General features: G+C 40.5%; 2 protein-coding genes across 2 annotated transcripts; one reads left to right on the top strand and one right to left on the bottom strand.

Moving 5' to 3' along the window:
• Window positions 1-12,733: 12,733 nt before the first annotated feature.
• DUOXA2 (dual oxidase maturation factor 2) lies at window positions 12,734-29,907 on the bottom strand. Its single transcript, XM_040414855.1, has 6 exons — window positions 29,761-29,907; window positions 29,060-29,117; window positions 27,310-27,444; window positions 25,835-26,048; window positions 17,491-17,705; window positions 12,734-12,897 (listed from the first exon to the last, which is right to left on the bottom strand). Exons 1-6 carry the CDS (start codon window positions 29,905-29,907, stop codon window positions 12,734-12,736), a joined length of 933 nt encoding a protein of 310 aa, XP_040270789.1.
• An 8,614-nt stretch (window positions 29,908-38,521) lies between these two features.
• LOC120986322 (dual oxidase 1-like) lies at window positions 38,522-120,704 on the top strand. The gene is made up of 33 exons (XM_040414843.1): window positions 38,522-38,582; window positions 39,896-39,982; window positions 46,788-46,952; window positions 47,238-47,425; window positions 55,193-55,394; window positions 57,024-57,190; window positions 57,384-57,453; window positions 59,260-59,356; window positions 60,438-60,528; window positions 61,407-61,509; window positions 62,246-62,409; window positions 72,038-72,192; window positions 77,853-77,968; window positions 79,269-79,406; window positions 81,307-81,423; window positions 82,510-82,712; window positions 83,001-83,186; window positions 84,373-84,589; window positions 86,660-86,753; window positions 92,122-92,288; window positions 93,205-93,286; window positions 93,883-93,951; window positions 94,047-94,231; window positions 100,045-100,275; window positions 100,365-100,464; window positions 101,670-101,719; window positions 107,411-107,538; window positions 109,175-109,328; window positions 110,067-110,281; window positions 110,873-111,031; window positions 115,917-116,072; window positions 118,790-118,918; window positions 120,582-120,704. Exons 1-33 carry the CDS (start codon window positions 38,531-38,533, stop codon window positions 120,702-120,704), a joined length of 4,560 nt encoding a protein of 1,519 aa, XP_040270777.1. The 5' UTR covers window positions 38,522-38,530.
• Window positions 120,705-144,179: the final 23,475 nt, after the last annotated feature.

Here is a 144,179-nt window from a genome sequence, read left to right as displayed (position 1 = left end):
TCTCTCTCGATAGTTATATAGCTACTGAATGAGACAGAAGAAGGGATGCCTTTAACATATATATCTCCTTGAGAAGCCAATTTGACCCTAAAGGGTTAATTCAACCTGTAATCTAAACTCTGTGTCCTGTCACTTCTCTTATCTCTCTGCTCTGCTATCAGTAAACCTTTCCGGGATATATTGTCTCACATGCGGGCGTCAGGGAACCGCTATCTAATAGCGGGAGACTCCCTGAACGTCCGGGAGACTTGAAATCCCTGAGATGCTGGGGGGTGCTCAGTACATGAGGGGAGATGCTGGGGGTGCTCAGTATATGAGGGGAGATGCTGGGGGTGCTCAGTGTATGAGGGGAGATTCTGGGGGGTGCTCAGTGTATGAGGGGAGATGCTGGGGGTGCTCAGTATATGAGGGGAGATGCTGGGGGGTGCTCAGTGTATGAGGGGAGAGGCTAGGGGGTGCTCAGTGTATGAGGGGAGAGGCTAGGGGGTGCTCAGTGTATGAGGGGAGATGCTGTGGAGGAAGGGGGCTCAGTACACAAGGAGAGATGCTGGGGGCGCTCAGTATATGAGGGGAGATTCTGGGGGGTGCTCAGTATATGAGGGGAGATGCTGGGGCAGGGGGTGCTCAGTACATGAGGGGATATGCTTGGGGGTGCTCAGTGTATGAGGGGAGATGCTGGGGGGTGCTCAGTATATGAGGGGAGATGCTGGGGCAGGGGGTGCTCAGTACATGAGGGGAGATGCTGGGGGGGTGCTCAGTATATGAGGGGAGATGCTGGGGGTGCTCAGTATATAAGGGGAGATGCTGGGGGGTGCTCAGTATATGAGGGGAGATGCTGGGGGTGCTCAGTATATGAGGGGAGATGTTGGGGGTGCTCAGTATATGAGGGGAGATGCTGGGGGTGCTCAGTATATGAGGGGAGATGCTGGGGGTGCTCAGTGTATGAGGGGAGAGGCTAGGGGTGCTCAGTGTATGAGGGGAGAGGCTAGGGGGTGCTCAGTGTATGAGGGGAGATGATGTGGAGTATGTGAGTGCTCTGTGTATGAGGAGAGATGCTGTGGAGGATGGGAGTGCTCTGTGTATGAGGGGAGAGGCTGTGGAGGATGGGGGTGCTCAAGGTATGAGGGCAGATACTGTGGAGGATGGGGGTGCTCAATGTATGAGGGAAGATACTGTTTGGAGGATGGGGGTGCTCAGTACATGAGGTGAGATGCTGGGGGGTGCTCAGTGTATGAGGGGAGATACTGTGGAGGATGGGGGTGCTCAGTGTATGAGGGGAGATACTGTGGAGGATGGGGGTGCTCAGTTTATGTGGGCAGATACTGGTGTGACACTACTGCTGCACTGTGTCCTGGCCCTGTGTGATGTCAGGACATAGTGCAACACTGGCACCAGAACCCAGTGCTAAACCAAGAGCGATGGCGCCTGGAGAAGGAGCAGAGAGGGGAGTGTACACTGTATATATATATATATATATATATATATATATATATTTATTTATTTTTTCTAGTCTGAGGGCTGCATTTAGTGTACTAAGGAGTGAGGTGGAGGTTATAGGGAACAACAGGGATCTGAATAAATTTGAGGCCTGTATACATTTGTGGGCTGATCTGTATGAATTTGGGGGTTGTTCTGGGGTCTGAATAAAGTTTTCCCCCCAAAAAATTAAAAGTTTCAAGTAAAAATAAACAAAAACGGCATTTTCCCCAAATAAAGTTTAAAAAAATAGGTAAAAAATAGGGGAAAAAAAGTATACATATTAGGTATCGCCGCATCCGTATCGACCGGCTCTATAAAAATATCACATGATCTAACCCCTCAGATGAACACCGTGAAAAATAAAAAATAAAAACTGTGCTAAATAAACCATTTTTTGTCACCTTACATCACAAAAAGTGTAATAGCAAGCGATCAAAAAGTCATATGCACTCCAAAATAGTGCCAATAAAACCGTCATCTAATCCCGCAAAAATCATACCCTACCCAAAGTAATCGCCCAAAAACTGAAAAAATTATGGCTCTCAGACTATGGAAACACTAAAACATGATTTTTTTTGCTTCAAAAATGAAATCATTGTGTAAAACTTACATAAATAAAAAAAAGTATACATATTAAGTATTGCAGCGTCCGTAATAACTTGCTCTATAAAAATATCACATGACCTAACCCTTCAAGTGAATACCGTAAAAAAAAAGTGTAAAAAAAGCCATTTTTGGTCACCTTACATCACAAAAAGTGGAATAGCAAGCGATCAAAAAGTCACACGCACCCCAAAATAGTGCCAATAAAACCGTCATCTCACCCCGCAAAAATCATACCCTACCCAAGGTAATAGCCCAAAAACTGAAAAAATTATGGCTCTCAGACTATGGAAACACTAAAACATGATTTTCAGTTTTGAATACCTTGAGGGGTGTCGTTTCTAGAATGGGGTCATTTTTGGATGGTTTATATTATGTAAGCCTCGCAAAGTGACTTCAGACCTGAACTGGTCCCTAAAAATTGGGTTTTTGAAAATTTCTGAAAAATTTCAAGATTTGCTTCTAAACAAAAAATAAAATATAATTCCCAAAATGATCCAAACATGAATTAGACATATGGGGAATGTAAAGTAATAACTATTTTTGGAGGTATTACTATGTATTATAAAAGTAGAGAAATTGAAACTTGGAAATTTGCAATTTTTTTATTTTTTTTTGTAAATTTGGTATTTTTTTTATAAATAAAAAAGATTTTTTTTTACTTCATTTTACCAGTGTCGTGAAGTACAATATGTGACGAAAAAACAGTCTCAGAATGGCCTGGATAAGTCAAAGCATTTTAAAGTTATCAGCACTTGGTCAGATTTGCAAAAAATGGCCAAGTCCCTAAGGTGAAATAGGGCTGGGTTAAAGGGCTTCTGTCACCCCACTAAACTCATTTTTTTTTTTGTGTACTTATAATCCCTATCCTGCCATATTGCCATACATTATGTTATTAATAATTTTCGTTCAGTAGATTTAGCAAAAAACTTACTTTTATGATATGCTAATTACCTTTATACCAGCAAGTAGGGCGTCTACTTGCTGGTAGCAGCCGCAGAAAACCGCCCCCTCCTTCTGTTGATTGACAGGGCCAGACGCGATCTCCTCCTCCGGCCAGCCCTGTCAGCATTTCAAAAATCACGCGCCTGTGTTGATTCGGCGCAGGCGCTCTGAGATAAGGAGGCTCGCCTCCTCAGCACTCCCTCAGTGCGCCTGCGCCGATGACGTCACCGAAAGAGAAGACATGTAGTATGTAGTAACACATGTAGTATGCTGCTATAATTCCATTATTTTTTTGATTGTTGATCATAATTACAGCATAAATAAAACATATTTTCTGTACCTTTGCATGGTCCTAGATTTCTGAGAGTGCCCTATCCATATTTACACATATTTTTCATTTATCGAGTGAGTGTTCTCGTTAGTTTAGGAGCACCTCGATTTGGTGTTCTGGTTCCTTAGTGCGACATCTTAACCTGTAAAAGTTTTACACAATGATTTCATATTTGAAGCAAAACAAATCTTGTTTTAGTGTTTCCATAGTCTGAGAGCCATAATTTTTTCAGTTTTTGAGCGATTACCTTGGGTAGGGTATGATTTTTTCAGGATGAGATGACGGTTTTATTGGCACTATTTCGGGGTGCGTGTGACTTTTTGATCGCTTGCTATTACACTTATTGTGATGTAAGGTGCCAAAAAATTGTTTATTTAGCACAGTTTTTATTTTAAATTTTTTACGGTGTTCTGTGGGATTAGGTCATGTGATATTTTTATAGAGCCGGTCGATACGGACGCGGCGATACCTTATATGTATACTTTTTTTATTTATGTAAGTTTTAAACAATGATTTCATTTTTGAAGCAAAATAAAACATGTTTTAGTGTTTCCATAGTCTGAGAGCCATAATTTTTTCAGTTTTTGGGTGATTACCTTGGGTAAGGTATGAATTTTGCGGGATGACATGACAGTTTTATTGGCACTTTTTGTGATGTAAGGTGACAAAAAATGGTTTATTTAGCACAGTTTTTATATAAAATTTTTTACGGTGTTCATCTAAAGGGGTTAGGTCATGTGATATGTATATAGAGCCGGTCGATACGGACGTGGCGATAACTAATATGTATATATTTTTATTTATTAATGTAAGTTTTACACAATAACAGCTTTTTTTAAACAAAAAAAATGATGTTTTAGTGTCTCCATATTCTGAGCCATAGTTTTTTAATTTTTTGGGCTATTGTCTCAGGTAGGGGCTCATTTTTTCCGGGATGAGGTGACGATTAGATTGGTACTATTTTGGTGGGCAATTGCCTTTTTGATCACTTGCTGTTGTACTTGTAACGGTCGCATACACACACACACAGGGGGGAGGGAAGTGACCACTGTGCTCCACCCTTACCCCTGGCCCTGCCTACTTGCCTCGCGAGTCCTAATGACAGGGGACAACTGGACGGCAATCCCTAACTTGGAGTAAGTGCAGGGATGACAGACAGACAAACAACAGGACGTGAACGGACCGAGTCAATACCAGGAAAGCTGCAAAGTACAAATGGAGCAAGCAGAGAATTGTCAGGAGAAGCCGGGGTCATAAATACCAGGAGAGCAGAGAAGTACAAGAGGAGTCCTAAGAGAGTAGTCAGGTGGGAGCCGAGGTCACAATACCAGGACGGATGCGCAGTACAAGAGGATCAGGCAAAAGGATGGTCAAGGAACAGGATCAGGTAAGTATTCAGCAGTCCAACAAATACCAGGAACCTAGAAATTAACAGGCAACCTGTAGCCAGCAGGCTGCCTGTATTTATAGTGGGGAGTGAGGGTCATGTGACGTGGCCAGCGTCACATGACCGACAGACCAACCAGTCGAGCACCGAGTGATCAGCTCGGCGCTCAAGGCAGACTTAGGAGCAAGGAGCCACCCAGCTAGTAAAGCCGCCCTGGGAATGAGGTCAAACACAGAACCTCATGCCAAAAGCTAAGCAACAGTTCTGCGGGCAATGGGGGACCGAGTGCACCTTCGGAACCCCGTGACAGTACCCCCCCTTTTACGAGGGGCCACCGGACCCAAGACTTCAGGCGATGGCTTTTCAGGGTGTTCTAAATGAAATTTACGAACAAGTCTAGGAGCATTAACCTCCCTGGCAGGTACCCAAGATCTCTCTTCAGGTCCATACCCCTTCCAGTGAATCAGGTACTGCAAGGAATTACGCACCTTCCTGACATCCACTATTTTAGACCCCACATACTCGACAGCATCATTAACAAGAACTGGCGGAGGCGAGGCTTTTGATGGTACTACCGTTTCAAAATATTTTTTAAGCAGAGATTTATGGAACACATTATGAATGTGGAATGACTCAGGCAGCTCCAACCTAAAAGATACCGGGTTAATCACTTCCGTGATCTTATATGGTCCAATAAAACGAGAAACAAATTTTTTAGAAGTTACCTTGAGAGATAGATTCTTGGAGGACAACCATACTTTATCCCCAACCTGAAAGTTTACCCCCCTTGAACGTCTCCTATCGGCCTTGAGTTTTTGAGAACATTGAGCCTTTTCTAGGTTCGATTGAACCCGGGCCCAAACTGTGCACAGTTCGGAGGAGAGTTTATCAGCTTCAGGGTTAGAGGAGGAGACGGACGACCCAGAATGAAAACGGGGATGAAAACCATGGTTACAAAAGAAAGGGGAGACCCCAGCAGAAGAATTGACACGGTTATTCAGTGCAAATTCAGCCAACGGAAGGAATTTGACCCATAATTGCTGGTCATCAGCAACATACAACCTCAGGAATTGTTCCACAGACTGATTAAGGCTTTCAGTCTGCCCATTACTCTCAGGATGGTAGGCGGAAGAAAAAGACAACAAAATTTTACATCTTTGACAGAAGGCCCTCCAGAATTTGGACACAAACTGCACACCCCTGTCCGAAACAATATTTTCCGGGATACCATGCAATCGAACAATTTCTTTCACAAAAATAGACGCCAGGGTTTTGGCATTCGGGAGTTTAGACAGGGGAATGAAATGGACCATCTTGCTAAACCTATCCACCACTACCCACACTACAGTCTTACCCTCCGCCAGCGGTAGGTCAGTTATAAAGTCCATCGAGATATGGGACCAGGGTCTACTGGGAATGGGTAGGGGTCGTAGGTTACCAGCAGGGCGAGTCCTAGGTGTCTTGGACCTGGCACAAACCTCACAGGCTGACACATAGGACTTGACATCCCTAGTTAGAGTGGGCCACCAATAAGATCTAGAAACCAGATCCTTAGTGCCCTCAACACACGGATGTCCACAAAAGGCAGAATCGTGACACTCACCCAACAGCTGGAGACGAAATTGTACGGGAACAAACAACTTATCTGTTGGGGTGGATACCGGTGCCAGATGTTGTTCCGACCTAATGCGAGCCGAGATATCCTGGGTAAGAGCTGCTAAGAAGATTTTTGCTGGTAGGATGGATTCAGGTGGTACCTCAGTAGGTTGAAAAGCCTGGAAGCTCCGAGATAATGCGTCCGCCTTCACATTTTTACTTCCCGGCCTGAACGTGATGGAAAAATCAAAACGAGTAAAAAACAGATCCCATCTGGCTTGACGGGGATTCAACCTCTTAGCAGACTCGAGAAACATAAGGTTTTTATGGTCAGTGACAACAGTTACACAATGCCTTGCCCCCTCCAGAAAATGCCTCCACTCCTCAAATGCCCATTTAATGGCCAGCAGCTCCCTATTCCCTATGTCGTAGTTTCTCTCCGTGGGAGAGAATTTCCTGGAGAAGAAGGCACATGGTCTCAGATTAGTGAGGCTGGCAGGACCTTGTGAAAGGACTGCTCCTGCGCCGTCCTCGGACGCATCCACCTCCACAATAAAAGGTTTCTCCTGATCAGGCTGGATCAGAATGGGAGCGCTACTGAATGCCTTTTTTAATTTTTCAAATGAAGAAATGGCCTCAGTAGACCAATTCTCCAAATCCGCACCTTTTTTAGTAAGGTCGGTCAACGGTTTAGCAATTACGGAAAAATTCATAATAAATTTACGATAGTAATTGGCGAAACCTAAGAACCGTTGTAAGCCCTTTAAGGATGAAGGTCTTACCCATTCCTTAATTGCTAGTACCTTACCAGGATCCATCTTGAAGGCGTGAGGAGTCAGAACATGCCCTAGAAACAGAATCTCCTGCACACCAAAGACACATTTCTCTTGTTTAGCGGATAGCTGATTCTCCCGCAACACCTCTAATACTTGTCTAACATGAGACACATGGGATTCGAAGTCAGGAGAGAATATCAAAATGTCGTCAAGATAGACAATAACAAATTTACCTAAGAATTCCCTAAGAATGTCATTCATGAAGTTTTGGAACACAGCTGGGGCATTGCTGAGTCCAAAAGGCATCACCTGATATTCAAAGTGTCCTACCGGAGTATTGAACGCCGTCTTCCATTCGTCTCCCTCCTTGATTCGGATTAGATTGTATGCCCCTTTCAGGTCAATTTTGGAAAACCAGGTTGCCCCCAGGACCTGGTTAAATAAATCCGGAATCAATGGGAGGGAGTATCTATTCTGGACAGTGATTTTATTTAATCTCCGGTAATCGATACATGGCCTAAGACCACCATCTTTTTTCTTAATGAAGAAAAACCCCGCCCCCATAGGAGAGACAGAAGGTCTAATATGCCCTTTACCAAGGCTCTCCTTAATATAATCTTCCATGGCCTTGCGTTCGGGCATAGAAAGATTATAAATTCGTCCTTTAGGAAACTTGGCCCCCTCTACTAGCTCTATGGTACAATCATAAGGTCTATGGGGGGGTAGAACCTCTGGGGTTGGTGATGAGAATACATCAGAATATTCTCTAACAACAGAGGGTAAAGTATCAGACTTTACTGAGACCCCAGCCTGTACCACGGACAGGCACGAGTCACACTTAGGCCCCCATCTCACCAACTCCCCATTGGACCAATCTATAGTGGGGTTATGTAGTCGGAGCCAAGGCAACTCTAGTACCACCTCAGAAGGTAGGTTCTCCAGGACTAGAAGCGAACATCTCTCTGAGTGGCACACACCCATGGTTAGAGAAATCTCCGAGATACATAAGCTCACCGTACCACCAATAAGAGGAGTAGCATCAATAGCCATGACAAGGATAGGCGTTGGTAAGGCAAACATAGGAATACCCAATCTAACAGCATACTCAGAGTCAATAAAGCTAGCCGCTGAGCCAGAATCAATAAAGGCCTTACCCGCCCATTTATCTACTCCCAGAGAAATCGTAATGGGTACCGAAAGCTTACATTTAGAAAATTCAGGGTGTACCTGGTCTTTAGGTTGCCTTGCCTTAGGAGACTTGACAGAGAGGACCTTCTTAGGACACTGGTTGATCCAATGATCAGAATCTCCACAGTAAAAGCATTCTCCGCGTCTGCGGCGAAGATTCCCTCGGGTCATGCCAACCTGCATGGGTTCCTCGGTGGAGACCTCAGCATTGTCTCTGGGATAGGCCTCTGGCTGGACCACCATCTGGGAAGAGACCTGTTGTTCCTGTCGTCTCTCTCTAACTCGTCGGTCAAGTCGGACAACAAGGGTCATCATCTCCTCTAAGGTCTCTGGAAGTTGATAACTGACCAGAAGATCCTTTAATTTATCAGACAGACCTGACCTGAACTGACTCTTCAGGGCTGGTTCGTTCCATCCTGAGGGGACACACCACCTTCTGAATTGGGTGCAATAATCCTCCGCTGGTAAATTGCCCTGAACCAGTGCCTTCAGAGCCGTCTCGGCTACTAGAGCCCTGTCTGGTTCATCATAGAGGGTACCTAGGGCCTGAAAGAACCCCTCCACAGAATATAAACAACTGGCGCCAGCAGGTAAAGAGAACGCCCAGTCCTGGGGATCACCCTGTAATCGGGAAATGATAATGCCCACGCGTTGACTCTCGGGGCCAGAGGACACGGGGCGCAAACGGAAGTAAAGTTTGCAACTCTCCTTAAAAGAGAGAAACTTCTTCCGGTCTCCAGAAAAGGTTTCTGGGAGCTTAATCTGGGGCTCAAAATGCGGACTCGAGGCCTGAGGAGTGGAAGAGCCTTGCCCTAACTCAAAAGAGCTGAGATTTTCCCCTAACTCCTGCACCATCTGCGTCAGATTAGAGACATAGTCAGTCAGGGTCACCAGAGGATTCATAATACAGTGGTTATTGGGCCTGTTAATCTGTAACGGTCGCGTACACACACACACAGGGGGGAGGGAAGTGACCACTGCGCTCCACCCTTACCCCTGGCCCTGCCTACTTGCCTCGCGAGTCCTAATGACAGGGGACAACTGGACGGCAATCCCTAACTTGGAGTAAGTGCAGGGATGACAGACAGACAAACAACAGGACGTGAACGGACCGAGTCAATACCAGGAAAGCTGCAAAGTACAAATGGAGCAAGCAGAGAATTGTCAGGAGAAGCCGGGGTCATAAATACCAGGAGAGCAGAGAAGTACAAGAGGAGTCCTAAGAGAGTAGTCAGGTGGGAGCCGAGGTCACAATACCAGGACGGATGCGCAGTACAGGAGGATCAGGCAAAAGGATGGTCAAGGAACAGGATCAGGTAAGTATTCAGCAGTCCAACAAATACCAGGAACCTAGAAATTAACAGGCAACCTGTAGCCAGCAGGCTGCCTGTATTTATAGTGGGGAGTGAGGGTCATGTGACGTGGCCAGCGTCACATGACCGACAGACCAACCAGTCGAGCACCGAGTGATCAGCTCGGCGCTCAAGGCAGACTTAGGAGCAAGGAGCCACCCAGCTAGCAAAGCTGCCCTGGGAATGAGGTCAAACACAGAACCTCATTCCAAAAGCTAAGCAACAGTTCTGCGGGCAATGGGGGACCGAGTGCACCTTCGGAACCCCGTGACAGTACTTTTTGTGATGTAAGGTGACACAGACGCGGCGATACCTAATATGTATACTTTTTTTCCCCCCTATTTTTTACCAATTTTTTTTAACTTTATTTGGGGAAAATTACGTTTTTGTTTATTTTTACTTGAAACTTTTAATTTTTGGGGGGGAAAACTTTATTTTTTCAACTTTTTTTTCCCTTTATTTTTTGTCCCACTTTGGGACTTGAACTTTTAGGGGTCTAATCCTTTACAATGCATTCCAATACTTCTGTATTGGAATGCATTGGCTGTATGAGTAATACTGTGTGTATTACTCATACAGCTTCCGGCCTATGAGATCCAGGGGGCTGGATATCACAGGCTCGTCACCGGAAGGCAGCGCAATGTCTTCTTTAGGCATCGCGCTGCCTTCCATGCCACTGGATCCCCCCTACAGCCACATGAGGACCCGATGGCACCGCCACACGCGGCTGGAAACCGCAGGTAAAGCTGCAAACCGCAGGTCTGAATTGACCTGTGTTTTGCGGCGATCGCCGACACGGGGGGATCACGGGACCCCCCCCCCCCCGCGCATTGAGCCAAGGTGCCTGCTCAATGCGGGCGGCGGTGATCGGAAAAACACATGATGTACCGGTACGTAATGGGTCCTTAAGGACTCGGGAACCATGCCGTATCGGTACGTCATAAGTCCTTAAGGGGTTAAGTTCCTTGTGGTCCAATGACTCATTGGCCCAAAAGCAAGAAGCAGGGAGGAATCATGTGTTCAGATGGGAAAAAAGACGAATATTCGCTATAACGAATATAGCACTATATTCAAAATATTCGCAAATTCTCGAAGTTGCGATATTCGAGATAAAAATTTGCTATTCGAATATTCGCACTCAACACTAGTCATAAGACTATGAAACCAATAGATGACTCATGAACAGCGCCATCTATTGGTTTCATAGTCTTATGACAATACTATTACTCTTGTCATAAGACTATGAAACCAATAGATGGTGCTGTTCATGAGTAGTGTAGATCGCAAATTTTCCATGCAAATGGTTTTTCAGCTGAAAAACAAGGCAGATTCTGCTCATTTGCATATCTTTCCCATATGCCGATGTTTATGCAAATTAGTTTTACATGACAAAACTGTATAGAAAGGTTATTGAATATTATGTTAGGACAATCAGAAAACTTTTTGTCTCCCTAATGATATTGATCTAGGTGCGCGGGTCCATCCAAGCCATCCAACAGATCTGAAGTAACTTTGAGGCTTACTGGCTCTCAGTCAGATGAGAGCTGGTCTGGAATGTCTCATAGTGCACAAGGCTGCCATTGTAAGGTATGCTGACTAAGCCTGTCATCTGTCTCATGGATAGATTGATGGCTTGCATATACCTGGCTTTTGGCATATAGCCTTTGTGTGGTTGTTTATTGTATGTCATAGATAATAGGAGTCCAAGACACATCCAGCCATCCTGTTTCCAAACCATCTTGATGGGGTTTCCATCAATTTTTTTAAAAAAAATTGTGAACCAGACACCCTCTTCTCTTCCGAGCAGGGAATGCCTGGGGTTCTCCCATTGACTTCCATGATGTTCGGTAGAACATACCGATGTGTTCGGCCAGAGCACCCAAGCACACGAGCACTTTGGCGCTCGATCAACACAAACCCCTGCCTCAATCAGTTTTTTTGGGGGGCAACTGGTATATCACACCAGTTGAAATTATTTGTTCCAATAGCGTTTGTCCCTCTGTACAGCTGGGGTATCTCAGCAGAACTGCACACAACTCCTGCAAATTACAAATGTACTAAATGGAAATTATATTATAGGTATATCACACCCCTGTCTCAATCAGCTTTTTTGGGGACAACTGGTATATCACACCAGTTGAAATGATTTGTTCCAATAGCGTTTGTCCCTCTGTGTAGCTGGGGTATCTCAGCAGAACCGCAAACAACTGCTACACAATACAAATGCACTATAATATACTTTCTATGTTAGAAAGTATATTATAAGTATATTACACCCCTCAGTATGTTACACCTATCGATAGCACACCTATACCAGTCCTTAAAAGGACTTTTGTGGCCCTATTAGCTAGCGCTTGGTGTCTCTATACTCTCTAACAGTCTGTCCCTGCTCCACACAGCAACCTCTCCCTACACTGGCAAAAGACTGAATGTAAAATGGCGGCCAGATCGGGTCTATTTATAAGGTAGGGGGTATGTCCATGTGCTGAAACGTCTCAATTGGCTGTCCTGTCCCACCTATTGGATGTTTCATGGGTCAAAGTTCTGCACAATGCAAAGAATATGGCACCGGCGGACATCGCCATATGTTCGCCTGTTCGATGAACAGCGAACAAGCAAAGTTCGCCACGAAAAGACCGCCGGGCGAACCGCAAGGCCATCTCTACGTGTAACATACAATACAGTTTTAACAAAATGAACAAGTTTTATTAATAAAGACAACAATGGCAGGCTCACATCACTGACTGAGGCAGCAGAAATGTATTCACAATAAAGGTAACCAATTGTCTGGCATTTAGTGATTCAGTGCATAAACTTCTTAATGTATTTTCAAAATGTTAGTAGAATTTTACTTATACTGTAAATAACTGAAGTGACCTAGCATATTTGGGAATTTATGGCAATTTGTCCAGTAAATGCTTCATCTTCTACATTTGGCCAATTTCTTGATAGCCAGTAAAATATAAATAAATCCACAACAAACTTTAGGTTGCTTGAGACTTTTGCAGTATGATTTTAAAAATCAAGACTACCGTATATCAACAGTCCATAAAATGTCCAGAAAGTCACTTTGTAATCATACATGCTCAAAAGCCAAATTATTATGACAGTGCTCATTATCAGAGGATCTTGATGTTGAGTCCTCATCATCTTCAATAGCATTAAAAAATAACTTCAGTTTTTCAGGAACACACCAATTTAAAACAATTAATGTTATTCCGATAGCGAAGCAAAGAAGACCTGAAATACAAAATAGGATGCATAAAGAATCTCATCTTCCTATTGACCAATCCAAACATGAGGTTTATCTATTATTTTTTCTAATGAAAGTTTTACATTATTAACATTAACCTTAAAAAAAAAATCTTTTGTAAAAATAAGCAAATATCAGGGCCCCAGTCCCCTAATACACTCACACTATCCCTTTCACCCTTTCTTAGCTGTGAAGCTTTTCTTTTCTAAAACATTGCCTCCTATCATTATCTCTTGAAAACCTCAATAACCTCCCATCTTTCCCTTGTCTCTCCTGAGTAGTCACTAGTCATTCACAAATGTAGAAATGTGGGTATTTATCACACTCATTTTTAGAAAAGTACAGACACAGATTTTGAAAAAGTATAACAAAACAAATTTTACTATAGTAGGATGTCTATTCTGAAAATATGCATAGAATAAAGGGGGTTCCAAATATGGTTTTAACAATCTGATTACATTTAACTTTTTAGGCTTAAACATGGAAACTATAGTTGTCATTAGTGCCATTTCCTAAAGATTTAGTTAAACACACCTTTGTGTCTTGTATTCATACATCTGGTACACTTTTTGGTATAGTGAACGTTGCATTTTTTTACCCCTTCTGTCTGAGCAATAAATGAGCAACATATTGATTGTACAAGTATGTCACAAAATCAGGAAAGTTCCTTATTTCTAAAGTTGTGATAATGCCACCTTGTTCATAAAATTGAAAAAAAATCTGGGGAAATTTATCAGATATGACTCATCTGTATTCTGAATTTAAAAAGTCCCACAATATTTCTTTAACCACCTGCCGCCACGCTAACGCCGAAAGGCGTCATTGCTGCGGCGCTCCCAGGTCACACTAACGCCGATTGGCGTCATCTCGCGTGAGCCGAGATTTCCTGTGAACGCGCGCACACAGGCGCGCGCGTTCACAGGATCGGAAGGTAAGCGAGTGGATCTCCAGCCTGCCAGCGGCGATCGTTCACTGGCAGGCTGGAGATGCGATTTTGTTAACCCCTACTAGGTATATTAGACGCTGTTTTGATAACAGCGTCTAATATACCTGCTACCTGGTCCTCTGGTGGTCCCTTTTGCTTGGATCGACCACCAGAGGACACAGGCAGCTCAGTAATAAGTAGCACCAAACACCACTACACTACACCCCCCCCCGTCACTTATTAACCCCTGATCACCCCATATAGACTCCCTGATCACCCCCTGTCATTGATCACCCCCCTGTCATTGATCACCCCCTTGTAAGGCTCCATTCAGACGTCCGTATGATTTTTACGGATTCACTGATACATGGATCGGATCCGCAAAACACATACGGACGTCTGAATGGAGCCTTAAAGGGAGGTGATCAATGACGGGGGTGATCACCCCATATAGACTCCCTGATCACCCCACTGTCATTGATCACCCCCCTGTCATTGATCACCCCCCTGTAAGGCTCCATTCAGACGTCCAAATGATTTTTACGGATCCACTGATACATGGATCGGATCCGCAAAACACATACGGACGTCTGAATGGAGCCTTACAGTGGGGTGATCAATGACGGGGGCGATCACCCCATATAGACTCCCTGATCACCCCCCTGTCATTGATCACCCTCACCCCCCTGTCATTGATCACCCCCCTGTCATTGATCACCCCCCTGTAAGGCTCCATTCAGATGTCCGTACGATTTTTACGGATCCACTGATACATGGATCGGATCCGCAAAACACATACGGACGTCTGAATGGAGCCTTACAGGGGGGTGATCAATGACGGGGGTGATCACCCCATATAGACTCCCTGATCACCCCCCTGTTATTGATCAACCCCCTGTCATTGATCACCCCCCTGTCATTGATCACCCCCCTGTAAGGCTCCATTCAGACGTCCGTATGATTTTTACGGATCCACTGATACATGGATCGGATCCGCAAAACACATACGGACATCTGAATGGAGCCTTACAGGGGGGTGATCAATCACAGGGGGGTGATCACCCCATATAGACTCCCTGATCACCCCACTGTCATTGATCACCCCCCTGTCATTGATCACCCCCCTGTAAGGCTCCATTCAGATGTCCGTATGTGTTTTGCGGATCCGATCCATGTATCTGTGGATCCATAAAAAACATACGGACGTCTGAATGGAGCCTTACGGGGGGGGGTGATCAATGACAGGGGGGTGATCACCCCATATAGACTCCCTGATCACCCCCCTGTCATTGATCACCACCCTCTCATTGATCACCCCCCTGTCATTGATCACCCCCCTGTAAGGCTCCATTCAGATGTCCGTATGTGTTTTGCGGATCCGATCTATGTATCCGTGGATCCGTAAAAAACATACGGACATCTGAATGGAGCTTTACAGGGGGTGATCAATGACAGGGGGGTGATCACCCCATATAGACTCCCTGATCACCCCCCTGTCATTGATCACCCCCCTGTAAGGCTCCATTCAGACATTTTTTTGGCCCAAGTTAGCGGAAGATTTTTCTTTATTTTTTTTCTTACAAAGTCTCATATTCCACTAACTTGTGTCAAAAAATAAAATCTCACATGAACTCACCATACCCCTCACGGAATCCAAATGCGTAAAAATTTTTAGACATTTATATTCCAGACTTCTTCTCATGCTTTAGGGCCCCTAAAATGCCAGGGCAGTATAACTACCCCACAAGTGACCCCATTTTGGAAAGAAGACACCCCCAGGTATTTCGTGATGGGCATAGTGAGTTCATGGAAGTTTTTATTTTTTGTCACAAGTTAGTGGAATATGAGACTTTGTAAGAAACAAAAAAAAAATTAAAAATCATAATTTTCCGCTAACTTGTGACAAAAAATAAAAAATTCTAGGAACTCGCCATGCCCCTCACGAAATACCTTGGGGTGTCTTCTTTCCAAAATGGGGTCACTTGTGGGGTAGTTATACTGCCCTGGAATTCTAGGGGCCCTAATGTGTGGTAAGTAGTTTGAAATCAAAATGTGTAAAAAATGACCTGTGAAATCCGAAAGGTGCTCTTTGGAATGTGGGCCCCTTTGCCCACCTAGGCTGCAAAAAAGTGTCACACATGTGGTATCTCCGTACTCAGGAGAAGTTGGGCAATGTGTTTTGGGGTGTCATTTTACATATACCCATGCTGGGTGAGATAAATATCTTGGTCAAATGCCAACTTTGTATAAAAAAATGGGAAAAGTTGTCTTTTGCCAAGATATTTCTCTCACCCAGCATGGGTATATGTAAAATGACACCCCAAAAAACATTGCCCAACTTCTCCTGAGTATGGCAATACCACATGTGTGACACTTTTTTGCAGCCTAGGTGGGCAAAGGGGCCCACATTCCAAAGAGCACCTTTCGGATTTCACCGACCATTTTTTACAGATTTTGATTTCAAACTACTTCGCACGCATTTGGGCCCCTAAAATGCCAGGGCAGTATAACTAGCCCACAAGTGACCCCATTTTGGAAAGAAGACACCCCAAGGTATTTCGTGGTGGGCATAGTGAGTTCATGGAAGTTTTTATTTTTTGTCACAAGTTAGTGGAATATGAGACTTTGTAAGAAAAAAAATCAAAAGAAAATCATCATTTTCCGCTAACTTGTGACAAAAAATATGTCATTGTGACAAAAAATGTCATTTTTTTGCAAAAAAATCGGTAAATTTCGATTAATAACAAAAAAAGTAAAAATGTCAGCAGCAATGAAATACCACCAAATGAAAGCTCTATTAGTGAGAAGAAAAGGAGGTAAAATTCATTTGGGTGGTAAGTTGCATGACCGAGCAATAAACCGCAAAAGTTGTGGAGTGCCGATTTGTAAAAAAGGGCCTGGTCACTAAGGGGGTATAAACCTGTGGTCCTTAAGTGGTTAAGAATTGTTGGGTTTATGTGTACACACATTTTGTGACCTTTGCATTTTTACTCCACTCCAGTTTTTGAAAGTGGGTGTGATTAGTTTACCTAGCGGATTTAAGCCAGATTTATCAACTAAGGGGGATAGTTATCAAAACTGATGTAAAGGAAAACTGTTTTAGTTGCCCATAGCAATCAATCAGATTCCAACTTTCATTTTTCAGAACTACTTTGGAAAATTAAAATGTGGAATCTGATTGGTTTCAATTGGCAACTTTCTCAGGTTTCCTTTGCACCGATTTTGATAAATTTATCCCTAGAATGTTTTAAAAGTCCCCAAAAATGTCTCAATCTTGCTCCAATGAAGGGAGTGAAACATCCTGTGACTCTTGATGAATTTGAAGCATAGTAGACTCCTGCAAAACAGATTTAAAAAATTCCCTCATGATAAATTACTCCAATAGAAGAAAGCCTTTTTTGGAGCTAGAGATGTAAAACAACCTATAACTTGTGAGAGCACTGTAAGGTGTCAACTTACATTGCCAGGAGATGAGCATCACAAGTGGCAAGTCGTGATGAGCTTTGCCATTGATGCCGTGATGAAATGTGACAAGTTAACTCATTTTTTACAAAGTCACACATGTTATAATACAAGATATTGTAAATTAATTAAGTCATAAACAAGAAAACTACAATTATGATCTTCTTTCATAGAGAATGTGCCAACAACCCACCTACAGCCAGGCTTAGCCAGAAAGAGCCTCCAAATGTGGTTTTTAGAGTCTCCGAACCAAACTGTATATTACAAAATGATACATTCTTCACTGTGGAGAAGGAAATCAAGGAGAACAGCATAAACGCTCCCGTCACAAGTATCATGTGAGCTCCATATATGAACACTGACATGGAGAAAAGTATATTGCAGATAATCCAGGAGCAGAATGCCACCCTGTAATACAAAATTAAAGATTGTTGACATTAGCATAGTAGCACTTTACTGTTGTAGATTAAAAAACAAACTGTGTTAAAGGGGCTCTTCAGACTACAGATATTACAGCCCATTTATACAGGTGCCAGGATTTTTATATAACTCAGACAACCCCTATAAGTTTTTCAATCAGAGGAAACATAAAAATATCCTATACAGGTACAGAATTGGTGACAGATCAATGAATACACGTTTGCCATGATATGATGTACTGTAGAACACATATAGAAAGGAACACATATAGAATGTTTGGTTAGTTCCAAAAAAGGATATGTGCTTAACAGTACTAGAAGAGATTGCTCAAGATAGTTCCTCTGAACATATGGCTACCCATATAGAACTGTGTGCCTATACTGAAGAAATGTATACTGCACAGTTTTTATTTATACATAGAGTTCTATGAATGGCCAAAAACACAGGAAATCAGGAAAATTCAAGACGGGAGTGGACAGAATCTCTGCGAGCAAGTGGATGAGGTGAGTATAATTATTATTATTTTTTTAACCCCTGATTAACCCCTGAACTTCTTAATACGATTCACAGATACCATGATCAGCATTGAACTTGGCATCTGAGGGGTTAAATGACGGGTGGCTGCGCGATCACCATTCCCCATCATTGTGCCCGCTCCATACAATAGAAAGCGATTCATGACAAAGTAATTTGTAACTAATCAAATTTCTTGTTGATTTTACCTAATAATGTCCCCTATAGTCCCCCCAGTAGAATGCTCCTTAAGTGGTTAAGAAAAGAAGAAAAAATAAAATACGTGAGTGCTTTTCCAAGTCACCACCTCCGATGCAATCTACAGGCATCTTCCAGCCTACAGCCTGAGATGCCTATGTCTTGGCACCATTTGTACACATAGTGACCTGTGGCCTATGAGGGTGAACAGCATGGCATACTTATATACCTGGCCATGGGCTCCCATGCAGTATTCAATATAATTGAATTCAGGAGGGTACTGTGGCCCCGGAAAGGATACATGATGCTCCCAGTGTTTATTACCACTGAGAGCATCAGATCATTATGTACCTGGCAAGCGGCAGTGAGGAGGGCATCTGCCCACCTGGAAAGTTCCCTGTATGGTCTATGGCCAGTCTGCCCCTGGAATTGATTCTGCATTGAAAGTGTACAATTAGCAAATGGCAGATATAATAAAAGCCCGAGGAACACTAAGTACATTGGTGCCAGAGATTATTATATATAAATGTACACACATGCATAGCATGTTACCTATCCAATTTCATATTGTATGCTCACGTTCTAGCTAATATACACTGCTCAAAAAAATAAAAATAAAGGGAACACAAAAATAACACATCCTAGATCTGAATTAATTAAATATTCTTCTGAAATACTTTGTTCTTTACATAGTTGAATGTGCTGACAATAAAATCACACAAAAATAAAAAAATGGAAATCAAATTTTTTAACCGATGGAGGTCTCGATTTGGAGTCACACTCAAAAATTAAAGTGAAACACACTACAGGCTGATTCAACTTTGATGTAATGTCCTTAAAACAAGTCAAAATGAGGCTCAGTAGTGTGTGTGACCTCCACATGCCTGTATGACCTCCCTACAACGCCTGTGCATGCTCCTGATGAGGTGGCGGACGGTCTCCTGAGGAGTCTCCTCCCAGACCTGGACAAAAGCATCTGCCAACTCCTGGACAGTCTGTGGTGCAACGTGACGTTGGTGGATAGAGCGAGACATGATGTCCCAGATGTGCTCAATTGGATTCAGGTCTGGGGAACGGGCGGGCCAGTCCATAGCATCAATGCCTTCGTCTTGCAGGAACTGCTGACACACTCCAGCCACATGAGGTCTAGCATTGTCTTGCATTAGGAGGAACCCAGGGCCAACCGCACCAGCATATCGTCTCACAAGGGGTCTGAGGATCTCATCTCGGTACCTAATGGCAGTCAGGCTACCTCTGGCGAGCACATGGAGGGCTGTGCGGCCCTCTAAAGAAATGCCACCCCACACCATTACTGACCCAATGCCAAACCGGTCATGCTGAAGGATGTTGTAGGCAGCAGAACGTTCTTCACGGCGTCTCCAGACTCTGTTACGTCTGTCACATGTGCTCAGTGTGAACCTGCTTTCATCTGTGAAGAGCACAGGGCGCCAGTGGCGAATTTGCCAATCTTGGTGTTCTCTGGCAAATGCCAAACGTCCTGCACGGTGTTGGGCTGTAAGCACAACCCCCACCTGTGGACGTCGGGCCCTCATATCACCCTCATGGAGTCTGTTTCTGACCGTTTGAGCAGACACATGCACATTTGTGGCCTGCTGGAGGTCATTTTGCAGGGCTCTGGCAGTGCTCCTCCTGTTCCTCCTTGCACAAAGGCGGAGGTAGCGGTCCTGCTGCTGGGTTGTTGCCCTCCTACGGCCTCCTCCACGTCTCCTGATTTACTGGCCTGTCTCCTGGTAGCGCCTCCATGCTCTGGACACTACGCTGACAGACACAGCAAACCTTCTTGCCACAGCTCGCATTGATGTGCCATCCTGGATAAGCTGCACTACCTGAGCCACTTGTGTGGGTTGTAGACTCCGTCTCATGCTACCACTAGTGTGAAAGCACCGCCAGCATTCAAAAGTGACCAAAACATCAGCCAGGAAGCATAGGAACTGAGAAGTGGTAATTGCCTATAATTTCCACCTGTTGTCTATCCCATTTGCACAACAGCATGTGAAATTGATTGTCACTCAGTTTTGCTTCCTAAGTGGACAGTTTGATTTCACAGTAGTGTGATTGACTTGGAGTTACATTGTGTTGTTTAAGTGTTCCCTTTATTTTTTTGAGCAGTGTATTATTCCTAAGACATAGTGGGAATTTATCATGAGGGTCATATTTGAAGTCAGTTTTGTAGTAGTCTACGTTGGTGTACTTTCCATCAATTTTATGACATGTTGCATGGAGTGAGTATGAGACTTTTTTTGTGTGACTTTTTAAAAAGTCTCAGTGATAAATCTGGATTGAAACTCATTGTCCACGCCCATTTTACCACTTTTCTGACACTGGAGGGAGTGGTGTAAAAATTTAAGAAGTCACAATATTTTTGGGAAAAGTTGCAAAACCCCTATTTTGCAAGTTTTTAACCCCTTAAGGACTCAGCCCTATTCATTTTTTGCAAATCTGACCAGTGTCACTTTAAGTGCTGATAACTTTAAACCGCTTTGACTTATCCAGGCCATTCTGAGATTGTTTTTTCGTCACATATTGTACTTCATGACACTGGTAAAATGAAGTAAAAAAAATTCATTTTTAATTATAAAAAAATACCAAATTTACCCAAAATTTGTAAAAAATTGCAAATTTCCAAGTTTCAATTTCTCTACTTTTATAATACATAGTAATACCTCCAAAAATAGTTATTACTTTACATTCCCCATATGTCTACTTCATGTTTGTATCATTTTGGGAATAATATTTTATTTTTTGGGGATGTTACAAGGCTTAGAAGTTTGAAGCAAATCTTGAAATTTTTCCGAAATTTTCAAAAACCCAGTTTTTAGGGACCAGTTCAGGTCTGAAGTCACTTTGCGAGGCCTACATAATAGAAACCACCCAAAAATGACCCCATTCTATAAACTACACCCTTCAAGGTATTCAAAACTGATTTTACAAACTTTGTTAACCTTTTAAGTGTTCCACAAGAATTAATGGAAAATAGAGATACAATTTCAAAATTTCACTTTTTTGGCAGATTTTCCATTTTAATATTTTTTTTCCAGTTATAAAGCAAGGGTTAACAGCCAAACCAAACTCAATATTTATAGACCTGATTCTGTAGTTTACAGAAACACCCCATATGTGGTCGTAAACCGCTGTAAGGGCACATGGCAGGGCACAGAAGGAAAGAAATGCCATACGGTTTTTGAAAGGCAGATTTTGCTGGACTGTTTTTTTAACACCATGTCCCATTTGAAGCCCCCCTGATGCACCCCTAGAGTATAAACTCCATAAAAGTGACCCCATCTAAAAAACTACACCCCTCAAGGTATTAAAAAATGATTTTACAAACATCGTTAACCCTTTAGGTGTTCCACAAGAGTTATTGGCATATGGAGATGAAATTTCAGAATTTCAATTTTTTGGCAAATTTTCCATTTTAATCCATTTTTCCCAGTAACAAAGCAAGGTTAACAGCCAAACAAAACTCAATATTTATGGCCCTGATTCTGTAGTTTACAGAAACACCCCATATGTGGTTGTAAACTGCTGTACGGGCACACGGCAGGGCGCAAAAGGAAAGGAATGCCATACGGTTTTTGGAAGGCAGATTTTGCTGGACTGGTTTTTTTGACACCATGTCCCATTTGAAGCCCCCCTGATGCACCCCTAGAGTTGAAACTACAAAAAAGTGACCCCATTTTAGAAACTACGGGATAGGGTGGCAGTTTTGTTGGTGCTAGTTTAGGGTACATATGATTTTTGGTTGCTCTATATTACACTTTTTGTGAGGCAAGGTAACAAGAAATAGCTGTTTTGGCACAGTTTTTTTTTTGTTATTTACAACATTCATCTGACAGGTTAGATCATGTGATATTTTTATATACCAGGTTGTCACGGATGTGGCGATACCTAATATGTAATTTTTTTTTAATTTATGTAAGTTTTACACAATGATTTCTTTTTTGAAACCAAAAAAATCATGTTTTAGTGTTTCCATAGTCTGAGAGCCATAATTTTTTCAGTTTTTGGGCGATTACCTTGGGTAGGGTATGATTTTTGCGGGATGAGATGACGGTTTTATTGGCACTATTTTGGGATGCGTGTGACTTTTTGATCGCTTGCTGTTACACTTTTTGTGATGTAAGGTGACAAAAAATTGTTTATTTAGCACAGTTTTTATTTTTTATTTTTTACGGTGTTCATTTGAGGGGTTAGGTCATGTGATATGTTTATAGAGCCGGTCGATACGGACACGGCGATACCTAAGATGTATACTTTTTTTTTATTTATGTAAGTTTTACACAATAAAAGCATTTTTAAAACAAAAAAAATGATGTTTTAGTGTCTCCATATTCTGAGCCATAGTTTTTTTCTTTTTTTGGGCGATTGTCTCAGTTAGGGGCTTATTTTTTGCGTGATGAGGTGACGGTTAGATTGGTACTATTTTTGTGGGCAAACGCCTTTTTGATCGCTTGCTGTTGTACTTTTTGTGATGTAAGGTGACAAAAAAATTGTTTATTTAGCACAGTTTTTATTTTTTATTTTTTACGGTGTTCATTTGAGGAGTTAGGTCATGCGATTTGTTTATAGAGCCGGTCGATACGGACGCGGCGATACCTAATATGTATACTTTTTATTTTCCCCTTATTTTTTACTTTTTTTTTTACTTTATTTGGGGAAAATTATGTTTTTGTTTATTTTTTACTTGAAACTTTTAATTTTTGGGGGGGAAAATTTATTTTTTCAACTTTTTTTTCACTTTATTTTTTGTCCCACTTTGGGACTTGAACTTTTAGAGGTCTAATCATTTACAATGCATTCCAATACTTCTGTATTGAAATGCATTGGCTGTATGAGTAATACTGTGTGTATTACTCATGCAGCTTCCGGCCTGTGAGATCCAGGGGGCTGGATCTCACAGGCTCTCCACCGGAAGGCAGTGCAGATGCCTCAGGAAGGCATTGCGCTGCCTTCGTTGCCATCGGGTCTCCCCCCACAGCCCCATGGGGACCCGATGGCACCGCAGACCACCGTCGCCGCACCAGGTAAAGCCGCAAACCGCAAGTCTGTATTGACCTGCGGTTTGCGGCGATCGCCGACACGGGGGGGGTCATGGGACCCCACCGCACATTTAGCCGAGGTGCCTGCTGAATGATTTGAGCAGGCACCTTGTTCCGATCACCGCCCGCCGGGCAGCGTTGATCGGAACACCACATGACGTACCGGTACAACATGGGTCCTTAAGGACTCGGGAACCATGCCGTACCGATACGTCATGCGTCCCTAACGGGTTAAAGCCAGAATTGTCTAGTGAAGGTGTGATAAATAAAGCACATTAAATACATCAAGAAAATCAGAATATGGAATACATTCTAGTTTTGAACAATTGTTATAAGTATATACATCTTGGCTCAATATATCCCAAGATAAATGGGACAACATGGCCAGTTTTGAAAAAAAATTTAACATTACACACAATACCCGGAGCAAAAGTTTTTTCTTCAAACCTGATCATTGGGATATTTTGAGCATAGAAGAAAGGTAAGGAAGGACACATCTATCAGTAGAAAGTCAGGCTCATGGGATTGATGTGTAAGTTATTTATTCAGACAGAGCAGATGTTTTTGTACATTACTTATATATTTTATATTTGGTATTTACATAATTGTAATTATATTATTGAGGTCCAACACCCAGCACACCCACCAATCAGCTGTCAAGGGAGGCCACAGCACTCCGTATCCTCCTCATAGCTTGCCAAGCACATTTTTGCGTGATATTGCAGTTAAGCCCCATTCACTTGCACCGATAAACATGGCATCACTGGCCTAGGAAGAGGCTCATGGAGTTCAGACAGCTGATTGTCAGTGGTGCAGGGAATTGGACCACCACCGATCTGATATTAATGACCTATCCTGAGGATAGGCCATCAATATGAAAATCCCAGAAAACCCATTTGAATTTGTTACCGTCATCTTTCTATTTATGACTGCTACTACAACAACTCAATCTTACCAATACAATCTTCAGTTATCCACAATCTATATAAAGACATGAAGCTGATGATTCTACCATTAGAACTGAGTATCAGGAAGCTTACATTGCACAATAATTGAAGGAATATGGTCAAATAAAAAAAAAATATATATATACAGTCCTTATCAAAAGTTTAAGACCACTTGAAAAATGGCAAAAAATCATATTTAGCATGGCTGGATCTTAACAAGGTTCCAAGTAGAGCTTCAACATGCAACAAGAAGAAATGGGAGTGAGACAAAACATTTTTTGAGCATTCAATTTAATGAAAACAACGAATAAACTGAAACAGGCTGTTTTTCAGCTTATCAAAAGTTTAGGACCACACGCATACTGTAGCGTTGTCCTGTTGATAAACCCAGTCGTTACCACACAGACGAGGGCCCTCAGTCATGAGGAATGCTCTCTGCAACATCTGTACATAGCCAGCGGCCGTTTGACGCCCCTGCACTTCCTGAAGCTCATGTTGTTCCACTGAAAGAAAAAGCACCCCAGACCATTATGATGCCCCCTCCACTTTGGCGCGTAAAAAACATCTCAGGTGGGATCTGCTTGTCATGCCAGTAACGTTGGAAACCATCAGGACCATCAAGGTTAAATTTTTTCTTATCAGAGAATAAAACTTTCTTCCACCTTTGAATGTCCCATGTTTGGTGCTCTCTTGCAAAGTCCAAACGAGCAGTTCTGTGGCATTTAAGGAGATGAGGTCTTTGAAGACGTTTTTTGTTTTTGAAGCCCTTCAGTCTCAGGTGCCGTCTGATGGTTATGGGGCTGCAGTCAGCACCAGTAAGGGCCTTAATTTGGGTCGAGGATCGTCCAGTGTCTTGACGGACAGCCAATTGGATCATCCGGCTCAGTGCTGATGAAATTTTTTTGGGTCTTCCACTTGACTTTTTGGTTCCATAACCTTCAGGATCATTTAATTCCAAATGACTGTCTTACTGCGTCCCACCTCAGCAGCGATGGCGCGCTGTGAGAGACCCTGCTTATGCAGTTCAACAACCCGACCACGTTCAAAAAGGGAGAGTTTTTTTGCCTTTGCCATCACAACGTGTGACTACCTGACAGAAAATGACAATGAATCCACATCTTTGCACAGATTTGGCCTTTTAAAGGCATGTGGTCCTAAAATTTAGATCAGCTGAAAAACAGCCTGTTTCCGTTTAATCGTTATTTTCAATTAATTGAATGCTCAAAAAATATTTTGTCTCACTCTAATTTCTTCTTGTTGCATGTTGAAGCTCTACTTGGAACCTTGTTAAGATCCAACAATGTAAAATATGATTTTTTGCCATTTTTCAAGTGGTCTTAAACCTTTGATCAGGACTGTAGCGTTTAATTTAGTCAGATGTATTGTAGATTTTACTTACCACATGCAAGCTGATGCATAGTGACTGGATATCCTATACTGGCTAAATATACCACAAGGATCATTCTGAGTAAATTTCTCTGCCACATATAGTATGGGATTAGGGAGTCCTTTTTGCAGACCATCAAAGTAATATTCATTAAAATTTGATCCAAAACTCCACAGAAATTGCTCATTATAGTCAATTGTCTCATTAATTTGATGAATGGGATTGCCTTTTGGAAATAGAACACAATATTTTAGAGTGAATATGGGAGATGTTTTGCATAATTCTGTCTGAGAAATAATAATATAATCTGCATGAAAACAGCAGAATTAATTCAAAGTGGCTTTCAAAGATTCCGATATTAATGACTTATCCTCAAGACAGGTCATTAATTTTAGATCAGCGGGGAATCGACCCCGGGACCCACACCGATCAGCCATTGGAAGAGTCTGTGGCGCTCAGGTTGGCACCACAGCCTCCGAGCAGATTACCAAGCACACTGCTGTCCATTGGATGGCGGCTGTGCTTGGTATTGCAGCTTAGACCTTTGCACCTAGGCCATGTGACCGATGAACGTGATGTCACGGATCTAACTAGAGGCCGGTGGGGGTGCCAGCAGTCAGACCCCTGCCAATCTGATATTGATGATCGATCCTACAAATAGATCATCAATATCAAAATCTTGGAGAACCCCGTTAATATTTGCTCCACTGTTTAAGCTTTGCCCAATACATCCCCTCCCAACATTCATAAACTCATTTAAAAAAATAAAAAAACATGACTCCAAGAAAGTTTCTCTGCTCTGTTACTTAAAATGACCCAGTAGAATTCACATTTTTCCACTACAGAGGGCTAATTGTGGAAATTGTGGAATCACTTTTTTGTACATGAGAACCACTGAATATGTGAATCCAGCAATATTTAAAGGGGTTGATTGGGTTACAGATATTGATGGACTATCTTCAGGAGTGTCTGTTACCCGGCACTCCCACTAAGCAGCTGTTTCGGACTGCCACGGTGCTGGAGACCAGGCTATGTATCAAGCTGGAGGCAGACAAGTCTATATAGAGTATAGTGGTTATACTGGGGTACTGCAGCTCAGAAACTTGACGTAGCATGCATATACAAAAAAACTGTTGCCCTTTAGACAGACCATGCTCCCTATTAAATTTATGTGATTTGATTGCTTGAAGTTTCTTCTATGGTATTTTTTTTTTGTATCATGCAAACCTGAACTTCCTGTAATTAAATATCCACTCAAACAGAATGTTATTATTTTACACTATTGAAATCTGTAAGTAAATGACCAGATGCCACTCTTTAGCATGTCTGGATTGTAGCTCAGTGTTATTGAAATGAATGGGAATGAGTTGCAATACCGTTCACAACTCATAGACAAAATAAGCAGTCCCCTTTTCCTAATGTCAGACTGTTTTTGTTTTATTAAATTTACTTTATTTTGTGTACAAACAAAACATTCATAGTCTTACCTTTTAAGGTTATATTAACTCCATTAAGGCCGACATGTACTCCAATATCTGCATTCACCATGGAATTACTGAATGATTTATATGTAGTTACGGAATTAACTGATCCAACCTCCCAATCAGCAGTAAAATTTACAACTATAGAAAAAATTGAGATATATATTACAGTCCAAAACTGTTTATGTGAAGAATTTAAAACTCTAAAAGAAAAATTCTCACATCTCTTCTCATATGGTTGTAGAATTCCCATAAAGGGGTTGTCCAGGATTAGAAAAACAGGGCTGCTTTCTTCCAAAAAGAGTGCCACACCTGTCCATGAGTTACACCATCTGTTATTGCAGTTCAGCTTCATTAAAGTAATTGGGGAATATCACATTCAACCTGTAGACAGGTGGGGTACTGTTTTTGTAGACATGTTATTCTGATCATGGATGATCCCTTTAAGATAGAATTGAGTTGAATGAGACCCCAAGATCAATGGATCTGCGTACTAATAAGAAATTTGTGGCCATTTGTGTCCTATGTTATTTGTGGATATTTTTCTATGATATTTCGGAGTTAACGGAGTTTCGAAGTTACATGATGATAACACTCCCCTATAATATAGTACATGTGGTTTTATTACTGTTTACCACTAGTGTTGGGCTCGAATATTCGAATAGCGAATATTATTCGCGAATATCGGCACTTCGAGAATTTGCAAATATTTAGAATATAGTGATATATTAGTAATTTCGAATATTCTAGATTTTTTTTTTAACAGTAACCTCCCTTCTTGCTTGTGGGCCAATGAGAAGGCTGAAATATCTTTGCCTGAGCTTAGCAACATCCCTAGCAACCAATAGGAAAGTTGCCTACCCCTTTACTATATAAGAACCTCCCCAGCAGCCCTTGTATGCAGTATTTTGCAGATCTGAGACAGACAGCAGTGTTATTGCTGTGCTCTCTGCTTTCCTGTGTCATTACATTAGATAGTTAGTTAGTTATCTTATATATATATATATATATATAATACAGATAGTTAGTGGGAGATAGTCAGTCATAGGTTAGATAGTAATATAGTGTAGCTTCTGCTGTCCATACATACATGTTACATACATAGTGTTGTATGTATATATGCTACATACATACATACAGTACATACATACATAGTGCTGTGATGTCACAAGTTCACAACAAAACTTAGTGCACCAATCACTAATAAGTAGTCAGACCTGTTAAAATGTGAAGTTGCACGTATTGCACCAAAATATTTGCATCATTAGTGCCGATTTTGCAATCGCGAATATATTGGAGCACTCTATCTGCATATAAAGCTATTGTAATGTTCTGCCATGCCAACCATTTTCTCCAGTCTCAGGAAACTTCTAGCAGCTTGAAAAATGTAGCTATAGTGAGCCATGCCTGTATTTAGCGTGCATTACACGAATAGTACATTGCCGATTTTTCGCGATCAAGAAAATAATCTCGAATTAGCGAATATATGACAAATATTCTACCAAATATTTGCGAAATATTGCAAATTTTAATATTGCCCCTGCTGCTCATCACTATTTACCACAAATAGGATGTCCTAAAACATGAAGTGTTGCAAGTATTTAAAGATCAAATATACATGACAAATTTATGAACCAACAGTAGACTTTTTTGACCATGTGTAATGTCATAAAAATGCCACTGGCTTTCTACCAAGATGGAAATCTTTGTAATTGGTGTAAAATCAGAGCATGCACAGAAAAAGTTAAGGACTTACCGACTGTAACAACTCCAATAAATAGGCTTATTATAACTCTGCATATCCATGATAGTCTCTGTTATGAAAGAAATAAAGAAATCTCATAATCACTTTTTACAGTCTATAAAAAGCGTATTGACGTCTGCGGCCAATATTACAAAGTTGGCCTTTATATTTGATTTCTATACCCTATAATAAGAGATTTCATTCATTGTGTAAACCAAGCTTCTGTGGGTGAGTGTCATGCACAACATCCAGAAAAGACTACAAATATATCTTTATAACTTGTATAACTCACCACCATTTATGACCCAAAAATGGTGTTCACTTTAAACAGCCCCCATTAGGGGTTCCCTCTAGAATAGAGAGCCGCTATAGAGAGCAACTCTTGCCATAAAGGGTGATCAATAGCATTGAGCAATGAGCTCCAAGTTGGGATAAAATGAGGACCTGTCACAAACCCCCTACAGTAATAAAAGCTATTGGTGGGGGATTGTCCTGGGGTTGTTGGAGACTTATTTGGAATAAAACTTTTTTTAAATATCAGAAGATCAGTGGGACAAATATGCAATATCTATACAATAGAAATAAGTATAGAGAGAGATAAGAAGATAGCGATAGATAGATAGATAGATAGATAGATAGATAGATAGATATTGGATGGATGGAACGATGGACAGGCATACAAACAGATCATTGTAAATATGAAAATAACTTACTGCTTTGCCTCTTATTCCTGGGATGATGAGGATAAAAGCTAAAGCAAACACCAAAAACACAATGATGACAATAATAATGTCCACGCCAAAGACCCATTTCCTCCGTTCATGTGGGTAAAAAGGAAATACCCCATTGTAGAAGGTCATGTCTTCCCAACTGGTAAATCTCCACCTAAACAGAAATGGTAATTACAACATATTTTATAGCTGTGATGTAAACTATTCCCATGAATCATGCCCTATGTTGCCATAAACGCAATACCATAAAATCAAGCCTTTTAAATAATAAAAACATCCGGGAAGTGTTCTGTATGAGGTCAGAGATCTAAAGTTGCTATTATCTGGTAAAGAGACTTCTGACCTCTTTACACATAATGCGTTTTTATGACCTGAAACATCTATGACCTCAAAAAATAATACACTGTGCAATATCCTTACCTTACTGCTTCCCTAGACCGATCTTGCTTCTGTTTATCTACTGACTAGTGATGAGAGGCAGGGGTCATATTCGAATTTGTGATATTTCGCTAATATTTTGTAGAATTTTTTGTCATATATTCGCGAATTCGTATATTCGTTATATTTAACTTTTTTTTTTACGCAAAAATCGCCAAGGAAATGACACGTAATATGCGAATATTGCACACTCAATACAGGCATGGGTCAAAAACGAATATATGGCACTATAGAATATAGTGCTATATATTCGTTTTTAGAATATTAATCATTTTTTCCATCTACACATGATTCCTCCCTGCTTCTTGCTTGTGGGCCAATGAGTCATTGGCCCATAAGCAACTTAAGTAGGGAGGAATCATGACTTCAGATGGAAAAAAAATGATGAATATCCTAAAAAACAAATATATAGCACTATATTCTAAATATTCTCAAAGTGGCGATTTTAACGATAAAAATTTGCTTTTCAAATATTCATGCTCAACACTACTACTGACATCATGTCCATGGTGATGACATATGAGGTGACCACTGCAGCCAATCATTAGCAACATCAGTGATGTGACTTTGAACAAAATGTCACAGCTGCAGCCAGTAGCTGGCCATACGATTCCCCTTTTTATATCTTCACTTAAGATGCCATGCCAGAATATCGACAGAAGCGGGAGGAGGCACAAGGTCAGTAGTTTTTAGATTGTGTTGCAATCTGTAGATTTGGAAGTGGGGAATGACTCAATATAAGGAAATTTTGACAAAAAAAAACATGGCTAAACATGTTACAGTCAATATTTGTCCTCTGTATGAAATAACAATGATGGATCGCCTTTTCTTTGAACTCTGCATTGTGACATTTTCTTCTGTTATTCTTCCTGGAGATGCATGAATCCATTATCATTCTCGGCAATCTGACACTCCCAGCATTGAGTGGACTGTGTCAAATTGTGTAGAGAAATGGCCTGGCTGAATGGGGTATTCTCATAACAGACCTTTATCACATATTGACAAGATAAGTCATGAAAATCGAATGGGTTTTCCACTTCTTGGACCCACGTTTATCTCATCTATGCGTTGGCAAGGGGTGGTTGTAGCAGTAATGGAAATAGCTGAGCAAACTATGCTATGCTATTTCTATAGATCCCACACATGTCAATCGGTGTTTCAGAAATTGAGCAGAACCGCAAATCATGCTGTTTCCGCATTTCACAAGTTAGCACCCTATATTCACTTCTATGGGACCAACAGAACCAGAGTACCACAGCTTGCTTAACTGGTGGTCCCAACCACCTCTGGCTGCCATATACAGCACAATGAGGTCAAGGGAACTGTTTTAGGATGGGGAGACCTTTTTAAGAGAGAAATAGCACAATACAAATGTCGTGAGAAGATTCTCCAGAATTGTTATTTTCTAGGGAATGCAAGTACAGTATTTACTGAATCATAAATACAATGAGGGCCGACCAGTCTTAAATGGCATTGTTTTCTGACATTTGTGTTGTGCTAGGCAGGACCAGGCAGTAAAAGGTACAAATCTGCTGACAATGTCCTTTAAACCTCTTTGGCACTGATTGTGTCTTTTTCTTACTGACACTAGTGTACAAACCTTTTGATCTGGAAATAAATGAGTATTTGATGATTTTCTCATATTTATCTACATTAACCTCTTCACGACATCCACCTTACATGTACGGCATATGTCGGATCTTTAAAGATGGCGAGCGGGTGCCTGCTGTTTCACACAACAGATACCCGCGTCTAATGTCCGATCGCGGACATTTAACATCACATTTAACCACAGCATCTGAGAAGCTGGAAACTGGGAAAGCCGTGCTTCATGGGCTGGAACTCTTCACCCCCTCAGAGATCAAGAAAGGTGTTGTTGCACTGCAGTTATGCAATATTAAATAGTGGCATTAGAAAGAACAACTTGTCCTGCAAGAAAACAAACCCTCATATGGCTATGTGAACAGAACAATAAAAAAGCTATGGCTTCGGGAAGGCAGGGAACAAAAAACGAAAACGCAAAAATGGAAAATTGCTGTTTCAGGAAGGGGTTGACCGTAAATTTAAAATTTTCCTATATATTCTAATCTTATGACAAATACACAATATTTCCAGATTTCTTTCATTTTTAGTTGCCATTTATCAAGGTCAAGAGCCTAGGGTTCAAGGGTTTTATTAAGCTTGTATTATGCTTAGGTTGTATCAGTATTCCTGCTGAGCCCCAATCACTTGAAAAGTGGTACTGTTTCTGGAAGTAATAAGTCAATTTTTAGTTTCAGACACACCGACTGACTCAATATAGTTAATGTCATCAGGTTCTGCACTGGGCTTAATTTAGGCCTAGATTTACAAATATGTCTTAAAATCTGTCTTAAAAGTGAAGCAACTTAGCCTCTGTGTGACCCGGGTGGGTGGGGGGGGGGTTGCACCATGGCATAGGGACAAGACCTGAGATGTGCAGTTTGGGGCCAAAATAGCACCACAATTCTTGCATAAAAATCTGTCTCAAAGTAAGCCAACCAACAGTTGGAATAGAGTCGGAGAAACACGTCTATCCCTGCACCACATGTATCATCCAGCCTGAGCCCCTGTGATAAATTGCTGAAAATTTGGACAGTCTGTGTAAAGTTTATGCCATATTTAGCATGAGTAAATCTGGGCCACAGTGTATCTTTTTTACCATCAGTGATTTCGGTTTTACTGGCTGTATTGCCATAAACGATGTATAAAATTATTGAGGCTATGATAAAAGTGGACAATACATCAGAAAAAGAAAACATCTATCCATGAGCGGTTATCTTTCCCTTTATTTGCTGCTGCAAATAGACTAAGGCCTCCTGCTCACGACCGTTTTTTCCCCCCCGCTTACTGGCCGTTTTTTGCGTTCCGTATACGGTCCGTATACGGAACCATTCATTTCAATGGTTCCGCAAAAAAAAATGAATGTACTCCGTATGCATTCCGTTTCCGTATTTCCATTTTTCCGTTCCGTTTAAAGATAGAACATTTCCTATTATTGCCCGCAAATCACGTTCCGTGGCTCCATTCAAGTCAATGGGTCCGCAAAAAAATGAAACACATACGGAAAGGCATCCGTATGTCTTCCGTTTCCGTTCCGTTTTTTGCGGAACCATCTATTGAAAATGTTATGCCCAGCCCAATTTTATCTATGTAATTACTGTATACTGTATAGGCCATACAGAAAAACGGAACGGAAAAACGGAACCGAAACGGAAACACAACAGAAAAAAACGGAACAACAGATCCGTGAAAAACGGACCGCAAAACACTGAAAAAGCCATACGGTGGTGTGCAGGAGGCCTAACTCCCAACATGATTGCCTTCCAGTGTTATAGTGCCACAACCACTGAAGAGCAAGTATGCAGGCCACCATCTTTAAAGAGTGAGTTGACAATTTTCTTTGGCTTATCTAAAATCTGGATTCAGCAGCTCAAAAATTCTGATTTTCAAGCCTGCATAGGGTTGTGTTCACATCTGCAATAGAAGGCAGCCTAAATAGTGCAGCATGACAGAAACCGAGTAGACTCCGTTATCACTTGTTGTGGTCCATTACTTCCATCAATAGCAGAAAAGAGTCAGGTTTTTTTTTAGCACCGTTTTGACCACTAGATCCTATCTTTTCTATATTAGATGTCCTCAGTAGTATTATTTATTAGCGTTAATATTTTTGCAGAAGGACATATATAAGTAAATCAATCATAAAAAAAAATGGCATCACACTTTATGCTCCAATGGGTGTAAGAAAGCATTATTTAACTTACTGTAATAAAGGGTGACTAATTACTTCCCAGGAAAACATACTTTGATTTTATGCACTAAATGAATATAGCCTTTTGCACACAGTAAAACAATAAACTTCTTGGTGTTTGAATATTACATCGATGAATGACTCATACTGGTGTACATGCCAGCAAAATGAGAACGTAATATCCTATTATCAAATATTTATAACACCATTAGGAAGATTCACCAAGAGACATCAGCACAACTCTTCATCTGATGTATGGATGCACACCCTTATAAATCTCTCACCCTCAACCAGGTTACAATTTATAATCAAATTAATAAACAGCCCTCCAGTGAAATATGTTCATATTTGACTTGACATTATATAAAAGGGGTAAATGTGAGATTTCAGTCATGCAACTGGTATCCTGGATAATAAATGTAGAATAGATCTGGTCAAAATATCTATTAATAAATTATAAAATTATAAACTATTTACTTAAAAATGAAATTAAAAGTAAAACCTCACTGTAACACAATACAAGAAATTAGATGGCTGCAATAATATTGGGTGACAGCATGCTGATAGGTTAATTCATTTTGAGTGAATATGAGATATTGCTATTAGATGGTGAGCCCCCAGGAACAAAGGCTGCGTGATGACAATATGTGCGCAGTGTAGTGGAATATGCTGACAATACATAAGCCACAGGAAATCAATGTCAATATACTGTCAGTGGAGAAAATTATAACATAATGCATTATTATTGTTGTTGTTTTCAATATTATCCTCATTTATTACTATTATTATTATTTGACTTTTTTATATTACTATTATTTTATTATTCCTTTTATCATTATTTTCAATATTATTATCATTTATTATTAGCATAAAGTGGATCATGTGGTGCGTTTTGGTATTTTGCACTGAAGTTAAAAAATTTAATATCTTCACCTGAAAATAAGCCAAATAACACATAAAAACACCATAAAAACCATCCAATCGCAATATTATCAAAGTATAAAAATGGAATAAAATAAAAATGCCACCTAAAGAAATGAACATACTGACCTTAATTGTACGGATCTTGGAAGCTTTGTAAGAGTGTCAGGTCAGTAGGTTTAGAAGAGCTGAAATGGAATTTTAAGAGGCTAGCACAACCCTTTTATACTTTCTCGCAATAGAAAAAAAAATGGAGGAAAGAACCTTGACACAAAGTTTACTAAGCATCATATAATGTCCATGTATATCTCCTATTCTTGCAACAATAGAGAACATTATTCAAATCAGGCAGATGCCCAACCCTAGTGCTACTGAACTGTACTCACTTCCTTCACAATGTCACATACACAATTATTCCTGTGACACTGACTGCACACTACTGGAAAGCTGTGCTGAGATTTACAGAGGTAAGTTTTATATCTGCTATCAATCTTCATTATAATTATATATTAAGTGATATTACTGATAGAATTTCTATGTGGAATTACTTTATACACTATTATGTGCATTGGATGGTGAAAAATAATACGTTGATCCATTATATTAATTCTGAGGACATGAGGGAAACCTAACACAGCATTAAAACATTGTTTTATTAAGATTACAAGTGAATTTACTTTTAGTTTGGCTGATTACCTTTATTCCACATAAATTAAAAAATATATATTTATTTTATTTGTAATGCATTGATATATAACATAGTAATGCTCATTTGATACAGGGGTAATAAAGGACAGAATCCAAAGGTTTGCCCAAAGTCAACTAAATTGTGAGGCAGGAATAAGAACAGAACCATTTACTGTTATAAAGATGATGATGATGATGATGATGATGATGATGATGACATTATTAGGAATACTACTAGACTAGTAATAATAATAATTATGGTTATTATCACCTGTATTAGTATAGCATTAACATATTATGCAGCGCAAGGTCATAAAGAAGTCAGGAAAGTGAACAAGAAAAGACATCACAATGTTTTGATTATTTGGGTCTTTTATCAAACTGGTGTAAAGTAGAACTGGCTTAATTGCCCATAGCAACCAATCAGATTCCACCTTTCATTTTCCAAAGGAACTGTCAAAAATGAAAAGTGGGACTTGATTGGTTGCTATGGGCAACTAAGCCATTTCTATTTTACACCAGTTTAATACTGTAAATGACCATATATGGTTTAGGTTCTTTTCAGACATAAATGAGGAAACTGAATAAGCAAATTAGATATTTGAGGTAAAAACAAATTTGGGCATGGTATGGAGCTATGCATACTAAATCATTGCGCATAGGAGAGAATAATGGGCCTTTGAAGGAAGCTTTGAAGGATTATTCTTAGTGGTGGGACTGGGAAAGGGGGATTGTTCTTTGAAAACTTTACTCTGTATGGGTGAGGGATCAAGAACCCTGAAACAGCTGTCTACAGATGGATCACTCTTCCTATGGAGAAGAGTCCTTGATTTGGCTTCAACATTAGTGATTTCTTTGTAAGGAAAATGAAGAACAGACTTAAGGGAGTTGAGGGTTGGATGGATACATGGTGCATAGGAGAAGACAAAAAAGGTACTGCGGATAGAGAGTATAGAGGGCTTCTTCAGTATAAGAAGAATGATAGCAAGTTTTAAGGCTGAAGAATAGATACCTCTGTAGATAAGTTCAGGAATGGGTTTAGATGGAATGGAGACAATGACATGAAAAACACAGTCGGTAAATATACAGTAAAGTAAATATACATTAAGTAAAACAACCTGATATTTAATAAGAGGACTAAGAACAGAGATAGTAATCTCTGGAGAATATTTGGAAACTTCGTTGGCAGTGGATCAAAGTTTTTATCTCTGCTGATTATGAAGAGCAATATAAGTAAAACTACGGCATTCATTCCCTCATAAAAGTTGGAAATTAAATAATTGTGTAATAAAGGTTTAAAACAATATGAAAAAAGTGCAACATAGAAAAGTGTAATGCTCTGCTTACACTGAAATCATAGTTATGCTTTGTCACAGTCTGACTGATACTCTTCTGTAATCCAGCAAAGAAGCAGAAACCAAATCTATTGTTTAAAAATTGGATCCACTATGCCTTCAAAAGGTACTCCACAGAAAAAATGCATCGAACATTAGTACTGACTGATGGACTCATAGGCAACACATGTCATTACACTTATGCATTTAATGATCATCTCTCTAAACCATGAATTAATTTTTTTTTATCTGCCCAGCTCTCATCTGTAATTACACCTAAGTAATTCTGTTCACAGGAGCGTACCCATGTGCAAAAGGAGACATGTCTAAAACAAGCACCTTTGCTCTAGTAAATTATGTCTTAATCATATGTTAAAGTGGTTGCCCGATATTTTTTTTATTTCATATTCCTCCCCACCCCTTCCTTTATTACAGGAACCTTTTTTAATTTGTACTTCCAGGATCACATGCTGTATGTTGTATATGTGATCTTAGCCTGGTTACAACCTACAGAACATGATAACGAATCTCTCACCACAGCACTAGCGAGAGATTACTTCTCATACATGTGCCGTGAGTTGTAACCAGGCTAGGATCACATGCACAATATATGTCACGTGTATAATTGGACTGGGACGCAGTGCAGGCCAAGATAAATATGGATTGAAAAAACTGTTACTGTAATAAGATGGGTGAGGATATGAAATAAAAAAAATATTAGATAACCCTTTTAAACTAAAAAAAAATTCTGACAAAACCAGCCAAAAAGACTAGTAACAAAATAATCACAATGAAACAACTATATACAAACATATAAACTATATCCAACGTATATATTTTCATAATTAGTCTTTACGTCTTGGTCTTGAATATAAGAACTTTTGTCTGACAAGACTTAGTAGGACAAGCAAAAAATGACACACTTGGCATTAGTCTGTGTTTCAAAGCCTGTGGTAAGGGTAAGAACCCTTCCCATTAAAAAAGTAGACAATAAAAAAAAGTGTTACTTTAAGCAATAATAGTTGGAAAAAACTAAGCTAAGCTAAGCTTATCACTCCACAGATGAGGAAGAGAAATATAAAAAAGCCTTCGGTACCATTATGCCTCGGTGAGAGAACGCTCACCTTCATCATCTCTATTTACCTACAGTATATGACTTTCTGTTCATATAGACTTACCATTTAAGTGTGGTTTACGCTTGGTGAACCTTCACTCCTACTAAGGCTCTTTACTTTACATTCTTATATTATGCAATAATAACCTTAAAGAGCTACTGTTTCAGGAATTCCTTTTCCCCATTATGACTTTACAAATCCATCAAAGAAACTGTTAGCCATTCTTGATTATAAAGGAAATAAGTATTAGGTAATTCCTAATTTCCTTCTATGCAAATGTGTAATATGTCAGTGACAAATACTAGTGGAATACAGGAATAGCAGGAAACAGATCATAATCTGTTCATGGGCATCTCACAAAAGAAAATGCAGTTTTATACCCAACTATAATTTTTTTTTATATCTGTGTAACCCATCTCCTGGTTATTTTATATAGTGTTATTTTTACGCTTTATTGCATATTTATTTCCAAGGCACCTTCAACAATCATGACTGAAAAACAATTCTGGCTTTTCTTTATTCATTCATGGATGTGCTTCGGTAAGTACATTTATCGCCAAAAAATAAATTTTTATAACTATGCTTCAAATGTTCACAGTCCTTATGATCTATTTTAATGATTATTAGAATTATATAACTTCTAAATTGTCTTAAAGTTAAGTAAGTTTTTTTATAGTTTTGTTTTATAACCAAAATGTTGTGCTGTTTAGTTTCTTAATGTTTTTTAAAGGCCTTAGAGCTATGTTTTTCTAATTCAGACTTCCAAATTCCCTACAAAGAGAGTAGGGCATATAATTTATTATTTTTGTACCTGAATTTTTCTCCTTATTTTATGCATTTTTCTTATTCTTCTTCTGCTTTAAATAACAATGCATTGCAACATCCTCAGCGCGTTCGGCTGCTAACTTCAAATATGAGCTTGATAGCAAGTCTAATAAACCAAATAAGCTTAAAGCATCCGGAGCTAAAATTTGTCACAATTTGTACCAGCACCTACTTGATCTAATACTATATTCTGGCTCGATGTGAAGCAAATGCCAATGTGCCGACCGCTGCCAATAATAATAAATCATACATAAATACAATTATCCTGACATAGATCACAAGCAGAAATTAAGGCAGAAATATTAAGTCTGTCCCATAGATATAAAAATTTTCTCCTAAGCACCCTGCACTAGCAGACATTTAGGAGTGCTTACTGTATATTATGGATACGTACATGGATCAGACATAATCTGCGCTCAATGTGTACAGTCCTTGAGATTAATTTCTTTATTGAACAATTGACTACTGTATACGCAGCAATCTAAAATACATAAGTCACACATAAGACTAACTTTATATAGACCCATTGAGATGCATTTTGTTGCATTCTTGAGCAACAAAACCCCATCTGGAAAACAAAAAATGCATGCAACTTAAAAAAAATGATCAGTGTATGAATATAGTCTTTCATACACATAAATAGGCTAAATATTAAGTTTATTATGATCACTATTTTATGGGGAATCAGCTAAGTATACACATAATGTATGATTGTCATACTTTACCTTGCATCCAAGCTAATAGTTATTGGGTAATGTCATTGTTTTCTAGACAAATATGAAGTTCATACAGTACATCCTTAGTGGGATGATACATCAAACAATATTACGCTGAGTCTCATGGAACATTTAGCTTGTTTCCTGGTCTTAAACATAATTAGTCATTCAGAAGATGTCAGATTGCTTCATATATAATAAATAATAAATAAAAAAAATTGAAACTGCATTAATTAGTTACTGTACTGTATATTAAAATTATGTGTTTTTTCTGATACCTACATTTATAATTTGACTACTTTTTTTTAACAGATGTAGCACAGATGACAGTGAACTGGGAAATTCAACGTTATGATGGGTGGTATAATAACCTAGCCTATCATAGCATGGGTTCCAAAGGTAAGAAACAAGTCAATTATAATGGTTTAGCAAACTATATGGTACGGTATGTATGCTGTACCCAGATATCCCTACCAGATCCATAACAGATATGATAGATTCATTATGAATAACTCTATTATAAAAAGGTTTCTCTCTATTTACTTATAATGGGTCTATAAAGTTTAAGATTTATTTCTAGATAAAATACAAAAGCAGAGTAAGCAATACTAATATCTAAAAGCCATAGCAGCATGATGGAAATGCTAACACAGGAGGTTTCCAGGATTTTGGCCATTCCTTACATCAGATTAGAGAGGATCTGACACCTCTGCACCCCCACAATCAATTTTTACCTTATAGCTGCTGTTCACTTAAATGGAGCTACCAGCTTCTTCCAATATACAATGAATGGACGTTTGGTGGTGACTTACAACTACAACTAAACAGCTCATTTGGAGTGTAGGGTGTGGGGCCTGAGGATAGGCCATCAGTATCAAAATCTTGAATAACTTCTTTAAGGTGGCCATACACATTAGACAGAAGTAGGTTCCACAGATGTAGCCGTACACAATTTAGTTAATATCAATGATGGACAAACATCAGCCGGGACGATTCGCGAACGCGATCAAATGTTCGCAAACCGCAGGTTCGCGGCGGGCCCTATTAACTTTAATGGCAGGCGAACCTGAAAAACCTTCAGGTCATATTTGCAGCCACCAGATACTTACAAGAAGTGCACAAATGGTCCCACAACATGGACAGTGACATACCAGAGGGGGATCAATGACAAAAATTCCCCCCAAACATATGTATTTTAATCAGGGTCCATTTTTATGCGTCTTAAAGGGAAATTCTCAGAAATGTGCCCTGCTGGAGCCTAGAAAGTTTTTATTTTAGGCCACGAGAGTACAGTCCTTAAAAATAAAGCATTCACCTGACATTAAAGAAATTGTAATTATGTGGCTTGAGGTACATTATGCGGTCAGTGGATAACATTTTTATTGTAGGCCACTGGAGTACAGGCCCCAAACATTAGGCATTCACCGGACAGAAAAGAATAAGTAATTATGTGGCTGGAGGTATATTAGACGGTCAATGGATATCAATTTTACTGCAGGCCAGTGGACTACAGACCCCAAACATTAGGCATTTACCAGACAGAAAAGAACAAGTAATTATGTTGTGGCTGGAGGTATATTAGACGGTCATTGAATATCAATTTTACTGCAGGCCAGTGGACTACAGGCCCTAAAAATTATTCATTCACCGTACGGAAAAGAACAATTGATAATGTGGCTGGAGGTACATTAGGCGGTCACCGTATAACAATTTTACTGTTGGCCAGTTAGATTACAGACCCCAAAAATTATGAATTCACATAAATAATGATCAAGTGATTATGTGGCTGGAGGTATATTAGACGGTCAATGGATATAAATTTTTCTGCAGGCCAGTGGAGTACAGGCCCAAAACATTAGGCATTCACCGGACAGAAAAGAACAATTGATAATGTGGATGGAGGTACCGTTTTTTAGGCGGTCATTGTATAACAATTTTACTGTTGGCCAGTTAGATTACAGGCCCCAAAAATTATGCAGTCAACATACATAAATGATCAAGTGATTATGTGGCCGGAGGAATATTAGACGGTCAATGGATATCAATTTTACTGCAGGCCAATGGACTATAGGCCCCACAAATTATTCATTCACTGTACAGAAAAGAACAAATGATAATGTGGATGGAAGTACATTATGCGGTCACCGTATAACAATTTTGCTGTTGACCACTTAGATTACAAGCCCTTAAATTATGCATTCAACGTACATAAATGATCAAGTGATTATGGGGCTGGAGGTATATTAGACGGCCATTCAATATCAATTTTCCTGCAGGTCAGTTTAGTATAGGCCCCAAACATTAGTAATTCACCGGACAGAAAAGAACAAGTATTTATGTGCCTGGAGGTATATTAGACGGTCATTGGATATCAATTTAACTGCACGCCAGTACAAATAGATGTCAAATACATATGTTTAAAAGAACAAAAAATATAAAATTGGATTAAAAACATGGCTAATGAATTCCCCCCTCTTGAAAAACCCCCAAATGACAATAGTTGAAATTCGATAACATGTGGTCATCACAGGTGTTGAATTCCTCCGAGGTCCCAAACATTAGGCATTCACCGGACAGAAAAGGCCTTTTATGCCACTGTATTTACCTAAGACAGGGACGATTATTTGTTCTGGGTGGTGGCGGATATTTTTGGCCTGTCATGAGGAAATTCAATTAAACGGGGTCTTCACGGGTGTTGAATTACCCCGAGATCCATGCCTTTTACAAATGTGAGGTAGTCCACACTGTCGTGAGCTAGGCGAGTGCGCTTTTCGGTCACGATCCCCCCTGCTGCGCTGAATGTCCTTTCAGACAGGACACTCGACGAGGGGCAAGTCAAGATTTCCATGGCAAATTGTGCCAGCTCTGGCCACAAGTCAAGCCTGCACACCAAGTAATTCAGGGGTTCCTCGCTTCTCAGAGCGTCCACATCAGCCGTTAACCCGATTTAGTCGGACACCTGTCAGTCTAGGCGTTCCCTGAGCCAGACCCGGAGGGCGGCTGTCGATGGGTTGGCTGCAAGAATGATCTCATCTCTGAAGTGTCCAACACATCTTCAAATTGCCCTCTTCTTGCATGTGCTGTAGGATTGGTACTCGCAACTGTTTCTCTGTGGGTGGAAATTCCTCTGCCAGCGTCCGCAACAGCAAAATGCAGCATCTCTCGCAGCAAGGCCTGGAAATGCTGCATTCTGACAGCCCTCTGTGATGCTGGTAACATGTCTGCGATTTTGTGTTTGTACCGGGTGTCTAAGTACGTTGCCACCCAGTACTGGTCCTTGCCCTTTATGCTTTTATACGGGGGTCCCTCTTCAAACACTGGAGCAGGAAGGCCCCCATTTGCACTAAATTGGAAGCGGTGGAGCGGCCTTGCTCCTGCTCATCGCCCAGGAGAATGTCATTCTTGTTCTCCTCTACCCATCCACGGAAAACACCAGGGATCCCAGAAAAGTTAAAAGCCTGCTATTCTTGCTCCCCCTCCTCCTCCTTCTTCCCCAAGGCACCATCCTCCTCTGAATCCTCTTCAGACTCCTGCTGACTTGTCTCCGATTGAGTAGCCCCCCTAGGAATTCATCCAGCATTGCGACTTCCTCATCTTCCAGCTCCTGCTCCTCGATGGCTTGATCAATAACACGACGCAATGCATGCTCCAGAAAGAAGGCGTAAGGTACGATGTCACTGATGGCGCCCTGGCTGCGACTGACCAGTTTGGTGATCTCATCAGAAGTCTGCATGCATCGCGCATGAGCAGCCACTAGCGCAGTGGAAAAAAAACAAGCTCCCAAGAACCTGTCCTGCTGCAGAGTTCGTACAGGTAGTCATTAACGACGGGTTTCTCCAGCAGAAACGTATCAAGCATATACAAGGTGGAGTTCCAGCGCATCGGGCAGTCACAAATCAGACATCTGACGGGCAAGTGGTGTCGCCGCTGAACGTCAGCAAGGCGAGCCATGGCCATGTAAGAACTTCTAAAATGGCCAGAGAATTTCCTGGCCTGCCACAAGGCGTCCTGGACCCCGGGATATTTGGCAACAAATTGCTGCACGACTATGTTCAGGACGTGTGCTATGCACGGTACGTGTATCATTTTGCCCTGTTTCAGCACGCTCAGCAGATTGGCACCGTTGTCACACACCACTTTACCAGCTGTCAAATTGACCGGGGTTAGCCACTGATCGGCCTGTGACCGCAGAGCTGAAAGGAGTGCGGAACCTGTGTGGCTCTTGGCTTCCAGGCATAACAGCCGCAGAACAGCATGGCAATGTCTCATCTGGCACTCCGCATAGGATCTGGGGAGCTTAGGGGGGTGCAGCGGAAGAGGTGGTAGCAGTGGAAAAGGAGGAGTCAGCCGAGGAGGAGATGAAGGATGGAGTAGGAGAAGGAGAAGCAGAGGCAGGCCTGCAAGCAATCCGTGGCGGTAACACCAAATCCACATTGGTGCCACGGGTTACATGCTTGACGGCCGTCAGAAGGCTCACCCAGTGGGCAGTAAAAGTTATGTACCTTCCCTGCCCGTGTTTGCTAACCACGTGTCTGTGGTCAGATGTATCTTGGCACCGACACTGTGTGCCAGAGATATATCAACTTACCGCTGAACGTGGCCATATAGTTCAGGGATGCCCTTCTGGGAGAAATATTTCCTTCCAGGGACCTTCCATTGAAGTGTGCCAATGGCCACAAATTTTCTAAAGGCCTCTGAGTCCACCAATTTATATGGCAGTAGTTAGCGGGCTAGCACTTCCGACAAGCCAGCGGTCAGCCGTTGGGCAAGAGGATTATCCGTAGTCATCAACTTTTTACTCTCGAACATTTGGGCCACAGAAGCCTGCCTTGTGCCAGATGAACATGACGATGGCACAGTGCAAGGTGGAGTGGAGGACAAATGGGAGGAGAGAGGAGAAGGAGAAGAGGCAGGACATGTAGTGGCAGGAGTGTGGCTTTGTGGGTTCTAACGGCGTTGCTCCCACTGGGCTCGGTGATGGGAGGCTAGGTGCCTTCTTAAGGCGGTCATCCCTAGGTGAATGTTGGGCTTACCGTGACTTAAGTGTTGACAGCACAGACTGCAGATGGCAACACTATTATCAGCATCTGACACGTTCAAAAAAGCCCGCAAGATGTGACAATGCATGGTGGATGGCTTGCTCCAGATACATTTGCAGTCTCCTTTTTGCCTCCTGTGCACTGCGAATTCTGCCTGCTTCTCCTCCTACTCCTCCCTATCTGCTGCTCCGTCTCTCCCTCTGAACTCTTCTCCTCTTCCTCTCTTGTGGGCACCCACATGACGTCCATCAACACGTCATCATCGTCACCTTCACCAACACTGACACTAGAGATGTCAGAGTAGGCAGCAACAGCGGGGACCACCCTCCTTGGCCTGATCTGGGTACTATCAGACCGCTGGATGGCAGCCGTTGCTACCTCCTTTTCCTCATCCGATGCCAAAAATGGCTGCGCATTGATAGGGGCTGGAAATTGATGGGAAAATAATTCCTCTGACTCAAGTTGAGGGGCTATGGTGGTGGTAGTGTCTTTTGGGGTGCACACAGCAGAGAGTGAGGAGGGTGCAGAATCGAAAGGCTGAGTGAACCACTTAACCAACTGTAGTGCGTCCTTTGAGGTAATCGCACGCACCTTATCCAACTTCTGACTTAGGCTCCAGCCTAGTGCATCTGCCCGACCCCTACCACCCTTGCGGAACGGCCTTCCTTTTCCTCTGCCTGTCATTTTCAAAATGACCCTGTGCCAAGGTCCCTAGAGAAGAGCAGAATTTGTGGAAGCAGGTATATAGAACCCCTTAATCATTTTTTTGGGGGGCAACTGTTATATCACACCAGTTGCAATTAATTGTTCCAATGGCGTTTGTCCCTCTGTATAGCTGCGGTATCTCAGCAGAACCGCACACAAATGCTGCACTATACAAATGCACTATATAGAAATTATCTTATCACACCCCTGCCTCATTCGGCGAACAGCGAACTAGCAAAGTTCGCCACAAAACGCCTGCCGGGCGAACTGCAAGGCCATCTCTAGTTTATATTGGCCATTACAGTTGTTCCACCTGCCCATTCAAGACCAGTGGCACCAGGTTAAGAACTTTCTGGGAACATTCTTGTAACGTAAGATCTTTCATCCACAAGCAATCTTTCTTTAAATAAAATATCTTTTGTCTGACATACTGTACAGGCAAAAATTTGAAACACGGATGACTTTTTCAGTTGACTGCAATCTGTCATTGGTCAGCTAAAATTAAAGTTTCCCCTGATTAACAATTATTTTGGTTGAAATCATCCACTTTTATTAACTTTAGACTAATGTGTATGGTTACCTGATTATGCATTAATTCAATTTTTTTTTAAAGAGCCACACTGACACTTATCACCTATGTACTAACTACTGTAGTTGACTAAATCAGGCTTGACTGAAACCAGACCTGATTAATAACTATATGTTGACTCTTATCATAAGGGCATAAAAAAGGATGCTATAACCCAAAGGAAATCCCAGAATTGTGAAAATATATTAGTCTACAAGAGGGTTACAAAGCCAATACTAAGAGTATAGGACTCCATCATATCCCAAGGTGATAAATATTGCTATTATATTCTAGGGAACATTGCAGATCTTATATGTGTAAAAACACCTGCATAATCCTTCAGCCATTGTGAATAACTACTGTATATGTACAGATTATCTTAAAGGAAGTTTTCTGGAAATGCTTCACTATTTACTTATGGTCCCTAGCATGTATGACTTAATGAAAGACTAATACTGATCTGACCTTGGCTCCCATTCCAGAATCTTCTGTTTCCCAGATTGTTTAAATCTGGCCAAGGTATGGACAAGATCACTTGCAACGCTGCAGTCAATGTCTGACTTCAGCAGTGGCATGTCCCACAGTGATACAGCACTGTTGGATCATTTGCCACTTGGGGACATGTCCCCACTGAGGCCAGTCATTGGCTGCAGCAGCGCAGATGACCATTTACCTAAAAGCTTTAACCTACAATCCTGATCTGCAGGCCTTATTATTATAATTTAGCATAATTGCACATTTTATACTTTTTTGGATACCAATAAACTGCCACTATGTCCAATATGTTAATGACCTGTTTTTTATTCTAATGCAAGAACTGGAATACCAAGAATATTAAAGCAGCCATTTATGCCCAATTTTTACAATTGCAATTTACGTTGTTCTTCACTAGGCTCTAAACTGATGCGTCTCATCCCAGCAAGTTACTCTGATGGAGTTTATCAAGTAGCAAAAGAACCAGAGCTGCCAAACCCACGGGAAATCAGTAATACAGTCATGAAAGGAGAGTCAGGTCGTCCATCCTCTAGAAATTTGACAGTGATGGCAGTATTCTTTGGTGAGACAGCATTCACTATATACTTTGTCACTTTGTTACAAAATTGTCTCTTGGGCTAGACCTATATGTATCTTGATATAATGACAGACAGTTAGATAGTTAGTCATGGCATTGGCTTTAACTAAAGGAGTTAGAAATTGGTATATGGGTAGGCTCTCATAATCTAATCATTATGTTTTTAAGGCCATTTTTAAACCATCAGAGTGGGTGAAAAGAACTATCAGACATTATAAAACATGTTGAAATATTTATAGATATTCATAGGAATTCCCTTTTCCCTTTCAGGCTATCATGTCCTTTCAGAAATAGTGTCTACAGAAATGCCAGCATGTCCAGCTGAATTTCTAAATATTCATATACCTGTTGGAGATCCAGTGTTTGACCCTGAGAAGAGAGGCAATGTGGTTTTGCCATTCCAAAGAATTCAATGGTCTAAAGATAGCGGGAAAAGTCCCAACAACCCAAGAAATCAGGTAATGCAGGTTAAACCAAATTAAATGGGTTTTCTGTGATTCTGATATTGATGAACTACCCTCAGTTGTTTAAGGAGGCTCTGGCACTTTGATGAGTGCTGCCGCCTCCTCCTAGCTTACCAAGCACAGTGCTGTCCATTGTATGGTGGCTGTGCTTGGTACTGCAGCTCAGTCCTTTTCACTTGAATGGGACTGACTGTGCCTAGGCCACGTGACTGATGAATGTGATGTTATATAGCCTAGGAAGAGGCTATTGACTTCACCAGAGTGCCAAATCCTCCTCAAACAGCTGATTGGAGATGCTGGGTGTCGGAGCCCTGTCGATCTGATATCGTTGGCCTATCATGAGGATAGGCCACCATCAAAATATCTGACAACCCCTTTAAAGTGTAACTGTCATATATTTTATTTTTATTTTGCTAAGGTGTAGGGACAGGGATCGTGTAAATAGTATAGTTATATACAATAACTGTCCCTATATACTGTATAATAGCTTCCCCCTGCCTCGCTGCATTGCCTGTAGTGAGTGCTTACCGCTCAGACAGGCATCGCTCCCGGCAATAGAGAAGAAGAGCTTACTGACAGCACTGGCCTGATGAGGGAGGAAGAACGAAGTATAGATACTGTATTTATTTATATATTAATGCATATTTAGCCTGGTTATGACTGTATCGTCAGCACTATATGAGGGAGCAGTGAGGGCAGACGCCCACCAGCTCCCAGCCCATCTCTCTATCTTCCTATTCAGCACTGCGCTGTTAGGAAGATGAATGCGCCTTAGCTACAGCTCTGAAAAAGATCACTGCTAAGGGATATTTCGGAACCAAGTTTTCTACTATAAAAAAAAAAGTTGTACCCTAAAAAAAAGTATTTTTAGAAAAAAGGTCCCTATCCCAGTCTCTACACATTAGAGAAAATATGACAGTTACACTTTAAGAATGTGATGAATAATGCAATAGATGCACCAATAAAGTTCTATCTTTTATAGCAACTGTGGGATGATTGTTTTCCCTCTACTGGTATAGTCACACAAGGCGGGATTTCCACAGTAGAATTTCTACTACAGTTTTCAAAAACTACACAACACATCCGAGGATGTTGTTGAGGATTTGTCATGGATTTCAAACTATACACCTCAAATATGCGCCACAGAAGATTTCGACTGCAGATTATTTTTTTATAGCATGTGGATGAGATTTGCTATTTTGCTGGTACCTAAACATGCTGTAAAAAAAAATCTGTGAACACACCCTCACATACATATTTCTTCGTCATAACACAAAAATAAGTGTATTAAAAAATATCCCATATTTCTAACATTAACCCTTTTATGACCAATTTAAGCCTCAAACAACCATAAATTGCTAAGCAATTTTGCACCCATGAGGGTTTAACGACCCTATTTTATTTTTATTCTTTTCATTTTGGCCTGCCAAAATATTGGTTTGCGTTTTTGTGCCATGTAGAACTATTTCCTTTTAGAGAAATAACTTTCTTTTCTTAGTTTTTTTAGGGGTAAATTGCCAAAATCATTTAACAGTTCTTCATTTCTAAAATTTGTGAAATGATTAAAAGAAAGTATTAAAATGGGTTTTGTTTCTGAAGTTTTTATACATAATACGTATAGTCTTAGGTGAAAGGGGTGGCAGGGGTAACAGATTGGGATGGTGTTTGCGGTGTGTTTTTTTCTTTGATTGGGCCTATGCACACGACCGTGTATTTTGCGATCCGTAAAATATACGGATGACGTCTGTGTGCATTCTGTATTTTGCAGAACGGAACAGCTGGCCCCAAATAGAACAGTCAAAACCTTGTCTGTAAGGTGGACAATAATAGAACATGTTCTTTTTTTTTTGGGCGGAAGGTAAATACGGATTGCACACGTAGTAACTTCCGTTTTTTTGCAGACCCATTGAAATGAATGGTTCTGCATACGGTCCGCAAAAAGAATGGTACGGACATGGAAAGAAAATACGTCTGTGTGCATCAGCCCGTTTTCATACACATTCACACCTTATCCTTTTTCAGATTATTTTGCAGTTTTCTTCTAAAACTAGGGTATGAATTAGTCACTAGCAAGCTGATGTGGCTCTGCCAACACACAGCAGCTGTGCCATGCCAGGGTCATCCAGTAAAGCCTCATTAAAATGTCAGTGTTTTGGTCAGTGATTTCCATCAGTGATTGTGAGCCAAAACCAGGATTGGAGCCTCCACAGACATAAGGTATAAGGGAAAGATCTGCAACCGTTCTGTTTAGAGCCGCACCAGGTTTTGGCTCAAAATCACTGATGGAAACCACTGACCAAAAACAGATTTGTGAATAAGGCATAATCATTAGATCACCAGGTTCAATAGAGGCATCAGCAATTCCATAGCCTTTCTTCACTACTTACAGTAGGTTAACAAACACATATTTTTTCTCCTCAGAGACATTTGTCCACCTGACCTTTTCCTTGTAAACAGCAGGACCTCTTGTAAAGAGAATTTTACTGCACTCATGTACAGTCAAAAGCAAAGGACTGTATTTTGTACAATCATGGTATTTGGGCCATAGTTCACTATGATGGTGCTTTCACATGCAACAAATTTTATTGCAGAAATGTTTGCGACTAAAAATACATTTCATTAAGTTGAATGGGGTTTGCAGAAATCCAAGTGCTTGCCACCAAAACAACCCTATTAGGATTGATAGAGCTGATTTTCAGTTGCAGTTTTTTTTTTTTTTTTAGTACATATAATGTATGATTTAAAATTATTGTTGGGGGGAAAAGGTTGTTATTTGGGATTTATTTATATGGTAATAAATAAATATTTTTTTAGCATATAGAAAGTGTTCATTTTATTCTATGTGCAGTTATGATTGTGACAGTACCAAATACTGGGTATTTTGAAATATTTTTTACACCTAATTTTTATGGTTAGAAAAATAGGATTTATATTTTTTGCTTTGAATTAAAAAAAAAATAATCTTTTTGTTTCTGATCCTTTTTTTTAAATAATTTTTTTATACATGTTTTAATACCCCTGTATTGGAATGTATTAGGGTATGACCACACATCAGGTTTTCTGATGCAGTTTTGAAAACCAAGAACAGGAGTGGATCATAAAAGGAGAGAAAGTATAAAGGACAGATAACCTTTGCTTATGGAACTCCATCAAGAAATCTTAACGTGTGGCTGTACCCCTAAACTAAGAAACTGACTGTGCAGAGGAAAGCAGCTGCTGATTACAAGCAGCTTTTGTCACGCTTGCATCCCTCCCAAGGTGTGCTCAGGCATAACACTAGGGCACACATGCACCAGGTTTATCACAGTAGCCTCCGCGGGATGATAGATTTGGGGCATGGCTAGACACTTTTGTCTAATTTTGTGGCAACTATTGGTTTTCTTAATTTACAACAGAATTTTATACCAGAACTGTGGTGCAATTTTCACACAAAATAGTGAATCGTAGGCCACACCCTTTCTCGCTAAACTACTTCCATCTTCCATTAAACTATGTTCCCTTGGTGAGATAGGCACAGTGGATTTTGCTAAAACTAGACATACAAAATCACATAAAAAATTCAACAAATTTCCCCAATTTGCTCAAAGACTTAAAGACATAATTTCCAACAACGTCTAGGTGCACTCACAATACTAAATGTGGGCCAGTATTGTCAGTTGGATATATAGTGAGTAGCTCACCTAAGTGCACAACAACGGTCTCACCGGTTGTGCTTAGTTTGCTTTATACCCACAATAAAGTCGGGGGGGGGGGGGGGGGGTGAAATACTGGGATAGGCTCAACCAATGGTTAAGGAAGGAAATTAAAAGTAGTATAGGATACAATTTCAATAAAATCTAATTAGATATAGTTAGAGATCACAGTAAAATATAATATAACACTGCATTTACAGTAATGAGAGATTTGACATAAAATAAGATAAAAATTTTAAAACTATTTGCCACCATTATTGATACTGAGAATACCCACTATGCATCGATTTAAGGATGCACACATAATTATATATAAATTACCTAACAACGTCATGTGGAGGATATTTGGTGTTTTTCATACAATATTTGTCCATCAATAGTCGGTATCTTGTGGAAATAATTGGACATCTAATTATTCCTATTACCTTTTTTTTCACTAGTGGCTATTGTAAATGGGGGCTCCTCTAAGTAGGCTACAAATAAGGACCAGGACTGAGTGTTTTTTAAAATTTTTTATCTTATTTTATGTCATCTTTCTAGCTACATGCAGTGTTTTATTCTACTGTGATCTACATTACATTACATAAAATTGTATTGAAGTCATACCCTACCACTAACTGCCTTTCTTAACCCCCTTAAGGACTCAGCCCTATTTCACCTTAAGGACTTGGCCATTTTTTGCAAATCTGACCAGATTTACATTCCCCATATGTCTACTTCATGTTTGGATCATTTTGGGAATGATATTTTATTTTTTGGAGATGTTACAAGGCTTAGAAGTTTAGAAGCAAATCTTGAAATTTTTCTGAAATTTTCAAAAACCCAGTTTTTAGGTACCAGTTCAGGTCTGAAGTCACTTTGCGAGGCTTACATAATAGAAACCACCCAAAAATGACCCCATTCTAGAAACTAAACCCCTCAAGGTATTCAAAACTGATTTTTACAAATGTCGTTAACCCTTTAGGTGTTCCACAAGAATTAATGGAAAATAGAGATACAATTTAAAAATTTCATTTTTTTGGCAGATTTTCCATTTTAATTTTTTTTTCCAGTTACAAAGCAAGAGTTAACAGCCAAACCAAACTCAATATTTATGGCCCTGATTCTGTAGTTTACAGAAACACCCCATATGTGGTCGTAAACCGCTGTACGGGCACACGGCAGGGCGCAGAAGGAAAGGAATGCCATACGGTTTTTGGAAGCCAGGTTTTGCTGGACTGTTTTTTTTGACACCATGTCCCACTTGGAGCCCCCCTGATGCACCCATAGAGCGGAAACTCCATAAAAGTAACCCCATCGAAGAAACTACACCCCTCAAGGTATTCAAAACTGATTTTACAAACATTGTTAACCCTTTAGGCGTTCCACAAGAGTTATTGGGAAATGGAGATGAAATTTCCTAATTACGGTGTTTATCTGAGGGGTTAGGTCATGTGATATTTTTATAGAGACGGTCGATACGGACGCGGCGATACCTAATATGTATTCTTTTTATTCATTTATGTAAGTTTTACACAATAATATCATTTTTGAAACCCAAAAAATGATTTTTTAGTGTCTCCATATTCTGAGCCATAGTTTTTTTATTTTTTGGGCAATTGTCTCAGGTAGGGGCTCATTTTTGGCGGGATGAGGTGACGGTTAGATTGGTACAAATTTGGTGGGCAAACGCCTTTTTGATCGCTTGTTGTTGTACTTTTTGTGATGTAAGGTGACAAAAAAATTGTTTATTTAGCACAGGTTTTTTTTTTTACGGTGTTCATCTGAGGGGTTAGGTCATGTATCGTCGATACGGACGCGGCGATACCTAATATGTATACTTTTTTTTCCCCCTATTCCTTACCAATTTTTTTAAACTTTATTTGGGGAAAATGATGTTTTTGTTAATTTTTACTTAAAAACATAAAAATTTTGGGGGGGAAACTTTATTTTTTCAACTTTTTTTTTACTTTATTTTTTGTCCCACTTTGGGACTTAAACTTTTGGGGGTCTAATCCCTTTTATAATGCATTCCAATACTTCTGTATTGGAATGCATTGGCTGTATGAGTAATACTGTGTGTATTACTCATACAGCTTCCGGCCTCTGAGATTTAGGGGGCGCGATGCCTTCCTTAGACATCGCCTGCCTTCCATGCCATCGGGTCCCCCCTACAGCCGCATGGTGACCCGATGGCACCGCCACCCGCAACCGCCGGATAAGGTAAAAGCCACAAACCGCAGGTCTGAATTGACCTGCAGTTTGTGGTGATCGTCGACACGGGGACGTCACGGAACCCCCTTTCCCCGGCGTTGTGACAGGATGCCCGCTGAATGTTGCGATTAAGTCCTTAAGGGGTTAAAGGAGTTATCCCATGATTAATGTAAGAATGAAAATCAGATATCATATAGTACATGTCAATCTCTTTCTAACTAACCTAGAACCAGCCCTACACTACACATGAATCCAGAGATCTTCCCATTGATTGTTCTATTAGATTTATATCAAGCTGGTAGCTCAAGGTGAGTGTCCTTTCTGCTGCAACTCTTTCCCTATCACAACTCAGGAGCAGTGTTCATCACGAATATTCGAATTGCGAATTTTAATCGCGAATATCGGCACTTCGAGAATTCGCGGATATTTAGAATATCGCTAAATATATTCGTAATTGCGAATATTCGATTTTTTTTTTAAATACCAGTTCATGCGAATTTTTTATGCGAATTTTATGCGAATTTTCGCAATCAAGAAAATAATACCAGATCATGAATTCGCAAATTCTCGAATATATGGCGAATATTCGCCCAAATATTTGCGAAATATCGCGAATTCGAATATTGCCCCTGCCGCTCATCACTACTCAGGAGACAGTTGAAGAATTAAGCTGAGCATGTGCGGTCATCTCAGTGAGCCGGACAAAGAAATAAGAAAAAAGACAATCAGGAGGTGGCACTATGCAGATTCATTTTATTGATGCCTCAGTGGCTATACAAAATTTTTAATTACATGCCAATATAAAAGTATTCTGCCCCAGGTGCTGGGTTGAAAACTTTAGAATATCATTTAACTAAATTGTTTGAGCGGGTCCTGGTTTTTCACAATATTGACATTTACCTCCCACCTAAGCAATTTATTGGATAATTTTTAAGAGACACAAAGGGCAGTTTCTGGAGGATTATCTGCCCATAGGTGTCTGCAAGTCCCATTTGTTCCATGTAATATATTTTTGCAATATGTGAAGTTTGGAGTATGGTGGCAATTGTGACCTATAGAGCTCAGCTTGTTAAGTTCATTAATTAGTTATTACCACAGATCTTCTAGTATACTTAGCCCATCATTTATTTGCTCACACCATACAGACTCCTCGTGGCCCTCAAGTCACTCATATCATGAATCACACACCTTTTAGAAGACTGTCAGACCCTGTTATATTTTTCCAAGACAAAACTTTTTTCAGCCATTATAAAATAATAATTTGGCTTTCTTAAATGTTGTACTAAAGAAGGAGCAAAGAGAGGAAGTCTGAGAAAGAGATCCTTGGTTAGAAACATGCATGCACACATTGGAAAATATATTAATTTATGTGTGCCTAAAATGTTACCTTATTTGTGCCAGACTTTTTTGTGCATGCTTGTTGATCCAAAAATATTAAGTATGTGCACCAGAATTTGTACCCATATGTCACATGTTGGAAACAACTGTTTGGAAGTCAACTTTTATGCAAAAATATTGTCTAGTCCTACTTTGTGCTTTCTTTTTTCAGAGTAATAGACAGGTCTATGATGCATCTTGTGGTCAGAGATTATAACAACTTCAAGATGGTCTAAAAAATGGAATGACATTCTGTTAGAATAAAGCCATCTGGCTTTATACAATGTGTTGATTGGTCATGCATTTTCATGTTTCAGATATATGATGTTCTGAGGCCTGAGGAGAATATTTCTTATCATGGACATCCTCTGAATGTTTGTGGTCTTGTCCTTTTTATGTACTGTTTTAAATGTTTGTAATTTATTTGTGTTGTGCTTGTTCTCAAACCATCTACCAATGTTATACTGGTTGTATGACAAAGAATTTAATCATTTTGCAGATCAATACAGTAACAGCATGGATAGATGGGAGCTCAATCTATGGCTCATCACATTCTTGGAGTGATGCTCTAAGAAGTTTCTCTGGAGGAAAGCTGGCTTCTGGACCAGAAGGAGTCTTTCCACCATATGCCACGCAAAGTCTTCCTATGTGGAGAGTTCCAGATCCTTCAACAGGCAAAACTGGGAATGATGGAATATATAGTAAGTGTGTTTATAGTATAGGCATAAAGACATTTTTATAAACATGTAAAGCAACTGGTTGTTTCCCAAGATGTGTTTAAAAGGCTAATACACAGGACACCAAATAAAATGTTACAAGTAATTTTGCTATGAATTTAAAGGCGTTCTCTGGGTTTTGTATAAACACTGCCTTTATTCTAACCTCTGGAAGAAAGACAGTTTGTTTAAAAGGCTAATACACAGGACACCAAATGAAATGTTACACGTAATTTTGCAATGAATTTAAAGGCGTTCTCTGGGTTTTGTATAAAAACTGCCTTTATTCTAACCTCTGGAAGAAAGACAGTTTGGTTAATAATTACCCATCCCTTGCTCTGCTGATAAAACTGCCCCGCTGCTCTTACAGGCAGCAGGCTTTTCTGCCCAGGTGCCCAGGTGCAGACAGGATATCTGCGCTCCTTTTCATGTTCAGATGCCTAATAGCATGTGTGAGTGCAGCATGGACGGTGGCATCAGCAAAACAAGGGACAGGTAAGTATTAACTAAAATGTCTTTCTTCCATGGGATAAAAGAAAAGGCAGTTTTTATAAAAAGACCAGAGAACCCCTTTAAGTCTTCATGCTGCATAAAAAAATCTTTGCAGGATCTAAGAAATGTTAAAAAGATTGTCTCATGAAGATAATTCCTATCTATATGACTTATTAGAGCATACAGTATGGAGATCATCGAGGATGTCCACAGACTATGAACCTCCCCCATGAGTCAGAATTCTGTGGATATTGAGCTGTCCCTGTCCCTGTCCCTAAAATTCATCTAAATATCTGGTACCTAATACAACAATGCTTTGTAGGATGAGTTTCCCAAGACAAAATCTTCTATTTGTATGGGGTGTTGGAAGTAGGACTTGGGGTGATCAGCTAATCGGCCTGGTGGCCATATTTTGAAAGGGCTTGTCTCTGATGGAAAATCCTCTTAAAGACCTTTTAAGTAAACATACAAATCAGATGGAGATAGTATGTGTAGAATGTTTTTCTTCATTTATCATAGGCTTCAAAAACTTTGTAATGGGAGCACCAGCACAAACATGATTAAAACAAACCCACTTCTATTCAAGCCATTAAAAATCAAAAAGACAGCACACACCAGAGATATCCAACATATTGCATTGGCAGAGAAAACCCCATGCAACTTGTTTCAGACCAACCTAATCCTTTTGTGCTACTGTAGGTATTTGAGGTTGGGCTGTTAAAAAAGGCCAGGTTGGTCTGAAATATGTTGCCTGAGGTTTTCTTCGTCTGTCAATGCTATATGTTTGCTATCTTTTGTGATATATAAACCACTTTGGTGCTGGTACTGCTGGTACTGCTACTATAACCTTTTATAGCCTATGCCTAGTGGCAGACAACTAAGCTGATTTTTTTTCACCTGTCTGATTATCAGCGGTTGAATTATGTTCTTTTTTAGTCAAACCTCTAAAGCTGGTGAATAATTTTATCATTAGTAATTTTCTTTGGTTGTATACTTGTAGGCCATTTACCATTTTTGTAACACTTTAATAAAATTCATAAAAATAAGAATAGAAAAGGTCTTAAAAAATCTTGTACCTGTAAAACATATAAAAATATGATTATATTTGGATCTGATTAATAGGCTTTGGTAATGCTATGGGAAATGAAAGTCCATTTATCCAAGCAGAGAGCCTTGTTTGGTTTCGATACCACAATTTTATAGCGGAAGAACTGGCAAAGAAGAACAGTGATTGGTCTGATGAAGTTTTGTTTCAGAACGCAAGGAAATGGGTGATTGCAACATACCAGGTAGTGCTTATTCATATTGTTACATATTCCACAGTGCTGTACAGACAATGCAAATAAACCCATGTTTCATAATGTAACTTTTCCATCTTGCAAATACTAGGCCAAACTGAAAAATAAGTTTAAAATATTATATATGACATTTTAATTTAGTGACCAATTTGTAATGTACCATTTTATGTTTGTGGTTTTTTAGAAAGTTGTGTTTTATGAATGGCTCCCTACGTTCCTCCCTGTATTGCCACAACATTTGACGAAATATAATGGTATGTAATAGCTGTTAATAGCAAAAAGGGGAAAAAAATTGCTATTGTACATAATTGTATATAGCCGATTGTCTACATATCACATGTTATATAAATCTGTAGAAAAAAAACTCTAATCTTGATATCACTAACTACAAATAATTATTACTTTTTTTCGTTTTTTTTTATTAAGAATAGGTTCAACAGTCATAGTCAACTTCCTTGGCAACATATAGAGAGAGGTGTATTTTTCCAAGTCATAGAGCGTTGAAATAAAGCAAATAACTTTTGATTTATAATGTATAGTAAACCGTTATATCGAAATAAAGAAAAATCCAAGCTCCTACAATAGGGATCATGCATTGTCTGGTGCCAAGTATCTACTAATGTATCCTTTCTTACTTTTCCTTCTGGACTGAGATATCCCTAATTGATTTCTGAGAGATGAACGGCTTTTAAAAAAAATGTGTGCTGTAAGTAATGCAAAATTATTTATTTTCAAACCTGGTCATCTCATACAACTCATCCTGTGATATTGTGAACCAAAAGGAAGCATAAGGATAGATACAACTGTAACTACTTGGCACTAGTCATTCTCCTGTAAAACAGGAAACTGTTTTTCTCCATTGTGATCTATCTATCTATCTATCTATCTATCTATCTCTAGTTGGTATCATTTGTTCAGGCAATAGTCTGAACATTTATGCTTTCGCTTCCAACTAGACAAGAGCAAACCTTTTAAAATTTGGTTTGTTTCAGGTTTGCCATATTTTTCAAAAAGTTCAGTTCAGATCTGATTCGATTCTAGCTGAACCAAAGTTGCTACAATTGCCCAGAAAATTGGTATATACCATAACACCAGCTAGTCTCCTAGCACCTACCAACTGAATTATTAGGAAAAAGATGTTATCTATTTTCATTATTTTTTTAATAAACTTTAGCTTTTTGTCTCCCCCCTCCGTAAGCTCTTGAATGCAATGACAGCAATAGCAAATAAAGTAAATGGCCAAGAGTCCAAGCCCACCACTCGGGACACACTCCAGAAAAATTACATTTAGTCAAAGGTGTGAAAGTGCAAGGGCAATTTATATTTGCTATATAGCCACACAACCCTTGCTTGCCTAGCCAAGAGTCCCAGCACACCGCCTGCACTAAATCCAGGAAAAATGAAAATAAGGCGAAGGTGCGGAAATGCACCACATTTGAGGACCAGTGAAAGTAAAATTTTCCATATAGCAGTGGTACCCTTGCTTGCCTGGACAAGAGTCTCAGCACAGTTCCCAGACCACACTCCAGAAAAATTACATTTAGGCAAAGGCACGGAAGTGTGCCATATTTACCACAACTAAGTGGTATAGCAGCGCCTCAACAACCAACAACTTGGCCAGGTGGAAGTTAGGCTTAGACTAGCTATCACAAAGAAGACCAGGAGAAGGAGAACAGACTTGTTCTGAATGAGAATACTGGCAAGTTCTATTTTCCCACTGGTGATGCCGCCTCACGTGCTGCAATAGAGCCTTGGTACCTATGTTTGTGTTTTAATGCCCATGGCTAAAAATTAGCAAATTGAATCCCACAAAGTGGAATTGGATCCGAATTTCAGGATAAATTCGATTTGTCTTGAAGCCGAATTTCCTTGTGCTTCGTGTTAGCGAATCGATTTAATCTGAAATAGTGTAAAAAAACACTGGATCTGTCCAAAGCTTAAGGTTCGTTTGGCGGACAAATTTTTGTGAAATTCGTAACAAACCCAGTAATTGCTTTACTCATTCTTATTTCCATCATATTGAAATTACCTTAAATATTTTTTTCTTCTTCATATTTTAGGGTACAAACAGCATGTGGATCCAAGCATATCTCCAGAATTTTTGGCACTAACATCACTAATGTTGTATACCATGACGCCTTCAGGAGTCTATATGAGGTATTGCTTTGCATTTTAGTTCAGACTAAAGATTTTTTTTTTTTTAAGTAGCATTTCCTTAACATTAGGGTATATATAGATATCATAAATTCAGATATATAGATATCAGAAAATTTCACTGAATATTCATGCCAGGCCAAATGATGATAAATTACATAAATATGTAATGTTAGTTTATACTGTGCTGTATTTATATACACAGGTTGTGTTCAAAGGATTGTTTGCCACAAAGAATTGCCAGTAGTGATGAGTGAATTTCTTGACTCAGTCAGGCAATTCGATTAGGGTGCCAATAAATTGAACCCGAATCGAAAGTGCTCCAGTTGCAACTCATTCTAAGCTCTTTACCCCCAAGCTAGCATTACTAATTATAAAGTGACAGCAATATATATATAGCTATGGGTAAACACATGGCTGCTGGTGGTAAAAAACGGCCTATTTAAAAATAAACTGCACTGTAGTTTAAAAAAATGAAAATAAAGATTTTTAAAAAGGTCCAAAAATGTTTCTCTTTTTGGCTGCAAATGTCTGCCAGTGCCTCGGGTTAGGTGATTCTCCTTCTTCCTCTGTTCTGTCTTCTGCTGATACTATTTTGAGAAATTTACCCACACCCAATTGACAAAAATTTGGATTCAGGTTTGACCTGAATTTTTGGAGAATTCTGATCAAATTTGATAAATTCTTTTATTTTCACCCGCAAACATTGTTTATGGCTGGGATGTTCTTAGCATATGGATGTCTACATAAAATACATGGTATTTGCATTAATGGACAAAGCAAAAAAAATGAAAGCTATAAAGAATATAGGGGTATATTTATTAAGACTGGTGTGAAGTAGAACTGGCTTAGTTGCCTATAGCAACCAATCAGATCCCACCTTTTAATTTTTCAGAGCTCCTTTAGAAAATGAAAGGTGTAATCTGATTGGTTGCTATGGGCAACTAAGCCAGTTTTCTTTAACGCCAGTTTGAATATCCCCCATAGTGTTTTTCTGGACAGTAAGTCAGTCATGAGTCTGTTCAAATTGTACAATACATATGTATTCACACTGTTAACCTACACCCACATATTATTATTCTAGAGATGAAAATTGTACATTAATAAATGTGAAAAATAGGGACGGTGGAAATTCATCTGCTCTTCGCTTGTGCAACAATTACTGGAACCGAGAGGTTAGTGGTGTGATACAATCTGGATGTAAATTTGAAATTTAATATGAAAAGATTGGTGTGTGGATGTCAAAAAATGGAGAAAAACTACACTCAGATTGTTGTCCTGCTCTGCATTTAAAGTGACACCTTTACAAACTACTAGCCATATGCACTATACCTCCAGTATTTGCCAGTATTCCGGAGTTCTGCATCTGTAACTTTTGTCATCATACAGTTCTGCTGCTTTTCGTTTCAGCCCTACGGGACTGCCAAAGATAGCTCTTGTACTTGGCTATCTCTGGCCGTCCCATAATCGCAGTTAAAACAAAGGCAGAATTGCTGTTACTGTATATTTACTATATGAGGTACTTAGTGGACAGTGGGTACAGTATGTTCTGTGATATCTGCTGCTATACTGTGTTATTATATCATACTGCACTTGCATTTGTATTATACATTATACATCATACAGGCTGAGTAACATCTGCCCTTTTATGTCCACCATTCTTTTTTATGTTGGGTTTTAATTTGTGTTTCTATTCTGGGCGGCATTTTGTGCTGTACTGTGGTATGTGTTTATGCTGGGGTGGTATTGTGTGCTGCACTTTTACACTACTGATTCTGCCTACTTGAGTTGTCCCTGCCTACTTATGTTGGCCTCATATTGGGACCACTTACGACGCGGAGCCACTTTTGTTTTTTCTAGGGCCATTTTATGTTCCCAGTCCACCCTATAGGACACGCAGAATTCGCTCTGAGACAACCTTAAGGATTCCATGTCCTTAATCTCGGTCCATAATTTGTAGAGTAGAGAAATGTTTTAGGAGCTGCAACTTCTTTTTCAGACTTTTTTCATATCGACATACTAAATTAATTTTATGTTCTCTCTGTATTTTCAGAACCCCAACCTGAAAACTCTGGTTGATGTTGATAATTTGTTGATGGGCATGTGTTCTCAAATAGCTGAAGAAGAAGATCACATTGTAGTGTCAGATTTGAGAGGTAAAATATGCAACTTATTGTTATCATAATGCATGATTTCTTTCCAGCTATGTACCAAGGGGCATAGTTTATGGCACAGAAAGATTGCAGTGACCTTCATGAACTGGAGCCTGAGGAGACCCAAAGCTTGTTGTCCTACAAAGTGGGCTGGACCTAACATTTACAATACTCGTTCTATAGAATCAGCATTAGAATTATAACATGTAGATGTGTGGTCCATGTCTTTTTTCTACAGTTGTTGCCTTCTATAGAATCATTTCTCAGCATGTTAAGCTATACCCATTATTATAATTATCATCATTTTACTAATTTTTATAGCGCTGACATATTCTGCAGCATTTTAAAGACATTATCATTACTTACTGTCCCCAGTGGAGCTCACAATCTAAGTTCCCTATCAGTATGTCTTTGGAGTGTGGGGGGAAACCTATGCAAATATGGGAAGAACATGCAAACACCATGCAGATGTTGGCCTTGGTCAGCTTCAAACCTAGGACTCCAGTGCTGTCTGCTACATATACAAGTAGTGATATTTAAATAAGGTAGCATTTATATGGATACAAACCAATCTAATTGCAGAGCTTAGTCCCAAACGACTGCTAGAAGTGATAGAAAACCTTTTTTTTTTGTTTTATCCTCTTAAACATCCTCTTTATTTTTTTTACTGATCAATTTGTTTGTAGTAATAGTGATGGCATAGATAATAGGATTGATTGTGAAAATTCATACATTTTAGACTACTGGTATGGGCAGATCAAATATTCTCGAACAGACTTATTGGCTTCTAGTATCCTACGAGGGAGAGACATGGGACTTCCTAGTTATAACAAATTAAGGAACCACTATGGATTTCAACCTTTAGACTGGGACAAAATCCGTAACCCCATCATAAGAAAACAGGTAAGTGAACTTATCTTCCACAATGTCCAGAAATATTGGTAATACTCTTGTCAGTTCATAATCATGTTGTGTAAAGAGAAGGGTAAAGGCCCTTTTACACTTGCTGACACAGCAAACAAATATCGGGAATAAACTGTTTATTCCCAATACTTGTTTGCCCGTCAGAAGAGGTGAGAGCTGCACTTAGATAAAGCAATCATCTCGGTTGGTTGTATAGGGGCAAGTGGTCATTACAGCACAGTCTTTTAGATAGATTTACAAAAATTGGTTTTACCGATGCCAGTCTTAGTAAAAATTTGCGCTGGAGTAAGACGCACCAAATTTATTAAAATGTGCAAGGCGCTTAATAAATTTGGTACACCTTCTGGCTACTTTATTTTATTCACTTATATGCCCCCCAAAATAGTGCCAAAAAAAACATCCTCTCATCCCGCAAAAAATAAGCCCCTACCTAAGATAATCGGCTAAAATAAAACAAAAAACTGACTCTTAGACTATGGAGATACTAAAAATGTTTTTTTTTTTGTTTATAAAAAGATAATATAGTGTAAAACATAAATAAAAAAAATAAAAAGTAGACATATTAGGTATCGCCGCGTCCGTAAGAATTTGCTCTATAAAAATACCCCATGACCTAACCCCTCAGATGAACACGGTCAAAAAAATGTAATAAAAACTGTGACAAAACTGCAAATTTTTGGGCAAATTTTCCATTTTAATCTATTTTTATTCCAGTAAAAAAGCAAGGGTTACCAGCCAAACAAAACTTCATATTTATTACCCTGATTCTGCAGTTTACAGAAACACCACATATGTGGTCGTAAACTACTGTATATAAATAGATAAGATGTCGCACTAAGACACCCAAACGACACCAGGTGCTCCTGTAAATTGAGACCACTCACTCAATATAAAGGAACATAAATATACAAATAAACAGGGCACTCAAGGATAACTGTGACCGTGTAGTTGAAGCAATGATGAGCTTTATTAATAATATAAATATAATTGATAAATAAAACAATCAAGAATGCAGTAGAATAAATTGTAGATAAAAAGTAGATAAAAAGTAATCGACAGATAAAAGTATTCCTCAGTGGTAGAAGGGGTTGGACCCCACTGAGGAAGGGGTTGGACCCCGAAACGCGTCTGGTGCTACACCCCATTTTTGTACTGAAAGACTTACCTTACCAACAAATCGACCATAACCGAACAGAGAGCCGGCTTTAACCTCCTGATTGAATATTGCTACGAACATCAAAAGGCATATCCTGGGAGTGAGTACATCTGAAGGCTCTTGTGATTATTTCGGACGAATACTTGGTCGATATAAAGGTAATGGACTATATCCGCTTGCAAGCTATTCAGTAGCGAGTTGCCGCTACCTACGTCGCCTTGGCGGGACGCCGCCGCGACTAATTGAACAACTGTAAGGTATATGACTGTGGTCTCGATATAAAAGCAAAAAAAGAATAGACTTATCGACAATAAGTTTTTTCGGATGTCCACAACCACTGGACTAAAGATAAATTATATCGGATTATCGAATATCTGCTGGTCAATCGAATATTTCTTATCTGTCGAATACTTTTATCTGTCGATTACTTTTTATCTACTTTTTATCTACAATTTATTCTACTGCATTCTTGATTGTTTTATTTATCAATTATATTTATATTATTAATAAAGCTCATCATTGCTTCAACTACACGGTCACAGTTATCCTTGAGTGCCCTGTTTATTTGTATATTTATGTAAACTACTGTATGACCAAACAGCAGGGCGCAGAAGGAAAGGAACGCCGTATGATTTCTGGAAGGCAGATTTTGATGCCCTTTTTTTTTTGGGCACCATGTCCCATTTGAAGCCCCCCTGGTGCACTCCTAGAGTAGAAACTCCATAAAAGCGAACCCATCTAAGAAACGACACCCCTTAAGGTATTCAAAACTGATTTTACTAACTTTATTAACCCTTTAGGTTTTCCTCAACAGTTTATGGCGAATAGAGATGAAATTTCAGAATTTCTATTTTTGGTAACCTTGCCTCATAAAAATGTAATATAGATAAATCAAAAATCATATGTACCCTAAAAATAGTCCCACCTTATCCCGTATGGGGTCACTTTTATGGAGTTTCTACTCTAGGGGTGCATCAGGGGGGCTTCAAATGGGACATGGTGTAAATAAACCAGTCCAGCAAAATCTGTCTTCCAAAAACCACACGGCGCACCTTTCCCTCTATGCTCTACTGTGTGCCCGTACAGTAGTTTACGGCCACATATGGGGTGTTTCTGCAAACTACAGAATCGTAGCAATAAATATAGCTTTTTTTTTTGGGCTGTTAACCCTTGCTTTATTACTGGAAAAAAATGGATTAAAATGGAAAATTTGCCAAAAAATTTAAATTTTTAAATTTCATCTCCATTTGCCAATAACTCTTGTGCAACACCTAAAGGGTTAACGATGTTTGTAAAATCAGTTTTGAATATCTTAAGGGGTGTAGTTTCTAGAATGGGGTCATTTTTGTGTGGTTTCTATTATGTAAGCCTCACAAAGTGACTTCAGACCTGAACTGGTCCCTAATAATTTGGTTTTGGAAAATTTCTGAAAAATTTCAAGATTTGCTTCTAAACTTCTAAGCTTTGTAACGTCCCCAAAAACTAAAATGGCATTCCCAAAATGATCCAAACATGAAGTAGACATATAGGGAATGTAAAATAATAACTATTTTTGTAGGTATTACTATGTATTATAGAAGTAGAGAAATTGAAACTTGGAAATTTGCTAATTTTTCAATTTTTTTTGTAAATTTGGTATTTTTTTATAAATAAAAATGATATTTTTTTAAATTCATTTTATCAGTGTCATGAAGTACAATATGCAACAAAAAAGCAATCTCAGAATGGCTTGGATAAGTCAAAGCGTTTTAAATTTATCATCACATAAAGTGATAGTGGTCAGATTTTCAAAAAATGGCCTGGTCCTTAAGGTGAAAATGAGCCCGGTCCCCACGGGGTTAAAGGGGCAGGGCGCTATGGATGACACTGTTAAGGTAGTGCTGTGGAGGTCACAGTTAAGGGGACAGTCCGCTATGAAGGTCAGTGTTAAGTGGCAGAGTACTGTAGAGGTCACTGTTAAGGGGGTGGGTTTGTGTGGAAATCACTGTTAAGGATATGGAGTACTGTGGATGTCCCTAATAAAGGCGTCCACTGTGGAGTTCACTGTTAGGGGACGGGATGCTGTGGAGATCACTGTTAAAGGGGCGGGCACTGTGGAGGTTACTGTTAAGGGGGAAGGGGACTGTGGAAGTCACAATTAAAGGGACAGCTACTATGGGGGTCACTTTTAAGGCAGCGGGGTACTGTGGAGATCACTGTTAAGGGAGCGGGGTACTGTTGCAGTCACTTTTGAAGGGATGGGTGCTGTGGAGGACTCTGTTAAGGGGGCAGGGAACGGTGGAGGTCACAGTTAAGGGGACGGTCTGCCTTGGAGGTCAGTGTTTAGGGGAAGAGTGCTCTGGTGGTTAAATTTTAAGGGAATAGAGCTCTGTGGAGGTCACTGTTAAAGGGGCGGGTTATTATAGAAATCATTGTTAAGGAAATGGGGTACTGTGGAGGTCAGTAATAAAGAGGTTGGTGCTGTGGAGGTCTCTGCTAAGGGGAGCAGGTCACTGTGGAGGTCACATAAAGAGTATGCTCTGCTATGGAGGTCAGTGATAAGGGGCGGGGTACTGTAGAGATAACTGTTAAGGAGCGGGGTGTTGTGGAGGTAACATTTTAAGGAAACAGAGCTCTGTGGAGGTCACAGTTAAGGTGGCGGGTTATTATGGAAATCACTGTTAAGGAGACGGAGTACTGTGGAGGTCAGTAATAAAGATGCAGCCACTGTGGAGGTCACTGTTAAAGGGGCTTTTGCGGTGGATGTTACTGTTAAGGGTGCAACCCGTTGAGGAGGTTACTGTTAAGGGAGTGGTGTACTGTGGAGGTCACTGTTAAGGGGGCAGGGGACTGTGGAGGTTACTATTAAAGGGGCAGCTGCTATGGAGGTCAATGTTAAGAGGGAAAGGGAAGGGTGGAGGTCACAGTTAAGGGGACGGTCTGCTATGGAGGTCAGTTTTAAGTGCTGTGAAACTCACTGTTAGGGCTTATTCAGATGACCGTATGCTGTCCTCAAAAATGCGGATCAATTTTTTTGCGGACAGTTCAGCATGTCCGCAAAAAAAACGGATTGCATTCCGTTTTTTTGCTGATCCATAGACTTCAATAGGGCCATGTCCTGATTTTTACTGACAAGTATAGAACATGTTTCATTTTCTTTGCTGAGCCGTGGAATGGAAGAAAAGGGCCCCATAGAAGTGAATGGGACAGCACCTAATCTGCAAAAAAACGGATCCGCATTTTTGCCAACAGCATACGGCCATCTAAATGAGCCCTTAAAGGGGCAGGCTGTTATGAAGGTCAAAGTTAAGGGGTGGGCTGCTGTGGAGGTTCCATTTTAAGAAGGCGGGGCATTGTGGGGGGTCAGTGTTAAGAGGTGGGAGACTGTGTAGTTCATTGTTAAGGGGGCGGGATGCTGTAGAGGTCACTGTTATTGAGGATACTGTCGATTTCTTTAATGATGCACACAAACATTAAATGAAATATACCTGTGCGAAGCCGGGTCCTTCTGCTAGTGTGTATATATATAAAGAGGAAACATTATTTCGGGGGGGGAAATGAATATTTAAAAAGAGCTTGAAAATGAGCTGTTAATTATCTTACAGATAAGCCTTGTGAAAGTTTTATGGTCTCCCAATTAGACATTTTTAAATCAGGGCTATCATACTGCTTCAATTGAAGATCAAATTGCCACCAGGAAATCAAGAATTCACCTTCTCCAAAACAAGAAAAAAAAGAGAACCATCCTGTACTGTATCTCTGAAAGTGACCAACCCACAACTAGAGGTACTGAGGAAAACTGCAAAAAAATGACATGATGTCCTACTTAAAGGGGTTGTCCGGGTTCAGAGCGGAACCCGGACATACCCTTATTTTCACCCCGGCAGCATCCCTGAGGCTAGCATCAGAGCATCTCATGCTCCGATGCGCTCCCATTCCCTGCGCTAGATCATGCAGGGCACGGGCTCTTTTGTTTATCATAACACACTGCCGGGCGGAAACTTCTGCCTGGCAGTGGGTTCGGTGACGTCACCGGCTCTGATGGGCGGGCTTTAGTGCTGCCCTAGCCGTTTTACTGGCTAGGGCAGCACTAAAGCCTGCCCATCAGTGCTGGTGATGTCACCGGGGTTCCTGGCAGCCCCATGGAGAGCCCCGATACGTCACCGGAACTCCTAAAAATGCCTTTGCCCTGCACGATTTAGCGCAGGGCAAAGGAGAGCATCAGAGCATGAACTGCTCCGTTGCACAAGTCGGGGAGGCTGCCTGGGTGAAAATGGAGGTATGTCCGGGTTCAGCTCTGAACCCGGACAACCCCTTTAAGCTAATGTAAAACTTTCACACAGTTTATCTGTAAGATAATTAAGGACTCGTTTTCTAGATCTCTTTGATATTCTGCTGTTTTTCAAATGCCCATTCTTTACACAATGTCTTTGTTCTTTGTGTGTGTATGTATGTATTGTAAGGGATTGTCTTTTTATTCGGGGGTCATTCTCACAGACTTCTTCCAGACAAAGGCTTTAGTGTCCAAAGAGTGCATTTATTTGGCAGTCTTGGCGCACAAACATCAACCAAAACAAATCCTCAGCCGTCTGGCCACTGACTAAACAGTATAGTCCCTCTCTAGCAGGATCCGGGTCTACAACACAGCCCACAAAACACTGCAGTGCTTACCCCACACAGGGTCAGAGGGTCCCAGCTCGCACAGGCTTTAGCACAGCCTGCTCCTTCCTCAGACTGAGAGCCCCACCCAAGTCCAGCAACAGGATTAAATAGCATCCCTGGACATGGGCATATTCTTAAATGCTGGAGTGGACCATGGGGAACAGGCACCCACCCAACACATTGCCTGTCCCCAGTAAAAGCCTGCCCTGGACTAGCTGGAGCCAGCTAAGCTAAGTAGATTGGTGTTCACCAACTAGCTTAGTGGCCACCTATATCTAGGGCCTTTACTCCACCAAGGCCGGGCCCCTTGGTGACACACTCCTGGTGCAAACAACACCCCCTTTCCATGCTTTGCCAGGACTTTTCTGTTCTCACCCAGGCTTCTCTGGGTGAGATTCACCCTTTCAATGGCCGTCATGTGGCCCTCTGGCAGCTCCACTGCCAAAGTATGTATATGTATATATAGAGAAGAAAAGAAAAAAAGCAGCACACATTAAACGCGGGTGCAAGTCCTTATAGGGGCCTGTGACCAAGGTCCCAAGTACATATAAAAGAAAAAAGGCAGCACTCCGGATTAGTGAACAAAAGTGGATGGTTTATTTACCCATCTAGCAGCAACGTTTCAGCTCTCTCATTGGAGCCTTTGTCTAGCTAGACAAAGGCTCCAATGAGAGAGCTGAAACGTTGCTGCTAGATGGGTGAATAAACCATCCACTTTTTTTCACTAATCTGGAATGCTGCCTTTTTTCTTCTATATATGTATATATATATGTATATATATCTATATATCTATATATATATATATATATATATATATACCATTTACAAGGAAGTGCTGTGGAGTTCTTCTGTTATTAATACACCCATGGTCAAGGGTGGAACGCAGGCACCCGGATTGCTAAGGACAAGGAGTGCTGCTCTATTTTTGAACTAATATATATATAGTAGCTGAAGGACCCGAATGAATCTATTTCATCCACTATAACAGTGACATCTACAGTACCCCGCCCCCAAAACAGTGACCTCCACAGCCCCCCACCCCTTAACACTGACCCCCCACAGTGCCCCTTTCCTTAAATTGGACCTCCACAGCAGCCCACCTCCTTAACTTTGACCTTTACAGCAGCCTTCCCCTTTAACAGTGACTTTCACAGCATACCACCCCCTTGACAGTGACCTCCACAGGGACCCGCACCCTTAACAGTGGCCTTTACTGGATCAGGGGCGTGGCCTAACCGGATCGGGGGGGTGTCCTTTTGAACAACTCACTCTGCTGTCTGAGTGTAAGCTGCAGAGAGAAAGTCACCCTCCCTCCCACCCCTGCAGCTGACGGAAGTTGATTTTTTTTTTTTTCAGTTCCCGTCGGCTCAGGAGTGTGAGTGGGCGTGACCTAACTAAATTAGGGGTGTGGCTTAGCTGGACCTGGGGCGAAATTTTAAGTCTTTTATGGATACATTGTGGCTGGGGGCGTATCTGGGCTTTTTCCTGCAAGAGTGACGCCCCTCTGGGCACCTTACTGGCTCATTTGTATACCAAATGAACTTGATTTTTAGAGGATAAAAACATCTATTGCTGGAACAAAGGCACATCTTGAAATAAGGTACTAAGTGCTATTAGGCCATGGCTTTAATTCAATAGCAATTATCCTTGTGACAGATTTCCTTTAAAGCTCTCCTACAGCAGTGAAGATAAATGGCTGTGTTGTTATGGAAACCTGGAGTAAAACTGTGTATGTGGAGACTGGAGGACCTGCGAGCTTCTATTGGCTGATAAGGGTCATGTGACCAAGCTTCTATTGGCTAATGCATTTTTTGGGAATATCTCACGAATGGTACGCACTAGAGAGCTGAGACCTGATCAAAAACCTTCCCGGACACCTGATGTACCTGTGTGCCAAATTTCGTGATTGTAAATGCAACGGTGCAGATTCCTTTAGAGGACACACACACACACACGTACACTCAGCTTTATATATTAGATATCATATATTCTAAATATATAATAATATGTGTGAATATATTATGGCTAAAAACATATATATATATATATATATATATATATTTGTTTAAATTAAGTTCTTTTTCTGAAAAAGTTTGTGACAGGATTTGAACTCATAGCTTCTGCATAACAGCCCAGAACTTTAACCACTACACTATATAGCTGCATAGCCAGTCACTTAAAAAAAAAAAAAAAAAGACTTCTACTGTATAGGTCTCAGTAGAAGTACAGTACAGTAGAAGTTTCATTTTTTTTTTTTCTTTTTTTGTAGCTGGCTATGCAGCTATTATAGCTAGGTGGTTAAGTGCCTTGCCTCTAGTACAGAAGGTCATCCGTTTGAATCCTGGCAGAAACTTTTCTAAAATACAGGCTAAATTAGATTTAAATACACTGGGGTGTCCCCAAGCACTGACTCCATATATTGACATAGCTATATATGGAGTGAGAGCAGGGACTCCTAAGCCGAACTAGAGTCCCGACACCCTCCCCTCTTCAGAGCAGGGGGTGCCTGGTTTAATGCTCGGCTTCTCACATTGAGTTCCATTGTGCTCGGGTGCTCGGTAGAGCACCCAAGCATCGCAAAGTGTTCTACTCGAGCACACGAGCACTTTGGTGCTCGATCAATACTAATAAATATTGCTGTCTCTTCAGACACTTGTATTATCTTGTATTATGCCTGAGGAAGAGACTTAAGTTGTCTTGAAAGGTCGCTATGTAACATCATTGCATTTATTTTTATTAGCTATTAAGAGGTATCAGACCAGCAACACTCATTTTGTTTCTCTTAGGCCTCGCATACGGCCGTTCCGCAATACACGGGGCACCGGCCGTGTGCATTCCGCATCACGGATGCAGACCCATTCTCTTGAATGGGTCCACAAATCCGGAGATGCGGTGCAGAACGGAAGCACGGAACGGAACCCCACGGAAGCACTACGAATTTTGCTTCCATTTCGCAAAAAAATAGAACTTGTTCTATCTTTTTGTGGAACGGACGGATCACAGACCCATTCAAGTTGATACTTCTGGATCAGTTCCGGGTGCCGCTCGGACGTTTCCCGTGCATTGGGGATGAAAAATTGCGGTCCTCAATGCACGGAACGGAACCACAACGGCCGTGTGCAAGAGGCCTTAATGAGAGCAATAGACAAGTGTTGCTAGGAACTCTCCTTCCCAATAATTGCCCCGATCATTTGCACGTGTGAAGGATTAATAAAAAAGAATACCTTTGCTCTTGTCTTGAATTTTCTATGATATCCAACCAACTAAATATATCATTAAGACCTATTGTGTTGTATATATAGTGCTAGAAAATATCTATGTATCTATATATTATCAATTTCTATACGGAAAACTAATGTCTTGATTTTTGTAATATGATATTACTACATTATGAGGTAGTGAGATTACAAGTATACTGGCGCAGTTGTCTACTGTACTAATGTCTTATATACGTTTTTATTATTGGATTGCTCCCTCAATCAGTTAGTACTATCTCAAGAGAGAAGTTTTCTGATTTCACAGAGTAGATGTGAAAATTAGTTTTAATATAGCAGTAGTAAAGTACCATACTGAAACAGTTAACTGGGCTCTCCTAATAGTCCTTTCTTAATCATATAGTAGCCCTTTAACAGGTCTACCCCATCAGAGTACCAGGTGATTGCCCGATTCTTATGACCAGTAAAACTTTATAATTAGAACTTTAAAGACATGTATGGCAGCGTTAATCATAAAAATAAAACTAACAATTATAAATTAAAGATATACAAAACAAAAAGTCATTATAACTTGGATTATTATTTTATCAAATAGTTAAAGGCATTGTATGACGATGACATTGAAAAGCTGGAGTTTATTCCTGGAGTCTTGTCAGAGATTGATGGTCCGCTTATAGCTGAAATCATCTTAAGTCAATTCAATCGAACAAGAGAAGGAGACAGATTTTGGTTTGAAAATTTGAAAAATGGGTATGTATTTGATTATGTACAGTGTTTAGGGCAATTGTAAAGTCATCTGCTAGTGTGTCTAAGTAGATTGGTCATACAGGCTACAATAATCCACCTGATTGATCCATTATCACAGGACAGGATGTAAGGTTAAACCCTTAATGACCAAACCTGATTTGGCTTTAAAGGTGTTTTCCAAGATTTAGCTATTTATAACCTATCCTTTGGATAGGTCATCAATATTAGATCAAATGTTTGAGGAGGCTGTGGCGCTTCAGTGAGTGCTGCTTACCAAGCACGGCGCCATTTATTGGATAGCATCCGTGCTTGGTACTCCAGCTCAGGCCTATTAACCTGAATGTGACTGAGCTGTGCTTAGACCATGTGACCTTTGAACGTGACATCACAGGCCTAGGAAGAGGATCGGTGCTCTGGCCTTTTTCAAACAGCTCATCAGCGAGGCTCTGGGGGTCCAGGAGTCGGAACCCGTTGATCTGATATTGATGACCTATACGTGTTTTCTGATGGGTTTTCAATAGTACTTTTTAGGGTACATATAACATTGATTAATGTTTAATAATTCTTTCTGAGGGGAAGAGACAGGAAAAAATGAAATTCCATATATGCATAGGATTTTGTTCCACACACAAAAAAAAAAAAATTTTTTTTAAAGAAAATCAGAAAGCAAAAGTTTTTTACTTGTTTCAATTTTGTTTGTGTTAGGTTTGCTTTTTTTCTGGGATGAGTTGACTTTTTTATTGGTACCATTTTGGGGTAGATATAAGCATTTGATCTCTGTTATTCCTTTTTTGGGAGAACCTTGAGAACAAAAACAGCAATTCTGGTGCAGTTTTTTTTTATTTATTTTTTATGTTGAACATGCAGATAAATTGTTAAATAGTGATAGCTTGGGTTATTAAACATTACTATACAATTACAATACCATATATTCCGAATTAATGGGGAAAGGGTTTTTTGTTTTTCCCTTTCTGTAAATATTTGTAATCATTTTATTACATTTTTGAAAAACAAACTTAATTGGTTGCTGGCCACAGTACTTCTGTATTGCAGCATATAACATGTCGCCTATCTCTTGCAGGGAATAAAATACTTGTATAGAAGGCAGATCTTGAGGCAATTATTAGGCCTCCATATGCCATAGCAACCCATAGGCACTTTTCTATAACAAAGTGGTGGCGGAGTATGGGCGATGAGGGTGTCAATCACTTTAACAAAACCCTTAAATGTTACAGCCACTACTGACTGTGGCATCTAAGGAGTTAAACAGCCAAAATATGAGATAACTCTGAGCTAGGTCATTTAACTCTTTAAATGCCATGGTATACTAGCGGGACAGCGGGACATTGTATGTTAGCAGGTATGTATTTGAAGCTCGTACTGCCCTAAGCACTAAGCTTGAATACACCCCCATATAAGGCACATTTATACTCATTCTGAGCAATCATAGCGATACTTATGAATGGTAGTATAGGAGATCAACAAATAAACTTTAATTTATCATTAATCGTCCATTTTGATGCATTAAAAATAATTACTGGTGGCATAATAAATGCAATTGCTGCTCGGTGACATTGACACTTGACATTGCTGCCTAGTGCAGAGCCAGGTCCTGGTGAGTATGTGATTACCTGGGAAATACACTATGAATCTTTATACATGAATTTGTGTACATAGATTAGCCCTGTCTACAAAATATATAAAGTGATACTTTCCTAGCCAATAAGGATACATAGGGTTAAATAGTATAAAGAAATCTCATAACAAAACAGTGTACATGATTGAGTAATTACTTTTATTAACATATAAAGCTAAACATGATTGGCAAGACACAGACAGGTTAAAAACAGTGACAGTGACTGGATGACATCACGATCCTGTGACTGGATAATACCATCATACAGTGACTGGATAACACCCCCCATACAGTGACTGGATAACAGCCCCATGCAGTGACTGGATAACACCCCCATACAGTGACTGGATAACACCCCCATACAGTGACTGGATAACACCCCCATGCAGTGACTGGATAACACCCCCATACAGTGACTGGATAACACCCCCATACAGTGACTGGATAACACCCCCATACAGTGACTGGATAACAGCCCCATACAGTGACTGGATAACAGCCCCATACAGTGACTGGATAATAGCCCCATACAGTGACTGGATAACAGCCCCATACAGTGACTGGATAACACCCCCATACAGTGACTGGATAACAGCCCCATACAGTGACTGGATAACACCCCCCATACAGTGACTGGATAACAGCCCCATACAGTGACTGGATAACAGCCCCATACAGTGACTGGATAACACCCCCATACAGTGACTGGATAACAGCCCCATACAGTGACTGGATAACACCCCCATACAGTGACTGGATAACACCCCCATACAGTGACTGGATAACACCCCCATACAGTGACTGGATAACAGCCCCATACAGTGACTGGATAACACCCCCCATACAGTGACTGGATAACAGCCCCATACAGTGACTGGATAACAGCCCCATACAGTGACTGGATAACAGCCCCATACAGTGACTGGATAACAGCCCCATACAGTGACTGGATAACAGCCCCATACAGTGACTGGATAACAGCCCCATACAGTGACTGGATAACAGCCCCATACAGTGACTGGATAACACCCCCATACAGTGACTGGATAACAGCCCCATACAGTGACTGGATAACACCCCCCATACAGTGACTGGATAACACCACAATATAGTGACTGGATAACACCCCCCATACAGTGACTGGATAACACCCCCATACAGTGACTGGATAACACCCCCATACAGTGACTGGATAACACCCCCCATACAGTGACTGGATAACACCACAATATAGTGACTGGATAACACCCCCCATACAGTGACTGGATAACACCCCCATGCAGTGACTGGATAAAACCCCCATGCAGTGACTGGATAACACCCCCCATACAGTGACTGGATAACACCCCCAAACTGTGACTGGATAACACCCCCATACAGTGAATGGATAACACCCCCAAACTGTGACTGGATAACACCCCCATACAGTGACTGGATAACACCCCCATACAGTGACTGGATAATAGCCCCATACAGTGACTGGATAACAGCCCCATACAGTGACTGGATAACACCCCCATACAGTGACTGGATAACAGCCCCATACAGTGACTGGATAACACCCCCCATACAGTGACTGGATAACAGCCCCATACAGTGACTGGATAACACCCCTATACAGTGACTGGTTAACACCCCCATACAGTGACTGGATAACAGCCCCATACAGTGACTGGATAACACCCCCATACAGTGACTGGATAACACCCCCATACAGTGACTGGATAACACCCCCATACAGTGACTGGATAACAGCCCCATACAGTGACTGGATAACACCCCCCATACAGTGACTGGATAACAGCCCCATACAGTGACTGGATAACAGCCCCATACAGTGACTGGATAACAGCCCCATACAGTGACTGGATAACAGCCCCATACAGTGACTGGATAACAGCCCCATACAGTGACTGGATAACAGCCCCATACAGTGACTGGATAACACCCCCATACAGTGACTGGATAACAGCCCCATACAGTGACTGGATAACACCCCCCATACAGTGACTGGATAACACCACAATATAGTGACTGGATAACACCCCCCATACAGTGACTGGATAACACCCCCATACAGTGACTGGATAACACCACAATATAGTGACTGGATAACACCCCCATACAGTGACTGGATAACACCCCCCATACAGTGACTGGATAACACCACAATATAGTGACTGGATAACACCCCCCATACAGTGACTGGATAACACCCCCATACAGTGACTGGATAACACCCCCATACAGTGACTGGATAACACCCCCCATACAGTGACTGGATAACACCACAATATAGTGACTGGATAACACCCCCCATACAGTGACTGGATAACACCCCCATGCAGTGACTGGATAACACCCCCATGCAGTGACTGGATAACACCCCCCATACAGTGACTGGATAACACCCCCAAACTGTGACTGGATAACACCCCCATACAGTGAATGGATAACACCCCCAAACTGTGACTGGATAACACCCCCATACAGTGACTGGATAACACCCCCCATACAGTGACTGGATAACACCCCCATGCAGTGACTGGATAACACCCCCATACAGTGACTGGATAACACCCCCATACAGTGACTGGATAACACCCCCATGCAGTGACTGGATAACACCCCCATGCAGTGACTGGATAACACCCCCATGCAGTGACTGGATAACACCCCCCATACAGTGACTGGATAACACCCCCATACAGTGACTGGATAACACCCCCCATACAGTGACTGGATAACACCCCCATGCAGTGACTGGATAACACCACCATACTGTGGATGGATAATACACAATATAGTGGTTGGATAAGACCACCATACAGTGAATGGATAACACCCCCAAACTGTGACTGGATAATACCACCATGCCTTAACTAGATAATGCCCCCATACCATGACTATAAAATACCACCATAATATAGGTGAACATAACCACCACACTGAGACTGAACACAATATAGATGGGGAGGGGATAAATTATTGTGCATGTCAAATGTGTATGTGTGTGTGTGTGTGTGTGTGTGGAGAGGAGGGGGAAGGGAAGTGAGCAGGGTTCCCATCTGTCCTACAAGTTTATTAAGCTTTAAGCCAGAAAATGGTGGAGAGATAAATGCCACACTACTCCTGCTTATAGCATGTGAACATTTCATTTTCTGTCTTAAAGAGAGCCCTTCATGCACCCAATTTATTAAGAGATAGGTACCTCTTAATAACGTGGATACACTGTACTCCAAAGTGCTTGATTTTAAATATAACATATGAAAGACCAGCTTTAAAGAGACCCATCTCAGCCAAAAATTGCTAAAGTGTGAATGATGCTGGTATTCTGCAGCCATGGGTAGTCACTGTTACGGCAAGATCAGAGAGGCCTGAACTCTGCGCTGTTTCTATGACTCCCATAGAAGTGAATGGGGGCTACTCCTAAAGTGTAGCTTGCTGTGCTACGCTGTTTATGTATCTCATGTTGGCCTCTAAGCCATTTCTGTAACTCCTCCTAGTCCTGGCCAAAGATTATTGTGGTTGTTTCCATGTTAGTCATTAAAAGAAGAGATGGGAATAACCTTTCAATAAAACTACCCTAGTGCCTCTGGGACATTGGGGATATAGTTGCTGGATATAGGAGGCATTGTCACTGAGAATTGGGAGTATTTAGAGGCAATGGGGTGGACAATGGATCGGGGGATTGTGGTTGATAGTGGTTAGACATTGTTTTTAAAATGGAGGACACCCTGCCTTACACTGGGGGACTAGAACTGCCATACAAAAGACTGGATTCTTTATTTCTTTACAGGATACAAACGCAGAAAAAACGTTGATGCATTTCAGGCTAGTAGCCTGAAAATGAAGACAGATTATTAAAAAAAGGGAAACCTGTTGCTATATGGTTTTAAATTTCAGATAAAATTTAGGGGAGTTTCTGAAATTATACTGTTCCAACCTAAAATATTCTGCATATGCAGTGTTGTACTAACAGTTAACAATAAGCTGACTTTAATTGGTGTAATCATTTGATGTATAGGTTGTTCACATCAGATGAAATATCTAATATCATGAACACTAGCTTTCATGATGTCCTTGTCTCTGTGAATGATGCATTTGAGAAGGCAACTAAGAACAATGTCTTCAGGAAGAACGGTGAGATTGTTGAGATGTCTGTGTCTGGAAAGCTTTTTATTATGTCATAATGAAATGTGTTTTCTCCATTTACCACTTTGACATGGATTTTTGGGCAACAGCTATAGTCGAAGCTAGAGACATTTTAGCTTTCCATTCAAGTCAGCAGTCTGACCCATCTTATTGTTTCCCTGTTTTTTCTTTGTTCTCCCGAAACTTTCTAGTGATAGGATGATGTAGAACAGTTTACAGAGACGTGTTGGTTCTTTTGGCTGTATCAGTTTGTATTGTATGCCGTGTGTTGATGGCACATGTTCACTGTAGTGTTCCAGCGTAGTCCTTGGAATCCTTAATCATCTTGTTCTTTTCTTTACTCTTTTAAAAGTTTCTATATTATAATAATACAGGCCGTTTAATCTATTAGACTTATCTTCTGGCAGTCCGTGCACCGGAATTTTAAATCGACACCAGCTATGTAGATTTCTGCTATAATTTATGGTATTTAAAAAGTTGCAAGAAAAAAAAATGTGTGGCCATACACATTAGCTGTATATCATATCTTATAGATTTTTATCATAGCTGGACGAGTAAACCATTAACTGTGTATCAGGGTCCCAACTTTTCCACTACAGCTTTCTCACAGCATTTTAAAAATGGGTTATGCATGTTGGATATCAATATGTTTGATCCTTTGTTCTCAAGGGTGATTAGCTACTGCCAGAGTTATCTGGCAGTAGCGTACTCTCCCTATTGAGAACACATACATACTCCTTCTTGACTTACTGGGCCAGGTTACTGCATAGTCATCTCACCAATCAGGGAGATGAGGGAAGGGCAAGCAGGAGGTTCAAGGATGCACAGAATGACTTAAATTTAAAAGTACTTTTTCTCTAGAATGAAGCAATGGAACACTAAGCGAAAGGTATCATTAATTTCAGCTGAGCTAGCCCAACAAGGCAGTAGGTTTAACTGTAAATTTTCAAATTTTGGTGAAAGGCCCCCTTTAATAATAATTTAATATACAGCAGTGGAATTTTTAATGGACATATATATACACATAAAAAATGTAGAGACATCACCTTCTGATGTCACAACCTATACAGAGTTAGGCCCCAATATATAGGTGCTGAATTCTTCCTGCAGAAGAGGTCTTTCATATATCACCTTTCTTCAGGGCTGACCATAAACTGATATGTCCTGCTCCCTCACTCTGTCAAATAGAGTTTTTCAGCAGTGTGTACTACACAGTTCTGTATCCCGGCTGAGGCAAAACAACATGATAAACGCTTGACAAGTTAATAAACAACATCTCTTTTCTTAGATGATCCATGTGTTGAAATCCAACAGCTAAAATCTGATGACATGGAGAAGTGTGTGCCACTTATGGTCACAGACTACTTTGAAGGATGTGCTGCTGGATTTGGAATCACAATTGCAGCTCTTTGCTGTCTTCCTATTGGTAAAAATATGATTTTATTTCTTGCTTAGAAATTGATATATACAGTCCTGATCAAAAGTTTAAGACCACTTGAAAAATGGCAAAAAAATCATATTTAGCATGGCTGGATCTTAACAAGATTCCAAGTAAAGCTTCAACATGCAACAAGAAGAAATGGGAGTGAGACAAAACATTTTTTGAGCATTCAATTTAATGAAAACAAAGAATAAACTAAAACAGGCTGTTTTTCAGCTAATCAAAAGTTTAGGACCACACCTCCAAAAAAAACAAAAAAAAACCAAAACAGAAATCCAACTTCCAAACATGAACTCAGTAATGAGTAGCTCCACCGTTATTGTTGATCACTTCAAAAATTCGTTTCAGCATGCTTGATGCAAGGGTTTCAATGAGGTGAGTGGGAACATTTCTCCAAGTGGTGAAGACGGCCGCACGAAGGCCATCTACTGTCTGGAACTGTTGTCCATTTTTGTAAACTTCCCTTGCCATCCATCCCCAAAGGTTCTCAATTGGATTTAGATCAGGGGAACACGCAGGATGGGCCAAAAGAATGATGTTGTTCTCCTGGAAGAAGTCCCTTGTCCTGCGGGCATTGTGTACTGTAGCGTCCTGTTGAAAAACCCAGTCATTGCCACACAGACGAGGGGCCTCAGTCATGAGGAATGCTCTCTGCAACATCTGGACATAGCCAGCGGCCGTTTGATGCCCCTGCACTTCCTGAAGCTCCATTGTTCCACTGAAGGAAAAAGCACCCCTGACCATTATGGTGCCCCCTCCACTGTGGCGCGTAAAAAAACATCTCAGGTGGGATCTGCTTGTCATGCCAGTAACGTTGGAAACCATCAGGACCATCAAGGTTAAAAAAAAAAATCATCAGAGAATAAAACTTTTTTCCACCTTTGAATGTCCCATGTTTGGTGATCTCTTGCAAAGTCCAAATGAGCATTTCTGTGGCGTTCAAGGAGACAAGGTCTTTGAAGACGTTTTTTGTTTTTGAAGCCCTTCAGTCTCAGATGCCGTCTGATGGTTATGGGGCTGCAGTCAGCACCAGTAAGGGCATTAATTTGGGTCGAGGATCTTCCAGTGTCTTGATGGACAGCCAATTGGATCCTCCGGCTCAGTGCTGTTGAAATTTTTTTGGGTCTTCCACTTGACTTTTTTGTTCCATAACCCTCAGGATCATTTAAGAAATTCCAAATGACTGTCTTACTGCGTCCCACCTCAGCAGCGATGGCGCGCTGTGAGAGACCCTGCTTATGCAGTTTAACAACCCGACCACGTTCAAAAAGGGAGAGTTTTTTTGCCTTTACCATCACAACGTGTGACTACCTGACAGAAAATGACAATGAATCCACATCTTTGCACAGATTTGGCCTTTTAAAGGCATGTGGTCCTAAAATTTGGATCAGCTGAAAAACAGCCTGTTTCAGTTTAATCGTTATTTTTCAATTAATTGAATGCTCAAAAAATGTTTTGTTTCACTGTCATTTCTTCTTGTTGCATGTTGAAGCTCTACTTGGAACCTTGTTAAGATCCAACAATGTAAAATATGATTTTTTGCCATTTTTCAGTTCTTAAACCTTTGATCAGGACTGTAGCGTTTAATTTAGTCAGATGTATTGTAGATTTTACTTACCACATGCAAGCTGATGCATAGTGACTGGATATCCTATACTGGCTAAATATACCACAAGGATCATTCTGAGTAAATTTCTCTGCCACATATAGTATGGGATTAGGGAGTCCTTTTTGCAGACCATCAAAGTAACTTTTGATCAGGACTGTATATATATATATATATATATATATATATATATAATACTAAATGATACAGGCAAATGTCATCAGGTTGCCACACCAAAGTGTTATGTAAACCATACGTTCTGTTATCTGTTCCTTTCAGTGAGTCTTATAATTGCCCTGTTGGTTGCAAGGTATCGAAAGCAAACTTTCCTCAAAATGCAACCAAAGACTGAAGACTCTGGAGTCAGAAAAATGAATAATAGAGAAGGATTTCCAGGTACTGTGAAGTTGATGCATAAATATATATATAAGATGTATTATAATCATTAGATATTAAAGATCTATGCACCTCTGAAAGTAAAAATATCTCCTATAGCATAATGCAGTATACTTATATTTGATGTTGTATATAGGGGTTGTACCATTTCTAGGATCTAGATAAGCAAAATCTCAGTAGTTAGGCCTCGTGCAAACGACCATATGTATTTTGCGATCCGCAAAAAATACAGATGACATCCGTGTGCGTCCGTATTTTGCGGAACGAAACAGCTGGCCCCTAATAGAACAGTCCTATCCTTGCCCGTAATGTGGACAATAATAGGACATGTTCTATTTTTTTGCGAAACGGAAATACGGACATATGGAAACGGAATTCACACAGAGTACCTTACTTTTTTTTGCGGACCCTTTGAAATGAATGGAACGGACACGGAATGAAAATACGTTCATGTGCATGAGGCCTTAGACATATACTAAGGATCTTTGCCTTAGCACATTCATTACTAAGCTACAGGGTTTGCAGAATTGAGTTACACCTTGGTCATGTTGTCTGAGAGAGTGCCTAGACCCCTTAAAGAGTAATTAACCTATCCACCATCCACAGAATGGGACATATGCGTCTGATTAAAAAGGGTGAAGCTATGAGAATGGGGTTTCCGTCCCCTCAAATGAACGGAGGAGCGGGTCACATATGACCACTTTCACTCCATTCTTTCTCTATGGGACTGCTGAAAGTAACAATTTACAGCGCTCTATCTATGGCAGTCCCATAGAAAATGAATGGAGAAGCAGTGGTTATGAGTGACATGCCACTCCATTCATTCAGAGGGTATGGCAGTCCCACCAATCGGACCTCCACTAATCAGATGAGTATCCCCTATCTTGTGGATAGGTGATAAGTTAAAAGACACCATTATTATAAATAGGATACAGCAGGTGGGGAGCCCTATTACAATACGTACATAGAGGCTTATGAGCTTCAATTGTATCCTTCAATTGTAATTCTTCTCGCTATTATTCTTGTTTTTCGCCTGTATAAATTTATTCAAAATGTCTTCCTTTTCAATACAACTTGTCTTTCTAGCCTCAGAATGGTGTGGAGGAGATGAGCCTTTCCAACATGTCTTCATTCAGTTGCATCCAAACCAAGTCATTACGGTTATAGATGGTACCAAATCGAACACCAGGACAATCAGGTTACAGAATCAGCAGAATATAGAGGTCACCTTCTCAAATAATAATGGTAGCAGAGTTGCCCGAGTTAGGATCCCCAAAGAATATGATCTGGTAAGATTATGAATATATTGTATAGAGTGTCCATGTATAACATGCACTGGGTCAAAGTGCTTCTTCAGGAGAAGAAAAAAGAATCAGATTTAGTTTTTCCCTCCAAAAGGAGCAGCACAGCAAATTTACTTAAATGGGGATAGGCTGCAATCTCAAAAATAGATCTGATTTTGTTCTGATTCTTAGAATCCCTTTCATTAATAACTCATTTCATTATATGCTATAAGTGAGTATATAATATACTATATATACATTATTCTTCATTCTCTCTATTATCTTTTACCACAGGTGCTCTTTTTTAATGACCAGCATGATAGAGAAGCCTTCATCAAAAAGCTTCAGACATTTTTTGATGACTGTGGAGTTTCCTATACTTTGACTGCATTGCGAGAAAGAGACCTCCTTAAAGACTCTATTTCTAAGAAAAAAAGACAAGAGATGCTGGAGACGTTTTTCAGAAATTCACTCTCCCATGTAAGTAATGTAAAATACTGTAGATTTCTAAGAAAATGTTGAAATATATCTGTTGAAATAGAGCATAACAGAAGCTCCATTTGTGCCCTATCAAACTGTTGCACAGCAGATGGTTTGCGAAAGGCAGCCTATGTTGGTGTTCAGACATGATTGCTCTGAAATACGTGTACAGGCTGAAAGCTTGAAGCTACACTTTTGAGGACATTTCCTCCCCTTATTCTGTCAGTACATTATTGTCATGATGACCATGTGTAACCATCCAAATGGTTAAACATGTCACACACATACATAACTACATGATCCAGAGAAGGGTGTATAAAGTAGGTAGCATCTGAATCCATACAAGGTCTCCGTAACAATACTGTACTTGACAGAAATAAGGGGACATGTCATCAGACACTCTCACCAGTGCAACGTCGGCCATTAGTATGTAACTTCAATCAATCATATCTCAGCAAAGAAGTACAATATAAAAAAAAAATATCACATTTTCATTTACACTATAGGGCTATTTTATAATTTTTTACATGTCATTTTCCTTTAACTTCATATAATTATCTCTCCTCTTAGATAGCGTCTCGCCCACCATGCTGTGTTGAGCTTTGGGACTTAAAGAATCTACAGTGCTGTAAAGGGAGTAGTGGCAATAACACATCCGATTTAGCAGAAGGACAGCCCCTGGGTTCTGTTTCTTCTACGTGCTCACAATATGCTGCTATGTGGACACTGTTTAAGTATAGGATGTATGGCACTCTCTCGGCACTGTTAGGCACTATATTAGTCCAACAAGCTCAATGCAGGTACTGTTTGCAGTATGGTAACACTCCATATAGACACAGCTTGGAATTTAGTATGTACAGAGTTTTATATGTGGGTACTATTTTGTTTCTATGTTGGCAAACTATGGGGGTCATTTATTAAGACCGGTATCTTAGATGCCAGTCTTAATAAAGCCCTATAGATCGATGGACTACTGGAGTTATGACACACCGCCTCTTCTAAATGTAAGACAGCTTCTGAGCTGTCTTACATTTAGACCTTTCTCTATGCCTCTAACAGTGCTTCCACGCCACACCCGCTTTTTTAGACCTGGTATGAGTGGGGAGAAATCGCAGATTGCAGCGCAACTAGCCATGTAACATATGGCGGTTTGTGTATATAATAGAAATATAACATTTTCACTCAGGTGTTTGACATTGAGAAGCAAAATTCAGGAGTAGTTCACAAGCAGGAAATTTCTGAAGCTCTGAAGTGCGAGTTGTCAAGGGAAGAGTTTGCAGAATCATTGGGGCTTGACCCTAAAGCCCATTTCGTGGACGCCATGTTTTCTGTTGCTGACGAGGATGGCAATGGCTACCTGTCCTTTAATGAATTCTGCTACATACTGTGCATATTATTAAAAGGTGAGAATGATTTTTTAATAGTTGTTTGTCATGAAACGTTTCCAAACCAGGAACCAGGTGAAAATGATAAGAATGCAGTTACATTGAGCAGAACAATTATATAGCGATGATAAAAAATAAATATTAGCATGCAAGTACAACAGCACGCAAAGCAATATAGATGGATAGATAAATAGATATGGCATTGCTATTGAGTTGCTTCCTTATGCGAACAATACAAAGAACAAAGTCCTCATGCCTTTCTTATAAGGAAGCTCATATCTTTAGAAGCATTCATAGGAATCCGCTCAACTACAAACATAGCCAGGCAGTTACAGAGAGACTTGCAGATGTATTTACTGAGGCAGTCAAGCAATGTCTCAGTCTCTTCAGCTGTAGCGTGACGCAAGCAGGAAAAATACATAATAGTCATATGCTTTGAGTCATACCCCTGTACAATTAAATTTATAGTCTAGTCCAGACATTAGCCCAATAATGTGATAACTAAAGGAAATGAAATACATTATTTAGGTAAAGGGGTTTTCCAAGATTTTTATACCTACTGTATATTCAGGATAGGTCATCAGTATCTGATCATGGGGTCCAACACCTGGGGCCCCTGCCGATCAGCTGTTTTAGAAGGTAGCTGCACTCCTGTGAGCGCAGCAGCCTTCTTTCTGCCGTTCATGTATCACGTGGCCTAGGCGCAGCTCAGCTCCATAGAAGTGAATGGGGCTGAGCTGCAATAGCAAGCACAGCCACTATATAACATATACCGCTGTTCTTGGTAAGCTGTGTGAAGGCTGCAGTGCTCACAGGAGAGGTGGTGCCTTCTCAAACAGCTAGTCGGCGGACATCCCAGGTGTCAGACCTCCACCGATCAGATACTAATTACCTATCCTGAGGATAGGTCATCAGTATAAAAATCCGGTAAAAGCCTTTTAGGCCTCATGCACACAGCCATTGCTGTGTGATCTGGTCCATGATCTGTCTGCACCGCAAATAAATAGAACAAGTTCTATTGTTTTGCAGTGCGGAGTCACGGAGAGAAACCCCACGGATTGAGAACCCATTCAAGCTGTTTGCGGGAGACAATACGGGCACAGCCAGGCAATGGCCGCATGCATGAGGGCTTATGGTGCAGAAAACTCAATATATAACTTATTAAAGGGGTACCATCAGATATGAGGTATTTTTTAAACTCGATATTCACAGAAAACTTTTATATTTTTGGCAATTCATTTTGGTAGTATTATGACATTGAAAATTAAATATAAAATATTTTCCTTCTTAGCAGTCAACACAAATTATAAGGCCTCCTCTAGAAACAAGTAATTCATTGTTATTTCAGATTTGAGTGGAAGATGTTATCTGAAGGATAATTCTCACAATATTAGTAGGTGTAGAAAAAGATTAAACACAGAATGACAGCTCTTTTGTTCTCTTGATAGGACTAGATAAAGATTGCCCACGAAGACCACTGAATTGATTATTGTATTATATGATGCTGTTAAGGCACCCATACACATTCAATAGCTCGAACAATCGTTCACCTTACAGCTATTTCACCCGGGTCACTCCTGGCTCCCCCATACAATGAGTAGAGGGGAGAAAGCTGCTGCCAGAAACTTCTACTGGTGGCTTATCTGCAGGGAGAGCAAAAGGATTGGCCAAAAATATTAACTTTACCTAATCCTTCTCTCCTCCGACATCTGTCGGAAGCCCACACACATTAAACCATTGGGTGCAGGTTTGGCCGACATTACACTAATATAGGAGCTTTCACTGTCACTACAAAGGGGGTATCTCTCTGGTCACAGTGAATGGTCTGACTGAAAACAGAAGTTAAGAGCCAGGATAGGAAGTAGACTACATAGAGTGGCTTAGAATTACATGTAGAAAACCATGCTCCCATTTTTTTTTTTAAATACCTAGAGTATTCACAGATGAGTCAATAATTTGTGATACAAATTATTTTGATGAAAATGTCCCTTTAAGTATAGCCATATTCAGAGCATTTTAGCTTGAGAATTTCAGCCTTCTGCATACTTTATTCCATATATTTTCATAACTTTTCATTTTTTACTTTAGACTCAGTGGAAAACAAGTTAAGATTTATGTTTGCAATATACGATGTTAACGAAACTGGAGTCCTCACTAAGGAAGAGTTTACTCAGATGCTCAGGTTTGTAGATTTTCTGTAACTATGCAAATATATACACTAAACAAATATGTATGTGTGTCACAAAATACTGCCATGATGATGTAAGTATTATTATGTTATTATAAGTCAATATTTTTATTGTTTACATCATCATAGATAATAATTGCTGACTACTCTACTAGGAGACAAAATTATATTTACTACATGTTGTAAATATGCTACTCCTGACAGGTCTTGAACTCAATCTGGAGAATAGTCTGACTGTGGCATTGGGCAGAGTGACACCATAGGGGTCACTTATTAACCTGAAATGTGCCTATATTAGGTGTATTTCAGGCGCAGATTGCCAAGCAGTGGTTAGTTGCTCCGCAATCTGTGACTTTTCCCTGCTCACGCCAGGTCTAAAAAAGCGAGGGTGGCATGGCTGGTTGGCCCATCTCATTCATCAATTTCTACGCCTGGTTTAGAAGTGGCGCTGGATGTGCCAAAGTTATGTAGAGGCCGGTGCCTCTACATGACTTCGGCGCATCCACCACCAGCACAAGGGGCTTTATTAAAACCAGCGTCTAATACTCCGGTCTTAAGAAATGACACCCCCCCCCCCACCATATCTGTATATTTGGAGATAATGTTTTAAGCCTGCCATATACATAAGAAAATAGTCGTCTGTAGGATTGTTGTCTGTAGGATTGTTCGTAACAACAATAACACCAGCAACATGACTGACTAAACTGGCCGATCAGGGACTCCGTTTTTAGAAAATGGCATAATGACAGAACAGAATGGCAAACGATTGGCCAAATTCAGATGATTATGCTTACACAAGTAATTTAATAGGACAGGGGCCAAAATCTTCCAACCTATCCAATCACATTTTCAGCAGACAGAAGTGTACAACCGACCATCACAGATGATCATTCCCATTATTTTTTAAAACAATCATTAGTGGAAATTGGCAATTTCAGACGACTTTAATCTTATATATATGGGCAGCTTTAAAATGAGTGGTCCATACAGCCCGAGTAAAATGACGTCTAGAATTTTTTTTATTTTCTTTTTACCTAAAATGTGGCATACTGTTCAACTCAGAAAAATTTGGAACATTTCTGCCACAAAATACTGCATCATGTTGTAGACATATTTATGAAGCAAATGTGCCAAAGATGGAAATTGACTATTTGTGTATAATGTTGTTGTAAAGTAAGTCAGCTAACTAGGTGTTATAAAGTTACATAGTTACATAGTTAATACGGTTGAAAAAAGACATAAATGCATCAAGTTCAACCAAGGGTTAGGTGGGGATGCAAATCCCAGAAGGAAGTGAGACTCAGATTTCTACACATTTTCATAAGCATTAATGTCATTTACTTTTAAGAATTCATCTAAACCCTTTTTAAAACTGTCTACTGTTCCTGCTGTGACCACGTCCGGAGGTAGTCTATTCCACAGATTCACATTTCTTACAGTAAAGAAGCCTTGATGCTTCTGGACTCTGAACTTTTTCTTCTCCAGTCGGAGGCAGTGCCCCCTTGTCTTTTAAGGGCATTTTATATGGAACAGTTTTTCACCGTATTTTTTGTATGGCCCATTTATATATTTTTATAGGTTAATCATGTCCCCCCTTAGACATCTCTTCTCAAGACTAAATAAATGTAATTATTTTAATCTTTCTTCATAACTAAGACCCTCCATGCCCCTTATCAGTTTAGTCGCTCTCTACTAGTGACAGGAATGAGACATCCCATTCCTCCAAAAGGAAGGGTGAACGGGAGTCTCTCTAAGGCCTAATACAAAACAACAAAGAAATGCAAAACAGAGAAAAGCCAAAATACAAAGGGAAAGGTAACACTTAACTTCCAAGAAGCTATGGCACAACCAGGAACTCAGCCGAGATCCAAACACCACTGGTGTTTATCGCGAATATTCTAATCGCAAATTTTTATCATGAATATCGGCACTTTGAGAATTTGCGAAGATGTAGAATATAGTGCTATATATTCGTAATCGCGAATATTCAAGTTTTTTTTTTCATCAGTAACCTCCCTTCCTGCTTGTGGGCCAATGAGAAGTCTGCAATATCTTTGTCAGAGCTTAGCAACATCCCTAGCAACTAATAGTTGCCTATGTAAGAAACTCCCCAGCAGCAATTTTCTGCAGTTTTTTCAGTTCTGAGAGAGAGAGCAGTGACATTGCTGTGCTCTGTGCCTTCATCTGGATCCTATTCCTTATCCAATTACATTAGATAGTTAGTTAGCTCATATATATAATACAGATAGTTAGTGGGAGATAGTCAGTGTAGGTTACATAGTGATATAGTGTAGCTGATAGGTTCCAGTGCAGGGTGTTAGGTAGTGTGATAGGAATTACTGTTTCTCTGCTATCCATACATACATGCTACAGACATAGTGCTGTGATGTCACAACCATAATTAGTACACAAATTAGTAATATCTACTCAGACCTGAAAAATGTGAAGTTGCATGTATTTTGCCAAAAATACGCACATCATTAGTGCCGTTTTGCGCCATCGTGAAAATAATGACTGGAGATCACGAATTCTAGAATTTGCTAATTTATTTAGAATATTATGTAAAAAATTTGCAAAATATCGCAAAAACGAATATTGCCTATGCTGCTCATTATTAAACACCAGCTGTCCACAGGTCCAACTGAAGCTTTAAACTGCACAGCATTGTGGGAGAAACAACTATAAATAGGGAAAGTTAAATTTCCACAATAGCAACACCTGGAGGTTAAGGGTGTGGCCAGTACCAGAAATAACATATACGCCTATTGATCAACAAGGTAAACATGTCAAATCAAACCACGTGTTGCCAGTCTCAAAGATCTCCTGCCACTCACTGTCGCGGGGACGTCCGTATGTCTCGGTACATCTGTGACAATAAGTGACTCTCCCAGTGTTACGTGTTACATCTCCTAGGACATATGATGCACGGAGATTATTACTACCAAGATGCATTACTTTACATTTATCCACATTGAACCTAATTTGCTAAGTTGATGCCCAATCATAGAAACATAGAAACATAGAATGTGTCGGCAGATAAGAACCATTTGGCCCATCTAGTCTGCCCAATATACTGAATACTATGGATAGCCCCCGGCCCTATCTTATATGAAGGATAGCCTTATGCCTATCCCATGCATGCTTAAACCCCTTCACTGTATTTGCAGCTACCACTTCTGCAGGAAGGCTATTCCTCAGTGTTCAAGTCAACTTGTATTTTATGGACATCTTCCATAGACTGCACTACCGTACATAGCTTGGTCTCATCTGCAAAAATAGAAATGGTGCTATTAATCCTGTCCTCGATATCATAAATAAATAAATTAAATAATAGAGGACCCAGCACTGAACCTTGGGGTACACAACTTATAACCCGTGACCATTCTGAATAGGAATCATGACCAAAACTCTCTTGACACGGTTTTTCAACCAGTTTTCAATCTAATTACAAACTATACTTTCCAAGCCTATAGACCTTACTTTACCTATTAAATGTCTATGAGGGACAGTATCAAAAGCCTTTGCAAAATCCAGAAACACTACATCCACGCCCGCCCCTCTGTCCAGGCTTCTATTCACCTCATTTATTTACTCATTTATTTACAGTCACATACTTCTGTATATAGTCCCTTAAGAGTCCTTCAAACTTTTTTCCCACAACAGAAGTAAGACTAACTGGTCTAGAATTACCTGTGGATTACCTAGATACTTTTTTGAATATGGGCACCACATTTGCCTTGCGCCATCCACTTGGCACTGTACCAGTACCAAAAAACTTTAAAAATTATAAACAGGGGCACATCAATTCTCTTTAAGAACTCTTAGGTGTAATCCATCTGCACCCGGAGCCTTGTTCACATTTACCTTATTTAACTAGGCTTGGACCATATCTACAGTTAGCCAATTGGGTATATTACTGGATGTACTAACAGCCCCAGCACCACAGATATAAACTCCGTTCTCTTCTTTTGTATATACAGAGCTAAAAAAAAACATTTAGTAACTCTGCCTTTTCCTTATCTTCAGTTAGACAATGTAGTCTAGCCATTCACCAAAATGATCATCTAACCTGAGCTACTGTGATACAATTGGTGCATATTTACATTGCCAGTGTAAGTTTACACTGTCTACATTATAGACAGGATTAGTAATTTTACCCCATTAATTGCTAATGGTAAAACAGCTATGAAATCCTCTGACACACAGTCACAGCTCATGCCCAACACTAGGTATGACAGAGAATGCCAGTTTTGTCTGGAGTTTTTTGAAGATCACATGGTGCATGCCGAACTGTATTAAAGAAGGAATCTGAACACATGAATGATCAGTTACTATGACAGCCTTGAACCTTTTGAAGGATCACCATTCTGATATAGCAGACTACCTTTTAAGATGTGTCTGCGGCCAGTGGTGGACTGGCCATAGACCCTACAGTGAAATTAACTGATGCTGGGGGGGGGGGGGGGGGGGGGCAGCTCGAGCCCTCCTCACAGCCGCTGGTCAAGTACATAATGATCTGATACTCTCAGCATTAAATAATGCTAGGAGCCAGGTGACCTCTTGAATTCAACATCCTCAGTATGGTGATAGGGCAGCCTTTTATGCTACGGTATTTGGTTTTGCTGGGGCGATATTTTGTGCTGCACTACAGTACTTCTGTCCCTGCCTGCTTGCGGCTTATGTTGACCCTGCCTACTTGTGTTTCCCTATCTCCTGTTAATTTGGTCTTGCCTACAACATGGAGCCACTTTTAGTTTTTTTTCCAGGGTCACTTTAAGTTCCCAGTCCGCCCCTGCCTGCAGCATGGTCTAACAGCCTGTATTCTATTGCAGTCTATGATACAAGCAATCAGAAGATTGCATATTATATTTATATATATATATATATATATACACACAGAATTGTTTGAAAATTAGATTGCCTATTGTCTTACTTTTACAAAATAAATAAATACATGAAATACATATAAATACAGTATTATAAAATACAAAAAATCATTGGTATGGCCATATTCATGTCCGTACAAACAAAACCCAAAAACCATGGCATCATTGTTTTTTTGTTTTTTTCATTTTCACCCCACAAAGAATTGTGTCCCATTTGTGAATATGAGCTACGATAAATTAAATGGTTCCATGAACAAGTACAACTTGTCATGCCAAAATAGAGTCCTCATAAGGCTATTTGAACAGAAATTATTATAGTTATGGAATGCAGAGAAAACTAGAAAGCAGAAACCAAAATTGTCCATGCCCCAGGCTTTAAAAATGAGAACCTGTAACAACTACTTGACAAAAAGTAAACCAGGCAAAGCTTCTAAATATGTTAATTACTTTCATGAAACAACTTTTTTTTCTTTTAGGTCTTTCAATCAACTATCTAACTTTCTTTCAAGAGATCAAACTGAGCAAGTCATTGATAGTATGTTTATTGAGAGTGGACTTCAGTCTACACAAGAAATCACATGGGAGCAGTTTCATTCTATGTTTAAGCAACATGCCAATGTATTAAGTCAAATGACATTTCAGGGTAAGGTGACCATGATGTTTCTTCCAGTATATCCCTAAAATATCCATTAAAACTGGAGATAATATCATGTACAGTATTTCTACTTGTTTCATATTGTTTGCCCTTAAAGTGATGTTTTGTTGCGTTGCCAGAAGCCTCTAGCTTCAATCCTCTCCTGGTGGCCACAGAATCAGACATATAAAAATCCAGCATGCCAAAACTTAGTTTTTTTCTGATAACAGGTGAAGGGGTATAGTCAGGCTGCCTCTAGACACACTGGATTTATGGCAAAACTAATAATGGATGCCAGGATTTTAAGGGGGTACTCTGGCTGCTGCTCTGGACCCCACACTTCTTCACTTCCTGGCCTAGTGCTTGACACACCAGAAATGGCTTGGATTGCCCACTCAGCCAATCACTGGCTGAGGAAGGTCATGATTCGTTGGACAGGTACTCCAAATTCATTTCTGGCATACGAGGGCCAGAGCAAAGGTGGGGAGTCGGTAAAAAAGTAAAAACTATTTATTATTTTAAAACATTCTGGCCTAGATTTCAGTTAAAATTAGTCCTCCAGCATCCCCTTCAATGAAAATGAATCTTGGGAGATAAGCACTAGCAGAAATGTCTTATAGCTACCTATGCAATAGTCATGGGCGCTTGATCAATCCAAGCTTGCATGTTTACAGCTCTCAGGGAATATTTTACATTTATTTTGAGTGCTTTGTCATATTGATACCTACTCACCAGAACTATTTGGCATCAATTTTCCCTAAAAACAAATAAGCTGCCATGGCCCAAATAAGTTAAGCTTTATTAATCTGGAAAGGTATAAAGTATTTTATACATTCTATTGTATTACTATATGACTGTTGCAATAATGGTAACTGTCATGTAATATGTATGATCTTTTGACTTGTGGGTATTACTTTCCTTAAAGGATCAACTTTGCCAATTATCACTCGCAATATTACCAGCAAGATTTCATTTATAGACAAAGGAACTAAAGAAAACACTGACAGGTAATAGATGTCACCAACTTTGTTATTCTTGAATCTACTGTACAAAAGGCAGCTGTTCACTAAAAATTTAGAAAGGCAATCTTAGCTCATGTATGCATGCCAAAATATTTATAATATTTTGAATTATATTAATTATTAATATACTGTAATAAATACTTTCCCAAAGACTAAATTATACACTGTGGGGTGTACTATATTTATGCCAGTCTAGGTGAGGAGTCTCACTCTGTACAACTTATTCATCGAGCATTTCTGCAGTGTTTCTGCATAAAAAAATAATAATAATGCTACAGACATATACAGGGGAAAGACTGGTACACCATGCATACAGTGCGCCGGTATTAATGTGTGACTTCTTTCCTCATCTCAAGATGGTAGTTCCTGCACTTGCTCATCCTCTCTTCCCAAAACTTTTAGGGGAAGACAGTGTTGGGTAGATTCACACTGTTCTAGGAGAATATAACCAGTTTGTTATAGTACTTATTTTGGAGGAAATGTAAATCTAATTCTCAATAAAGTTGTTCTGGTTACATGACACATTTATGTTCTTGAACTTCAATGATAATTTGGAAAAGTAATGACGTTTATCTTTACAGTATTGGTGAAAACCATACGGACACAGTAGAATTGGAAGGACAAGAACTTCGAAACAGACGTGGTAGAATGTATGTGTGACCAGCATATTATGTTTTGGCATAGATCATGTAATTCCCTGTTATAACTATCTCACTGACTGCCAGTCTCATGATTCAATAATTAGGAATAAGAACAAGGCGAATGCACCGCGTTTATTTACTACGGCAAGAAGAGAAAAATATGAGTCAAGTAAAATCCACCAAAAGATACAGCAATTTAAACGGTTAATTGAAAACTACCGGCGCCATATTGTATGCATAGTAATATTCTATGGAATATCTGCTGGACTGTTTGCAGAAAGAGGTTATTGTGAGTATGATATGACATTCTTTTCAGTGAGTGGTGTATATGGCAAAGATTAATATGGCAAAATTATTTTGCATTGGTTAAATGAAATGTTTTGTGTATTTAATTTTTTGTTTTATAATTTACATTCAGAGGAGTTCTCTCATAAACCACAACCCTTTCCAGACTAGAAATCACAGCAAGGCAAAAAGTAGTATGTAATATAACATGTAATATATAGATGGCTGAAGTCCTCCAGAGCAGGAAACGTTCTTTTACAGAGGGGGTGCAAAAAGGGTCATGCCCCTTCGGCTGTCTGTACGATCTTCTAGGGCATATAGACATGATTTGTTTTCATGAGTCTGAATAATAGAACTAATAGGGGGAATTTATCAAGTCTCCTGCATCAGAACTATGGTACCAACAATTCACAAATTTGTGCAGCTTTTTGCCATTTTCCACTTTTGTAAAAAAAAAAAAAAAATGGAAGGGAAGGGACAGGTCCTACACAGCACAATACATTTATGGCTACTTTCACACTAGCGTTCGGGGCTCCGCTTGTGAGTTCCGTTTGAAGGGGCTCACAAGCGGCCCCGAACGGATCCGTCCAGCCCTAATGCATTCTGAATGGATGCGGATCCGCTCAGAATGCCTCAGTCTGGCTCCGTTTGTCCTCCGCTCAGCAGGCGGACACCTGAACGCAGCTTGCAGCGTTCGGGTGTCCGCCTGGCCGTGCGGAGGCAAACGGATACGTCCAGAATTACAATGTAAGTCAATGGGGACGGATCCGTTTGAAGTTGACACAGTATGGCTACTTTCACACTAGCGTTCGGGTGTCCGCTAGTGCGCTCCGTTTGAAGGGGCTCACGAGCGGCCCCGAACGCATCCGTCTGGCCCCAATGCATTCTCAGTGGAGGCGGATCCACTGAGAATGCATCAGTCTGCCAGCGTTCAGCCTCCGCTCCGCTCAGTGAGCGGACACATGAACGCTGCTTGCAGCGTTCGGGTGTCCGCCTGGCCGTGCGGAGGCGAGCGGATCCGTCCAGACTTATAATGGAAGTCAATGGGGACGGATCCGCTTGAAGATGACACTATATGGCTCAATCTTCAAGCGGATCCGTTCCCCATTGACTTTCAATGTAAAGTCTGAATGGATCCGCTCAGGCTACTTTCTGACTTAGAAAATTTTCTAAGTAATAATGCAGACGGATCCGTTCTGAACGGATGCAAACGTCTGCATTATCGGAGCGGATCCGTCTGATGAAACATCAGACGGATCCGCTCCGAACGCTAGTGTGAAAGTAGCCTATGGCTCAATTTTCAAACGGATCCGTCTCCCATTGACTTTCAATGTAAAGTCAAAACGGATCCGTTTGCATTATCATGAACAAAAAAAAAAAAAAAGTTTTTTTTTTTTTGTTCATGGTAATGCAAACGGATCCGTTCTGAACGGATCTAAGCGTTTGCATTATAGGTGCGTATCCGTCTGGGCACATACCAGACGGATCCGACCTAAACGCAGGTGTGAAAGTAGCCTATCATTGCTTATGGCTGTTCCTTTGGTACAAGTAAAGCTCCTAGCTGTACCTAATAATTTTGGCACATCTCACACCAGATCAAGAGTGCCGTTAGATGGACTAGACTTGAATAATTGTCCCCCAATGTGTTTGTTCTGTCTTTTTTTTTAATGTATTGTAAAAGTAGATAACTTTGTGTATACTGAATAGTGTTGCTATCCTGCCTTATCAAGCCCTCCAACAGTACAATAGAGCTGTTGACTCACTGTCTGCTGACTCTGTCCTAAAGATAACAAGCGAGTAGATCAGGGTTTCTTAACTCCTGTCCTCGGGATCCAACTACCAGTCATGTTTTCAGGATTTCTTTAGAATTGAGCATGTGATATAATTAGTGTCCATATTAGGACTTACCACAGATATTCATTCTGTGGGATATTCTCAAATCCTGACCGATAGGTGGGTCCCGAGGACCTGAGTTGAGAAACCCTGGAGTAGATGAATGTAGGAAGTGTCAGCCTAGAGCAGTGGTGGGCAACCTTTTTTTTCAACTGAGCCAAATCTCGCCAAAACCACGATTGAAATTTATTTTGAGAGCCACATTTTTAAAACCGAAAATACAGTCAGTGACGCCTCCTTTGGCCTGAGCGCCGCACGGCACACATGTAGGCAGGACAGCCGCAGGCTGCCGCCCCCGAGAGGAGGGAGGGCAGCGGGCGCCCGGCACACAGAACAGTGCTCCAGACTAAAAAAAATTCCTAGTAGCCATTGGCTCCTGAACTGAAAGATTTAGGAGCCAAATCAAATTTTTAGTCGCCAAATCGAAACTGAATCAAAATTTTGGTATCGTGACAACGCTACGCCGATCAGATCGGCGTAGGGTTGTTTTGAAACCAAAATTTTGATTCGCTTTCGTCACCATAAAAAAGTATTGTGATACTCAATACCGTGCAAAAAAAAAAAACACCAAAAAAAGCCACGTGCATTTCGCATTTTATGAAACATTCGGCCCATAATAGAACAGTCCTATCCTATTTTTTGGGGTGACAAGGTGACTAAAAAGGCTATGTAATATGTTTATTTATTTATTGTTTATATATTTTATATGTAAAATTGGGAAAGGGGGGATTTAAACTTAATATTTTAAAGTACTTTCACACTAGCGTTTTTCATTTCCGGCACTGAGTTCCGTCACAGGGGCTCTATACCGGAAAATAACTGATCAGTTTTATCCCCATGCATTCTGAATGGAGAGTAATCCGTTCAGGATGCATCAGGATGTCTTCAGTTCAGTCATTTTGACTGATCAGGCAAAAGATAAAACCGTAACGGTTTTATCTCCGGCGAAAAAAAATGAAGACTTGCCTGAATGCCGGCTCCGGCATTTTTCCCCATAGGAATGTATTAGTGCTGGATCCGGCATTCAAAATACTGGAATGCACCCGCACTAAATCCGGACCCATTCACTTCTATGGGGCTGTGCACATGAGCGGTGATTTTCACACATCACTTGTGCGTTGCGTGAAAATCGCAGCATGCTCTGTTGTGCGTTTTTCGCGCAATGCAGGCCCCATAGAAGTTAATGGGGCTGTGTGAAAATCGCAAGCAAGTGCGATTTTCACGCATGGTTCCTAGGATGAAAGTCTATTCACTGTATTATTTTCCCTTATAACATGGTTATAAGGAAAAATAATAGCATTCTGAATACAGAATGCATAGTAGAAGGTCAATATAATAAACATTGGTGGCGCAGTGCGCCCCCCCCATCACCCCAATATAATAAACATTGGTGGTGCAGTGCGCCCCCCCTCAATATAATAAACATTGGTGGCGCAGTGCGCCCCCCCATCACCCCAATATAATAAACATTGGTGGCGCAGTGCGCCCCCCCATCACCCCAATATAATAAACATTGGTGGCGCAGTGCGCCCCCCCCATCACCCCAATATAATAAACATTGGTGGCGCAGTGTGCCCCCCCTCAATATAATAAACATTGGTGGCGCAGTGCGCCCCCCCATCACCCCAATATAATAAACATTGGTGGCGCAGTGCGCCCCCCCATCACCCCAGTATAATAAACATTGGTGGCGCAGTGCGCCCCCCCATCACCCCAATATAATAAACATTGGTGGCGCAGTGCGGCCCCCCCTCAATATAATAAACATTGGTGGCGCAGTGGGCAGTGCCAATGAGGGTTAAAAAATAAAAAAATAATTAACTCACCTCCTCCAATTGATCGTCTCCTGTTCTTACTTCTTTCTAGTTTCTTCAGGACGCAGGACCTGTGGTGACATCACTGTGCTCATCACATGATCCATCACCATGGTAATGGGCCATGTGATGAGCTCAGTGACGTCACCACAGGTCCTGAAGAAACTAGAAAGAAGTAAGAACAGGAGACCGGCAGCTACCTGATCAACTGGAGGAGGTGAGTTAATTTTCTTTTATTATTTTTAACCCTCATTGGCACTTCTCACTGTGCCACCAACGTTTATTATACTGGGGGGGGGAACCGCACTGTGCCACCAATGTTTATTATACTGGGGGGGGGGGGGCGCACTGTGCCACCAACGTTTATTATACTGGGGGGGGGGGGGGGCGCACTTATTATACTGGGGGGGGGGGCGCACTGTGCCACCAACGTTTATTATACTGGGGGGGGGGGGGCGCACTGTGCCACCAACGTTTCTTATACAAATACAGGAGGCGGGTGCCGGAATCAAATAGCCGGCACCCGACCTTTGTGACAGGGAGCTGCGATCAGCGGCAGTTAACCCCTCAGGTACCGCACCTGAAGGGTTAACTCAACTGCAGCGGATCGCAGCTCCCTGTCATAGAGGTCGGGTGCCGGCTATTTGATTCCGGCACCCGCCTCCTGTATTTGTATTAACAGGTCAGTTTTCTTCATTGGTGGCGCAGTGGCCACAGCCCCTCCCCTCCTCCTCCCGTCTCTTCTTATTGGCAGCGGCGGGGGCAGCAGCAGCACAGGGGGGAGGGAGAGACTCCTCCTGCGCTGCTGAGAACGATCATCTCCTGTGCCCGCCGCTGTATTGAGCAGAGCTGCGGCGGCGGGTCCAGTCGCAAATGGCATCTGGAGCCCTGCAGAAGAGCCGCATTAAAGTGTGTAAAGAGCCGCATGTGGCTCGCGAGCCGCGGCTTGCCGACCACTGGCCTAGAGTATCTGCTCTACTGGGCAATGTGAAAAGTGGAATATTTTTAAGATTTTTATTTTTTTATGTGGAAAGTCACCACCAAAAATGTAATAATAATCAGAATCTTATTCACATAATATAAAAATGTATATATTGTGTGTGTATGTGTGTATATATATATATATATATATATACACATATAAAAGGAAAAGATTGCAGCACTTCCAATTGGTAAAAAAAAATTCAAGTCCTTTATTCACCCATGCAACGTTTCAGTCCTCCTACTGGGACCGTTCTCAAGCTTGAAAATGGTCCCAGTAAGAATACTGAAACATCGCATGGTTGAATAAAGGACTTCACATTATTTTCACTAATTGGAAGTGCTGCAATCTTTTCCTTTTGTATCTTTTGACGGTGGGTCGGGTCCAATTGCTGGCACTCCTTACTTACGTCTACGATTTGTGCTGCCTTGAACTTTCTATTTTACATACACATATACATATCCAAAATATAATGTAATTTTATAAGTATTCATTCCCTCTAAATATCATAAATGACCAAGTTATTCCCCAGTGGTAGCTCACTGTGTAACACATGCTGTTTTCAGAGTTGGAAGAAACTAGTAGAAGCAAAGATAGGACGTACAATCTCTTTGACCTTTGATTTGCAATGAAATGAATTTTTATTTGCATTGTCTCTGCAATTATGTAAATCAGTGTTTCCCAACCAGTGTGCCTCCAGCTGTTGCAAAACTACAACTCCCAGCATGCCTGCACAGCCAAAGGCTGTCTGGGCATGCTGGGAGTTGTAGTTTTGCAACAGCTGGAGGCACATTGGTTGGGAAACACTGATGTAAATAGCAATAAACAAAAATAAAATAATCTAGCTATAGTTGTTGTAGAGGTAGGAGTGGTACCCTGGCACCCAAGGGAACCCAGGGGCCACTCTACCACATAGGAAGTCCCCAGTATGGCATATGGTAAATGGGGGCCCTATTAGGGATTTTGTATTGGGGCTAAAAAATATCAAGTTTTTTTGAGAATAATTTTCAGTGTAAAAGCTCTTTTTTAAGATAGGAATGGTACAAGATCATATAAAAAAAATTCAATATTATCTTTGAAGTTGAATCAATATGTTACCCATTTGATGAATGTTTCTGTATTCCACAGATTATGGTTTTGCATCTCCAGGAACTGGAATTTCTGATACTACCTATGTGGGACTTATAGTCTCTCGAGGGGCAGCTGCCAGCATTTCTTTTATGTATTCTTATATCCTTCTGACTATGTGCCGTAATCTCATAACTTTCCTGCGAGAGACCTTCTTGAATCAATATATCCCATTTGATGCTGCAGTAGACTTCCACCGCTTGGTTGCCATGAGTGCGCTTGTCCTTTCAAGTACGTTTGTCCCATTATACAGTTATGGCCAAATTATACCAAAATTATAAGTAATTATTGAATTTGTTCAATTATTTTGTCTCCTTCAGTTTTACACACAGTCGGCCATTTAGTCAATGTCTACATTTTTTCAATCACTCCTCTCAGTGTCCTCAGCTGCCTCTTCCCGACAGTGTTCTCAGATAATGGGTAAGATAAACTGCAGCATTTGGGTCAAAAATGAAATGTTGGTATTTCAACTACATATGGACCAATCTTTAACTTGACACTCATAACACATGCTTTAAATGGTCACTAACTTTTTATACAACTTTGCAGAAATCAATTGTACAAATGTTCATAAGAATCTTTGTGATATATCTTATTAGAGTTATCAGCTGTTTACCATCACCACCTTGGCTTGCTAAATGCTTTACTCCTTAAAATTTCACTTAAAACCATACAGGATAGAACAGCTCACTAAAGGATCAGATTACACATGTTAATACAAGTACATAGAGATGAGCAGGAACTCAGAGACAGGAGAGACACAAACAGCCAAAGAGAGTTTTATTCACAAGCATACAGGTCAATACTTCTCTGTTATGTCCTCCATGATCTTGGGGTTCCTTCTGCTTGACTGTGAGAAACTTATGAAGCAGATTCTCCTCTTCTTTCTGTGTGCAGTAGATGGGAGCTAGTCTGTACTCCAGATCATGGAGAACTGTGAACTAAAGATCTACTGTAGCATAGAGAGGAGAAAACTGCCCAAAATTGCCACATACAATAATGACCATAGTGTTATTATTCATGTACACACACAACACTATTGATTAATGCAAAGTTTGCTGAAACGTTAAGTGCATTTTGTGTCAAGTTAAAGATTTCCACATCGTACAAAAAGATATTGCCAGCATGGTAAGGGGAAGCCCTCCTCTGAACGCCATTTTACATTGTATTACTTTATATTTTATGGATGTTGAATTATAGTGTATATAATAGACCAGATCTGCATTTTGTAAAAAAGCTCCTGTCAGCAGGATGAACCCAACTAAATCAGGCATACTTCCAGGTCAGGTTGATCCTGCTGATTAAAACGATACCTAGTTTGTCAAAATCTGTTGTGGCGTTCTAGAGAGAAAAAAAAAACATTTAAAGGGGTTGTTCACCTTTCATTAAATGACGGCCTATTCTCGGGATAGGCCATCACAGGGTGATCAGTGCGGATGCGACACTATTTACTCGCGCCGATGAGCTGTCTAGTGGAATGGGCTTGCGGTCATTGAAGTCTGGATAGTATTATAGGATGTAGCTAAAGAATCAGTACAAGATATGTGATATAAAATGCTTACAATAACTCTATATGTAAGTTGTGAAATGGTGTAATGATCACTATGATTTATTCATTTTTATAGATCTGAGTTTCCACACAAATATTATTGGTGGTTTTTTGAGACTGTACCAGGTGAGTCATTATAGAACGGCTTCCAAAGATTACCATATAATGGCTTTGATGATATCATCGCACAGAGACTTTTTCTTCAGAATATTTAACTTGGCAGTTTTACCATGGTTAAAATAATGAGTAAACAAATAAATTCTATGTCAATGAACTTTTCCCCATAATATACTGTACACTGTTAGATGAATTAGCACATTTTTAATGACTGTATGAGTTGTTCAATATCAATGGTTAAAAGTCCAGAGATATTTTTAGGAAAGTGTCATTGACTTGCCTAATAGAAATAAAACAGTCTCTCCCTTATTACTAGTCATGCCCGGTGTAATACATTTTTTTTTAATGAAAGGACAAGATTGAGAAAAAGTTGATGTCCTAGTGGCATTCTGCTGTATTTCTTTTAGGCTAGTGTTTCACACATGCTTCAAAGAAATCCGGCAGGCTGTTCCTGTGAAGAACAATCTGCCAGAATTCTCAGGATTCGGCATAGCCAGATAGTGTTGTGTGCCCGTCAGGACCCTTTAACTATAATGGGATGTGGCGAAAACAAAAGGAAAGGAGCTCATAATACCAAAAAATGTATAATTTATTGAGACATGGTTAAAAAGATAACAAGGATAGAAGCAATAAATGAATATGATGCCATGAACATGATGGAAAAAGAGTGGGGAACAAAAAGGAAGAAAAACGCCACCCTGGGAAAATGAACACACGGATCAAAAAGGCATGGTACAAAGTATATGTGTAGCATGGGAATCAAATACTGACGAAGGTACGCCGAAACGCGCGTTGGGGTAGCGCCACCCTGGGTCTTCTCTGCACACGGTTCCTGTTTTGGTGAGCCCCTGTCTCCTGCTGTTCTCCTCCGTTTATTTATTGCATTATTTATTGCATTTTTTCGGTCTGCAGCATACCTCCATCTTTACCATTACCCTTTGTCTGCATACCTATTTTTATCTACCGAGGTAGATAAACTCTTTGGAGATTCGGATGCTGTCAGATCTGTAGACAGTTCTCCTTACTGCAGCAGGAAATTGCATTTTTGAAAGCTGAAATATTTAAATTATCCGTTAAACAAACTCCAGCTAGGACTGCTGCAATGCCACTGCCACAGAGGACCCCCAGATGGGTTACTGTAGGTTCTGAAAGTCTTAGAGTGGTGGATAGAAGACATGTCCCACAGTCGGTGGTTCTCCATAATTCATTTGCAGCACTCTCAGAATGTAAGGACAACATGGATATGGACTCAAGCACAGAGGGTGTGAAACCATCGACTCCTATGTCTAATGTATGCAACAAAAAAGATAAAGTGAAGTCTCAAAGGAAGCAGCTGTTGCTGGGTGATTCAATCATAAGAAGTGTGGAGCTTAAAGAAAATGGTTTTGTGAGATGTCTCCCTGGGGCTACTGCTAGAAGAGATAGAAGACGTATTATTAATATTGTTAAGCAAGCAAAGCAGGAAGAGGACGTGGATGTTCTTGTCCATCTAGGGACAAATGACCTGGCTTGCAATGAAGTGTCAGAGGTGAAAAAATCTTTTATCACACTTGGTAATGACGTACAGGATTTTGCATCCACCATTTCATTTTCTGAAGTTCTGCCTGTGCATAATGTTCAGAATGATAGGCAGAGGCGCATAAAGGAGTTCAACATATGGCTTGGTAAATGGTGTCAGAAGCAAGGATTTGGCTTTGTTTCTCATGATAGCTCTACTTGGAATAGAAAGGAACTGTACAAAAAAGATGGTTTGCATCTTTCTCTCAAAGGAACAAATGTACTTAGTGAACAACTCCAAGAATTTGCGAAAGAGTATTTAAACTAGGAAGGGGGGGCAAAAGAGTGAAAATAAAAGAGTCCATTTGCCCCCCGAAACAATGCCAGAACAGGTCAGAAGCACAGAGGTTAAGAAATGATAAGCTCAGAGTCCTGTCTACAAATGCTCGCAGTTTAGGTAAAAAAATCAATGAACTTGATTCAATAATGGCATCTGAGAATGTAGATTTAGTGGCTGTTACGGAGACATGGTTTAATGAAAGAAATGACTGGGACATAACCATACCAGGGTTCTCTTTATACAGAAGAGACAGAGAAGGCAAGAAAGGAGGAGGAGTGGCCCTGTATGTGAAAGATAGCATTAAATCTAACCTAATACAAGTTGGTGAGGCCAACATAGAGTCAGTTTGGGTTACGTTGCAGTTTGCTAACCATGCAGTAACTCGTGTAGGTGTGATATATAGACCACCTGGTCAAGTTAAAGAACTAGATGATCTACTAGTTGAAGAAATAGCTAAAATGACAATGAAAGGAGAAGTTATCATTATGGGAGATTTCAATCTCCCAGATATAAACTGGAAAACCAAAATAGCAAGTTCTACCAGGAGTACAGATATTCTAAATTCCCTACTGGGGTTATCTCTACAACAAGTGGTTGAGGAGCCAACCCGGAGGGAGGCCATTTTGGATTTGGTATTCACAAACGGGGATTCGGTATATGATGTCATTGTAGGCGAAACCTTGGGAACTAGTGATCACCAGTCAGTGTGGTTTAATATAAGAACTGTGAAAGAGTCCCACCACACAAAAACAAAAGTTTTAGATTTTAGAAAAACAGACTTTTCAAAAATGAAATTAGTCATAAATGAGTCCTTATCAGACTGGAACGGATTACATGGAGTCCAGGAGAAATGGGACTACTTAAAAGGTGCATTATTGAAGGCAACAGAAAATTGCATTAGACTTGTCAGTAAAAGCACAAAAAGGAGGAGACCACTGTGGTACTCAGCAGAAGTGGCCCAAATCATTAAAAATAAAAAGCTAGCATTTTGTAATTATAAAAAAAACCAGAGCAATGAAGATAAGGAAATCTACAAGATTAGGCAGAGAGAGGCCAAGCAAGTTATAAGAACTTCTAAAGCGCAGGCAGAAGAAAAACTAGCTCAGTCTATGAAAAAAGGGGATAAGACATTCTTCAGATATATAAATGAAAAAAGGAAATTAAAACAAGGAATAACTAAATAAAAACAAAGGACGGAAGGTATGTAGAAGAGAATAAAGGGCTAGCCGACTGCCTTAATGAATACTTCTGTTCAGTTTTTACAAAAGAAAAAGGAGAAGGACCTCCACTAGAAAGAATGACTAATAAATCGTTTGATGCATGTATCTTTACAGAGGAAGATGTTCTAAGTTTGCTGTCTAAGGTGAAGACAAATAAGTCACAGGGGCCTGATGAGATACACCCAAAATTATTTAAAGAGCTTAGTGGTGAGCTGGCAAAACCGTTAACAGATTTATTTAACCAATCATTAGTAACAGGAGTCGTCCCGGAAGATTGGAAATTGGCTAATGTCGTGCCCATTCACAAGAAAGGTAGTAGGGAGGAATCGAGCAACTATAGACCAGTGAGTCTGACATCAATAGTAGGCAAATTAATGGAAACCCTATTAAAGGATAGGATTGTGGAACATCTAAAATCCCATGGATTGCAAGATGAAAAACAACATGGGTTTACTTCAGGGAGATCATGTCAAACAAATCTTATAGATTTTTTTGACTGGGTGAATAAAATAATAGACGGTGGAGGTGCAGTAGACATCGCATATCTAGATTTTAGTAAGGCTTTTGACACTGTCCCACATAGAAGACTTATCAATAAACTGCAGTCATTGAGCATGGACTCCCATATTGTTGAGTGGATTAGGCAGTGGCTGAGTGACAGACAACAGAGGGTGGTAGTCAATGGAGAACATTCAAAACAAGGTCATGTTACCAGTGGGGTTCCACAGGGATCTGTACTGGGACCGATTTTGTTTAATATCTTCATAAGTGATATTGCAAAAGGCCTCGCTGGTAAGGTTTGTCTTTTTGCTGATGACACAAAGATAGGTAACAGGGTTGATGTTCCTGGAGGGAAACGCCAAATGGAAAAGGATTTAGGAAAACTAGAAGAATGGTCAGAACTCTGGAAACTGAAATTTAATGTGGATAAGTGCAAGATAATGCACCTGGGGCGTAAAAACCCAAGGGCAGAATATAGAATATTTGACACAGTCCTGACCTCAGTATCTGAGGAAAGGGATTTAGGAGTAATTATTTCAGAAGACTTGAAGGTGGGAAGACAATGTAATAGAGCAGCACGAAATGCCAGCAGAATGCTTGGATGTATAGGGAGAGGTATAAGCAGTAGAAAGAGTGAAGTGCTTATGCCGCTGTACAGAACACTGGTGAGACCTCACTTGGAGTATTGTGCGCAGTACTGGAGGCCATATCTCCAGAAGGATATAGATACTCTAGAGAGAGTTCAGAGAAGAGCTACTAAACTAGTACATGGATTGCAGGATAAAACTTACCAGGAAAGGTTAAAGGACCTTAATATGTATAGCTTGGAAGAAAGAAGAGACAGAGGGGATATGATAGAAACTTTTAAATACATAAAGGGAATCAACTCGGTAAAGGAAGAGAGCATATTTAAAAGAAGAAAAACTACCACAAGAGGACACAGTTTTAAATTAGAGGGGCAAAGGTTTAAAAGTAATATAAGGAAGTATTACTTTACTGAGAGAGTAGTGGATGCATGGAATAGCCTTCCTGCAGAAGTGGTAGCTGCAAATACAGTGAAGGGGTTTAAGCATGCATGGGATAGGCACAAGGCCACCCTTCATATAAGATAGGGCCGGGGGCTATCCATAGTATTCAGTATATTGGGCAGACTAGATGGGCCAAATGGTTCTTATCTGCCGACACATTCTATGTTTCTATGTTTCTATGAGGTGACATGCGTTGACAGATATCTCACCTGGCACTTCATAGTTTCAGTACTTCATACATGGGTGCGATTATTCATTCAGTATTTGATTCCCATGCTACACATATACTTTGTACCATGCCTTTTTGATCCGTGTGTTCATTTTCCCAGGGTGGCGTTTTTCTTCCTTTTTGTCCCCCGCTCTTTTTTCATCATGTTCATGGCATCATATTCATTTATTGCTTCTATCCTTGTTATCTTTTTAACCATGTCTCAATAAATTAGACATTTTTTGGTATTATGAGCTCCTTTCCTTTTGTTTTCGCTATTTAACTCGGGAGCTTTTACCGAGTCTTACTTCAATGTGTCCCTCTCTCTGGGGTTTATATTGGGTGGACAATGGTCTCCCCCTCCTCCCTATACAGGGACACTTTGGGTCAATTTTTTGTTTTTTGTTTTTGTTTATAATGGGATGTAGCAGGGATCCAGCCGTTCCTTGGGCATATATGCCTGAATTCGGTCAGACAAAAAACATTGTATGCAGCAATTTTGTGCAAATATCGATATATATATATATATATATATATATATATTAAAAATGGCACAGTCATACATACTTTACACCACATGTATCAAGTGTTTTAGAAACTTTTCTAACCTTTTTACATGTTAGAAGAGACATGATTTGGTGGAAGGAGTGTGGCTTCATGACATGGGCATGGCTTAAGTGCGACATTTTGTACAAAAATATATGCCTATATTTAGGAGCATTTTTGAAGCAAAACTAAACCTAATGATGCACCAGATTTATCATCCAAAATAAGCCATTATGATAATTCTGGTGCAGTTTAAGACAGTCTATCTACCGTACATTTATATAGTCCTACTTTTAGATAGTATTAGTAAATCTGTACCTAAATGTCACTGACATTGCATAATCCTCATTTTACCTACAGGTATGACTGGAGTCCTGCTCCTAGCAATCATGGCTCTCATGTACGTGTTTTCTTCATATTATTTTCGACGTGTCAGTTTCCGTGGCTTCTGGATCATTCATCATCTATATGTACTTTTCTATATTTTGGTAAGATTCTAATAAAAAAAGCCCATAAAATAAGTCTAGGTGGAGAAAAGAAGCATTGCGTTCAGATTAAGAATTACAATATTTTTTGCCCCATAAAACGCTAGTGCATCTTATGGGGTGAATACAGGGCAAAGACATTTAAATTGTGCGGTGCATTGATTATGCTCGGTACATCGCAGGCTGTGCTGCATAGGAACAGCAGCCTGTGATGTACCAGACATACCTGAAGAGAGAAGGAGAGCCTGGCAGAGCAGGTTTTCCTGACACACATGCCTGCTCCGCCGCTAAATCAGGGGGCTGATAGGCTGCTGGGGGCTGATAAGAGGCTAGGGGGCTGATAAGAGGCATGAAGGCTCATGATAAGAGGCATTGGGGCTGATCTGAGGTCTGAATGGGGGTCTCATTTATATTGGGGCTCTTATCTGAGGCCTGATTGGGGGTCGTACACTCGGGTCTGAGCTGAGATCTGATTGTAAGTCTGATCTGAGGTTTTATTGGGGTCTGTTTAATATCGGGGGTCTGATTGCTGGTCTGACCTTAGGTATAATGAAAAATATTTTTTTCCTATTGTCCTCCTCTAAAACCTAAGTGCGTCTTATAGGGCGAAAAATATGGTAGATTCTCTCATTTATAAAACAAGGTTTGAAAGTTAGGATTTTATGGATTTGATACGTTACTCATATTGTTTAAGTAGATGCTCAGTATACAGTATGACCCTGATTTTTCATGCCTTCACTTCAGGTTTTTGGCTTCAAAAAGTCATAAAATAGGGCTTTTGTGACATTTTGCACTTGCACAAGAATTTTGTGAATTTTGTAGTTTTAAATCACTCACTCTAGTTTTGAAAAGTGGTTGTAGTTAGGTATGTTAATAATTTTCACTCCAGATTTATCATTGAGATGTTTTTTTTTTAAGTCACAATCTCACTCCAGTAGTAGGGTGGAGTAGGAAAACTGGAGTTGCTTTCCAAAACAAAAGTGTTAGGTTTAAGGATAAGACAAAATTGTAACATTTGAAAGTTTGCCAACAAAGACTCAAGCAAAACTGAGTTAAATTTTTACCCTCATGATAAATTCCACCCTATCTCTTTATAAAAGGGGTCGCCCATCTGGATAACCCCTTCTTTGAATGCAGCTGTCCTGAAGACAGATCACCTCAGATCCAGCCTCTCTCTCCAACTATCAGTGTATATAACCAGGGGATGCTCTTTGCAGCTGCTCATTTATTACATAGCACATATACAAATGATTCAACAACCATGCAATACTGTATAAACTTATGTTGAATCCTGCAGAACAGGAGCCACTGGCTCTACTTTGGCTCATAGAGGGAAGTTCTTAGAGGAGGACATGCTTACACCTTAATAGTTTCTAGATTTAACATAGACTGAAAGATCATAGTCTCTATGTCACCAAACTGTGTTTTGATAATTGAAATGGTACTCCAGCCAACATTTAAGCATTGGCATAGCATAGGTAAATATGATCAGCACTATAGACATACATAGTCTGAGTGAATTACGTCTTCTGGTAAAGTTAAACAATGTTAGAAGATCATAGACATTGCTTTACTTGATTGCTCTGGTAGGACATAATGCTAGAACAAAATGCTTATCTCTGTGGTGTTTATTCTGCAGATTATCATTCATGGCAGTTTTGCACTCATTCAACAACCAAAGTTTCATATATATTTTATTGCCCCGGCTATAATCTTTGTGTTTGACAAACTGATTAGTCTGAGAAGAAAAAAGATTGAGATAGACGTTTTGGAAGCAAAGCAACTTCCCTCAGGTATGTAGTGGACTATATTACCTGATAAAACACATTGTAATCAAGGTAATTCATGATAAACATTGAAAAATGAAAATGCAATAATTCATTACAATGGTGTTTTACTAATGAGGCTGGTTTCGAGATCATTGTACAGCTTCAGAATCCTCCAGTAAATAGTTGGTATTGCTTGGGTCAACTGCAACTAGCATCTCTTCTGTATGGCTCATAAGGGGTCTTGAGCAAGCGAACCATTTCTATTACATCTGTGGGTTTGCCTTTTGCTATGTTACTTTTTGCATACTTTTATTCTTAGTTTTTCTTTTGTGGGGCAGAAAAGTTTTCTCATTGGTATAATTGTATATTGCAAAGTAAAATCCTGAAATCTGTTAAACCCAGTGCCAGCTGGGGCACTGTTCTCTTATTTAATCCCTTCTTCAGATAAAGGAAGAGATACAGATAATAGAAATATAAAAGTGTTTGTGAACAAATACAATTCAATATCAAAACAACAAGGATTAAAAAAAAAATTAAAAAAAAGAAATATATAAAAGAAAGGATGTACAATGACTGTAAAGGCGTTGGTTCACTTTAGGATGAAAGTTGAGCCTTAAATTTAGTGAAAACTGATCAATATACAGAATGGCAGCAAACAATATCCAATCATTTAACTATTTTGCGGCTTCAATTTTCACAAGGGAATCTAATTGCACATATCACTCCATGCATAATCTTTATTTCACTTATTGTAATTTGAAGGTGTAACTTCCTTAAAGTTTCAACGGCCGTCTGACTTTGACTACAAGTCTGGACAATGGGTCAGGATCGCCTGTTTGTCTCTTGGTACAGATGAATACCATCCCTTCACACTGACATCTGCTCCCCATGAAGAAACATTAAGTTTACATATAAGAGCAGTAGGACCATGGACGACAAGCCTAAGGCAGCTTTGTTCATCTCCTTCATCCCCTAAGGTATACATGACATTTGCTATTTTTGGAGTGTTGGCTAAAAATTTTCAGATTCATTCCAAATCTGGTCATAGACAAAAGATGTATGTTGGTCAAACATGGCCGACCATAGAATGTGTATGAAATTTGGATTTCAACTGCCCAATCCTTTTGTTCTCTGGAGAAAAGTTGTTGTCACATACTTTCTTGGGGTAAGCAACCTGAGACACTCCTGCTGTTGTGAAATTACTACTCCCAGCATGCACACTTGCTCAAGTGTTCTAAGAATTCCCACAAAAATCAATGGGCCATGTTGGAAGTTGTAGTTTGACAACAGCTTGAGTGCTGGAGATTGCTGACACCTGGCATAGTATATCTGCACGTAATTAAAGGGATTGCCTGAGATAATTCAAGACCTTCAGACAAGTCCCCCAAATGACCGAAAAAAAAAAAAAAAATAATGTTATATTCACCATTGTCTCCAGTGCAGTTCTGTGCACTGTTGGTGCGATCCTCCACTGCAGCCAGTTACTCTTTTGAATTATCCTTAGACAACCCCTTTTAATCTATGTATTAAGCTATTTTCACTTTCATTACTTTGTCTTTATTATTTAGCTTTTCTTGGATGGACCATTTGGAGAGGGACACCAGGAGTGGAATAAGTTTGAAGTGTCGGTGTTAGTTGGCGGAGGAATCGGAGTTACACCATTTGCTTCAATCCTAAAAGATCTGGTCTTCAAATCATCAGTCAATGCAAGGATACAATGCAAGAAAGTATGAGTACAAGTTTATCCTTAATCTTATTCATCACTACACAGGGCATATTTGAATAAGAATACACACAAACACAGAACATATTCCTTTAGTGAAATAAAACATTAAATTGCAGTGAACTGGAATTCTCATCATCTGCCATTCAGGGGAATTTTGTAAACATCCATAAAATATGAGTGAAAAAAAATCTTTTTATGGGATATTACATGATCTGGAAATCACCAAAACATAATACAATGGGCGTAAAAAAGTCACAAATCCTGTTTTTGTGACTTTTTTTTAAAGCTATTTAGACTAAATTTAGTTGCAACTAACATTTTTATGCCACACTTGCCAGTTTCTGAGATGGGGGCGGTGGAGGGGGTGGACATTTATCATAATTCATGGCAGAAACTGGCATAACTCATGACCGAAATCTATGCCGGCTACAAGATGGAGTATATTTCAGTCAGGCACACAGAATGGTGGAGGAGGCATTTGATTTATGATGAGGCCTGCATCTCATTATGTATTAATTGCCTCCTGCAGCGGCACAGGGCCTATCTAGACCAGTGTAGCACATGCCACCGAGTGTCATTATTCCCTGATGACCTCTTGATGCCTCTAAAAGTTTAATCATAAGTTAATATGATTGAAAATATAAACCTAGTGTCATACAGTATTTTAAAGGGAATAGATTGCATGATCCAGCATGTACATAAAATCCAACTTTTAAGCAACTTTTTGAAGCATGTTAAAAATCATTCCTACTGAGAAACTCTATTGGCTACGTGTTTCCACCACATCCTGCCATCTTCCTCATGACATAAAGTGAAATACACCTTTAACCCATTATATATACACACCCATTTTTTCCCATGATAATACATTTATAGACCTATGATTGTTATAGCAGATACATCAATGAACTCCTACTCATTTGTTTTAGACACCCTTATTATCATAACTATATCTCTTTTCTTGATTTACAATGATTTACTCAAACAGGAAATATTACTCAAACTTTCACATATAGGAAAGTTACAGCTGCCCGAACTAACCATTCAAAACATTGAAAGCCATTCCTATGGATGAGATAGATGATTCAAGCTAGCAGAAATTGTAATATACTGTCTGATTTCCACTTACAAGCCAAAAACATCTATAAATGCCTCCTGACAAGAGGCTACCCAAGTGGATAACTAAAAGAGCATACCACAAACCTATAACTAAAGTCAGTCAGGATTTATCATTTAATCCAGGGATGCCCAACCTGCGGCCCTCCATCTGTTGCAAAACTACAACTCCCAGCATGCCTGGACAGCCTACAGCAGGGCATGATGGGAGTTGTAGTTTTACAACAGCTGGAGGGGCAGCCGCAGGTTGAGCATCCCTGATTTAATCCGTAAAAAAGAATACCAATGATACACCAACTGTAATATTGAAAATCAAAAACATTATTAATAGGTATATTTCCATATTATATGAGGACCTTAAATTTGAATACTTACTGAGTAAGGGTATCATAGTCATATATAAAAAGCACCTACTATTGGACCCCTTCATAGTAGTTATGCCCCTTAGTGTCCCACACAGTAGAATGCTCCTTCACAGAATAGAAATTTTACTATCAAACTTTTGATTTATGATAAGAGTTCCATTTTTCTGCCATAACCTTAAAAAGCACTTTACAGATCTCCTTTGGGAATCAAACCCTAGAACTTGGAAGACAGTAAACTTAATACTACACTATAAAACCTCACTGCTCTAAAGGAAAGATTGTGCTTTGAAAGCAACAGCAATACTATACTACAGTATATTAATTGTAATAATAATTGATTACACTGTAGGTCTGGGGTTCAATTGCCCCCTGGTTGGTCATAGTAAAAAATGGAAATGTAACTTTCTAGCTTTTGTTTTATGGTAAGAGTTCCATTTATCTTTTTTGTAAAATAATCATCTTATAGATATCCTTTGGCAATTAATGCCCAGACCTGTTGCATGGTACATAGCAAAGTTACCACCACACCATAGAAGCTTAATATCTAGAGGAAGAGATTTTCTGTCCTTAGAAAGCAACAATAATACTATACTATACTGCTACTTTCCTAATATTACTTTTTCATGGAGGGGGTTATGGATGTAAGCAATGGCTCTTAAGAAATAATACCACAAAATACAGGAATGTAAAAACTTTATTTAACGTTTTACAAATATAAAGTGCATATAACATGCTCGGAGCTTTTTATAGGCAGAGAGGGCTCATTTTAAAAGCAAAAAATAAAATAAAATACAGTAATGATGTTTCCTATTATCATTGGTGGTTCAGCTGAACACTGAAAGCAGCTCTGAGCCACTTGTCATATCTCACAATGTACAGTGCTGAGCGAGGGGAGAGAATGCTGGACTGATAATACAGCCCAGCCTCCTCCCTGCTATGACAGCAGCAGCACAATGTACTGGAAGGAAGGAGGAGGACATGCAGAAATACGCATGTTGGACCCGATCCTAGGACCAAACTACAGGTTTTGTCCAGGAGAAACTGTAGGGCAACAAACCAACAGGATGACATTTTTTGTAGGGCAACAAAGCTAGAATGTGGTGCAATTTTGGTAACAAAGGGGGAGATTTATCAAGACACGATTAAAAAGTTACCCAAAGTTTCTGGCGTAAGTTGTAGTAAATCTGGTGGGTCATGCTAAGACCCGGCCTTTCTCTCCACTTCAGAATAGTGTTGAGAAGCTTAAAAACTCGCAAATTGCCATAATTTGCCAATTTTTAATGCCACAATAGTGGTGTAAAAGCATTAGTAAATGTCCCCTACTTTGTAATTTAAAAAATACTTAAATGCAAAGGCTCTTTACAATGGGCTAGCATTAACAACTTGGACCAACCCCTTTAACTTGCGTAAAAAAATTGTGTTTCATTATGAACTTTACTATTTTGTATTTATTTTGATAGAAACTTGAATAATATAGATATTTAGCTTTTTATTATTTCTTCATTTGTTTAGCTATTCTATGCAATTTTAAACTTTTTGATCACATAGCTAGATGCATGCATACAGTTTATTGTTATTTTCATCACTGCGATATTGCTGTTCTAATTGTAACCTTTGTGCTGTGTGCAGATACCTGTTACCAATGGGTGTGTACATATAGTGGGTTAAGGGTGTATTATTTCACTTCATGCCATGAATAAGACCATAGGGTGTGGTAGAAACGCGTAGGAAATTAAGCTTCACAGGAGGAAAGATTTTTCACAGGCTGCAATAAAAGTAGATTTTTATGTACATCCGGGATCAAGCAATTTATTCTATATATGGCTACACATGAACATGTAAAGGATTCTGTTTGTGCCATTGCTTTACTATATTAAGCAAACTGGCTTTTTGTATATCGTGAGTATTTTAAAGAGGCTGTTCACGCTAACAATTTGGTTTTAGTATAAGGGTTCTCTGACAATAAGTTGATGGACATGGTGCTTTTTGGGATCTCCAGCATTCACCATTGCCACAGTACAGATGAAGCAGTGCCTATTGAAATCAAATGACTGAGTAATGCAGAGATGTGCTGGGTCCTCCAGAATGAGAGGTACTCTTTGTTGTTGCTCTCCACTCTGGTGAATAGATGAGGGTCCTAAATAGGGGGACCACTCTCTATTAAAAGGAATATCCAGGAAATTATAATGATGACCTATTCTCAGGATAGGTTATCATTATCACATTAGCGGGGGTATGAGTCCCGGCCCCCCCACTGATCAGCTGTTACAGGGAGCCACCACACTCACTATAGCCGACTATTGGCAGATCACCAAGGACAGCGCCATACATAGTATAGCAGCTGTGCTTGGTATTGCAGCTCAGCTCCATTCACTTCAATGGGGCTGATCTGCAACTAGGCCACGTGACTGATGTACAATGAGGTCACAAGGCCTAGGAAGAGCTAACGGAGCACCAGCCTCTTCTAACAGCTGATTGGTGGAGCTCCTGGGTGTCAGCCCCCCACCAATATGATACCGATAGAAGATAGGTCATCAATTTAAATCCCAAATAACCCTTTTAAGTCAGAATGCCCTCTAAACAACACCTTGAATGATAATTTCCATTTAAAAATAAGTATCCAAATGACCACAGTCTACCACTTTTTTTGATTGAGCAGATATTGAGAGATTCATAATTGATTCTTAGTTGCTGAGAAGCGAATTTTACCATTACATGCTATATTGTAGCAGATCATGTAAATTTAACAATCACCATTATACTTCCAGCGGGCTGATCTTTGCCATAGTGACTATTTTCATATTCTAAGGGATATTCACAGCATCTCTAAACTAACATGCACTATTCTAGAAATGAATGTCCACAATGAAAAATACTGTTTACAGGGGTGAAAGTATAACTTATGTATAAATAAAAAAAATACATATAAGCGTGTGTTTGGATGGAGGAATTTGTCCGCGACAAGAACTGCCGTGTATCCGATTACAGAAATTGCTGCACTGCCGGTTCTGCCGTGGGTTTTCATGCAGGGCACTCTAGGTTTAGTTCCATTGAATGTAGCTAAACCATGAACAGGCTCCTGCTAAGCTCAGCTGCATTAACTGTGGCGCAGTGCCACATTGAAAACAATGGATGGTGGTTTCAGAGCAGATTCATCTTGTTTTTTTGCACTAAATCTGCTCTGAAACGCACTCCCAAACATACCCTACGGCCACACATTGCAGTTTTGGTAGCCAAATCGGAAGTTGGTTATGCACGAAGAGAAAGTATACAGAACAGATACGACTTCTCTTTTTGTTTATTTTTTATCCACTCCTGGATTTGGCTTCCAGAACTGCATCAAGAACTCATCATGCGGAATATACCTCTGGACTGAATGTAAATACTTGTCCTGTTCTCTTCTAGATTTATTTCATTTGGGTAACTCGCACTCAGCGGCAGTTTGAATGGCTGACAGACATCATTAAAGAGGTGGAAGAGAAAGATAGCAACGACCTTCTGTCAGTCCATATATACATCACGCAACTTAGTGAAAAGTTTGACTTCCGCACAGCCATGCTGGTAAACCTGCTGCCCAATCTATTTCTTTCTGTTCTTCACATTCAATATGCTGGAGTTGGTTTTGTAAGAAATACCAAAATTTTGGCATAAATAACTATGGAAATCTACTAGTTACGAGCAGGACTGGATTGCAATCTAGATGCATGGTCTGCCAGAGGATCCACTTAATTTATAAATCAAAAGCGTCCTCCAGCGCTGCAAGAGCTAAACCACTGCTCTTTGATAAATGACCCTCATTGCACTCTGTGTCTCATTTTCACCTATTCCTCCGTACCTTTTTTATTTTTACATTGATGTGGCTGTATGCAGGAGAAATTGTGGATATTACTGTGAAATTTATATATAGTACATATTTTGCTCACAAACGTAGAAAAAAAAGTATTTCTTGGCTTTCTGTCTTGTTTACATGGTTGATTTTTCACGCTGAGTAACAAATTAGTTTGTCAGGTTATTACAGTCACATGAATCCCTAATAAATGTAGGTTTTTGTTTTTAAGTAGTATGGGGGAATTTATCAAACTGGTGTAAAGCAGAACTGGCTTAGTTGCTCATAGCAAACCAATCAGATTCCTACTATTATTTTCCAAAGGAGCTGTGAAAAATGAAAGGGGGAAAGATTGCTATGGACAGTTCTACTTTACACCAGTGTAATAAATATCCCCCTATATGTACAATAAAATGTATATTATATGGACAGTGGCATTTTAATACATTTTATTAAGTTTAAATTTAATCCGTTAAGGAATAAATAATTCACATCCTTATTTTATAACTTGAATAGTTTAGCATCATCCTATATGCTAGTGGTCCTTGAGCCCAATGGCATCACAGATCTGACCAGTCACTTGTCAGAAGTTGGGATATCAAATATGAGGTATTGTAAATATCATCACTGCAAAAACAGAATTAGGCTACTTTCACACTAGCGTTCAGAGCGGGTCCGTCTGATGTCTGCTCAGACAGATCCGCTCCTATAATGCAGACGTTTGTATCCGTTCAGAACGGATCCGTCTGCATTATAGCTTAGAAAAAATTCTAAGTGTGAAAGTAGCCTGAACGGATCCGTCCAGACTTTACATTGAAAGTCAATGGAGGACGGATCCGTTTGAAGATTGAGCCATATAGTGTCATCTTCAAGCGGATCCGTCCCCATTGACTTCCATTGTAAGTCTGGACGGATCCGCTTGCCTCCGCACGGAGCATTCAGGTGTCCGCTCGCTGAGCGGAGCGGAGGCTGAACGCTGGCAGACTGATGCATTCTCAGCGGATCCGCGTCCACTGAGAATGCATTAGGGCTGGACGGTGCGTTCGGGGCCGCTTGTGAGCCCCTTCAAACGGAGCTCACGAGCGGACACCCGAACGCAGGTGTGAAAGTAGCCTTAGCCCATAAAACGCAACCTTTAATTGTCATTATAAAACTCCCAAAATGAACCACCACAGTAAAACATCTTACAGTATCCCTACTTTGTCCCTCCCTCCCTCCCTGTCTTCTTTGTTCTTCCTGTGTTACCCTGATCTTACTGGGGTATCCAGGAAGAAGACATGGGGTCACCTACAAGTGCAAGGAATGGTAGAAAAAAAATCAGACTGTGATGCTGATAGACAGTAGTTTAGTCAGTCACCGTTAATACAATAGAGGTTAGGTCAATGGGACACTGTAGGAGATACTGAGATACCGTCTAACATTAAATCAGTCATATGAGCCCCAGGTCCAGTATATTGCTGTATTCTTGTCTACACTAGTCTATATAGGACTATACTTTCAGGGTTATTTCTATGGACTGGATAGTTCTCATGACTGATGTAACAGTAGATGCTGTCTAACATTTGCTACAGTGTTCTCATTGACCAATGTACTGGACCTGGGGCTCATATGACAGATTTAATGTTAGATGGTATCTCCTACAGTGTCCCACTGACCTAATCTCTGTTGTATTACCAGTGACTGACTGAACTACTGTGAAGACAGTGGGATCGCCCTTGTCAGGGAGGCAGTTCCACTACTAGGCAGGGAGAGAGTAGGGATACTGTAGGATGTTTTAATGGGGTTGTTTTCATTTTTGGAGTTTTACAATGACAAAGGTTACGTTTTAAGGGATAATTCTGTTTCAGAGGCCAACATTTCTCATCGTGGCCAATGACTCTTTTGGCAGACAAGAGTCTGCCATTAGCAATCTCAAATGATCGTTTGTGCTTGTTTTTCAAACAGTAGCTGGCTATTTCAATTGACTTTTAGTTTCATGTGTATGACCACCTTTGTGTCTGTATGACCCAGGCTGCTGTTAGGCAAAACTTATTGTGGCGTATTACTGAATAGACAGCTCTGGCGCCCTTTCTATGTCCAAAGAGCTGACAGCAAAGGGGTCCTCCACAAATTGAAAGACAAGTCCCCTATGATCATTTCCCAAAGGTTTAGGATCAGAAGCTGATCATATCCTGGCTGTAGAACAGAAGCTGCTTTCATTAGATCATTCGAAGAGCAGGAGCGCACAATGTGCTCACCTCCTCTACAGTGAAGCCAAAACACATTTCTGCAGTATGAGAGTTAAAAAGAGGCTTCCCAGCAGTTGCAGATGCATTGTTATCTCCCAGATCCTGCAGAAGAACATAAGAATCACATAAGAATAGCATTTGTAGAGTAACATTGTAATTACTGTATTAATTATATATTTGTTTTAAAAATGCCCTAAATAAATATAAACTCTTTGATGTTGCAGTACATCTGTGAGCGGCACTTCCAGAAAGTTCAGAGCAGAAGCTTAATGACTGGGTTGAGATCTGTCACACATTTTGGAAGACCACCATTTACGGGATTTCTGAATTCTTTACAAGATGTCCACCCTGAGGTTCAGTATAACGCTAATTATACTACCAACAATAGCAATTTCAGTCGGTGATCTGACACCATTAGTTGATTGCAGAATGAATCAGCTTTATACATGCATTTAGCGTTTCCCAAAGATTTTTGTTACTATGACAGTTTTTGGTGTAAAAAACTAGCACTTCCCCATCCTCGCCATTGGGGAGTGGCAGGGGTAGGGGTTGTAGTGAAAATGGGACTATCAGCCATGACAAATTCAAAGGAAAATTCTAGACATTAATTACGACTGAAATCTACACCAGTCAGGGGCCCACAGACTGCTGGAGGATGTGTCTAATTTATGACAAGGTCTGCGCATCCTCAAGCAGTGCAGGGGCTACCAAAGACCAGTGTAAAATACCAGTATTTGATAAATGACTCACCCCCATGTCCTTAAAGTAACCTTTACCATTAGCCCTCATTCACACATGGCAAAATATGGTCAGTATGTTGTTTTCACTATTTTTCCATCAATATTTGTAAGTCAAAAAACCTCCAACTTTTGTTTTTTCAATAGGAAGAGGGTCATTTGACACATCAAACTTATTGGGAATTTCACAAGAAAAACAATGGTGTGCTTGGTTTTAACGTAACTTTATTCTTTCATGAGTTATTTACAAGTTTCTGACCACTTATAAAATGTGTTCAATGTGCTGCCCATTGTGTTGGATTGTCAATACAACCCTCTTCTCCCATTCTTCACACACTGATAGCAACACTGCAGGAGAAATGCTAGCACAGGCTTCCAGTATCCGTAGTTTCAGGTGCTGCACATCTCGTATCATCTGAAGGCAATCGTCTATGCTGTGAAGATACGAGATGTGCAGCACCTGAAACTACGGATACTGGAAGCCTGTGCTAGCATTTCTCCTGTGGTGTTGCTATCAGTGTGTGAAGAGGGTTGCATTGACAATCCAACACAATGGGCAGCACATTAAACACATTTTATAAGTGGTCAGAAACTTGTAAATAACTCATGAAAGAATAAAGTTACGTTAAAACCATTGTTTTTCTTGTGAGATTCCCAATAAGTTTGATGTGTCACATGACCCTCTTCCTATTGAAAAAACAAAAGTTGGATTCAAAATGGCCGACTTCAAAATGGCCGCCATGGTCACCACCCATCTTGAAAAGTTTCCCCCCTCACATATACTAATGTGCCACAAACAGGAAGTTAATATCACCAACCATTCCCATTTTATTAAGGTGTATCCATATAAATGGCCCACCCTGTAGAATTTGAGGCATATGCCACAGTGCAGTTTGAGAGTGTCTGAAGCACATATCACTAACAGTACAAACACTTTCATTTTTCCAAACAGACACCCTAAAAAAGTAGAAGTCAGGAGAGAAAACTGAATTTGAAGTTAAACTTTAATGCATTTTTTAAAAAAAATGAACAATATAAAGACTTCCCTCCTCTCTCTCACAGTTCTGCATGACAGCTAACTGCAAAAGGAGATTTTATCTAAGCATAGACAAATATTAATGGATAATTTGACAATATTACAAACAATATGCTGACAGTATCGCTGTAGATAAAACGTACTGTCTGTGGAAATATATGATATGAGAGGAGAGCAGTTTATTCTAAAAATAGCAGTACAAGATATGCAAATAATGATGTGTGTTTTAACTTTTTCCAAAAGGTGAAGAAAATTGGTGTGTTCAGCTGTGGTCCTCCTGGAATGACGAAAAATGTTGAAGATGCCTGCAAGAAACTCAACAAAAGAGACCAAGCCCATTTTATGCATCACTATGAGAATTTTTAACTTATTACTACATAAATCATCAGTAATTGGTACCATTGTACCATTATATTGCCATTATAACAATTATAGACAGTAGTTGGCAGTTTCTCCCCACACATTCACTCTGAAATTGACTGACTTAGTTATAAACTAAATTGGTAAATTATAATAAATATTATTACACAAATAACATTCAAATAGCTTCATAGCTTTCATTAAATATCACAACTCTGCATTTGATTTGATTTTTATTCTTGTAAAATATTGAAATAAAGAAATGAGTTCCAAAAATAGGTGTGATTTATATTCCTACCAATATATAGTGTGGGGATGTGTTCGTGGTAGGCTACAGTAGCGGCGGCAGTATTGAGGCAATCACAGACAGTCTTTGTGATACACCATGACTTTATTCACACCAAAGGCATAACAGGCAATCTGCAGACCACACAGGTGCATATCCACATAGTGCATAAAACAAAAGTCCTTCCATAGCAAATAAACAGCAAGTTTGAATCACCTTGTTTCTGGACAGACCACACCGGTCCTGCAGGCTTCTAGGCTACCTGCCTTTGTCTCCCTCAGGTCAGAGCCCCTTCGGCTAGTAGCACCACAGGTCCCAGGGCTATCCTTCAGTTTGTGCTGCGCCCAGACTCTCCTTGACCAGCACTGCCTCTGTGAAAATCTCCAGCACAGCAAGACACAACCCACCCCCCATCTTCAGCAGGCTGGGTCCTTCAAAGGCCCAGCTCCACCAAAAACCTGGGCTGGCCATGGGGAACAGGCACCCACCCTGCTCTTTACCTGTTCCCAGTAAGAACCGGCCCGGACACGCTGCACCAGCAGCATTCGCCGCTGTAACCGCAATGATCCGGTTCTTACTCCACCGAGGCCAGGACCTCTGGTGGCACGTATCGTCTGTCCATTATTATCCCGGGGACTCTCCTACAATAAATAGATAGATTGGACTGGCACTCTGTATGTGTGGTAAAATATGGATAAAATGGACTAAAATACAATATAAGGTGATCACACAATTTAATTCACAAAAACTCAAATTTACAATAAAATACACAGGATAAAAAATAAAATCTGTAATAAAAATGGCTAAAAATTTATAGCAGCACTGACATGTAATATTTCATAAAGCTATTTCAAACATATTGGGTTCTAGTGATCAAATATCATCTTGGTTCTGTAGTTGTGGGTCCGTTCCACAGTTTGAACACAGACCAATATGCCTTTAGTCGCAACCTAATTCAATGAGTGAATAAAGTGCTATGTACTCCGAGGTAAGAGAGATGGGTCTTACCTTAGCCTGAATGATGGTTCAAAGTCAGGGTGACGCTTACTTGACTCCCATAATGAGCGTAGTCCCGCGTTGGTGAAGCTAGACGCCGAAGTGGCGCGGTCTATGGCGTACTTCTGGCTTGGTTTGTAACAAGTTGCTTGTATCCCAGAGCGCCCGCGTCCCACGTGGTCTGTGACGTACCTCTGGTCCGAGACTGTAGCGAGGTATCGTGGGAACTGGCGTTCTTCTGGTCTGTGGTTATGACAAAGTATCGCGGGAACTGTGCTCGAGCACAGAAGTACGCCAGAAGTACACCATAGACTGCACCACTTCGGCGTCTAGCTTCACCAACGCGGGACTATGCTCATTATAGGGAGTCAAGTAAGCGGGAGTCACCCTGACTTTGAACCATCATTTGGGCTAAGGTAAGACCCATCTCTCTTACCTCGGAGTACATAGCACTTTATTCACTCATTGAATTAGGTTGCGACTAAAGGCATATTGGTCTGTGTTCAAACTGTGGACAGGACCCACAACTACAGAACCAAGCGGTTTTTAGCCCTCTCTATACAGACACTGTTGAGAGAAAGGACAATATTTTGTTTTTGTCTCCTATTCACGGAACTATACGCAGAAAGAATATTTTTGAATCCATTTGATTATCAGAAACTAATATAATTGGGACATTCTTATGAAGTACTATACATCATTGATATTATATTATATTTGATCACTAGAACCCAATATGTTTGAAATAGCTTTATGAAATATTACATCTCAATGCTGCTATAAATTTTTTGCCATTTTTATTACAGATTTTATTTTTTATCATGTGTATTTTATTGTAAATTTGAGTTTTTGTGAATTCAATTATGTGATCACCTTATATTGTATTTTAGTCCATTTTATCCATATTTTACCACACATACAGGGTGCCAGTCCAATCTATCTATTTATCTTTAATACTTTTCTGTATGGGTGATACAGTTTTCCTGGCCTACAGCACCTGGTCCCTATTCGCATAGGAGTGAGCTATTCCTATTACTTTTCCCGCAACTCTCCTACAATAGTTTAAAGGAGTTATCCCATGATTAATGTAAAAAAGGTTAAAATGAGACATCATATAGTACATGACCAGCCCAGTACCTCACATGAATCTAGAGTTTCCCCATTCATTGCTACAATTGCTCTGCTAGAATTATTTCAAGCTGGCAGCTCAGGGGTGTGTCCTTTCTGCTGTAGCTCTCCTCCTATGACAGCTCAGGGGGATGTCCCTTCTACAGCAGCTCTCTTCTTATCACAGCTCAGGGGGTGTGTTATTCTTGTTGCAGCTCTCTTCTTGTAATTGTCAGAGCTTGTTATAGCAGATCTGACTGGTGGCAGTTGAAGGGTGGAACTGAGTAGGTACTTCCACTTCATCAACGTTACAGAGGTTGACAGAGAATTAAGGAAAACAGCAAACAGATGGCACTTTACATATAGATTTTATTGAATAAGAGGGAATACTATATTTATAATTAAGTGCAATTATAAAAGTCTATAGATCTGGGTGTTAGTTTAAAAAAAAACAAACATAGGATATTTCTTGTGGGATAGACTTTATTGGGGTGTCTCAGAAGTTATCACCAAGCTTGGGGAGGGCACTTGTGAATGTAGTAACACATGGCATGCAGAGTTGCAGATACACTTTGCAACAGCTCCGTGATCTGACCAATGAACAGGGAAACTCCTCTCCATGCCGATAGGACATATAGACAGGAAATGTCCATTTAGCACAAGCCCTTTAAGGGATTTAAAAGAGGGGAGAAGCTAAGCGCATTCAGTGCTTACTTTTATATATTGATTTATATGAGAGGGATAAAATCATTTATCTAAAAAGGATGTGAAAATAAATGCCTTCAGCTTCAGTGGATTTTCAGCTTGCTCAGCCACATTCTTACTCCAGCAGTAAGTGACCCATGAACGCCAGAAGGGACTTGACTGATGACTCTCTGATATGCCCAATAGTGATGAGAGGCAGGGGCAATATTCGCGATATTTTGCCAATATTTGGGCGAATATTCATCATAAATTTGTAAATTCGCCATTGTTTTCTTGATTGCGAAAATCGGCAATGTAATATATTGTGCGCGCAATACAGGCATGGGTCACTTTTGCTACATTTTTCAAGCTGCTAGAAGTTTCCTGAGACTGTAGAAAATGGTTCGCACGGCAGAACATTACAAAAGCTTTATATGCAGAAAGAGTGCTCCAATATATTTGCGATTGCGCAAGTTGGCAATTAATGATGCCGTGCAACTTCACATTTTAGCAGGTCTGACTACATATTACTGATTGGTGCACTAAGTATTGTCGTGAACTTGTGACATCACAGCATCACACTATCTAACACCTTGCACTGCAACAGCTACACTATATCACTATCTAAGCTACACTGACTATCTCCCACTAACTATCTGTATTATATATATGAGCTAACTATCTACAGGGAGTGCAGAATTATTAGGCAAGTTGTATTTTTGAGGATTAATTTTATTATTGAACAACAACCATGTTCTAAATCAACCCAAAAAACTCATTAATATCAAAGCTGAATATTTTTGGAAGTAGTTTTTAGTTTGTTTTTAGTTTTAGCTATTTTAGGCCTCTTTCACACTTGCGTTGTCCGGATCCGGCGTGTACTCCACTTGCCGGAATTACACTCCGGATCCGGAAAAACGCAAGTGTACTGAAAGCATTTGAAGACGGAACCGTCTTCCAAATGCGTTCAGTGTTACTATGGCACCCAGGACGCTATTAAAGTCCTGGTTGCCATAGTAGTAGTGGGGAGCGGGGGAGCGGTATACTTACAGTCCGTGCGGCTCCCCGGGCGCTCCAGAATGACGTCAGAGCGCCCCATGCGCATGGATGACGTGATCCATGTGATCACGTGATCCATGAGCTTGGGGCGCCCTGACGTCACTCTGGAGCGCCCGGGGAGCCGCACGGACGGTAAGTATACTGCTCCCCGCTCCCCACTACACTTTACCATGGCTGCCAGGACTTTAGCGTCCCGGCAGCCATGGTAACCACTCTGAAAAAGCTAAATGTCGGATGCGGCAATGCGCCGAAACGACGTTTAGCTTAAGGCCGGATCCGGATCAATGCCTTTCAATAGGCATTAATTCCGGATCCGGCCTTGCGGCAAGTGTTCCGGATTTTTGGCCGGAGCAAAAAGCGCAGCATGCTGCGGTATTTTCTCCGGCCAAAAAACGTTCCGTTCCGGAACTGAAGACATCCTGATGCATCCTGAACGGATTTCTCTCCATTCAGAATGCATTAGGATAATCGACGACGGAACTCTATGCCGGAAGACAAGAACGCAAGTGTGAAAGAGCCCTTAGGGGGATATCTGTGTGTGCAGGTGACTTTTACTGTGCATAATTATTAGGCAACTTAACAAAAAACAAATATATACCCATTTCAATTATTTATTTTTACCAGTGAAACCAATATAACATCTCAACATTCACAAATATACATTTCTGACATTCAAAAACAAAACAAAAACAAATCAGTGACCAATATATCCACCTTTCTTTGCAAGGACACTTTCAAAAGCCTGCCATCCATGGATTCTGTCAGTGTTTTGATCTGTTCACCATCAACATTGCGTGCAGCAGCAACCACAGCCTCCCAGACACTGTTCAGAGAGGTGTACTGTTTTCCCTCCTTGTAAATCTCACATTTGATGATGGACCACAGGTTCTCAATGGGGTTCAGATCAGGTGAACAAGGAGGCCATGTCATTAGATTTTCTTCTTTTATACCCTTTCTTGCCAGCCACGCTGTGGAGTATTTGGACGCGTGTGATGGAGCATTGTCCTGCATGAAAATCATGTTTTTCTTGAAGGATGCAGACTTCTTCCTGTACCACTGCTTGAAGAAGGTGTCTTCCAGAAACTAGCAGTAGGACTGGGAGTTGAGCTTGACTCCATCCTCAACCCGAAAAGGCCCCACAAGCTCATCTTTGATGATACCAGCCCAAACCAGTACTCCACCTCCACCTTGCTGGCGTCTGAGTCGGACTGGAGCTCTCTGCCCTTTACCAATCCAGCCACGGGCCCATCCATCTGGCCCATCAAGACTCACTCTCATTTCATCAGTCCATAAAACCTTAGAAAAATCAGTCTTGAGATATTTCTTGGCCCAGTCTTGACGTTTCAGCTTGTGTGTCTTGTTCAGTGGTGGTCGTCTTTCAGCCTTTCTTACCTTGGCCATGTCTCTGAGTATTGCACACCTTGTGCTTTTGGGCACTCCAGTGATGTTGCAGCTCTGAAATATGGCCAAACTGGTGGCAAGTGGCATCTTGGCAGCTGCACGCTTGACTTTTCTCAGTTCATGGGCAGTTATTTTGCGCCTTGGTTTTTCCACACGCTTCTTGCGACCCTGTTGACTATTTTGAATGAAACGCTTGATTGTTCGATGATCACGCTTCAGAAGCTTTGCAATTTTAAGAGTGCTGCATCCCTCTGCAAGATATCTCACTATTTTTGACTTTTCTGAGCCTGTCAAGTCCTTCTTTTGACCCATTTTGCCAAAGGAAAGGAAGTTGCCTAATAATTATGCACACCTAATATAGGGTGTTGATGTCATTAGACCACACCCCTTCTCATTACAGAGATGCACATCACCTAATATGCTTAATTGGTAGTAGGCTTTCGAGCCTATACAGCTTGGAGTAAGACAACATGCATAAAGAGGATGATGTGGTCAAAATACTCATTTGCCTAATAATTCTGCACGCAGTGTAATGTAATTAAACAGAAAAGCACAGAACACAGTAATAAACAGTGCTGTCTCTCTCAGAACTGCAGAAAATGGCGGCTGGGGAGGTTCTTATGTAGTAAGGGGTAGGCAACTTTCCTATTGGTTGCTAGGGATGTTGCTAAGCTCAGACAAAGATATAGCAGCCTTCTCATTGGCACACAAGCAAGAAGCAGGGAGGGATTATGGGTTCAGAAGAAAAAAAAATCTAGAATATTTATGAATACGAATATATAGCACTATATTATTAAGTCTTCGCGAATTCTCGAAGTGGCAATATTTGCGATTAAAATTTGCGATTCGAATATTCGCGCCCAACACTAAGGACTGACACAATAATGGGCCTCAGAAGTCCAGCAGACAACAACCTCATTTTATGCATTGTAGTCAAACTGTGCACTAGCGTCTGTGTCTTATGGGCTAATTTGCAAGCATCAAACTTAGCCAAAAATACCTGTGAGTGGCAGTTTATGGGCTGTCACAGGCTTTGTGTGTGGCATAAGAATGACTGGGTTGGGGGCAGTCACTGTCTCAGAGGGCTAGGTAAGTATCACTGACCTGCAACTTTAATAAAATACAGTACCTGGCAATTGTACAGGATAATGTGCAAACAAAGGGTTACAATTTACATTTAGAGATCCTTAAAAGTATTTTTTTGTGCAAAACACTGCTAAAATTATTTGGGTTTGAGGATAAAGCAGTCTTTTATACTGTATGTAGTTTTACCTAACTTCCCATGGTGGCCCAGATGTTCTTAAAGTGAATGGCTGCAGCGGTCACGTGTGTTAAGATGGCGTCACCCTGCATTACAGTAAGCAAAGACCAATGGAGGACAGCAGAAAGTCGGCTTCAGAGCGGTGGTGAATTTTAATGGTCTTTTAATTGTTTTATGCCATGCCCCGTGACCTGTTATTTAAAGTAGTTTTCCAGGATTACAATAATTAATGGCTTATGCTCAGGACAGGCAATCAATATCAGATCAAAGAGAGTCTGACCAATCAGCTGTTTGAAGGGTCAGCTATGCTCGGCTCTAAACAGCTGTACAACATACATTTATCAGAAATAAACAAAAGGACTACTGTGATATGTACAGACCCCGTGTAAAACTGGTAGGACTCCGAGTCACGGTGCTGCTCTATGCAAAAAGTGAACAGTTCATCCAGAAAATATTAAGCATGGCAGTCACCAACTGGTACAAGATGTGGATTAATCCAGGGCAACAGCCATTTTGTGCTGTCTGCAAATTGTATGGCCCTTGAAACACCGCCCCTTTATACCCACATCATATCCCATATGATAAAAATTAAACTATGTAACAAGACTAGCGTGGGTGGCACACATTTTTATTAAAACCAGAGTGCACTAGCAGTTCTGAATAACAACAATACCCAAAATGGGCCATCTGGCCCAAGAGAACCCCAATAAAGTGCACATCCATCAATCATAAAAGCATTATGGAAATGTTATTAGGTTACAAAGACACACAAACACAATTAGAAATTGTATACAATACAACATGTGCTGGTATATAATAAAACCAAGCACCACCCAGTTCCCACCAAAAGCCACAAATAAAGGTAAAAGCAAAGGTAGTCGACAGATAGCAACATACAAATAGCAGCATACAAGATATGGACAATTCACAAATAGCAGCATATGAAATAGAAGACACAATAAACTATCAAGTATACCTAGTGAATGACCATGTGACATCAATGCTTCTGAGATCTGCAAAAAATCTAAGGGACTACCTAGGTGGGTCTGGGTCCAAAAAGCGACGCCCCACGTGTATCGCCGGTAAAGTCTGGCTTCCTCAGGGGTAAGTGTCAGTGTGCAGGTAATATGGTAGGTAGAAAAGATTGCGGCACTCACCACTGTCATGCGAAAAACTTCAATGCTTTTTATTATTCATGTTAAATGAAGGTTGGCAGGCTGGGGAGCGGATTTGCCCTTCACTGCTGGTCGGCGGTGACGGCCGTTTCGCGCTGTGACTAGCGTTTCCTCGGACCGCACAGCCATGCTACAAATAGGCGTCAGCCCGACCATTGCTATGGTGACCATCGCTATGGAATTCCCCATGACTTGGGACTACATGCCATCAATATGGCTCTCAGCCGTTCTGACAAGGGCAGTACCTTCTCCAAATTTATCCAGGAATCGCTGGATTTGATACTCACTAATAATGTGTTCCAATTTGACCAGCAGTGGTACCGCCAGATACTAGGTACAGCGATGGGCACACCAGTGTCATGCACTTTCGCCAACCTGTATCTGGTGGTATTTGAGGAGATGTACGTCCTTTCGTTGGGGAACCCCTTTCTGAGATAAATTCATCTCTATTTACGCTATGTAGATGATGTGTTCTTGGTCTGGTCGGGCAGCGAGGAGGTTTGTCAACATTTGAATAGTACTAACCAGATGAACATGAGGGTCACATTGAATTTCGGCGGTGATTCCTTGGATTTTCTGGATGTAAGGGTAACCGCTGAAAATGGTGCCCTTTGCACCACAGGCTTTCGTAAGCCTACTGCGACCAACTCGCTGCTCCACCAGACCAGCTTCCATCCCTCTGCGGTAAAGGATGCGGTCCCTTTCGGACAGTACATCCGTCTCCGCAGAATTAACAGCACTGATGATGGCTATTTTAGGCAGTTCCATCAACTAAAAGAAAGATTCTTAGAGAGGGGCTACCCACGTAGGGACGTCCTTGAAGCCTTACATCGTGCCAGTCATTATACATGCCACAACCTCCTAAATGACAGGATGAAAGAACGCGACAGTGACAGATTTGCGCTCGCTTTTAAGTTTAGTCCCGCTGCTGATATAGTGAGACAAGCAGTGGTAAGTACAGTGGGATGCAAAAGTTTGGGCAACCTTGTTAATCGTCATGATTTTCCTGTATAAATCGTTGGGGTTGTTACGATAAAAAATGTCAGTTAAATATATGATATAGGAGACACACACAGTGATATTTGAGAAGTAAAATGAAGTTTATTGGATTTACAGAAAATGTGCTATAATTGTTTAAACAAAATTAGGCAGGTGCATAAATTTGGGCACTGTTGTCATTTTATTTATTCCAAAACCTTTAGAACTAATTATTGGAACTCAAATTGGCTTGGTAAGCTCAGTGACCCCGGACCTACATACACAGGTGAATCCAATTATGAGAAAGAGTATTTAAGGGGGTCAATTGTAAGTTTCCCTCCTCTTTTAATTTTCTCTGAAGAGTAGCAACATGGGGGTCTCAAAACAACTCTCAAATGACCTGAAGACAAAGATTGTTCACCATCATGGTTTAGGGGAAGGATACAGAAAGCTGTCTCAGAGATTTCAGCTGTCTGTTTACACAGTTAGGAACATATTGAGGAAATGGAAGACCACAGGCTCAGTTCAAGTTAAAAGACAAGAAAACGGAGCTCATAGTACCGTATGTAAAAATATAATTTTATTGTAACATGATTAAAATAAAAAGCAATAAGTGATACGCCATTAAAAAGTGAATGGAAGCAGAAAAAGAACGCAACCCTGGGATAGCACACGTGTGAAATGTAAAAGATAATGATCCATGGAATTAATTATATACGGTACAATGAACAGCCATTGACCAAAAAATGCAGCATGAGTAACAATTGAGTCAGCAATCCAAAGAAAACCTACACGGCAAAAAATGGAACAGGGTTTGCATACGAGTGCTGCATAAGCAAGATAGGAGCAAATCTCAATAATGACTGGGTATGAAAATAACATGAATCAAATGCCGTATAGGTAAAAAGAGAAAGCGAAGACTCACCAAAAAAGACTGTGTGCTATATCACCCAGGATGGCGCTACCCCAACGCGCGTTTCGGACGAAGGCTTGTTTCACTCGGGAGCTAGTACTACAGGTGTCCTTTTGGTTGTATTGGGTGGACACTGTTTTCCATTTTTTACCAATTGGCCACCTTTGGTCTTTATTGTTTTTTCTAATCAGTTCAAGTTAAGGCTCGAAGTGGCAGACCAAGAAAAATCTCGGATAGACAGAAGCGACGAATGGTGAGAACAGTCAGAGTCAACCCACAGACCAGCACCAAAGACCTACAACATCATCTTGCTGCAGATGGAGTCACTGTGCATCATTCAACCATTCGGTGCAGTTTACACAAGGAGATGCTGTATGCGAGAGTGATGCAGAGGAAGCCTTTTCTCCTCCCACAGCACAAAAAGTGCCGCTTGAGGTGGGCTAAAGCACATTTGGACAAGCCAGCTTCATTTTAGAATAAGGTGCTGTGGACTGATGAAACTAAAATTGAGTTATTTGGCCATAACAAGGGGCGTTATGCATGGAGGAAAAAGAACACAGCATTCCAAGAAAAACACCTGCTACCTACAGTAAAATATGGTGGTGGTTCCATCATGCTGTGGGGCTGTGTGACCAGTGCAGGGACTGGGAATCTTGTCAAAGTTGAGGGACGCATGGATTCCACTCAGTATCAGCAGATTCTGGAGACCAATGTCCAGGAATCAGTGACAAAGCTGAAGCTGCGGCGGGGCTGGATCTTTCAACAAGACAACGACCCTAAACACTGCTCAAAATCCACTAGGGCATTTATGCAGAGGAACAAGTACAACGTTCTGGAATGGCCATCTCAGTCCCCAGACCTGAATATAATTGAAAATCTGTGGTGTGACTTAAAGAGAGCTGTCCATGCTCGGAAACCATCAAACCTGAATGAACTAAAGATGTTTTGTAAAGAGGAATGGTCCAAAATAACTTCAACCAGAATCCAGACTCTTATTGGAACCTACAGGAAGCGTTTAGAGGCTGTAATTTCTGCAAAAGGAGGATCTACTAAATATTGATTTCATTTCTTTTTTGTGGTGCCCAAATTTATGCACCTGCCTAATTTTGTTTAAACAATTATAGCACACTTTCTGTAAATCCAATAAACTTAATTTCACTTTTCAAATATCACTGTGTGTGTCTCCTATATGATATATTTAACTGACATTTTTTATTGTAACAACCAACGATTTATACAGGAAAATCATGACGATTAACAAGGTTGCCCAAACTTTCACATCCCACTGTAATTGGGACCTCCTTAACCACCTCTCGTCACACTAACGCTGAAAGGCGTCATTGCTGCGGCGCTCCCAGGTCACACTAACGCCGATTGGCGTCATCTCGCGTGAGCCGAGATTTCCTGTGAACGCGCGCACACAGGAGCGCGCGTTCACAGGATCGCGTATGTGGCGAAACCAACCTCGCCACTGGGTTTTGGAGAGGCCTGTTTATCAGCCTCTTGCCTCAGGATTATGGCCCATACTAACTTTTAAACCCCTGAACCTATTCAAGTGAATTTTGGATAGGTTTGTCCCCAAGTTATACTGTTTAAATTGATGTAAGTTATATGTATGGCCAATGTAAACTCACAAAGTTGTAACAATTTATAATAAGTGTAACTTGTCAGCTTGGGAGGAATATGCTGGGTGTGTTTCTATTGTGCCATTGTCCCATTGTGTGTTTAAATGGTGATGTCTGTCCTGTTGTCTGCACATGTGTATTGGTGATTTCTTTTTGTCTTGGGAGATAATTGGATTGCGCCTCGGGTGTCTCCAGGGCAGAGAGGAGGAAACCATGATGCATTGTGGGGATGTATTGTCTCTGTGTATCCTACAGTGCTGTATATCTGTCCTATGTCACAGTCTTCATTCTGGTCCCCTAGGGGCGTGTACACCAGATGGGCTTGGTTGTTTTATACCTCCCTGTGGGCGGACATGTATTTGCAACAACTGTAATAAAAACCAGGCTGGGTGTGCCAGCACCTCAGACCACTGCTTGACCCTCAACACGGAGCCTTGTCTTGTTATTGGGGGGATCCGCTGTATGCTGTTAGAGACTGATTGCCAGGAGTGTAAGCTGATTCCTGTTCGTCTGCTAGCAGCTATTCGTGAGGTTCCAGTTTGGAGTGCTATTTTGTATCCAGTTCGGGAGTTGGTGTTCTGCAGTAGCTGTGCCTGTCTCTCAGAAAGGGGCACATCGCCTAAACGGATTTTAACCCCTTGTCTGCTGAAACGGTCCGTTACAGCGTAGTGCACAAGTTCATCTACAGCCTGCCGGCCGCAATCATTGGCTGGCAGGCTGTGGATTTTTGAATCGACGAATGAAATGGTTATGTCAGACGCTATTTTGAAAATAGCGTCTGATATAACTGCTGCCTGGTCCTCTGGTGGTCCCTTTCGCTTGGATCGACCATTAGAGGGCACAGACAGCTCTGTAAGTAGTACCAAATCACCACACTACACATTACACATTACCCTGTCATTTATTAACCTCCTATTTAGCACCTGATCCCCCATATTAGACTCCCTGATCACCCTGATCACCCCCTTGTCCACCCCCCTGTCACTGATCACCCCCCCTGTAAGGGTCCCTCATCCCTGCCAGGTAGTTAGCTACTTGCTAGGTAGTTTAGCGCCCAGCCCACCGCACCGCAGTCACTTTTTAGTCGCTGATTAGCGTCATCGCTGTCGCTAATCAGCACTAGTACTATATAGTATCTGTAAGTGATCAAGACTGATCGCATTCAGATCTATATAAGTACATTAGGGTCACCTTAGGCTCTACAAAACGCAGTGTTCGCCCGATCAGGCTTGATCTTGTGCGCACACTTGCGTTCAGTCCGCCCCACCGCAGTGACAGAAATTTTTATTTTCTGATCACTGCAAAAACACTGTAAAATCGCTGCGCCGCTATAAAGATCACTTTTGAGCTTTTTGGATCTTTATTAGCGATCACAGCTTTACTTCGCAAGCACTCCTTTTTACTAGGTAGGTTTGCTCTTTTTCCCGGGTAGTCTCAGAGGAATACCCCCTAAATTTAGTGAACCCAAAATGTCAAACAAGGGGTATTCCGCTGAAGAGACCTACAGGATTCTGGCCGTGATGGATGAAAGCGATGGGGACGCCTCATCCGCTGACTCCAGTGGTTCAGAATATGAACCTGTAGACAGCAGTGGCACTCTAACCGCTAGCGAAGATGACGAGGTAGAGGTCCCTGCTACGGTCAGACGTACCCGATCCCATGTCAGTGTTCTGCCTACCCCGCATGATGATCCTCATTTGCAGCAGAGTGGTGCTAGCGCTGATCTTTTTTATGGTGCGGCATACACCAGCAGCGCAGCACATCCTGGACCTTCTACCAGCACTGCCGTATTCCCTGGTGAAGTGGCGAGCACCAGAAGGGCAGTTCCAGCTGGTACGGTGGCACATGCAATAACTCCCATGTCGCAGCCACCGCGTTCACAGGCCCGTAGAACCCCTAGTCTCCCAGAGGTGCTGGAAAATCCTAATTGGCAATCCCCTGATTCCGCCGCACCCGTATTGCCCCCTTTCACCGCCCAGTCTGGAGTTCGCGTGGAGACGGCTCATTTAGGATCGGCCCTTCAGTTTTTTCAACTGTTCTTCACCGCTGATCTCTATGACCTAGTTGTGGCAGAAACCAACCGCTACGCCACACAGTTTATTACCGCCAATCCGGAAAGCTACTATGCCCAGCCTTTCCAGTGGAAACCAGTCACAGTGTCCGAGTTTAAAAAATTTTTGGGCCTTATCCTCAGCATGGGTCTAACTAAAAAAAATGTATTGCGGTCATATTGGTCTAAAGACCCAATACATTACATGCCCATGTTCTCTGCTGCAATGTCTAGGGCACGTTTTGAGGTAATCATGTGCTTTATGCATTTCGCTGACAATAGCACCTGTCATCCAAGAGGCCACCCTGCTTATGACTGGCTCCACAAAATTCGGCCCCTCATAGACCATTTGTCATCCAGATTTGCAGATGCGTATACCCCTAATCAAAACATCTGCATAGACGAGTCCCTAGTACATTTTACCGGGCGCCTTGGCATAAAACAGTACATCCCAGCAAGCGCGCCCGGTATGGGGTCAAACTGTATAAGCTCTGTGAAAGGGCCACAGGCTATACATATCGTTTTAGGGTCTATGAGGGAAAATACTCAAAACTGGAGCCGGTCGGATGTCCTGACTACCTGGGGAGCAGTGCCAAGATTGTCTGGGACTTGGTGTCACCCTTACTCCACAAGGGGTACCACTTATACGTGGACAATTTTTACTCAAGCGTGGCCCTCTTTCGGCACTTACATCTAGTCGGAATTCAATGCTGTGGCACCGCGCGACCTAGTCGCCGGGGCTTCCCCCAATGGCTCGTTAGTACCCGACTTGCACGGGGGGAGAGGGCTGCCTTGTGTGACCAAGAACTGCTCGCGGTGAAGTGGAGGGACAAGAGGGACGTTTACCTTCTGTCCACCATTCACGCAGACACGGCTGTCCAAATTGAACGGGCAACTGGAGTCATTGTGAAACCCCTCTCTGTCCACGACTATAACCTTCACATGGGAGGGGTGGACTTCAATGACCAGATGTTGGCTCCCTATTTAGTTTCCCGACGCACCAGACGCTGGTATAAGAAGGTGTCTGTTTATTTAATTCAATTGGCGATGTATAATAGTTTTGTTCTCTCCAGTAAGGCTGGGAGAACAGGATCCTTCCTAAAATTCCAGGAAGAGATCATTTCGGAAATCCTGTATCCAGGATGGTCCGTACCCCAAGGCCCTGATGTAGTGAGCCGGCTACATGGCAGACACTTCCCGTCTGTCTATCCTGGTGCCCCAACTCAACGTTCCCCAAGAAAAAGATGTCGTGTCTGTAGCAGGGGTGGAATAAGGCGTGACACCACCTTTTTTTGTCCTGACTGTCCTGACCAGCCTGCCCTATGCATAGGGGAGTGTTTCCGCAAGTTCCACACTCAGGTACACTATTAGCATAGGGATTGCGTACACAGGACAGGCACACAGGGGTCTTAGGGCCCTTTCACACAGAGCTGCCACAAACCTCTCCTTTCACCTGGGACAAAGTGCATAATGTACTTCGCCACATCTCTGGGCGATTTGCGCTTTGCACATTGTCCCATGGGGAAGGAGAGGTTTGTCCTATAAAGGTAAAAAAATAAAAAAAATAAAAAAATCACCGGTAAGCAAAAAAGTTATTGTTCTGTTTCAAAAGTTTATAAAAGTTAATGTTTTCTAAAGTTAATGTTATTAAATTTATTGCGTTGCGGCCTGTTTTTTTTTTTTTTTTACCTTCGAGGTGGACCAAGCGATCAAGCAGCTGCAGCACTGATGTGCATTCTGACAGAAGCATTGCGCTGCTGTCAGATTACACAAAAGTCAGTGTATGCGGCGCTGCAAGACGAGATTTCTCCTCTGCAGTAAAAGATACATTTGCCGAGGCATATGAGCTGAGGAGGCGGCGGTGTACATATGCTTTGGCAAACACTTTGTATATATAAAAAAAAAAAAAAAAATCCCGGCAATGATTTATTCATCCACATCGATTGATGTGAATGGAGAAATCTGGTTTGCCAGGGCATACGAGCTAAGTGGGTATGGATGTTGGGCGGAGCTCCTATGTCCTGGCAGACGCCTTTCCCCTCCATTTTTTTTTGGCAGAGATTTTTTCATCCACATTGATCGATGCGAATGAAGAAATCTGTGCCGTTCATTTTTTCTTTCATCCCAGAGGCTGAACGAAAAAAAAAAAATCTCATTACCTGTATGCTCAATATAAGGAGAATAGCAGAAACTCCTAATGCTGGCCATACATGTAATGACTGCGGAGACCCTCAAATGCCAGGGCAGTACAAACACCCCACAAATGACACCTTTTTGGAAAGAAGACACCCCAAGGTATTCGCTGAGGGGCATATTGAGTCCATGAAAGATTGAAATTTTTGTCCCAAGTTAGCGGAAAGGGAGACTTTGTGAGAAAATACAAAAAAAATCAATTTCCGCTAACTTGTGCCAAAAAAAAAAAAATTCTATGAACTCGCCATGCCCCTCATTGAATACCTTAGGGTGTCTTCTTTCCAAAATGGGGTCACATGTGGGGTATTTATACTGCCCTGGCATTTTAGGGGCCCTAAAGCGTGTGAAGAAGTCTGGTATCCAAATGTCTAAAAATGCCCTCCTAAAAGGAATGTGGGCCTCTTTGCGTATCTAGGCTGCAAAAAAGTGTCACACATGTGGTATCGCCGTACTCAGGAGAAGTTGGGGAATGTGTTTTGGGGTGTCATTTTACATATACCCATGCTGGGTGAGAGAAATATCTTGGTCAAATGCCAACTTTGTATAAAAAAATTGGAAAAGTTGTCTTTTGCCGAGATATTTCTCTCACCCAGCATGGGTATATGTAAAAAGACACCCCAAAACACATTGCCCAACTTCTTCTGAGTACGGCGATACCAGATGTGTGACACTTTTTTGCAGCCAAGGTGGGCAAATGGGCCCACATTCCAAAGAGCACCTTTCGGATTTCACAGGCCATTTTTTACAGATTTTGATTTCAAACTACTTTGCACGCATTAGGGCCCCTAAAATGCCAGGGCAATATAACTACCCCACAAGTGACCCCATGGCGAGTTCCTAGAATTTTTTATTTTTTGTCACAAGTTAGCGGAAAATGATGATTTTTTTTCTTTATTTTTTTCTTACAAAGTCTTATATTCCACTAACATGTGGGGTATTTATACTGCCCTGGCATTTTAGGGGCCCTAAAGCGTGTGAAGAAGTCTGGGATCCAAATGTCTAAAAATGCCCTCCTAAAAGGAATGTGGGCCTCTTTGCGCATCTAGGCTGCAAAAAAGTGTCACACATGTGGTATCGCCGTACTCAGGAGAAGTTGGGAAATGTGTTTTGGGGTGTCTTTTTACATATACCCATGCTGGGTGAGAGAAATATCTCAGCAAAAGACAACTTTTCCAATTTTTTTATACAAAGTTGGCATTTGACAAAGATATTTATCTCACCCAGCATGGGTATATGTAAAATGACACCCCAAAACACATTACCCAACTTCTCCTGAGTACGGCGATACCACATGTGTGACACTTTTTTGCAGCCTAGGTGGGCAAAGGGGCCCACATTCCAAAGAGCACCTTTCGGATTTCACAGGCCATTTTTTACACATTTTGATTTCAAACTACTTCGCACGCATTTGGGCCCCTAAAATGCTAGGGCAGTATAACTACCCCACAAGTGACCCCATTTTGGAAAGAAGACACCCCAAGGTATTTCATGATGGGCATAGTGAGTTCATGGAAGTTTTTATTTTTTGTCACAAGTTAGTGGAATATGAGACTTTGTAAGGAAAAAAAAATAAAAAAATTAATTCATCATTTTCCGCTAACTTGTGACAAAAAATAAAAAGTTCTATGAACTCACTATGCCCATCAGCGAATACCTTAGGGTGTCTACTTTCCGAAATGGGGTCATTTGTGGGGTGTTTGTACTGTCTGGCCATTGTAGACCCTCAGGAAACATGACAGGTGCTCAGAAAGTCAGAGCTGCTTCAAAAAGCGGAAATTCACATTTTTGTACCATAGTTTGTAAACCAAACCATTTTTTTTTTTTACCTAAACATTTTTTCTTTATCAAAGACATGTAGAAAGATATATTTAGAGAAAAATTTATATATGGATGTCGTTTTTTTTGCAAAATTTTACAACTGAAAGTGAAAAATTTCATTTTTTTGCAAAAAAATCGTTACATTTTGATTAATAACAAAAAAAAGTAAAAATGTCAGCAGCAATGAAATACCACCAAATGAAATCTCTATTAGTGAGAAGAAAAGGAGGTAAAATTCATTTGGGTGGTAAGTTGCATGACCGAGCAATAAACCGTTGAAGTTGTGGAGTGCCAATTTGGAAAAAAGGGCCTGGTCACTAGGGGGTATAAACCTGTGGTCCTTAAGTGGTTAAGGGTGACTCTAGTCTGGGGGACTTGGTTTCCAAAAAAACATTGTTTACGTTTAGGAAATGTCACACCCTCAGAGACAAATTAGTCCATAGCGTGGTGAGACAACCTAAACAAATCGATTGGCTACAGAGTAATAAGCCACTTGGGAACTTCAAATGTGGCACTTGTTCCTTTTGTCCACATGATTCACGGAGCAAGATGTTGCATCTTGGTGAGGTCACATACAAAGTTAAAGAATTCCTATCTTGCCGTATGTCTTTTGTGGTTTATGTCATTATTTGTACATGTCGTATGTTCTATATTGGAAAAACTATAAGACCCCTGTTTGAGCGGGTGCGAGAGCACCTGGGCTCTATTAGAACGGGACGGGGGTCTCCCCGCCTAGTTGAACATGTCCGTGCGGTCCATGGCAGTGATCCGTCGTGCCTCTCTTTTGCAGGCATTGAGGCTGTGGGGCCCATCCCTAGGGGTGGTGACCGCCACCGCCTCTTACTGCAGCGGGAGGCGCGTTGGATCATCAGAACTAATGCCATGGGTCCGCATGGCCTTAATGACAAAAATGACATGGCCGTGTTTCTCTGAATACATCCTGTATGCTTGTATATATACAAATTTATGTACTGTTTATGTCCTATTCTCTCATGCATCCCTATCCTGAGCTTTCTTTTTTGCTTATATACATTGTTGCGCCGTATGTGTGCGCACATGTGGTCTCTTTGTTTTTGTTTGGTTTTAATTGTATCTCTGTTCACCTGTAGAGCGTCTTTCCGTCACCATAGCGATGGTCGGGCTGACGCCTATTTGTAGCACGGCTGTGGGCAGAGACGTCACAGCGGTCTGAGGAAGCGCTAGTCACAGCGCAAAACGGCTGTCACCGCCGACCAGCAGTGAAGGCCAAATCCGCTCCCCAGCCTGCCAACCTTTATGTAACATGAATAATAAAAAGCATTGAAGTTTTTCGCATGACAGTGGTGAGTGCCGCAAACTTTTCTACCTACCATATTACCTTTGCAAAGAGTCTGCTTGAGCGCCTTGCTGAGCACCACACGATCCTGTCAGCAGCTGTTGAGCCGTGGTTGCATCGTTTCTATTAGGGTGTTTTGGGGCGTATTGCAGCAGTGCCGCCGATTCTTTCTTCTATCCTTGTGTGTATTTTATTTTGAATGTCAGTGTGCCCCCAAATCCCTATATATATACACATAATAATCATAGATAATTATAAATTAAATAATGAACAAGAATCACCTGAGTTTGAAAGAAATATAAGTAGACACATATGTGAACTGTTGGGCTGCCGGCGTCATGGCAGGTGCGCTGCGTGTGCGCCAATAGTATGCGATCATGTGACAAAAAGTAATGTGGGAAATAGTTTCTTCTCAGCAATGGAACGCAAATGCGCTCCACAGACAGGAAGATGAAGGCACAGGATCGCGATAGAAGATCCCGCAAGACCTGTGAATGCAACAACATGATCACGAACTGAAATCCCGCGATATGCAGGGCAAGAACAATCCATAATCAATTGGAACGGAATATACTCCACTGCATGGGCACTTCTAAGTCTATTGATAAACAATAATGTGATGGCAAGATAAGATTAAACATAAATAATAGCGTATAACATACAGCCTAATAAGGTACAATTATTTAGCATGATAAAATGAAACAACAAAATGAAACTAAACACATTCTAAAACAAACACAAAAAAATATATATAGTATAAAAGGTTGTGCAATTACCTCTAAAACAGAAGAATTACCAAAAAGGCATTTTTAATTCAGAAAGACACTCATATCATTTCTATAATTTAAGCCAAGAGGCCCCGATACTTTTTTTTTGTGATTATTTAGGTCTCTTTTTGTTGCAATTCTCCTGTATCTATCATATCCATATCTTAATGGCTGAGCTTGTTTAAACCCCTTAAACTTCATATGTTTTAAATCTCCACTATAAGCTTTGCTGTTCCCACTTTACTTCTCATGGTGCAAACATGATCTTCAAATGTTTTATTTGCTTTCAACAGTGGTTTCCGCCGTAGTAGTAGTGTTGAGCTATGAATATTCTAATCGCAAACTTATATCGCGAATATCGGCACTTCACGAATATATTGCTATATCTTCGAAATGCAAATATTCTAGATTTTTTTTTATCACTAGATAAACCTATAATCTTTTCTCACTTATTGTATATATCTATTCTTAATTGTTATTATGCTATCATCTATACCTATTTTTTTTTGTTATTATTTTACCTATCATTAATTAAATTTTATTATAAGTATTTTCCTACCTATCATTAATAATTTCTTTTTATAGATGCTATATTATTTTTAAAATAAATAATTACCTATAACTCACAATAAACAACATATAACAGACAATCACACAAAGGCTGTATGCCAAAAGCCTGGTATGTGCAAGCCAACAACCTATCCATGAGACAGGTACAGTCAGCCTACCTTACAATGGCAGCCTTGTGCACTATGAGACATACAAGACCAGCTTTACATTTTTCTTATAAAACGTATAGTCAAACAATTTCATCAAGTTACTCAAGAAGCACATTCCACATGTTAATATTCCACAATGTAGCAGCTCTAACACCTAAACATTTTCTGTGACGTAAATAGAAAACATAAATCTCACTTAAAACAAGTTTGATGCATTCTTTTTCATCAATCAAGTCTCTCCTGAACAAAAAAAGATTACAAACTTTCCATAATGCATTTTTCAAGCAGTTCACCATAGTCCATAATACCTTCTTCTTACCTGTCTGTGGCACAGCACAAAGTCCATACATTACTGGTTCATCATTCAAGATGCCCAGATCACAAGTATGCTTCAGCAACACACCCACCCTCCTTCATAAGTTCTGTGCATACTTACAATTCCACATTACGTGGAGAGAGGTTTCATCCATAACACAGTCACTTCTTGAACACTTTGCCATTGACACCAGTCCTCTCCTGTGCTGAAAGGCTCTCGTCGGTAGACAATCCTGCATTACCATCCAGGCTAAGTTTTTTTAACAGTTCGAGTGGTAAGCGCAATTACACAGCTTCCAACATTCCAAAGACTTGGCTTCTGTATAATTTGAGACTGGACAGACTTGTTCCTTATTATTCAGATGTTGTATTATTTTTTAGCATTATCCAAACAGTCTCTTTCACAATTATCTAGGGAGTACTGTTGAATGATCTTCTCAATTAATACATATTGCCTTGGTGGGACAAGCAACACTGGTACTGTTAAAGGAATTTTCATCCATTGGCACTTCCGGAACAAATGTCCTGCTGCATACTTTAGGAAAAAAGACCAGGTATTCTCAGTTCTTTTAATCATCCTGAAGCACAGGGAAAAGAAATGCAAGTACAGGATTTTCTTAATATTAGTTATCCCTTTGCCTCCGAACTTTTTTTGTTTATACATTCATTGTCTCCCTGTTGACTTTCTCCATTTTCGAACTCCAAATAAACTGAAAGATTACTTTCTTAAGATATTTCAGACACTGATCACTTGAAGGGAAGTGTCACAGCCTTTGCTGTGTGCGCCGTGACACTGGTGCCATGCTTGCTGCTGCCGGTGGCAACGTGTCGCTGCTATAGCATGTGGTGGCAGTGTCTCGGCTTTGGCTGTGTGCGCCGTGACATGGTTGCCACGCATGCTGTTGCCAGGGGCAACTTTTTTTGCTGGTGTGTGCACTTCCCCTTTAAGTTGTAGCCTTCCTCTGTCTGGTGCAGTAAGGGTTAACCACCTTGCTGGGTGTGGTCACTAGGTGCTTCTTATACCTGTGGCTTAAGGTCAGGAGTCAGTTGTACTCCAGCCTTGGTGTGTGCTGGAGTTATGCTCCTTGTCTGGTTGTTCCTTCTTCCAGAGTGAGGGCCACCTAGTGGGACATTGATGTTTCCAGCAACAGCACCCAGATTTGGCTTCTGGTTCACCCCTCCGGGAAACCATGGAGACCCCTTCCGGAGGCACAACTAACAGGGTACGACTTGCACACATGCTGAACATAAAACGCCAACTTACCAGACATGTAACTACAACAAGACGAGACACCAAACCCTGAACATAAACCCACATCAAAAATCCACACAGGTAAGGTAGGGGAACATGGAGGATAAAATGGGAAGACATTGCTGGAGACATCGGTGTCCCACTAGGAGGCCCTCACTCTGGGAGATGGAACATGAAGACCAGGAGCATAACTCCAACACACACCATGGCTGGAGTAACACTCACTCCTGGCCTCTAGCCATAGGTAAGATGAAGCACCTAGTGACCACGCCCAACAAGGTGGTTAACCCCTCCAGCACTGGACAGAGGAGGAAACAACTGAAAGGGGAAGTGCACACACCAGCATAATAAGCTACACATTGCCGCAGGCAACAACATGCAAGGCAACCATGTCACGGCACACACCACGAAGGCTGTGACACTGCCCCCGCATGCTGAAACAGCAACACATTGCCACAGGCAACAGCAAGCGTGGCATAAGTGTCACAGCGCACACCAAAGGCCGTGACAGGAAGACTACATTCAAGTACAGTAGAATTGGGATTATTAGGGCTTTAATGATCAAATTTTTCCCTTCTATTGTTAATTTGCGCAGCTTCCAAAACTCCACTTTCTTTGGGACTTTTGCTTTGACTTCCTCCGAACTCTTTTGACCATTGTTATTGTCATCAATAATTACTCAAAGTATTTTTATCTGCTCTTTTTGTATTTTTAGATCCAGGATATTTGCTTCTCTCCAATCTCCTATGACAAAGCAATCACACTTCGTTCTATTAAGTTGAAAGGCAGAAGCTTAGCAAAAGAATTCCGTAATTTGTACGGCTCTCCTCAATGCAGGTATTGTTATACACAAGATTGTGACATCATCCATGTAGGCCCCTGTTTTAACAGTAAGTCCATTATCACCAGGTATAGAGACACCCTTGATTACCTTGTCTTTTTGTAGTAGCGAGAGTAGTGGCTCCAAAACACAAATAAACAGAATGGGTGACAAGGGGCAAACTTGCTTGACTCCAGAAAACAAAGTGAGTTTTCCAGACAAAAAAACATTAATAAGAATTTGGCTGAAGGATTTTTTGTAGAGCAATATCTGTTTTATTACATCTGCAAAGTTCATTTGCTTCATCACCAACCACAAAAACTCATATGACACTCTGTCATATGCTTTGAGAAAGTCCAAGGATAGTATGGCTAGATCTTGTTTTCTCTCATTCTGATACCAGATACAGTCTCTTATTATGTTGAGATTTTCCCATACTCCTCTACCTGGGACTGCACATACTTGGTCTTTATGTATTACTTTGCCAATTACTTTTTTAATCCGGTTCGCAAGCAACTAGGCCATAACTTTGTAATCTGTATTTAGGAGTGTGATTGGTCTCCAATTTTCTAATTGCGATTTGTCACCTTTCTTTGTATAGTAATGTCACGATACCTTTCCTCCAAGATTCTGGCAACACTTCTGTACTTAAAGGGAATCTGTCACCAGTTTTATGGTGTCCTAACTAAGGGCAACATAAATAAGTGATTGATTCTCTTAGCACAATGCTGGGTCACTTTCTTTAAT

This window comes from Bufo bufo, chromosome 1 (genome assembly GCF_905171765.1).
Source record: "Bufo bufo chromosome 1, aBufBuf1.1, whole genome shotgun sequence".
NCBI lineage: Eukaryota > Metazoa > Chordata > Amphibia > Anura > Bufonidae > Bufo > Bufo bufo.
Note: the sequence above shows the minus strand (reverse complement) of the source record. Positions and strands in the feature narration are given on the sequence as shown.

Excerpts from the sequence above, each read along its gene's own strand:
- DUOXA2 (XM_040414855.1), bottom strand. The coding sequence starts at position 29,907 with ATGACCTTCTACAATGGGGTATTTCCTTTTTACCCACATGAACGGAGG. Across the intron at positions 29,118-29,760 it reads CAGGAATAAGAGGCAAAGCA|AGACTATCATGGATATGCAG; the intron begins GTAAGTTATTTT and ends CTTTCATAACAG. Across the intron at positions 17,706-25,834 it reads TATGCATCAGCTTGCATGTG|GGTGGCATTCTGCTCCTGGA; the intron begins GTAAGTAAAATC and ends TTTGTATTACAG.
- LOC120986322 (XM_040414843.1), top strand. The coding sequence starts at position 38,531 with ATGACTGAAAAACAATTCTGGCTTTTCTTTATTCATTCATGGATGTGC. Across the intron at positions 38,583-39,895 it reads TCATTCATGGATGTGCTTCG|ATGTAGCACAGATGACAGTG; the intron begins GTAAGTACATTT and ends TTTTTTTAACAG. Across the intron at positions 116,073-118,789 it reads ACTTCCGCACAGCCATGCTG|TACATCTGTGAGCGGCACTT; the intron begins GTAAACCTGCTG and ends TTGATGTTGCAG.